Consider the following 144,179-nt stretch of genomic DNA (forward strand, 5'->3'; position numbering starts at 1 on the left):
CAGTCTGAGTTGTCTGTGTGTCTGTGTATTGTTGTTCCTCTTTAGTGAGATCCTGAAGATGAGCTGGATACAATAGACCATCCTGTGATTCCTGTACCTGTGAGGCTGAAGCAGCAGGATTGATATGGAGTGAGAGTCTGACACTTCCTATGCATGCATACATACATAGTCACACTCATACACACATTCACACACACATACATACTTAGACATACACATTCATTCACACACATAGATACTTGTACACATTTACACATACATTCACACACACATATAATTATGCACAGTCACATGCATTTGCACATATACACATTCAGACACAGACACACACACGCACACACACACACACACACACACTGAAGATCTCAGTGCTCAATGCACCTCCCCTTGCTAGGGTACTGAGCTGTGGGAACTAGGTGCTGTCTCTGGCTTTGTGTCGCTTGTGTCTTGATGGATTTGAAGGCAGTGTTAGTGAGTGACTCAAAATTTGGGCTCCCTGTCATTAGCCTCCTAGCCTTGCTGCCATTCATACTATGTAACAGGTTTGCACATCAAATGTAGAATATTTGTGTTCCAGGAGAAGGGAAGCACGTGAGGGAGAAAAGTCGGTGCTACCATTTAATCATTAGTCCACACACTGTGCTTGACAAAATGTTTTATTCTGAATAATTTTATTGTAAGTCACATAAGTCTTCCTCTAGGTTTTACATAAAAAGGAAGTCACAAAGCTGCAAATCCCAGCTCTCCCTTGAAAATACATTCAAGTTCATAACACATGTTAATTGCACTTAAAAAATTAAATAGGATGTGAAGGAAGGATGCATTATAAAGACACTCAAGACTTTTTCATTTAATCTGCCTTGCATTTCTATAAAATTCCAAACCATCTTCCCATCCGGGGCTTACGGATGGATCTTGTCCCCACTGAGAAGAAAAGAACTAAAGGGTTTCAACAAATGTGAAGCCAGGGCAGCAAGAGGAAGCCTCGTGGTGGCTGGTGGGAATCAGAACACAGCATTGCCTGGTTATGAAAGAAAACATCCGAATCTCTGCGCCACGCGCTGTGGCTTCTGTGCCGCCTTCAAATATCCTTTCCACAGTCAGGACAGAGGATGTCATCTCTCTCTGTGAGGAAGCCTCGTCCCACCAGAGACAGGGAGCACTTCTTACAGTTAAAGCAGTCGTTGTGCCATTGGCGTTCCTCGAAAGAGATGTACTTTGTGCCACCCAGACCTGTGCACAAAAGAAAACACAGGTGACCAATTGCACCGTCTGATCCGCTTCAACCTTCGTGCCCACTGAACGACACATGTGCAGTGAGCGATCCACTTCAATGTTTGAGCCCGCTGTACGACACATGCGCAGTGAGCTTCAGACAAGCAGCTGAGAGCAGAGACCGCACATATAATCAACAACTCTGCACAGCCTCAAGGAGCGCAGGGTCATCCGAACAGACCCTGGTTCTAACAAGGGTACGGTAACACTATGAAAAAGTGCTGGTTTGACCTGCCCGTGTAGCTCAGCGATAGAGCCCTCGCCTATAGGGTTTGAGGGACTGGTTTCCATCGCTAGCACCCTGAGAAGAAAGGTGTCTGCTGTTTCCTCGATGGTTAGGTTTTTCTCCTGAAATGAAACCTGCTCCCCACAAGGGAAAGGGAGAAAGTTCCTTGTGCGTTTGCTGAGTGCTATAATAAAGGAAGTGGATGTAGGGAGGCAGAAGAGAAAAGGGTAGGAAAGAGAAAGGGTAGAAAAGTTCTGGGAAGGGCTAGGGAAGTAACAGCTTACAGAGGGGCGACCCTGGGATCAGCTCCAGAAGCAGGAGCTGCAGGTGAGGGAAGGGGCTCAGTGACTTGGGGTATAGTGTAGTGAAGGAACGCAGGATCACTGGCCCGAGCTGCCCCGGAAAGCGTTAAGGACTGAACAAAACCAGTTTATCTTTTCACAGTGCTGGAGGCAGGGCCAGGATCCCGCATCCTATGGAAGCAGTTGAGCACAGAGCTACACCCTGGGGTCCAGCATTGGTAAACAAACAAACAAACAAACAAACATCTTGACTCATGTCTGACTGTTCCCCATGAGATGTTTAGGGTCCACAGGGTGCTGACTACACTATCAATGACAGGTGGTCTGTATGGCCGAGGGACAGCCCGAAACAGTGAAGGATGGAATACATGGACTTATGTCACAGTTGCCATCTGTTCTGGCGAGATTTAGTTACTGTATTTCAGTTAATTAAAGTTCAATGTGATTAATCAGACTGTAAGGAAGTAGCTACACCTCTACCACTTCACTACTATCACGTTCAAGTTCTCAGACCTACAAAGACTCTAACTCACCAGGTAGGTTCTATTGTAACAAGCCCTTCCACACCATGAAAATCTCATATTTGGCAAGCCACGCCAATGCTGGGTCCTTGCATGTGACTCTTTGAAGTACCTGTGTCTTTCCAAAGGCCATTTCTGCTGCCAGATGGAGGACATACCAGCAATACTTATCAGCCCTCCTTTCCTAAATAGCTTGGGAGTGGCAGTGGGGGGGTGGGGGGGAGGCAAATTCCTGGAGCTGAGGCTGTAACTCAATGGGAGAGTGCTTGCCTAGTGTGTGTGAATTCTTGGGTTCGATTCACAGAACCACAAAGGGGAGGAGCAACATCCACGTATCTGCTTTCCTTATAAATTGCCTTCCCTCTTCCTAGAACCAGAACTTTGCCACTAGCCCTGGGCAGAATCCACACTGGGCTTCAGGGTTGCTGTTGTAACTTTTCTGCACCTCTGAGTCACCTAGGAAGCTCTGAGAAGTCCCCAGGACTGGGAAAGGCTTGGGAAATGGTGATGTCTCGTCCTAGCATTTGCATCTAAATGAGCTGCAAATGCAAGATGCTTCTTGTTTTTATTTTGAGATTTGTGTTTTAGTTTTTATGTGTGTGTTTACCTCAATATATCTCTGTGCACCACGTGTAAGCACATGGCCAGAAGAAAGTGTTGGGTTCCTGGTACTGGAGTTACAGACAGTCTATGGGTTACAGACATTATAATGGGTACTGGGACTTGAAACTGGGTCCTCTGGAAGGGCGTCCAGTACGCTTAACCACTGAGTCCTCCTCCAGCCTCCCTCTAAGAAGCTTTTAGGACACCCCGGCATCTATGCCATTCCACACGCCCTCACACCCTTGGTTAAGTTCTACAGCAGAGAGCTGGGGCAAAGAGGAGCTTTGGTAGTGGCGTGTGTGTGTGTGTGTGTGTGTGTGTGTGTGTGTGTGTAGAAAAATGTGAACGTCATGGGGGAAGGGAGTATCTCCTTCAAGACTCTTCTTTTGCCCTGAAAGGCCAGCATATGCAACAAGAGGTGGAAAAAGGAGCCAAACAAAACTATATATATATATAAAATTAGGATTCTTCATATATAATTTACTATATACATAGTATATATATATTCAATCTTTATTTTTAAGTTTTATATCCTATAATGTCCCTAACAAGACTGAATTAGCAAATACTGAACTACTGCTTTTAAGAAAGAGCAGGTTTCTAAAATCTTCTATTATGTTTCAAATGACCAAAGATGTTACTCTATGCATGCCTCTCTCTGAATATTAGACATTTTAATTTAATTTAAAATCACTGACATTAAAACTGGTCAACACCTTCTCTAACGTGTTTCCTCTGTTAAGACACATTGCCTTCTTATACTCAAGGGCACTACATGGAAATGCCCTGCCCCCCCAGTCACAAAAAATGTAAAAGACAAAAACAATCCCCACATCATTGTGGGACACATTATTTAAGCAGGGAGCTAGAGGCCAGGCAGTGGTGGTGCATGCCTTTAATCCCAGCACTGAGGAGGCAGAAGGAAGGGTATCTCTGTGAGTTCGAGACCAGCCTGGACTACAGAGTGAGTCCCAGCACAGCTAGGGCTACAAAGGAAGAAGGGAGCTAGAACACAGGGGCAGAGCTTCATCTATCCAGTGTCAGCCAGAGCATAGATGCGTGGGAACTCAAACCCACTGCTGCTTTGTGCACATCTGTGGGTCACTACCAGCAACCTGGGTATTGATTTAAAGTTGCATACCTATATGGATCGATACTGTGGTCAATTATGGATGAGAAGTAAGCATCACTGCACATAGAAAATTTTAAATTAGTGTTTTCCAATTATTCGTAAAAGCAGTATAAATTGTGTTGAAGAGAAAAAGTACTAAGGATCTATTAGAAACCTCATCGAAGCTCGGTATGTATAAGTGTTTGGAAATACAGCTAAGAGTACATTCTAGTTTGCAGTTTCAAAGTTCTTCTATATGTTCTTGAAAATCAATCATTGCTTTTCAGAGCATTAATTCTGCTGTTTTAAAGGAAGAATTCTGGTTCTTCTAACCTTTTCCCCAAATTCTATAACTGCAGCAGACATCCATGTCTAATATAAAGTACTTCACATTCATACTACGTTTCCATAAATTATAAAGTGTTGGAGACATTTCCTTAGCAGAAGCTAGGAAAACAGCTTCAAAGATGGGCAGGCCACTGAAAATGTCCCATTGTCCTCCCAAACTAATTTCAAAGGAAATACAGTATCTAAGTCGCTAGAATCAGATGTCTCAACAAAATTTATCTATTTTGTATATTTTAATTTTACATGCAAATAAAGCATGAACCAAGGCCTGCCAGCTGGGAAGTCCCATAGGAACAAGACAACTTGGTTCTAGGCAAGGTACACAATGGTCTGCAAGCGTGTCTGTATAAAGAAAGACCCTACCTACAAAGCTATAGGGGAAAGTCTGTGTCTCTCTGCTTCCTGCCACATATGTCTACTGACAGTGCATCAGGGATGATGCAATGTGGGCTGGTTAGCTTTTTGTCAACTCTATACAACCTAGAATTGTCTGGGAAGAGGGAACCTCTTCCAGTAGCCAAGTAGTCTGTCAGGCATTTTCTTGATTAATGATTGACATGGGAGGGGCAAGCCCAATGTGGAGAGTGTGACCCCAGACAGTGGTCCTGGGCTATACAAACAAGCATGTTGAGCAAGACATGAAGAGCAAGCCAGTAAGCAGCACTCCTCTATGGCTCTGCTTGGATTCCTGCCTCCAGGTTCCTGCCCCTTTTGTCTTCATGATGGAGTATAAACAGTAAGACAAAAGAAATCCTTTCCTTCACATGTTGCTTTTAATCATGGTGTTTATCAGAGCAACGAAGAACAAACAAAAACAGGTAGACTGAATGAATGGGATTGGAAAGACCACTTCAAGAAACACTCCTATATATGACAGAATACTTGCACTCTCACCCCCTGCCACTGATTGGTACATGGTGAAAAATCAAAGGGCTTTAGTCTGGAGCCAGTAGTCTTTACCTTCAATATCTTCACCATACTCAATAGCTCAGCCCAAATACTAGTCTGTCAACCAGGCACATTTTGGGCTCTCACTTTGTCTAACTCTTTGGGGACTGTGCTACTCAGAATGTGTCCCCACCTAGCTGTGGTTTGTGGTTAGAAGAGTCTCGTTAAGATGACATGAATACTTCAAATACCAGGTCTGCTGTTGGGGCTGAAATGCACCATTCATTTTGTTCATGTGACTATAATAGACTCAGACCCAAGCAGAAACACTCAATGACATGCCAATGGTTCTGCATCACCAGGCTTAAGGGGAAGCCACCAGCTGTGTTCTGAGGATACACAGCAGAGGCAAAAATGCTTGTTGGGCTCAGAGCCTCAAGATATTAACAACACTCTTATGCTAACACTCTAGACGTCCATGTTGTTCCAGGAAGCAGACAGTCTCTACCCTGGCAATGGCCTTCCCAGGACACTTACCACTAATGGGGTTGGTGCACCCAGCACATTTCTTAGCGTACAAGTCACAGAAGCAGGTCAGGCAGTATGGAAACTCATCCCGTGCTGTGAAGCGTTGCCCAGATAGCTGCTTCTTGCAGGCTGTGCACACAAAGCATTCCTTGTGCCAGGGCTGCTCCCGGTAAGTAACACCTCCTGTGGTGATAGGCTGGGGGAGACAAGTGTATGAGTCAGGGCTACCCCTGTTTCTGGTAAACATCTGTCACTGCTGTTGCCCATGAATGATGTAAGACACGAGCCCCACCCACAACAAATATGCAGTTTGTTAAAGTCGACATGGAGGGACCTGTGGCTCCAGCCACATATGTAGCAAAGGATGGCCTTGTCAGTCATCAGTGGGAGGAGAGGCCCTTGGTCCTGTGAGGGCTCTATGCTCCAGTGTAGGGGGATGGCAGGACCAGGAAGCGGGAGTGGGAGGGTTGGTGAGTGGGGGAGGGGATAGGGGGTTTTCGGAGTGGAAACCAGGAAAAGGGATAACATTTGAAATGTAAATAAAGAAATTATCTAATAAAAAGAAGAGAAGAGGAGAGGAGAGGAGAGGAGAGGAGAGGAGAGGAGAGGAGAGGAGAGGAGAGGAGAGAAGAGAAGAGAAGAGAAGAGAAGAGAAGAGAAGAGAAGAGAAGAGAAGAGAAGAGAAGAGAAGAGAAGAGAAGAGAAGAGAAGAGAAGAGAAGAGAAGAGAAGAGAAAAGAGAAAAGAAAAGGAACTTCATACCCCAGGCACCTCATGTTATCATCCATACCATTGCTACGGTTCCTGGCTTTCTCCCTAGTGATGTGGGGTCTTTAGGTTTCACAGTAGTGCAGGGGAACAGAAGGAATGAGTGCCATGGGGCATTGTCACCATCCCAGATAGGAAGGTAGCACAGTGGTCAGAGATAACATTGAAGGCATCGACTGCTACTTCTGAGCAGCCCTGAGATCCTGTAGCTAGAGACCTCAGTACCTCAGTTCTGTCTACAAAGTCGGAGTGATGAAGAGAAAAGGATGAATCTCTGTGGAAGCCTTCCTTCAAATCCCAGCAACTGATGGCCTCTCCAGCTCTACTCTCATGCTCAGCCTGTACAGTAACTAGAGAGGCAGAAAGGCAGAGGCTTTCTGGAACCTGCATCTGCTGGCGTGGGACCCTGAAGGCCTTTATCCTCGCCCTATCTTAAGTCATAGGAGGTTTCTGAAGAAGCTTCAAGGTGATAAACAGCTTGCCATACCTCAACTGCATCCAGTAACCTCCAAATATTGCTCTCCATATGAGTTTAAATCATGGTGGAGAGTAGAATCAGAAGTCAGGGGAGGCTAAGTGAGCCTCACCTCGACGTGCAGTGGCCACAGAAGATAGGCCCTGCCCCAGTGCTCTTTACCTTATGAACAGTATGGCAGCATTTGGCCATTTCTGAAGTCCCTGCATGAAGCTTGTGTGGCAAGATGCTATTTTTAGGCTGTAGATGAAGCAACTGAGTCCCAGATATTGTCCAAGAATTAAGTCAGAATCAGTTAATGACAAGGCAAGAAGGAGAATTAAGACTCCCTTCTGTCCAGTGCTCTTGTCATTAAACCACACATGAGAAATCATTTGCCCTGCCCCAGAAATGGAATTTATGAAAAAATATTCTGGGTCTCCATGTTCTGGGAGATAGAGGAAGCATGTATATATAAGGTGATGCTTGCTCTGTCTTGAGTTTCCTCTGGTCCTCCCTATGTGTTCTGGATCTAGTACCCTTCACACCCTTCTCCGCTCTTCTGTCTCCTATACCCTATGCTCCCCCACTTCCTCCCTCCCCTCCCCCCTCTCCCTTCCCCTCTCCCCTCCTTCCCATCCCCCTCCCCCTCCCCTTTCCTTTTCCCCTTCCTTCCCCTCCCTCACTTCCTCCCCTCCCCCACTTACTCCACTTCCCTTACTCCTCTCCCCTTCCCTTCCTCCCCTTCCCCCTTCTTACTCTTCCCCTTCCTCCACCTTTCTTTCCCCCCTTCCCCCTTCCTCTCCCTTCCTGCCCCTTCCTCCTCTTAACCCTTCTACCTCACATCTTTTATTCACTCCCCCAAGACTCCTCCTCTCTTCATACTTTCCACTTCCTCCCACTCCCTCCACATCTCCTCACACCCTCCTCCACCCCTCTTCACACCACAGCAGCTGGCTCAGCTTCACTTCATCTTAAGCATGGCTTTCTTGGAGATTTCTTTCCTCAATACCCCCAACCTCCACCCTCCACCCTCCACCCCACCTTAGCTGGTTCTTCTTGTTATCTACTCTGTGACCAATCTGTCCTGTCTCACAGCACATGTATCAGGACACCCTGCTGGCTGCAGAATCATTTCCACGAGGATTAAAATCCATCCTTTGAATGTCCCGCCCGTCCTCAGACCCCTCGTGCCATAGGGTGTCTTTCCTTGCCTGAGGATGGACATGCCCAGCTTGAAAGCCCTGAGTGTATTTAGGGAGCACATATACAAAGGCATGCACCCACAAGACTGTGCCTGCTGCACTTTTGCAGCTAAAAGGACCATATGGATGAGCAGATGACAGGAGGAGTGACTTAAAGGAGCCACAGGGACTGCTATCATAGTGTTGCCATGTGGAGTCTGTAGGGGTGCCTGCAGGTTTGTAGCCCTGGCAGTGGAGCTGATCTACAGGTCAACAACCACTAAACGGTGCTCAGGTTTCTGTTGTGCATATGCACAAATAAATAGACTCTATGGCCATCAAACATACACGAGTGAACACAGCATTCAGGATGTGCTCCCTGCCTTGCTTACAGAGTTCATTATGGGTGAACCCAATGAGAGCTTCCCCTACCACATCAAGATGAGCCTTGCTGGAAGGGACCAAACTGTTTCCAAGCCAGAAGTGGTGGCTGAACAGCAGAAAGAGATCCCAGAAGAGACAAGTGCAGGGGGTAAGCAAAAAACTGCCACAGATGTGGTGGAGGGCAGGGCAGCAGGGGAGTGAGGAGAGCGGAGGGCATAGGAGGGCAAGGAAGTGAGGGAGGGAAAGGGTTTAACAGGCCGGTATAGGTCCTAATGGGTACTGAAGTCCTGGAAGTGTCACCATCCATGGAGAGGTATGTGGGAGGGTGTGGCAGAGCTCCTCTCTGGTTCTTATTTATTCCAGATCAGCTTAGCAGAGACAGGCTAAGGATAAAGAGTTTCCCTTCCCTCCAACATCAGATAATAACATTTGGAAATGTTCTTGAAGGCATGATAAAGACCAGATCACAGACCCAATAGATCAACACACAGACACCCAAGAGAACAGATGCGCAAGGCAGGAATGGGCAAGCTCTCGTAGCATAGAGATGTGACAGGCATCCCTTCATGACAGCTGGGCCAAGGATGGAAGCTGAGAAGGACAAGAGGCCCCAAGGGATCCCGAGCACCTTTTTGCACTGCACGCACTGCAGGGCATACTGCTTCTCATAGCAGGGCACGCAGAAGTTCTGATTCTCCTTAGGTATGAAGCTCTTGGTTCCAATGGGCTGCTGGCAGCGCTGACAGGTGAAGCAGGTCTCGTGCCAGCTGCTGCCCTTGTATTCCATCTTGCGGGTACCTGTGGTCAGAGGCGAGAGAAATCAGCGGGTGCCATTAGACTGGCTGGAGTCCCAGTAACGTGCCTCCAGAGCCTGTTACCTCCTACCTAGTGTTACATGACATGGCAAGTCTCTTCTGCTCTCAATGGCTCCTCTCTAACTGGAGATAATTTCTATTTTGCCTTTTGTTTCAACGCTATACATGCAATCCTAGAACAATATGGTACGGAGTAAGTACTTGAAGTTTACATTAAATATGGTGGTTGGGAGTTTTAAGTGGAAATAAAAATTAATAAAATAAATATCAGTAAATTTTATTAATAAACTAAAATTAACAAAATAAAAAATTTAAAGTGCATTTTCACATGGTAAAATATAGATGAAACTCAGCATGGTTAGTTAATGCTTATGTGGTAGAGTTGGTGAAGGTCACTACTTAGCAACAGTTACTCTCTATACTCATGGTTTAAATTTCTTTCGGTTATCTGTGGTCAGACTCAGGTCAAACTGAAAATATTTAACGGAAAATTCCAGAGATATACAATTCATTCATTAAAGAAAGTTGCACACCTTTCTGGGTAGTGTGATGAGAAAGTGTACTCTCCTACCCAGTCTACAAGGATGGTGATTATCGGGGCTAGCAAGATGGCTCAGTGGGTAAAAGCATTGGCTGCTCTTTTGAAGGTCCTGAGTTCAAATCCCAGCAGCCACATGGTGGCTCACAACCACCTGTAATGAGATCTGACACCCTCTTCTGGTGTGTCAGAAGACAGCTACAGTGTATTTATATATAATAATACATAGATTTTGGGGCCTGAGCAAGCAGAATTGACTGGAACAAGCAGAGGTCCGAAAAATTCAATTCCCATCAACCACATGAAGGCTTATAACCATCTGTACAGCTACAGTGTACTCACATACATAAAAATAAACAAATACATCTTTTAAAAAAAGGATGGGTATTTTCCTGTTTCCCAGGGCATCCACACTGTATTTGCTACCAATCCACCTCATTGCAAGACCAACTATCATGATACTACAGTCCTTGGGTTCATATAGCCTTATTTTACTTACTTTTACTATGTTCAACTCACTAAAGTTTGTCATAAAGCAGAGTAAATGTAGGCTTAGTAGTATCAATGGAGGGTCTCAGAAGATACTCGCTAAGGATGGAGGGAATACTGTACATCCCCTGTTGTACTTTCATTAAACAACATCCATTTGGTTCACAGTGAAGCAGAAGTGACTGGAGACTGAGGAGATGGCTCAGCGGGTAACATTTCTTGCCATGAGAGAGCCTGCCAACCTGAGTCCAGTCCCCAGAACCCACCACAGAAGAAGCAAGCCAAGAGGTATCCTTTGACCTCCACAAGTGCACTGTGGCATGTACATGCCCCTATACACACTCTCGCATACACACACACACACACACACATGCACACAGACACTAATCACCAATGATAACAAATCAATGTCTGTGGTGTTGATGATCTGGAGTCTCCAGCCCAGTGTAGTGAGGCACTACAGCAACACCCTGCTGTGTGAACCACATTGTGATGGATCTCTCTGGTTTTCCACACTGTGCCGTGAACTAGAACGAGAGCTACTCTAGTCACTACTGTCATTGCACATTTCTATCACTCTTCAGTCAATATGTCCTAGAAATTTGTTCACTCCACCATCAACAACCTTGACCAACAGCAAACACTTGCATTTATTGACTGATTCTTTTTTTTCTACATCCCTAACGTGTGTATATTTATAAAATGAGCAAATTCAGAATTGAAGCTGTGTGTGATAGATACCCTTTGTATGATGCAGTAGACTAAGAAAAGAGGCTATGTGTAAGAAGATAAGAGTGGGGTCTTGTGTATGTATCCTCAGGGATATCCCACAGCAGTCTGTGGGCCAGACCCACACTGCTGTCTATTTCTTAATAGGGGTTTATTTTATCTGCCTTATGGTAGAGCTAAGAGGGCCTCTTGCATGCTAGGAAGGATTCTACCATTATACCCACAGCCCTCAAACCATTTACCATCATAGCCTCTGTTCTTTTTCTAACAGCAGAGGAGCTGCAGAATAATTGAGTTTGTGACAGTCACTGTATCATTTGCAATTAGAAAAAAAACAACAACAAACATGTTTATGGCTTTAAAAAAAATGGTAAGGTGTTGCTATCTAGCCCTGGCTAGCCTTGACCTCACAGATCTCCTGACTCAGCTTCTAGTGTGTGGATTCTCCATGCAGTACCACATCTGGCTTTTATGCCTTTGATGGGAAATATTTTCAGCTGTGTGGATCATATAAAGGATGCAGAATGTGGGCGACTTCAACCTAGGCTTCCGGAATGGGGGGGGGGGGGTAGGTAGCTGGAATGGGGCCCACTGCTCCAGACACAGCAGAAGTACACTGGATAATGCAAGCAACTATGAACTAGTCCTTAGCTCTCAGTCAAAACAGCAAGGTTTGGGCTTCTCTTGAGCTGGCTGGAAGGCTAGTCAGGAGACATCTGTGCTATGGGTGGCTAGGGATGCATTGAGACTTCTTAGATGGTTCTTAGACAGCATACGTGGGTCACTTTCTCAGCTTCTAATTCTTCCAAGAGGTTTTATCTTACATAGACTCTGTAAAATGCGCAGGGCTCATGTGTGGGTAACACACTGTGCCTTCTAACGTGGAGGTACATAGGCTGTCCAGGGGAACAACGGATCTTGCCGTAAAAATGACATTGAACAACCAGTGTGGGGGTGAGAGTGGGTAGTTTTCCAAAGTGTTTCCTTGGCACCCAGAGGCTGGCTCCTTTACCACCGTGTTCATCTTGGTCCTCTGAGCTGCTGCTGTTAAGTGGTCCACCAACCCAGTGATTTCTCACCGAAGACAGCTACGACTCTCCAAGGCTCACTCTCAGTGTGGGCTCAGGTAAATATGTATTGTTTCTTGAAACAGGGTCTGGCTTTGTAACTCTGGCTACTCGAGGATTTATTATTTAGAGCACGCTAGTCTAGAACTTAAATCTATCCTTCTGCCTCTACCTCATGAGTGCTGGCATTAGGAGTATATGCCACCATGCTGGTCTTTGAAGTAAATCTTATAGCAACACAGGGTTGGGGAATTGGTCCCTCAGGGAAAGTGCTAGGAAGGCCACCCATTGCCATGGCCACAGGCTGCAGAGTTACCATGCAATGTGGCTAGTATGGTCCTGTTCCTACCCAAACAGTGAGGAATCAGGAAGATGTGGGTGCAAGATTAGAGCTGGCCAGTCTCCTTGAGCCCTTCTTCCTCTGATACCAGCAAGATAACAGATGACGGGGGCCTAGCATTTAGTTTGTGTGAACTGGCCGGTCTAGGGACAGGATTATGATGAAATTCTGGTTTTCTGTCTTGTCAGTGTGGTGTGTGGGGCCGGGTAAGGAGAAGGACCTGGACTAAGTTCTGTAAACCTGAATCCACTACCAAAGCTCCAAAGAAGCTCTGCCCACTCTTCACCTTGCCCTTTGGTTTTTATGTTTTAATTGGTGTATGATATTTACATGTACCAAATAGGATGCAATACTCTAAGCAAAGATTGTAAAGAGGGAGGTCAAAGCAGGGCCATTTCTATGTACAGGCATGTCTGCAGTGTCAGCCATTCAGAAGGCTTTAGCAAGGGGATCATTTGAGACCAGAGTCTGAGGCAAGCCTGGCAATGCAGAGAGATCCTGTCTCCTAAAAGATGAACAATAAACAACAACAAATCCCCTGGTCTGAATGCTGCTGTGAATATGGTTTTTTAGATTAAATTACTGTTTGCAGCCAGCAGACTTAGAACGAAGCCGATTATACCCCTTGCAACAGAGAGGTCTCATCCAATCTGTGACAATCTTGTGAGCCAAGAACAAAGTTCCCTCACGGGGAGGAATTCTCAAGACCAACTCAGAGAAAGCTTGTAGTCCCGTGAACTCTGGATGAGTCAATGCACATGGCCTCCAGTGTACAAAGGGACATGAGTGTGTTAAGCTCCCATCAGCAATATCACTTCTATATTCAAAGTAACTCCGATTGTCAGGGTTCACTTAACTACGCACTGACAAAGGACAGTCCTGCAGACCATGACCTCCCTGTGAGGTGAGCAGACCAAGGCCCACCTAGCTCCTGGCCACACCTAGGGCATAAAGCAAAGAGCACTTAGGTTCTTGGTCCAGCACCATGGACTATATAGGGATGCCCTGTTGAGGTAGCTCCCAGAACTGCTCTTATATCCTGTTAGAGAGGCTATGTGTGCTTGCAACAGCAAAAGACCTCTGCAACTCTTCTGTCCTCCATTTCCCAGCTATGTCCCAGAACCCAAGTGAAGGAAATGAGTTACGCTGCAGAGTGAGCTTCCTTGTCCATGTGTTCTGCACCCGTGCAGGTGTAATATACTAAGACACAAAAACCCCTCATATGTGGAGCTGACCCAGCTGCTCTCTGCAGACCCAAGTCCTCCCTCTGTACCTTTATCTCCCAGGGCCTGCCTGTCTGCTCACAGGCAGGAAATGTCCTAGCGCTGGTTGACTAGGCATAAAGGATAGGGAAAACTGGAGGAGCTGGGGGCATAGGAATCACACAGAAGAGAGTGGAGCACTTCAGAGGTGAATGAACAAAGCCAAAAAAAGGGAGAACAGAAGCAGCAGTAGGTAGACCCTGGGGCTGGGCTACAGCAGTATGAATGGTTGGCTACAACTCTGGAGCTAACTAAGCTACTATGTAGCTGCGTGGCTGGGCTGCAGCTGTGTAGCTAGGCTGCAGCTGTGTGGCTGGGCTGCAGCTGTGTGGCTGGGCTGCAGCTGTGTGGCTGGGCTGCAGCTGTGTGGCTGGCTGCAGCTGTGTGGCTGGCTGCAGCTGTGTAGCTGGGCTGCAGCTGTGTGACTGGCAGCAGCTGTGTGGCTGGCTGCAGCTGTGTAGCTGGGCTGCAGCTGTGTGGCTGGCTGCAGCTGTGTGGCTGGGCTGCAGCTGTGTGGCTGGGCTGCAGCTGTGTGACTGGCAGCAGCTGTGTGGCTGAGCTGCAGCTGTGTGGCTGGCTGCGGCTATGAGGCTGGCTGCAGCTGTGTGGCTGGCTGCAGCTGTGTGGCTGGCTGCAGCTGTGTGGTTGGGCTGCAGCTGTGCAGCTGGCTGCAGCTGTGTAGCTAGGCTGCAGCTGTGTGGCTGGGCTGCAGTCATGGTAAGGGTCTTAGAGAGATTCTACTCACTAGAAGAACTGCAAATTGACTTCCCAGGGCTGTTGTTTAGAAGACTGCCAAAGAATTAATTTGCTTTCCTTTTGGAGACGGAGTCTTGTGCTGGTTTTGTCTGTTTGTTTGTCTGCTTTAGTCAACTTGATATGAGGTAGAATCACTTGGGGAGACAGAGACTCCATTTCGAAAATGCCATCAGACTGACTTGTAGGCAAGCCTTTTGGTTGATGATCAATATGGGAGGGTCCAGTCTTTGGTGGGCAATGCTCCAATGCCTCCTGCCATACCCCACTTGGGTCCTAAGTTTCTAATTAACGTGGCTTAAAGTTCCAGCATCACCAATCGCCATGCAGCTATGTCTTCGCCACCCCTCCCCAGCTGTGCTTCAGACAGGGTGCTTCTGTTCCCGTCACAGTGTGTCATTTAAAAGTCGTATTAACCAGAAAAATGTTGTAGCAATAAGAATCTATCTTACTGAAGGTCTAATTATCTCCTTTGGAAAAGTATTACTTCTCACCCCATATATCTTCCCCAAATACTTCCCATATGTCAGTCTGTCACCCAGAACTCTGCAGTCCCTCCTCTTTGCCAAAAGCAATGCAAGCCAGAAATAAAACAGAAAGTTAGTCACTCTCCCACAGAAGGATGGGAGCTTGAGTGTGTGGATGGAGCTCAGCAGCAGGGTGTTCACTGGCGTGTAGGAGGCCATGAACATCCACAGCACCACAAGTCAGAATCTGACTTAAAACTGTCTCCTAAGCATCGTGTTCTTCACACATCGATGGGGCCCTGCTACATAGGACGACACAGGGTTATGGTGGCCCTGGATCTTAGAGTTAGTATTCGATCCATTGAAACTACAAACTCAAAAACCCTTGACAACTCTAACTCTCTCTCTCTCTCTCTCTCTCTCTCTCTCTCTCTCTCTCTCTCTCTCGTGTGTGTGTGTACACATGCATGTGCATGTGCACACGTGTGCTCATGTGTTTGTGTGAGAGTGTGTGTGTAGGCCATGCATATGTGTAGAGCCCAGAGGCCAACTTCAGGTTTCATCCCTCAGGAATTGCATCATCTTTTTTCTCTCACTAGGACTTTAGGCTCAATCATCTGTCAAGGTTGGCTGTGATCTTCCAGATTCTGTATCACGCATCTTCATCTGTACACGAAGACACATTCACTGGCAGATGTTATAGTCAGCACTGAAGAGCCCATGTTCCTCACACAGCAGACACTTAGAAACACCCAGGGAGAACGGGTACCCTCTCCACCTCCAGCCCGTTCTTCTTTCAGGACGTAACTGCTTCTGGGACTTGTATTTTTTCTTCCCCTTGGTAAAAATGGTTATTGTATCTGAGTTGGGGCAGAAACAAACAGAAACAAAGGGTGACAGCCTCTTTCCAACAAAATCGCCATGAAGCACTCACGTGGCCCTGCCGCATGGGGGCGCACTACACATCTGTGGAAAGGAATTACTGTGGCTGCGACTGGAGCCTGATATACACTTGATTCCAATGGCCAATCAATGCTCCTCGTTTCTGTGAGCTGTGCCTTTGAGGGTGGTCACAGAACAACGTGGGACTCCCTGTGTGAGGAAGACTGCTAGCCACAGGACCACATGTGGCTAAAGCATCAATGAGTCAGTGCAGAGGGAGAGGAGGGGCATCGGTCAACATCCGCTTTGTCAGATGAGTGTGAACTCTGCAGTCGCACTTCTTTAAAGCCCTTTCTAACCTCCCATTTGTTCTGACAGGGGGATTTCACGGTTTACACACCCCTGTGAGGTGCTGAGAAACGGGCGTTTTCTGACTGAGCCATTTTCCAGCCCTAACTTCTATAGCTTTTACATGTAAAGAAATGATGGTGATGGTGATGGTGATGGTGATGATGATAAGTGATACCTCTAGTTCCTACTACTTGGAAGACTGAAGTGGTGGGATCAATTGAGCTTTCTTACTGCCCCTCCCCCATCTTGTAACTGGCTGGCCTAGAACTCAGAGATCTGCTCTGTCTCCAGCTATAGAGTGCTGAGATTAAAGGTGTGTCCCATCGCACCTGAGACCGAATAGGATTCTTAAAGAAAAATAATCCTTTTAAATGGCGTTATGTTGCTCGCATTTATCAGTGGAGTGAACTGAATTTTGTCTAGACTTCTCTTTAAAGTTTAACATATTTGATAGCTTTACTTAAAAGTTCTTTGATTAACAAACTTCAAATTCTTAAGTAGTTCCAAAACTGAGTTAAAATTATAGGTATTGTGATAATTAAATATTATTAGTGCTAAAATAGCTAATACATTAAGAAATTTCAACTAAACCGCAAGCATGGATCATTCTCTCAACATATACTTTACAACTCAGAATCTCAAGGTTAACTCATGTTTTTAAAATCTCATACACACTTTAGTAGTTACTTAATATTTCTGTGGTCCCGAGGTATGCAAACTACTGATACAGCAATTGTTATTGTGATCTACAAACATGTTACATGACATTTATGGCTGTCCTGGGACATACAAATCCTGTGGGCCACAGAGTGGATACACCTGGTGATTCTAAAGTTTCTTAATATGTCTGCTTCCCCTTGATTCTAAACCTCCCTCTGATTAAAGGATTTCAAAGAGGCTGTCTTGACACTTTAAACTATTTAGTTATCTTGCATAGAAATCTGGTTGTGCCATCCAGGCTGGCCTGGAATGCACTGTCTTCCTGCCTCAGCTTCCCAACTTCCGGGGTTCAGGACTGCATTAACATACAAATTGCCTTGTAAGCTATTTGAGTTCACGGCCTATACCCAGTTTGTCCACTAGAGGGCGCCTGATGACCTTGCTTGGACCACTGTCTGCACAGGCTCCATCAGCCTCCTCCACATGAGTGGTTCAGAGCCCATATTGCCCAAAGTTACATTTCCCCAAACTCCATCTACTCACACTTTCCTCTGTCCTCAATCAGCTTGCTGGACCCCTGCATCTAAGTGATCTGCTTACCGCTGCTTCCAACCTGCCTGGTCCTATTTGCACGCCCATGGCTGGATACTCTCTGTGGGCTTTGTGTACTTATCCGGGAGCTACACAAAGCCATCATGTCAAGCAGTAGGTACATGTGTGAGTATGACACACTGAAAGCTACCTGGCTCTGAACCTACCACCTGTGCTAGTACCGTGTTCTAAATCATACCACCCTCTAAACTGCTAGGCATCAGAATCCTAGGTCAGGTTCTCTGAGATGTTCTAACGTCCATTTTTACATCATGTGTATGATAAGACTTGCTTCTCAAATCCCATATTTACATATGTGTATTTGTGTGCATTTTTTCAGTGATGGTAATCAAACCCACACAGTGGGCATGGAGCTACAGCAGTCCTCCCTATACTTTTATTAACTCACTTGACTGGCCTCTAAGTCACAGAGATCTGCCTGCCTCTATGTCTGGCATACTGAGACTAAAGGTGTACCCCGCCATACCTGGTCTATCACTCACTTTTTTTGTTTTGTTTTGTTTTGGTTTGGTTTTTTGGTTTTTCGAGACAGGGTTTCTCTGTATAGTTCTGGCTGTCCTGGAACTCACTCTGTAGACCAGGCTGGCCTCAAACTCTGCCTCTCAAGTGCTGGGATTAAAGGCATGCACTACCACGCCCCGATATCACTCACTTTTTACAAATAAGAGATTCCTTTGTCCTATATAAAGTCAAGATGAGAGGAGAGACAGGGAGAGACAGAGAAACAGAGAGAGACATAGACAGACAGAGAGACACAGAGAGAGAGAGACAGAGAGAGACAGGGGGGGACTCATCTTCTTCAGGTAAAAAAAGAGACATAGTATCATTGCGTATAGTTCTTAACCCAGTTGTGGTTCTGTCCTTTTTTGATGTCTGTCTATCTAGGACATAACGTCATGAGGTCAGGCAGAGGGTGAAGCTAAGCAACATGCAACTCCTGGCCCATCCTGGCACACCAGAGCACAAATCATAGTTGTTGAAATAACCGAGTGTAAATTCAGCAAGCAGAGCAGATCAAGAAAGCACGTGTACTGGGAGAAGCGAGCGAGGCAGGGGAAGAGACGCATTTCCAGGGAATTGCTGGCATTCCTTTTCTGGCTAGTTCTCTCTAGCCACAAGCTGCTGTATATCTTTGGCCAACCAACCGCAGATCAAGAGTCCCCAAAGAAAATAATTATATCCACTAGAGAACGTATACAGACGTCTGTCATTACACCACACAGCATAACAGTGTTCATACACCACTTGCAGATTATTTTAAATATTTGTGGAAATGTTTTATATAAGAAGGAGGCATTCTGCATAGGGTGCTTGAGAACCTGTGGGTGTTGGTAGCTGAACCCAATTCCTGAGATATCAAAGGCTGACCGAACAGGAATTCCACTTCTCTTAATGATACACCTCACTCCTCTCCCACCCCCCACCTTTTGAGGGGTAGGGGTTGAGACAGGCCTTGGATGTCCTGGAACTTGCTCTGTAGACCAAACTCTGCCTGCTTCTGCCTACCAAGTGCTGGGATCAAAGGCGTGCGACATCCTCTCCCAGTCACACCCCTGCATCTGAGATCGATTAACATATCCTGTGTTCAGGGCCCAGCACTGAAGTATCAACACCAGTGTCTGTCTCTGGACAACTGAGAGTCCCACCCCACAGTCCATCGCTGACCTGGCTCAGTGCCACATGCGAATGATAAAGGCATGCGTTCTGACCTGGCATGATGGTTTTCTTGCATTCCTGGCACTTGGACGAGTATTCATTGGAATAGCAGTCGGTGCACAGCAGCTGTTCCTCCTTGGCAGCAAAGGGCTTGTCCACCAGCGAGCTTCCACACCGGGAGCAATGGAAGCAGCCTTCATGCCAGTGCCGATCCTTGTAGGACAAGTCCTAGAGAGGCAGACACACAAATCGTCAGAGGCGGGACAGGAGAGGTGACACTACTGTCTGACTCAGAGCACAGGGGCCTTGGTGCACTACATTGCTGGAGTGGGTGGGTAAGAGAGGGAGGGGGAGGGCGAGGAAGGACGGCAGATTTGCCTGTGGACAAGCCTGTGCTGTATTTTCTTGATTGGTGATTGATATGGGAGAGACCAACTTACTATGGGCTGGTGGTCCTGTGTGCTATTTAAAAAGCAGGCTAAGCAAGCCACGCGGAAGTGACAAGCCAGCAATCAGCTCTTCTCCTCTGCCTCTGTATCTGTTACTGCCTCCCTGTTCCTGCTCTGACCTCCTTTAGTGATGGAGTGTGGGCTGAGAGTTGTAAGCTGAAACAAGCCTCTCCTTTGGATGTCTCTTTTGGTCTTGCTGTTTTCTCACAGCATGAGAAACCCTAACTTAGACACTGAACTAGGAGGCCTTGTTTCTGAGAGGTTCACGTTCCTCTGAACCCAGTTCTCTCCATGTCAGTGGGTTGGTCCTTTGAAGAGATGGATCAGAGACATGGCTGACACACATGCTGGACTCCCGTAAGTCTAAGTATGATGAGAGTAGGCAGTGAGAGAGCAGAAACCTAAACCTGTCTTTTGAAGGTTAAATACTGAAAGTAATTTTAGAAGAAAAAAAAATTTGGTGGGGAGATCATATGTACTTCGTTGTATATTTTGATAAGTGAAATGCAATATAATCTGCTTTAATTTGAGACCACCTGTCGGTGTGTTAAGTCACTACAAACTGCTAAGCTCATGCAATGTGTACATTATCATTATATGATATGTCATATACATATATTGGTATCATTTGGGATTAGGTATAACCTGGACTCTTTCCATACATATTCCCCATTTTTAAACTTAAACCCCTTATGGGGCCCAAGTAGCAGACAAAATAAAACAAACAGAAAATAAACGGCAGATATTTGCACGGTGAATGATGGTAATTAGGACCATGTTGTAAGCTCACGATACTGCATAGCCCTGAAATATAGTTAGTACTGAAGCTCAGAGACACTTCTAAGCTTCTCCACAGTCACACAGCTGGCATGTACCCAAGTCAGGCTGTGGTATGGTTTCCACTCACTGAACCATACCAGATGGGCGTTGAAAAGGGCCAGCTTTTTCAGAAGTTAGCTGGCCTTCCGCTGTAATACGTCATCCCACTAATGAGGGTTTTCGGTGGAAAGGCTACAGATTGCTTTCCACGGCCACCCACCATTGGACAGAAGTGAAAGAGAGAAGTCAGAAGCCTTTCTTGTAAGGTGGCCTACTGTCACCTGGCAGCAACTCTGCTCAGGGAGTGGGCACTGCACACACCAAGGGGTCACTTTTAGCTAGCAAGGAGAAAAGCTGCACAATTTTGTTACTTTTCGCTGTGACAGAACACCACAATCAAGATAACATAAAGTATTTAATTGGGCTTAAAGTTTTGGGGGATTAGAAGCCATGATGGTAGAGCAAATGCATGGCGATGAGAAGAGCTCAGCTCTCACATCTCAGAACTGTAGGCTGGAGGCAGAGAGTGTGCCACCAGATGTCACCAGTCCCACACAGACTATCGAGAAGGACAGAGTCCTTTGCATTGGTGTTATGAGACATTTGCAGAGAAACCAGCTGAATGCTCTAATTGGTCTAAGGTTTTACGGAAACTCAGAACATTTCTACAACAAAAACACAGCTGTGGTTAAAGACTGCCTAGCTGACAGTCATTTGACACTTGAAAGTTTGACCTTAAATATGAACACTGTCATGTCCTCTAGATGGACATGGCCCATCCCACTCAGAGAGCCAAGTCAGGCATGCAGAGATCACAGAAAGTCTATGAAGAGTCAGACAGAGCCATCCCTGCTGTCCTCTCGTGAACGTGGCTCTCAGTGCACGTTTCCTGAGGCCTTCCGAACTCACCTGTCTCTCTTGTGCATGCACACACTCAACATAGATAACATAGTACATATTGATCATTCTTAAACCTTTCTGACAGAAATTGAGAACACTAGGCTGATTCTATGACAGGCTTCAAACTAGCAGTAAAGGAGACTAGTCATACATATTTGTTTCCAAGAAATGGGCAAGTCCAGGCAAGTCCAGGCCTCAGAAGCTGCCCCAACACCTAGTCTAAGGCAAGGACGATGGGTTAACAACAGTTTCCAGACTTCCTCAGCAATGTCCTCAGCAAGAGTTTCCAGCCCCCATGCCCTGGTAATGCAATGTCCCTAGAGATGGAGTAAGATAAGGGTCACCTTCCCCAGAATGCCCTAATCGGGTCTTTGAACACACTTGTTTGTTTCCCTATCTTGGTAATGAGAGACCCCAGCATGCTGGACTTCTGCAGAATAAAGCATTCTTTGCATTTACATACTATTTGAGTCTGGGGTATCATACTTCAGCAAATCATGGACCCTCACAAAATGTTTTCTCTGTAGGTAAATGTCAGCCTCTGATTATATGCCTGAAGTCAGTGGTAGACCAAAAAGGAAAATACCACTAAACAGCGTTGTACCACCATTGCTGGCAGGTCCTGGAGGTGGGGTGTAAAGGGTGGGGTGGGGGGAATCCCTGTTTCAGGGGATTCCCCTGTTCCAGCTAGAGTTGGTGATGGACTTTCTGGCTCAACATCGGAGTATGTGTGATGTGCAGGCAGTAGGAAGGTCTCCTGTGTGTCATATGCCTTACATGACTAATGCTATTGGGGGCTGGGTACCCCTGAGGTCACAGAAGCAGGAGACTCAACAATTAAGCTCAGGGGCCCAAGAGCCAGACCAATTATACCCTTGATCCTCCACCTACCAGCTGCATAGCTAGGGCAAGAAGCAAGCCCCTCAACCCCAGGCTTCTCACTGAGAATACAGAGGGCAGGTGCCCGCTCTCGGCTGTGACAGAAACAGTAAACACACAAAGCGCTTGTGGCAGCTTCTGCTACGTAGAAACCGTCTAGTGAGTGCCAGCTCACAGTCAACCACGAAAGCAGTGACCTCAAAGTGTCACTCACCGGCACTAAATTTCCACACGGAGATGGTAATAAAAAATCAGAATTTTTTTTTTCTTTCTTTCTTGTGTCTCCTTGGGTTTTTTGTTTTGTTTTGTTTTGTTTTTGTTGTTTTGTTTGTTTTTTAGCTTACCAGAGAGACCAAGCCTCAAACTCAGCATCCTCTTTCTTGGCCTCCCGTGAGCAAGGGTTCCAAGTATGAGCTACCACACCCTATTTAAAAATTTTAACATCTTAAAATCTCCACAGTAAGAATTCCAGTGCTCGATAATTTTGTATAGTGCTTTCAAACTTCCTTTAGTTCTTATAATCTAAAAATATGTTTCTAAATTCAACTTGCCTATTTTGAGCCATACAATTACCCTATGAGATAAGACTTTGTGTTTATTCTTGAGCAGATTTGACACTAGGATGCAAAAAGTTATGTTTCCCCAGGCATTCCCCACCCTCCAACCCCCAAATTTCCACCTTTACTGATTCAACAAACCAAACTGTGCTTCCGTTTTATTTTATTTCATAAAGGTGGTACATCAGTGTCAGCCTTTTCCAAGTCAGTCCCTGCATGCTCGCCCAGCCTGGGCTTGCCCCAGCACTTTTACCCGTCCATTTGCTCAGCTGCACACAGAGCACACATCTTACCTGTCCTTCGAGAGTCCGCCCAGTGCCCTGGCCAACACAGAACCTCTGCATTTCTTTGAAAGCCACACCTCACCCATGAGGCCATTGGGCAATTCCTGGAGCTCTGAGGCTGTGCTCTTTGACTCTGAGATCACTTGATACCATCTCAGCTTCCACCTAGTCCCGGAGCTTGCTGTATTAATCAGGAAGTGGGCAAAGGGCTTGTGTGAGAAGATGGTGACTGAGACTGAAGAGCACAGAGAGGCTTCCAGGCCCATTTGGTTTCAGTGTCTTTAGTCTTACTTAGTCCCAGGATTTCCCAGGGCTCAGAGACAATCCAAAAAATACCACTCAAAAATTAAGATAATAGGTCAAACCTGGCCAATGTTTGACTCTACCTGCCAAATATTTATCATGAAGATCCAGTGCCAAGTGATCTTTCCATTCTTCAGATTCACAGCCACAAACAGAACTTCAGCTTTCATGATTAGCACCGTGCCAAGTAGTGTTGACTAGTTCATTTTTTTCTACATATTTTTGTACACACGGCCCTGACAAGCATAGGTTCTGAATCCTTGGATCCAAACAACCACAGACAAAAAAGATTCAAAACTAAAATTTCATCTGTATTGAACATTCATACTTTGGGGGGGCTAATATCCCCTAAAGAATACAACCCAATTCTTCATATAGTATTTGTACTGCGGTGAGTATCACAGGTAATCTAGAGACAGTTTACAGAATACTGGAGGCTGTGTGTGGTTCCGTGCAAATGCTGGACTAGTCTGTATAAGAGACTCGATCCCTTTCAAAGAGATCCTGCACCCACAGTCTCTTCCAGATACTGAGGAGGACCATAATACATCATGAGCATTGATAATATTTAGATGCTAAGGGGCAGGTTAGCTTGAACTGGCTTAGCATGCATAAAGCCCTATGCACATCCCAGCACTGAAGAAAAAGACAGAGATAGATAGAAGCAGAGGGAGAAGAAGAGGGAGGGGGAGGAGACAGAGACTCAGAGAGAAGTTTTCTAGAGAGATTGGAAAAAAGAAGGGAAAAGACAGTTTCTATTTCCCAGAAAAACAAAAACAAAACCACTAAGGCTAACCTTGAGCTCACAGGAGGGTCACAGACTGCTGTAAAATGTGATCCACATGGGAGAACAGCACAAACATTTCTCTTCATGCGATAGCTTTCACTTTAAGAACACCCCTCATCTAGGACACGCTTGTTGCTTCCCTCCAAATGTACCCTTGTTAGGACTTCAGCTGAGCCCTGGGAGAGCCTGTGACCCAAAAGGCTGTAGCACTAGGGTCCCTACTGCAGCCGGCTACCTTTCAATGGCTCCTCTGCGTGGCCTTCCACGAATGCTAGGAGATGTTTGGCTGTCATTTCCCCAAACTAACTGCTTCTCAAACAGACTGATATCAGAGTGTGAGGGGATTTGCGCATCAGTCCTGCCCAGCTTGCCAAGAAGGTGCTCTCGGCTTTGGGACTACAGGGTGATCCTTTTTCCATTCTGTTCTTTCAGATCCTTGCAAATGGAGTCCGGAGGAATGGATAGCAGGAGAAAGAATGGCTGTCACACACTGTCCCCGAGAAGAACAATCTCCTCGCACTGTCTATTTCCCTGACAGTTCTGGGAGATAAGCAACCTCATTTGATAGACATGGAAATGGAGAGTCATAGGTGACAGAGCCAGTGCCTGTCACACAACTTGTTGAAGATGGAACAAGGTATAAGACTTGGCAAATCTGCTTCAGGGTCCTGCCTTGAGCATACCGCTGCAGGTTGCTGTCTGGGGCTTTTTGAGCAGAGAGTTAGTTTTTTGTTTTTAGTACTCAGTCAGCCAGCTTTACTCCTCACTTTGAAGGCCCTGAATTATTGTTTCCTTTAAATATAGTGTTTTTTTTTAAAGATTTTCCAAATAAATCCAATATTCACCCTTTACTACATTTTTAATTTCCATACTTTTAGATACCTATAGCCAACCACAATGTGAGATTATTAATGGAAAATTCCAGAAATAAACAATTCTTAAGTTTTAAGTTGAAACATGTTCTGAGGAGCATGACAAAATCTCAAGGAATCCCACTTTGTCCCAGAGGGGGCATGAATCATTCTCTCGTCTGTAGCATTCACATTGTCTATGCAGCAGTCAGCAGCTGACTTGTTACTGTGCTGATTACAGGGTGTCCTGCTGCTCACATAAATCACAACTTGGGGTGTCTACCAGGAACCTTGGAATGCGACCTAGGACAAGTAGAACTTTTGTACCCATGATATCTGTGTTCATTTCAAAGTCTGTGGACAGAGTCTACATGGAGAATCTATAAAGGTAGTTTGCTCATTAAGAACAGAGAAATCAGGCCAAGAGACGGCCCCTCTGATAGAGGAGCTTATGTACAGACCTTATCCTTGGGTCCTGTAAGTCAGAACTTCCAGGGATTCCCAGGAAATCTCCAAGGAGGGTTATTCTCTAACATCTCTACAAATACACAATAACTCACATACATAATAACTCACATATGTCTATATTCACACACAATTATTATTATTATTAATACTTTGGAGAGCACTAGCTTGATACATTTTAAAATTTTATTGTTGTTATTATTTTGTAGACAGGGTCTCACTAGGTAGCCTTGGCTGGCCTAGGACTTGCTATGTAAACTGGAATGGCTTTGATTTCACAAAAATCCACCGGCCTTTGCCTCTGGAGTATGGGTATTAAAGGCATGATCCACCACACCCAACACAAGATAGCATTTTTTTTTTTAAAGAAAAAATAAACTTGAAAGTCATCCCAAGGACTAATGATCAAGTTGGCAAAAGGCCATGAGAGGAAGAATGGAGCAGCACTCTTACCAGAGAAGGTTCTAGAAGGGCTGCAGAAATGGCCTGCGCCATGTCAGCAGGGAGAATGGCCTGTTTCTCTAACAGCTCCCTACACTAACGGTGCTCAAGAACTTTCTAAAACAGGATAGGGTTATCTTGGTCTTCTCTGGATACCTAAGAAGCAGAGTCTAGATTAGAGTTCACACATTACTCCCCACACAAGAACCTCCTAGATTTTCTGTTAAAAACCTTCCAATGTTAAGTGAGAAAATGTATTCTGATGGGAAGGATTTGTACCAATTCCATCACCACATCAATGTATCCTGCTTGAGTGACTAGGAAAGCCAGTGAGTAGCCCATGTATGTGTTTCTGCTCCCGAATCAACCATCCAGACCACACCTGCTGTCACTGCTTCACTTCTAGTTGAGTAGAGGTAACACCTGAGTAAGGGACTTGATACTACAGGTTAGGAAGTTTGATACAACCATCTACTCCCTGTTTAAACATTCCAACCCTGCGTGGGGAGAGGACCTGAGACTTCCCTCTCGAGCTTCCACAGGCTTGTGGAATAAACTCTATTGAGAAGCTCACTCTTTCAGTGACTGGCATACTGTGCTGGATGGGGACAGCAGACACAATGCGTCTGCCTCAGTAACACCAGGAAGCTGGACAGGAACCATACAGCAAGCCCAGCACCACTTCTGCACATGTCATTGCCATCGGATAGGATCTAGGAGAAGGACAAGGGCTTTTCCATCAACGGCCAGTTGGCAGAGGTAGGGCAAACATTTCTTATTCACAGGACTGACCATTGAGATTTCTTATCTGACCTGAAGACCATGTCCAAGGCTTCTTGCAGGTGGTCAGGGAGCATAGGTTGTTGGTAAGGAACCTTCCGAGTCTGTCCCTACTACTTTCTAGTTCCAGTTCTCAGTGAGATCTTCAACTCTTTTAAGCATCAGTGGATTCTACATAAGATGGGATGAAAAAGTCCTTATCCATGGGCAGGCCTAGAGGAACTTAGATTATACAACAGAGTAGTTTTCAACTGCCAGGGCTAAGTAACTTGACAGCAGGTGCTAAGTTTTAAATTTAATCTTGGCTGCTAGCTTTCCTCTACAGCCATCTTTTCTTTACTATGACTGCTCTCTCCACAGCCCCCTCTCAGGGTCCACTGGTGTATGACAGCCTGCCTAGCATCAGGACTTCCCTTGCAAAGACATGGAATAGTCAGTCTGTTCTGTCTGAGACCCTTTGTTAAAGTTATTAATTTTCAAATGCATAGTTCTCTATAGGCAGTCTAATTTTCTTGATTTTCTGAAGTTCATAACTTAGGCTTATAAAAATTAAATTCTACAGTCAGTATAAAGTTTTTCTTTTCTAGCATCCACTGGTATCCAAGACAAATTAAGAAGGATATCATATTGGAAGATGATTAAGTTATGTTTGTTTTGTGACTTCTCAACTATTTCACTGGTGGTCAGAATCAACGATCTTCTTGGGTATCGGATTTCCAGGGAACACCTCTGCCTTGGAAATGGAGAAAAGGAGATATCTAGATGACTTCCCAGGAACAATCAAATAAATGGATGTATACTAGTTACAGGGACAGTTGTCAAGACTCATCTGTATCACTTAAAATTTAGTCAGTACTTCAAAAGCAATCCAATTCCCACAGGCATGAGTATATCTTAATATTTTACAGATAAGTGTGTCTTCCAGAGAGCTGAGCACAGTCCATGGTGGCTGGACTGCTTTAACAAGATTGAGTGGCCATCAGTTCAGTTAAACACCTCACCCTCCTGTAGCAATTTTTGGCTTTACTTTCTGAAGAAACAGAAACTTTTTGTCACTTCTTCCTCCTCAAAGTCCACTACATGACTGCATTTGCTGGTCAAGAAAACCACAGCAAACAGTGTAAACGTTCTACTAGGAAGTTCTTACTTTAACCCAATAGCTCTTTGTTCCTAAATGAGGAAAATCACAGAGCAGGACCCACACCCTCTGATCTCAAGTTGCTGATGCGGGTTGAGAAGTTCAGTGCGCTAGCTTCTGACCCCTTCAGCAGTCTTGTTGACTTTGGCCCCTGTAGAGATTCTTGTTTATTTGTGCATCAAATGCCTCTGGAAGGAAGACTGGCTTTTGGGGTCTTTCCATTAAATCACTCTGGAGAAATGATGAGTGACTTGGGTCTTGTTTTTACTTCAGTCATTGGTCAGGGATGACTAGTCCCAGATATGCACTTTTTCCCCCCTTTAAACTGGAGTTCTTCCTCAGAACGCCATGTGGACCTCTATCCAACTTAACTATTTCTTAGCTAGATAAAAATCTTAAAAAATACTTCTTGCCTCTGTCTAAGAGTTTGTCTTCCACGTGGATGTTCTTACTTAGATTTTCACCATGAAAATGGATAGAGAGGTGAGGCTTCTGAGGAGCATGTGCCACAGAAAGCATTACATAAAGGACGGAAAAGGAATTGGAGGGAAAACAGTACGGGGCGTCTCACAACATCGCAGCTGCCATTCGGTGTGAGGACTTTGTGTGAGAACACTTATCATAATAACCGCACTCAGCAGAGACCCAATTTTCCATTTCACAGATGTGGACAGGAGCACCGAGGGGTCAAGTAACTGTTGGAGTTCGCCTTGCTCATGAGACACCTAAACAGAAAGCAATGAGACTGTCTGGCAGCTGCGCGCTTATGCTTGGCCCATTATATAAGTGAAGAGATTGCTATTGTTTGGATCTTAGGTTTCCTCCATAGTCCTGTGTAGTTTAGATCCCAGCCAGGAGCCATTGAGAGGCAGTGGAGCCTTTCGAGGTGGAGAGGCCCTTAGATGACTGAGAGGGTGCTTTAGAGAGGGCTGTGGTACTCTAGCTCCTGCCTCTCTCACACTTTGTTTCTCAGATCGCCATGTAGGCAGTTTTCCCTTGTGTACCAACCACGATGACTGACTTGGTACAGGCTTCAATGCAAGTGATGTGTCCATCCAATCATGGAGGGAACCCTTGAAAGCTGAGAGCCTAAATTACTCTTTTCTCTTTAGAAGCTAGTGTAGTGATCTACGCTACTGTGATGAGAAGCTAACACAGAAACTAAGTACACTTACTCTCTAGAACATGACATACGCCAGCAAAAAGTAGAGACAGGAGGAAATTTGAGATGGGTCAGGTCAGCTCTTTGCTTTATGGTAGCCAAACGTCTGAGCACTTTAAATTTGTCTGATACAACTGCAAAGTTTCCTCTAACACTCCATATAGCATTCCTGTTCTACCTGGCAGCACCTGGCTGCTGACTGGTTTTGAGTGACCCAGATCCACACTGTTCATTTCTGCCCAGGCAAGCTTCTCTATGCAGACAGAAGTTCCTCCTCAATACCTAGCAACAGAGAATATTGCCACACCCACTTGACTACTCTCTTCTAGGAGACAGACAACAAAAGAACAAGTAAAGAGAATGCATTGGACAAGGTAGAGTGTTCCTACAGCACTCGGAGCCTGAGACAATTAGACAGAAGTTGTATATCGATTTTTATAGTCATGGAAGAGATTGCTAAAAAAATTCCCAGAGGAATATAAAGTGCTGATAACAGAAATCACACAGTACAAGAACAATGTCATGAGCTTCCTTTAAGCCTATAAGCTGGGAATTCTCTAGAGACTCCAAAGTGGCTCAACTTTTTAATTAGTTCCATGGCTGTGGGCTGATCTAGGAATGCGTTTACAGGTAAAGATATCAAGAATCTTGCATGAGACACAGTATAGTTGGGGTCTGAGATGAGTCCCCAAAGGTTAAAGCCTAGATATCAAGCTTAGAGCTGCTAAGGTGGAACCTTCTGGAGGTGGAGCCTGGGTGGGGGCATCTACTGAAATGTGTCCTTGGGGGAAACATTGGGGCCTTAGCCCTATCCTATCTCAGTTGCTTTCTTTATTACCATAAGAGGAGAGGCTTTCTATATCATATGCTCTACCCAAAGGTGACAATGCCAACCACCCAAGAATTGGAAAGTCTCACATTTTGGGCCAAAGTAAACTTTTCCTTAGAAGTTGTTTGTCTGTGGTCACATTGAAAGAAAGGTAACTAAGACAGACCCTCCCTTGTGTGACAGGTTAGGCTGTGTGATCTTTCATCACTGGTCAATTAGCAGGAGTGGAGAGGTTTCTCTCAACCATGCTGTGCCATGTGTGGGAAGCTGCTGATTCCTTCAATGTATAATTGAAACACGAACCCCATTCTTCTACCCAAAGGGAAAAGAGCCCATTGTATCCCAAGGATTTTGCTGCTTTTCTGGCTCCATTTATCTAGGGGGCTGACTAGATAATGCATATATACATTCACTCATCAAATATTGACTAAGCAGCACCTGTTCCCTGTTAGTCACCAAGAGGCAAACAGAAGGGGCAAGAGAGTACCGCCCTGAGAAGGTTTTCCCATTGCCTGGAAGGGTGGGGTTAGATAAGGGCCCTGGTAACCAGAACAGGGAGAGTGGACTTAGGACACCATGCACACAGCTTGGCAAGGCGCTTATCTAATGGGTAGACACTAGATCATAGAGAGAGCAGCTCTGCTCTGCTTTGTAAGAGTTTAAGGCTGCCAAAGGGAGCTTTCAAGACAGAGCATACTCGTAGATAAGGACCGGGAAGCTGAGAAGTGGCTGGGTTCTTTGGGGAAGGCTAAAAGAAGTTGTTAAGGATCATCAATCAGGCCACTACCTTGCAGTCGCAGCCGATGGGTGTTCCACACTCCTCACAGGTATTGGCATAGAGTTCCTCAAAGCAGGCCACACAGTGTGGGTTCTCCTCCTTTAGAATGTACTTCTTGCCGTACAGAGATTCATTGCAGTGGTGGCAGTCAAAGCGTTCAGTCATGCTGACACCTGTCTTTCAGCAATCTGTGAAAAAAAAAAAAAGAAGAGAAAACCCACACATGGACTCAGGGACACATCAGATGGCATGCGTATGAAGGCAGTGGCTTCGACAGACTTTCAATGCTCAAAAGTTTCAGGGAAACCCTTTTTAGCTGTGGAGGTGTTGTGTTCGAATGCACTCCATTCACTAAATCAGTCCTTACTGACCGGATCAGAATATCAGATTCCGGAGAAGGCAGCAGAGCCTGCACTCAACCTTAGTTGTGTGTAGGCTTCCAATGCATGACCCTGCCTCATCTCTCTGCCCTCAGGATAGAAAGGCAGGCACAGAAACAATATGTCTATCTCTGTTAAAAAAGATTTCCCACAGACTCTGCCTTATGATTCATGAGTTTGAGTAGGAAGAAAGCAGAGGGGAAAGATATCTGACAGGAAAATCTGTCCTCGGAGGCCAGGAGAGTATTGACCTTGGCCTGAATCTGCATTGGGAAGTGCAATATCCACGAGAGACAGCCAGCTTCGTGCATGGAAAGGTCTCCTCCATACTTGAGCTGTCCAGATATCCAAAGAGCAGGATAAAGAGAAAGGCTTGATTCCAAGAACAGGGATTAGCACACGGTTGGGAACGCAGTGACTATTCAAGGACTTTCCAGAAGACACCTCCAGCTTTGTAAAGCAGGGTGGTGGGGAGGGAACAAGAATGTGTCTCCACGCCAGACATATTACATTTTTTTTTTTTCAGGATAAGTAAGCAGTGTGGAGAGAAAAGGATGTTCTGTAGGGTAGAAGGACGGAAATGCGTGATCTGCACCTTCCCGCCTTAAGCCATCATCCCTCAAAACCACTTCAGGACTATTTTGGATACAAGAAGCTCACTCTTGCATCCTGATATGACAAAAGGCACATTAAAATTTTAGACTTGATTTTTTTTTTGAGGAGATCTTTCTTAATTGGCAATAACTGATGTGTTAAAAGTGTAAAATTTTATTGATCCTTAACAGGCACACCGGGCTAGCTGTGTGACTAAACAATATTTTAAACTCTAAGCAAACAACTCAATTTCCAATCATTTCAAGTCATTCAAGGGTGGACTCCCAGAATTTGGCGCTCTGATGCAAATAAAACGTTGCTGTGTGGTTTATGGTTACATTAAATTTGATAGTAGTTATTAATTTGATGCCTTGTATACACAAGGCTGCAATGACTATAAGCTTTTGTTATTGGTTCATGTCTGTGTTTATAGAGTAATTTGCTTCCAAGAGCACAAAACATGCAGCTGGACACATGTGGCAAGACTCTTCCTTCTAAATCACTCTTTCTGGAGTTAAGGAAAACACTGTCTGGACATTCCTGTGACATTATCCTAAGATGGGGCTCTTGAGTACTTGGACTCTTTTTCTGAAATGTGATGTATGAATAGCTGTCTGGCTTAGGCTATCTGGTGTAGCAGCTATGCTGGCAGACGATTGCATGCTTTCCTGTAAGTCTTCACTCATTGGCCTTGAACATGGCTGCTCACTTATTTCATCCCAGGGGGGTGGGAGTGTCAGCCTCCAAACATATATTTTTCCATTTATGGTTGCCATTTAGCAGTGGAGTGAGGTCACTTCCTATTCTGTCACACAAGCGGAGGGACAATGGAGAGTGAACTAACTGTGAAATCAGGAATCTTGAAAACTGGAAAAAAAAATCCCCAGATCATCTAGAACAACTACCTCATTTTATGAATGGAAAAACCATAATTCAAAAATGTCTAAGGGAAAAAGGGAGTCTTGTGGGCTCTCCCAAGAGTCACCTAGCTGAGTAACTCCCATCTTAATTGGAAAGGTGGTTCCTGGTTTGGATAAGCACCAGCCTTTCTGTGGAAAGCAGGTTATCTTGCAAGCTCTGCAGCTATCTGCACACACACTCTGTCTGTATCTGACAGGAGGGAGGGGCACCTGCTTCTTTTTCCTGCCATGGTGCTTGCATTTTCCATCTGCTCTGATTCTATAGGTCAAGTATGGAAAGGAAAAAAATATCTAAGGGTGTAGCCTCAAAGAATCAACAGAACTTGCACATCTGTTTGAAGTATAAGGTCATCCAGTGCCAAATATCACCATCATTGACCCCAAGTCCCCAGCCAGAATGGTGAGCTGCGTTCTGCTCGGAGGTTTGGTCCAACTCCACGGAATTCTTTATCATAATGGTTGAAGTTATCCTGCCTTGTCCCTTATATTTTCTAAGCGGTCACTCCTGTTTTGTGCCACAATCAACTAGAGCAAGGCTTATGCTCTAGTTGAGTTTATAATGAGCAAATTAGGAACTATTATTATTAGTCAGATACATTAAACTATTTTTTAAAAAACATACAAAGTAATACATTTCTGTTTTTTCAAATTACTTACATACATGTGTCATATTTATTTCAGTGATTTAGCAATTAGTCTTGTGAACATACTAATACTAAACAAAAAGAAAAATACACATTAATAACAGGAAACCATAGCAGTAAGTAACTAAAAGCCTGTTTTTCTATTTGGATCATTTTTCAAAATAGAATATACATTTTTACATGACCATCTTATTACTTAAGAGTATTACTATGTGAGATCCTAGTTTGTGTGATGGAAATATTTTCCAGAGCTTTTCAGTGCTTATGACAGACATCTACCTTCCATAGGCATCTTTGTATTCATCTCTGATAACTACCAACAAGTTGGCTTTCCCTTAGTTGGAAAAAAGTAAAGAACAGAAGGGAAAAGGAAGAAAATCCAGGAATTTGGAGTTTGAGATTCTCACTACTTCAGACATGTTTTTATGTGTCCCTCCTCCCTGCTACAATGCAGAAATCAGAATCTAGAAAGGGGAAGTCCATTGGTCAGGAGTTTAATTTTTTTTTCTTTGCTGGAACAAAAAGCAAGGGGACTGGTTTGACTTATGGCTCCAGGGGACCCAGTCCATCTTAGAGGGGAAGCATGCTAGCTCGAACTGGAGTGAGAGGCTGACCATTCATATTGCACTTGCTGTTAAGAAGCGGAGGTGGGGGGCGCAGGAGGGAGAGGGAGGAGATGGACCTGAACCGACAACAGACAGACAGACAGACAGACAGACAGACACACACACACAGAGTGAGAGCGAGCGAGCGAGAGAGAGCGAGAGAGAGAGAGAGAGAGTCTTGGACCAGCTTATGATACTTTAAGCTCTGCCTTCAGCGACCCACTTCTTCCTGCAAGGCTCCATCTCATGTTTAAAGTCACATACTTACCAAAAGCCACCTTTTATGAAACTGACCATTATCTGCTTTGCTAGGAGGTACCTATGTTATGCTTAATGAGGAAATATATCCATAGTATTATATTACGAATTCCCTATAATTCTGCATTTTTAAACCCCTAACTGGTAAAAAAAAATACCTAACTGGTTGTTCTCTCATTCATTCAAAAATAATTGAATAAGCTGGAATTATGTAAAGGAGGTCAGACAAAGGATTGGAGATACAAAGAGGAGGAGGTTAGAGAGGAGAGCATTTATATCAACTTCCAAAGTGCCAGGCTAGGAGCTCAGTGGAGACCCACAAATTTTAGCAGGAGCACAGAGCTGCCTTGCTAAAGGGGAGAAACTTTCACTGAGAAGAGTGGTTAGGTCATGCTGTAGGCAAGGGCACAGAAGGCCATACCACTACCATGGAATAAGAAACACAGCTGGACAAACACATGTCAGGAAAATGGGACATAAGCAGATGGGGTGGGGAGGGGGGAGCTCAGTCCAAAACATAGTCAAGACTCAAGGAGGAGGAATTGTGTGCCAATGCACTGACTTGGTAGTCCCATAGGCGGTGGGATTTTACACATATCCCCAAATCTGCACAGCACTAAGTAGAGAATGTTTACTGCACATAAAACTGGGGGAGATGAAACGGGATGGACGCCTCCTAAGAATGGCATCATGCTATCAGAATCTAGTTTTGGTTGTTTTGCCTTCCCCTCCTCTGTCTTCATCCAGTGGTAAGACTCAAAACCCAGGGACTTGCACATGTCAGCTAAAGACTGCCTTCTACATTCCAGTTCTGACTAGTCTCTCCAACAACACAAGTAGGGGAGTGTGGTGGTTTGAATAAGAATCTTCCCTGTAGGCTCATATATCTGAATGCTTAGTTACTAGCAGGTAGAATTCTTTTAAAGGATTAGAAGGATTAGGAGGTGTGGCCTTGTTTGAGGAAGTATGTCACCAGACGTAGGCTTTGAGATTTCAAAAGGCCATGGCAGGCCCAACCATTCTCTGTCTCTCTGCCTGGGATCAGGATGTAGAATTCTCAGCTATTTCTCTAGCATCAGGTCTGCATGCATGCCACTGCACTCATTGCCACAGACGATAAATGACGAAGCCTCTAATACTGTAATCAAGTCTTCAATGCTTTCTTAAGTAAGAGTTGTCTTGGTCATGGTGACTTTTCACAGTAATAGAACAGAGATCAAGACTGGGAGTTTCTCACTCAACTGTGTACAATCCATTTGCATTTCTGAACTCTTCTGTCTCCTAACAGGTTATATATAATTCCTGCCTATTACCTGTTGCATAGGAATGCTGAGAAGATTAAGAAAAAGCAGGTAGGGGAGGCACCTGAATGTGAGGTGTGACTGCTGACTTGTTGAATTAAATTTAAATTATAGGGTACCAGAGTTCTCAACCTTCCCAGGATGAAGTCATCCTCTGATGTCATCCCCCTCTAGCTGTAAGCAACCAGGATATTTCCAGAAGCTGGATTTTAGGGCTCAGATCGGAGGCCAAACTCAGCTACCTGCACTGGGAAAAGCTTAAGAGTTTGCACCAGAGACATGGATTTGATCACTGTGTCTGCTAGTCAGCCAGCTTCCTAGCACTTGCGAAATAAAGGTTCAGAGGTCAAAGGAGCAAGGATGCCTAGGGCTCAACTACTATTAAAAATGACAAAAGCCTGCACAAGTCAACAGGCTAATAAATACAGTTCTGTTTATGGATTTCCAGACAGGACAGTGTTAGGGCTATAGAAAGATGAGAGAAACATGAGAAACAGAGAGAAAGAAAAATAAATGAGAGTAAGGAACAGCAGAGGGAGAGAGTGTTGGAGGGAAAGAAGGAAGGTTGAGAGGTACAAGAGCAGCCTTCTCTTACTTTTCTGCCTAAATGAGGAAGATTTCTTAAGAATTCGAGGCAGCAGCTGACATGGTAGAAAACTTTTTTTGGCCTACTGGCCCAGACCTTTGATTTTTGTATTCAACTTTGTGAAATAAGGCAGACCACGACACAAGGTTATTATTGGTAAAGAGTCCACACCCTTCTCAATGGTTTCTTGTGTTGATTAACCAAACCTCCAAGGACCTAGGTCCCTTAACCAAACCCCAAGGGATATCAACCATGTTTTATATTTATAAACCTTACTGCTTAGGACTACTCCTGTGCAGCCCTATCCAAGGAGAAACCTATGACCCTTCCAGATACCCTCCCACAACACACGTAGAAGCAGCTACAATTAGCCAGTTTGGAACAAAGTTGATATTCCTCCATTCATTCATTTATTCATTAATGACAGGGTCTTGCCATGTAGCCCAGACTGGCATTAAACATACATTCCTCATGTCCATGACTCTAGAAAGCTAGAATTTCAGGCACCAGCCACACAACCTGGCCATTATCATGCTGATCTTTAAATTGTTAACACAAATTTAAGAAGAAAATTTCAATGTTAAGAAGTAACTCAGCAAAATGTACTAATTAAATATAAGAAATTGGTAGCTTGGATATGGGTTCTCTGTAAGAATATTGTGTGAAAGCACAATGCTTTCATGAGCCATACATAGTATTACTGCCTGTGTCCATCAACCACAGCATGGGGCAGGGAGCAGTGTATGTCATGGAGACGTCTCCAGCAGGGAACGCATACAGGCCCTTTATAAATAAGGGTAGAATAAATAAAGAAATGAATAGATGGGCAAGTGAATTAAAAAAAAAAAAACCTTAGTAGAATGCTGAGCATTTTCTATAAAGGATTTATGTGTCTCCCAGCCCCCATATAGATCTCACAACCATATGCACACCAGGCATGCATGCAGTGTACAAACATACATGTGGGTAAAATGCTCATGGACATACAATAAATAAATCTAAAAATATATCTTGTAGAAACGTGGGCAAAGGTCAAGAGTGAAAGGGTGGAATGTCTCTATGCACAATCTACCCAGAAGTAATTGTGTTTGGCATCTGATGCTGATACAGTCTCTGCATTAACAGTTCTGGGTATTTTATTTCTCTTCAATGCTATTTTCATCCCTTCTTCCAGATAACTTGTTGCTTCCACGGGAGGGAGAACTTTCTTATTGTGTTTGGACTCTGAATCCAGCGAATACACAGCTGCACAGTTCAGGATACAGCCTGACTAGGTCAAGAAGCAAAAAGCCAGCCAAGAGACACTCCCAGGCCCTGAGAAAAATGTACAGATCCAGACATGGACTGCAGAGATCAGCAAAATTCCCGGGTGGGTGTTGTGTTTGTAATCAATGATACTCCACCCGAGCCCAGAGGCATCTGGTCAGAGACTATCTGTACTGGTTTGCTTTGTCTTACCATCTCAACACAGACAGGAGCCTAATCAAGCTGACTTAGTTTAAATAGAGAATCCAGTGAAAGCGATGAATACCAGTGCAAATGATAGCAGTGTGTCTAAAAATAGAGCAACCTATCTAGAACTCACTGTATGTTTGGATTGCAAATGCTTTAGATTATAAGATGTGTGCTTAATGGTTCATTTAACAAGCCCTCATGGGATAGTGCATCTAAGGGCAGAAGTCAAGGTTCTATATTGTGTTGTATATACACTACTAACATTAAAAACTGAAAAATGAAAAAAAAAAAACCCTGGCTGTGTTCATGGATTTTAAGATAAATTTTGAGGGAAGAAGAAAAGGCAAAACACAGTCTTCTGATCTATCCTTGGATTATTCAATAAAGAAAGCAATAAATGCCAAGTTTCTGATCTAAAGTCTACAGATACAAAGATAGCTATACATTTTGTTTTTATGTGCTTCAGACTTCTTAATCCAGCCAAGAGAATGCCCTGAGTAACCAAATGTAATATGCCCATACCTTGTTAGTCACTGGGAAAGTTGAGGTCAAGGGTGCTCTCTAAAGGAGCCCCAGCCTGAGTCTTTCTCCAAGCCTTCTTTAAGATCCCATCACAACAGTTATTCTCAAATCTCAAAACATTCTTGTTCTGTCTCCTCAAGACAACCTGGTGTATGAAGCCCCAAAGGGCAGGCTGCTTCAAGTCTTGCTTTTGATGGAGGGAGATTGCACCAGATGGCTCAAACACTGCTTTCTAGGGTATGAACAGGTGAGTGGTCTGTCTCTCTCTGAGGTACAAGTCACTGGCAGGTTGGTCTTTATTTGCCTGGCTTCCGAATCCCAGCCCCACCATCTTACATAGGCATCCACTGACCTTTTCCGTTAGCCTCTCCCACTCCACGAACAACTGCCCTCTTCCTTTTCATGGCAGCCCTTCTCTCTTGTGGTTCTGCCCCAGTGTTCTACATCAATATCCCACCAGTAGAGGCTGGCATACCTCCTTCCACTCACCTGCTGATTGCATAACTCAACTGACTCCAGAGGTCCCATCAAGCACAGGTCTGTATCCTCTTTGACCCACAGTCTAGGTATAATGGCAAATTATATTTACTGGCTCCAAGAACACTTCCTAGTATCCTAAACTCTGCAGCTTTGTGTTCAGGTTGGTTTACTTAACTCATAGTTCTAGAGATTCAAGGACCTCACAGAGGAGGTAGAGGAAGAGAGGTCACATTGCCAAAGGAAGTAGAGGCTGAGATATATGAAGGAACCCCATTTCCTCCCAAGGATGGCCCTTCTGCTATCTAGAGTTTCTCTCTTAAGATTTATTTCTTATGTGTAGTATATATCTGTATGAGTTTGTGCACTGGATCCAGAAGGAGATGTGAGATCTCTAGACGCAAAAGTTACAGGAAATTATGAGTTGTGAGCCAAACTCAGACCCTCTGTAATTACTCTTAGCTGCTGAATCATCTCTGTTGCCCCCTAGACTCCACTTTTTAAAGGCCCTATCTCCCAACATGTACACAAGGATAACTAAACTTACAACACATGAGTCTCGGAGAAAAAAATCATATCCAAATCACAGCTGTGTACAAATGGGGAAGGTATTATGGGTTTGAATCAGAATGATGTCATTTGCACATATGTTTGACCATATGTTCACCAGGGAGTAGAACTCTTTGAAAGGATTAGAAGAATTAGGAGGTATGGTCTTGTTGGAGGAAGTTTGGGGTTTTGAGGTTTTAAAGCCTATGTCAAGCCAGATTCTCCTTGCTACCTGTGGATCCTGATATAGAACTGTCAGCGACTTTCCCAGCACCATGTCTGTGTGCCACCATGTTCCCTGCCATGATGACAATGGACTAAGTCTTCAAAACTGTAAGCAAGCCCTCAAGTAAATGCTTTCTTTGATAAGAGTTGGCTTAATCAAGACGCTGACTTAGACATAGTGTGTCAGGCTAGGTTGTCAGTCCTTAGCGCAGGGCAAGGGTAGAGTCCAGGCTTCTTGGCCTTCTGAGTTGTGTTTGTTTGCTTAGTTTGTTGGTTTTTGCTTTTTGTTTTTGGTGTGTGTGTGTGTGTGTGTGTGTGTGTGTGTGTGTGTGTGTGTGTGTACTGCTGGGTATTTCTGTCTACAGTTGAGATATCACTCAGTATTGAAGGGGTTTGTCAATCTTGAGTTGAAATACTGGGTATAGAGCCTCAACCAAATATGCATTCAATGTGTCCCAGTAAAGAACAGAGGTCAGAACTTAGATATCAAGCTATCTGGAGGCAGCTCTCAGGGCCACAATCTACGAGCTGGGAAACTGCTCAACAAATTTACTTCGATTTTTTTTTTTTTATCTGTTAACAAGAGGCTTTAAAATCTACACATACTGCTTATACTATGCAGGAGTTATCTGGTTCTCAGGGAGGAAACTGAGGCACCTGCTCCAGGTACATCTGCCAGCTAAACATTCTGCACCCGTCCATGCCGTGCCTGTGAGGCTGGACTGTAAGGAGGCAGAACAAAAAGAAGCCACAAGGGGGGTGGGGGGTAGTACTACATAGTGTTCCATCAAAAACTAGGAGTGAAGGGAATCTGAAAGAAAGAATGAGGGGGAAAATGATTTAAATCTTGTTTTTAATAAACTTTAGTTGGGTTGGGAATTCTGAAACTTAATGCAAATTGTTTTTTATGGTGGCAGGGTGTTGGTGGGGAGGGAGGATCACCATGGCTGCAGCATGTGGTAGGTTACTCCTGGGATTGCAACACTTTGGGGGCTGAGCACCAGTTTGAGGCTACCGGGGATGATGGTACTGTAAATCCCAGGCTTTCCTGGCTACAGAATGAAGCTTTATCCCAAACAACAACAACCGAAACAATCACCACACATACAGCCACACCAACAAACACCCTTTCTTTAGATCTCTCTACACTACTGCAAAATTGGCTACACACAAGCCAAGTAGTACCGCAACATGAGACACATCTAGAGCAGTATTTTGAAGACAATCTCGTGCTAAGTCCAAATTATAGTTAACTACATCCCAAAATATGCGTAAGAAAGTGCATGCCACAAGTTGGCTTCACCGAAGACAGCTGTAGACTTCAAAAAAATGCCAGCTTTGTTGAGTTCCAGAGACACAACTGAAGACTATCCAGCAAATATGGCTAGTTCTTCACTTAAGATCAGAAAAAAAGCATTTCAAGACTTTCTTTCCACAAGACTGAAATCTATCAGAATTCTTTTCATTTAAAAGTGTTGTTTTTCTCCCCCCCCCCCCCCCCCGCCATGGCTCAGGTTTTAGTTTGGGTGGTTAGTCAAGATGTGTGGTCACAGGCAAACTCCCACTTCTTCTCAAAGGAAATGCTTGGCTATCCACGTGCTGACCAGCCTGTCACCTCCTTTCCATAGACTTCAGGGACCAGTTCCACTTCATCCCCCGCCCCCCGGGGGGGGGGTTTGCCTGTGGGCAGTTCATTGTCTCCCACCACCTGGAAGTGATCCACCCCTACAGGGCTGCAACCCTCCCTCTGGACATCAAAGGTCCCTCCCCACCATTTCCAAATTCGGCTCTCCTATGCTCAGGTTCTCCAACACTCATGATTCTGGTCCTCTCTGCCCCGCATCTGCTCTTCCTGGGGGTGTCTTCCTGTAGATCAACTCTCAAGTCCTGAAGTCTCCCCTCAAGCCTTCCCCCAAGCGCCCTCCCCCACCACATTTCCGATTCACTGTCGCCCCTTCATCTCCCTCCCCTTCATTTCGAGTCCTCATCCTAAGTATGCCCAGCTACGCTCTCCTCTCTCCCGGATCTGTCCTCTCCGTTCTGGGTCCCCATCCCGAGTGTCCCCTGCAAATAGGGCTCTCCTATCGCCAGAACCTGTTCTCTCCGTTTAGGTCCCTACCCTGATGCTGTCTGCACAGCTCTGCTCCGGTCTCCTGGGTCTCCGCCCCACGGTCCGAGTGCGCTGGCCACAGGCTCTCGACGCGTCCTAGGGCAGCGGTCTGGTGGCGATCCTTGTGTCCCAAGCAGGGCTGTGGCCTGGGCGGCCGCAGTAGTACTCGCGCGGTGGGGCCGGGGTCTAAGGGAACCCAGCGGACTGTGGACCGGTGGCGGTGGCGGCTCAGCGGGCGGAGTGCAGCAGGAGCTGCGCCCGCCCTCGAGAACCCCCGCCGAGTCATTTGACCATATAAGGACACACGCGCCCGGGCGGCGGGCTGGGCGCGCTGGCCAGGAGAGCCAGGCGCGGTAGCGAGCGCCCCTCGGCAGCCAGCCGGTCGTCGTCTGTTCCCCTGATGACGCTACCACAGACCTTTTGTTTGACTTAACCTCCTTCCTTGCTTCCTGGTGTTTGGCTCACACGGTCAACCCTCGCTGCGTCCTGGCCTTGGCTCCAGGGCTAGTTGCTATGCAGTGCAGAGAGCTGTAGCAGCTGACACCCAAGGGCGAAATGACATGGGGCTACTGTCACCAGGACACGTCCGGGTTGCGGGGTCCTGCCTGAGTGCAGCCTGGTGCAAGCATGGATGGGTCATTTGCAGATTTGGGGGAAGGAACTATGTGTGTGTGGTGCACACAATGACATGGTAGCCTTCTGCGCCTTACCTTGCAGACACTTTCCATCATGGAATGAACCAAACCGATGACCTAGAGAATCATTAATTAGTTCCACTAAGGAGCTCACTGATAGAAGGCCCTTTGCCCAACACTCAAGGCTAGAGAACTGTTGAACATTCAGTGGCTCCCTCTGGGAAAAAAGAAAACACTGGTCTTAATGTGTCCTTCACACTCTGAAGGACAAGATCCTCTGCAGAGTTGGCCTTTAAAAGGGGCACGGGACACTGTTCAACACAGTGTTGGGAGGCATACGGTATCCTCATGCCCAGGAAAGCCAGCTTCCTCTCTTGAGCAAATGAGTCCATATGCGGGCACGGTAGAAGATGGGCATGTGGAGAAGCAATGAAGGCCTGGGGTAGTGACTTGTCAGTGTTGTGAGGTGACAGAAGCCACTTGATGAAGGGATTCGCTTGGGTGCAGGGTCTGTGAAGGGATCTAGTTGGTCATCACTGAGATGGTATGGCCACTGGAAGGATGGGAAGTGGCTGGCCACATTTCCTTCTCAGCCAGGACACAGAGAGAAAAGAGACTGGTGCTCAGCTTCCTCTACCCAGCTCTTGAGAAGTGCTGTCCACCTTGGGGGCCAGTCTTTCCTCCTCAGTTAAACCTCTCTGGAACTACCACAAAAATTCTTCTAGAGGTGTGTCTCCTAGGTGATTCAAAACCCAGTCAAATGGACAGTGAAGAACCATCACTGGTCGAAGCTGTTTCCATCATTCGAGGGGAGCTGAAGGCAACACGTTTTCCAGTAAAGGCAGGAAGAACTGTGTGGTGGCTTTCTTCTGGTTGATACTTCCTGATTGGTGTCACTGGAGGGTCTCCGTGGTGGAACCTCAGAACTTGAGAAACAAGGGTGTTAGAATAACTGCCACGCAGTCAACATTAGCTACCTCTGGCCACTCCAGGGATCTTCAGGCCCTTTTGGTAAAGTTAGTTATCTCAATTAAATGATGAGGACTCTAGATGAGGTGAAGAGTTTCAGCTGAGATTTGCACTGATGTCTATGAGCTAGCAAGGCCATGAGAATATCTTAAAGGATGAGAAATTCTTAACTCCCGTCATTCACTCGGGTGACTCCCTGGAGTTGACACTTTCCTCAGAGGAGAGTGAGCAAGCTGAGGTGGGACACAGGAAATCCATCCCACTCCTGTCCCCATCTTGCAATTGAGGGATAACCTAACTAAATTCCCACTGATGGTCAAGGTACACTCTATCTTGGATTCAAAGTAAAGGGTACGTAGACAGGCTAATGGCTCTGAGGCTACTCAAGTTAGCTTTCTTATATGTAAGAGCTACAAACTGCAAAATGGTCTCATGATGGTGAGCCTTCAGCCTCATTTCTAAAACTCAGGTTCAAAGAGTAACAAAACGCCGATTCTATATTTACCCTTTCCTGTTTTGTTTTGTTTTGCTGTTTAAATTCTGTGAGTTATGCATTAGCTCTTATTCTTATTGAGGTAATTAGTTGTATAAATTTTCTTCTACTAACTACAATATCTGTGCGACATTGATTGTTATGTTGCTTTCTTTTTTTTTTTTAAGGTTTATTTATTTATTTTATATGAGTACACTGTAGCTGTCTTCAGACACATCAGAAGAGGGCAACGGATCCCATTACAGATGGTTGTGAGCCACCATGTGGTTGCTGGGATCAGGACCTCCCAGAAGAGCAGTGAGTGCTCTTAACCTCTGAGCCATCTCTCCAACCCCCCTATGTTGCTTTCTTAATTAAATGTTCTGTGATTTATTTTTGTATTTTCTTTTTGACATTAGAGAGATATGAAATAACCTCAATGATCACGTGGTCAGGAAAATCCAGTCTTTCAAAGCAGACTTACCCATTTCTACAAATATGCTGAGGAAGGGAGAGAGAGGGAGACGTCAAAGGACCAAAAAACAAACAACAAACACCGAGTCACAATTTGTGTTTGGATTTTGATCACAGAACAAACAATTAAAAGAAGAAACGTTTATGATCCAATCTGGGAAATTTTAGCATTAACAGGATATTTGACATAATTAATAAGTTAGTTTATTTTGTATGAAATGACATATACACATTTTTTTTCCTTTTCAAAATGCCGTTACTTTTAAGAAACTTTCCCAAAGTATTGACCAGTAGAGTAACAAGTCAGAGTTGATTCAAGATAAATCGAGGCAGAGGTAGTAGATGAAGCCAAAATGTATACATAAAACAGTCTCACTATGGATTTGATAGTAATTGAAGCTTGATAGTGAATGTTGAAATTTCATCCTATCTCTCCTCTCCCTTGGCAATGTTTGAAGTCTCATGATGAAAAATGTCTTTAAATTTAAAATACACATACCATTGGCCATTCCTAGGTTTCCCCCTTACATGAACCTATCTTGTATGTACTTGTTCTTATGTAAAATGATAATGCACTCGAGAATAGTCATTGCAGAGCTGTTTGTAACAGCAAAATACTGGATGAGATCAAGTGTCCCCCAATAGGAGACTTGTTAAACACAGCTTGGTACACTTTCAAAGTGTTTATGAGTGTAGCTGTTGAAAATGTGGTAAGTATATTTACTGATTTAGCATGATCTCCAAAACAACAGCAACCAAGAAAAATAAAAGTGGAGACCATTTTCCTAGGTTGTAATCATTCATTTGCTTTTGTGATCAAGAAGAGGAGCTGCAATACAGTCAGTCTTGTTTGTGACTGGGCCTAGTTAGCTGTCGGGTTGGGAGACTGCAGGGGAAGGAGACTATTTTTTTTTTTTTTTTGCATATACTTTTGTCTTCTGTGACATTCAAGGAATCCAAATGTGTTATTTATTAACAATTTTTAAATGTTTGAAAACTGAAAGTAACACATGTTCATTGAAAAAAATAAGAAACTAATCACTTAGAATTACAGAGTCAGAGGAGGGTTGTCGGGGAAACGAAGTTTAGACAATTGCTAGGTTTAATATCATCTACACATATTAACAACTCAAAGAATAAACTATTTAAAAATGAAAATTAGGAGACAATCTGGATGCATGAACAGACCGGTTACTGAAAGATAACTTGCAACCACCCACCTTTTTACAATGAGTTCTTCAATCATTCTGAATTGACGGTTTTGTATCACACTGGATGAAACATTCTGGAAAATATAAATTCTACTAGGGAAGTATAGAGCCCCGAATTCAGTCCTGTACCTGAGCGCCCTACCTATGATGAGATCTCTGCCCTCAGGTAAGTCCTGAGGCTTCCTAGTCTTCAATTTACTCCTTTGCAACATGATCTAACTAAGATCTAGTTTAAGGAATTACTGTGGAGGTCTGTAGTCCTTCGCTGTCTTGCATATAAACCAGTTAGGACCAAACAGTGCCACGTTTAGCACAGAGCGGGTCATTAGTAAACAGTAGCTCTTTTTTAAGAGTGAAGGGGTGGTAAATCCAAGAATAAGAAGCCTGCATGCTGCATTCTCATCGGGGAGGAGATTAAGACTTAGCTCCTGTTCTAAAAATGGAAATTTCTCTTCTGGTTGAAAAAATGCTGCTGTAGATAACAGGGTAGTTTGTCAAAGGAAAAGAAATCAGGACAGAGTCTAATTCCCCAAGCCACAACAAAGGCGAGTGAAAGGTTACCGAGTTCTCTTGTTTATTACAGTGGGCCTGTAATTCTGTTACCAGCCATCCACTCCCTGGGCCCCAGGGCCACACAGCTGCGGAAGCTGGAGGGAATGAGCTCTTAGCTGCACGTCCCAGGATGCTCAGGAACCATGTGAGAGGGCAAATCCTTGGGAAAGCAGCTCTCCAGGTGATCCCAGAAGGGCTATGAATGAAACAACTCCTTGGAATCTCAAAGGCCTGCGGGCAGGGTATTGGAACCCCACCTCGTGTTTTCCATTTCAGGAAGAGGGGAGGAGGGGGAGGAAGAGCAGACACAGAAGTGTTAGGAACTCTAAACCCCAGCCTCATGTATCACATCCTCTGGCCATGGGAGGAAATACAGACGGAAACATCACTAAATCAAAAGGTTCAGGCTGTGGATCAGAGTGAATCAAACGGTGACTTTGGATTGGCCTGCACCAGCATGAAGACGGAGTATCTGAGGCAGGCGAGTACTATTACCTGGTGGCAAGCCAGCTAGTGAGAGAGGCTGGCTGCAACCTCACCTGTGAGGAATAGACTGGGGTTGCCTTCTGATGGCGGTCACTTCATGGGGACCTGGAGGACATCATCGCCATCAGGAAGAAAGCAAACACATGAACGAGGTCCAGGAGACAGACATCCCTATATGGGTGTCACCGACTGACCGTCAGCACTGGAAAGCTTTGAGAGCACCTTTGTCCCTTGGAGGAGAGAGATTCCTCCCACGTAGACATCCCCACTCAACCCTGGGCAGGAAGCTGCCTGCATGACTCAGCCCTGATTCAGAGCTCACCTCCCAATTGCCTCACATGGTTGGGAGGTGAGTAAGTGTCTCGGATCAGAAAGCCAGGAGAAGCAACAGGAGTGATCAAAACCCATGCCCTCTCCACCTGAGGATCGGGAGGAGGCAGGTGTCCACATGCATCTGGAAGACACAGACCCATGTCCTGGTGTGGTGGCTCAGCAGGTTCAACATGCTTTCTAAAAAGCACCGAAAACCAGACAGTTGACAGGGCCACCGCAGCAGTCTTCTCAGAGCTTATGCAAACAAGGGCTGCCTAAGGCTTCCTCCAACAAAAGGGAGGAGTTCCCATCTTCTACTCCTAGAACCCATACTCTGTTCATTTGCCCGAGATTACCAAGATAAGCTTAGCACTAAACCAAGGGCCACCACCTCCCCTTCTGCAGCCTTTCAGGCTCTGCTAGGGAGGGAGATGCTGGGCTCTCTGAGAAGCAGTTTCCATGTCCCATTTATTTTCTCTCTCTTTTTCACAAACGTGGTTAGTGGATGCAAATAGTCAGTGTTTGAAGCCTCAAAACACGCCTGACTCCCAGCCAAACCCACAAACGACTCTATGATTCTTAGTTTTCCATGGGTGGTTAAAGCTTGCTTGGAACACTGGATGCAAGTTTCCACTGTGGCTTTGACAGGACACTGAGAAAGACTCTGGTTGGCTGAACCACCAAAAGGGGGGGGAAAAAAAAGAAAGAAAAAAAAAAAAAACCAAAAACCTCTGGCATCGAAGTTCCGTCCTGTCAGCGAATGTTGGACTCATGAGAGCTTTCCTGGTACAGATCCTGAAAACATGCGCTCACTGCATGTTTGAGACCTCTCTGTTCTCTGCTCTCAGGCCTTTTCTGGACAGACTTATTCACCCTTCAGCTTGCCTTCTTTGGCTGTCTTACTCTCTCTTGCCCTGGTCAAGACACCTCAAAACGCTTACACACATGGCCTGTGACCATTTATCCCTATATTCCTGAAAGGGGACAATTCCTTCTCCTGGGATGTTTACTTAAGCCACACTAAACCCATTTCTCTTGTATGGAGTAATTTTATGAGTCAGCCTTGCAACTTTGAGATCTCACTCTCTCTCCTTCTCTCTGGTAGACAATCTTAATAGTCTGTCCAAGAAGGGCTCTGGGACAGCCTGGCTAGAGGAGGGAGTGGCTGAACTCAGGACTGATGGAAAACTATGGAGCCATGGTAACTTTCTGTCACTACAGAGAAAATCAGTCTGGCTCACAGTTGTGAGTGTTCTTGGTTAGTGTCATTTCGTGGGCCTGTGCTGGGACTTTATCTCAGCATGGTGTGATAGAACTGTTTATCTCAGAGCCAAGAATCAAGAGAGTCAGGGTCTGGGATCCCCTGATCACCTTCAAGGACACCCTTAGCCCTCCTCTGGGAACCAAGGCTTAGTTGTTAGTGGTGTTTGTTTGTTTGTTTGTTTGTTTGTTTTCATTTTAGGTTCCAGAGATCCAACCCAAGTTTTGTGTATGCTAGGCAAACAGTTTCTACTCAGCTATTACCAAGTCTTGGGGACCAAGATTCTAGCACATGGACTTTGGGGGACATAGAAGATCCAAGTGTAGTGAAGAGGTATTTGTGGCTCAGATAAGCCCTTCTACTTTCTCTTCTTTATCTCACCTGTGAAACGAAGGGAACAGTGCCTCTCTTTTTACCTTATGAAAAGAGATCTTTTTGTAAGAGATTTATCTTTTCTTCGATCCATTTTACAGTTAGATTTAATGATAGTATTACTAGAATTCTCCCCTGTGGGTAATTCTGCACTAGAAGAAGTTAGCTATTCATGTCTTAAGTTCTCCCAGTAAGGAAATTGAGGACAATCTTCTCCCTAGTTTGGAAGATGCTTTAAAATTGGGCCTAGGAGTCTCGTGGCAGAGCTTTCCAGAACAACCAAGTTTCTTTTTACCTCCTGAGTAGTTGACTGTTAGAATACCAGGAATATATTTTCTAAAATGTGTGACCGTCAATATCTCCTGGTAGTAATATTTGCCAGAAAACTGAAATATATATGTGTGTGTGTGTGTGTATTAAGGCTATATTAACTGTACAGATATTTCTGGAATTTTCTGCAAGGGGAAGATGCCAGGCAGTTACTGTACAACAGTAGTGGGTTGGTGAACTTCCTTCTGGAACAGCTCCAAGGGGCTCCGTTGCAAATAACTGTCAGACATCTGAAACAGCTAGCAAGCTGTCCAACTCAAAAGGGACCCTTCCCACCTTTGCCATCCTTTCCGTAATTTGAAATTCTACATCTTGCATATATCCTCGAGACCTTCTGATTTCCCACCCTTGTTGCCTTGGGATGAGCTCTCCTGCCCTATTTAATCACTGTCTGCTTCCTGGTGTTGCTGTTTCTGTAGTAGGTCAGGCTTAAAAGCAGAAGAAGGACATTCTTGGGAGGTTTTACAACGAAGATGCTTGGCAAGTTCCCAGGCTGGGGAATCAGAGAGTGTAATGCGATCCTAAGCTAGAAGAGGGACTTTGGGACCACTTCCTGTTGACTCTCTGCTCCATGTGACCTCAGTCAACTTCAACCAGCGAGGAAAGAGTTCTTTCAGTACAGAGAATTTCTTCCCTTTTTACATATCAGTTATTGTATTGTTGGCCAGGACCTTGAAACCTTGAGTATGCTAATCTGCTAATCTCTCTCTCTTCCTCTCCCCCCTCTTTCTCTCTCAAACTCTTTTCATATCTTTCTCTTGAACTCTCTCTTAAACTAATTCTGTCTCTCTGAGCTAGAACCCAAGTTATCAGGCTAAGCCTCTTGGAATGTCTCTCTTTACTCTGTCTCCACCCCACCCCACCCCGCCGTCTGCTACCCAGGACCACCACACCCCTTCCCGATATCACCAATATACTACACACAGTAACTCCACACACACACACACACACACACACACACACACACACACACAGAAGCTGTGTGGAATACCTGTGCGTGCATTGTGTCACATCATTCCACACCATCTTTCTCTTGCTATTATCTGCAGAAGGAAAGGCTGTGAGCCCCTCTCAGGAAGCATTGAAACATTTCTGTGTTCACATGGTTTCCCAGCTTGGTCACTATTTACTGAATTGAACTCAGGTTTCCTGAATATACCTGAACCAGTCCGTATAAGGCCATGCAAAAGCTGTCTGGAGGTCAAGGTCATCAGGGCTGACGCCCATTCAGGCAGTGTAGTGATTTAGGCTTTGCGCTGAGATCTTCTTTGCAAACAGATTGACTGCAAGCTGATTAGGAAAGCTGGGCCTTGCACCAGGTGGCAACATACTTGGGCTTGGGAGTCATTCTTCCTGCATTAAGGGAAGTAGCTTCCAGGTCGTATCATTTGTAGGTACTCCAGGGACCTGAGAGTAAGGCTGCCAGACAGTTGCGCGTGGGAAAGTCTGAGTCCACCTATTCCTCTAGAGCACAGCTGCCTCCTGCCCACGCCCAGCACTGCCCACCACAGCTCTACTACATCCCAGAGAATTTTTCTCACAGGGGCTTCCAGGGCATCCCCCGTCTACAGATGAACCCTCTCTTCATTTCTGAGACCCAAATCTAAATTCACCTCTTTCCTTTCTGCAAGAGTCACACCAATTTGTCTATTGCTCACTTTTTAAAACATTCTGTCGGTACTAACGAGAGCCAAACCTGAACCGAGAAGCCCTTCAGTTTCTCTGAGGTCCTCCTCTGTCTAACAGCACAAGCGTGTGATATGGCTCACTGCACAGGCAGGTACACCATCCTTGGGCAACAACTCAGCCACAGCCTTATGAGACTTCCTCAGCCCTTAGACGTGTTTCTGAGAGTCTGTGAGCAGGGCTGGGAGAGATAGGAGCTCTGACACCACCTCTTCCCCCTGTCAGTCTTAGAGCAAATTCACTTGGATTGAGAGACTCAAGTTATGAATGGAAAACACTGGCAAATGCAGGCAGGACCAAAAGGTTTCTACATCCCTTGACTGGCCCTCTGTGCCCACAGATAGCTGCGAGGATTTCCAAGTCCAATAATCCTACTTTGATTTCAGCACCGGGGTTGCTTTCCAGCTCAGTAAAGGCGTCTTCCTTGTGCTACTGGAAGATGGTAGACCCTTCGGGAAGGGGATGTTGGGAAGACTTCAGACCACTGAGGGTGGCTTTGTTTGTTTTTAAAAGGTAATTGGGGGAATCTAGCTCTTTCTGCTTCTATCGTTTTCTTCTCAGCCAGGAAGTGAGCAGTAGCTTGCTCCAGTATACTGTCTCTGCTTTGATGTACCGCCACAGGGCCAAAACAACAGAATGATGGTTGAATGATGCGATTCTCCTGTCCCAAGACCTATCTAGGTTCTCTGTCTGATAAAGAGCCAGAGAAATGGGTATAACCTATCATGGGGCTTCCTCAAGGCTAGGTTTTATTATTATTATTATTATTATTATTATTATTATTATTATTATTATTATTATTATTGGGTCCCTGAGGCATCTGTGTGAACTAGATGGAGAAGCATGGGGCGTACTTTTCCATGGCAGCAGATACCAAAGCCATGGCCAGGAATAGGACCTACCCCAGTGTCTCTGCCAGAACAAGTCTGCACATGCCTAGATCCTAGACAGTATCTATGTCACATTACTAAAATGAAGAGATGTCACAGGGATCAGAAATCCTGGAGACTCAGCCCTGTGACCATCTGCATGCAGGTGGAGCGGGAGGTTTTTGAAGAAGGCAGGGTTCTGAGTGTGAGGCTGGGACACGGGGAACTTGGTAACCTGGGGAGGAACCAGGATCAGATTAAAGGTGGGAGGGTAGTTTTATCGCTCAGATGAAATCAGAGCCAGGCAGCTGGCCAGCTGGAAGGGGAGCTGGGAAGGCTAAAGCCAGGATGACTTCACTGGCAACTCCTCCACCTTCTAGTAGCTTCATTTGCCTTCCTCCCTTTATAGTCTCTGAAGAGACCATGCCCTACACACAGCCCTCATACAAGCAAAGTCAAGCATTTTCTTTGCATCTAGTGGGTTGGTGGTGGCTACTCTTCACGACTATTTTCATCAACCACTTCTAATATACCAGCATCTCAGTAAGGACTCACTCTGATCTTTGGCAAGCTATCTGCCAACAGGTTTATTAGGGTGAAACCGTTTGAAGTCTATTGTGATTGCTAATCTCTGAGAAAACAGGTCACACATTGTACTGCTAGTTGGTGGTGGTATCCAAAACCAACACTGGCCTGTGTTTCTCAGGCAAGAAGGATTCTTGGCTCAGGCTCCAGAGGGAAGTGTGTGGTATGCACGTCTTCTTGTATCAGCTTGTGCTCTGTTGTGCTGGCAGCCAGAGGGTCCACATAGGTGGGAAAAAATGTTGCAGAATGCAAGACAGGGAGCTGTGAGATTCTTGACCCTTTTAGATTTGCTCTCACAGTGCTAAATAGCCTGTCAGGGGAAAGCCAAAGCCATGGCCGCTGGCATAGGAAGAGCTATGGGATGGACCCATGCTGGGTGTTTTTAGGAAGCTACATACCACACAATAAGCCCACCTCACATAAGAAGCCATGGGACCTAGGCACAGAAGGTGCTGGAGTGCATCAAGTCCATTTCATCGATTGCCCAGTCTCCAACATTTTGCTCCTAAACCTACGGCTGTGCACTGAGTTGCCATGAAACTTAAAGAGGAACAATAACACGAGCAAATGCTCAAAGAATGCAAGTAAGCCACACAGAGCCCCCTCTGCTTGAGACACCTACAGCTGATTTCAGCTTAAAAACCAATCCTAAAATGTACACAAAACGAGAGGATATTAGCATATATTTCTTGTATTATTTTAAAAAGGTAACTAAAAAGCCCAAATTCTAACTCTGGAAGAAGTATCAATGTCCATGCTGTCTCATTCAGAGACAGTTTTTAAGATGATAAACTGTGGTGTACAAGGTTTGTTTCATTAACCCTTTCCAAGCACGGCATAGTGAACTTTCTCTCTTATTCCTGATTTTAATGGGAGTCTTTTATTTCTGACACATCCAGAGTCCTCGTCTTTGGGATGAATAACACAAGAATAATGTCAGAACTTGGAGCTATTTTGACATTCACAGTGTATAAGGCCAAGGATAGGGTTCAGAGGTAAAGCCATTGCCTAGCATGCTTTAGGCTTTGAGTTCCATCTCTAGAACGATAACAATGAAAAGGCAGGGCTCCTATAACGTCCTTCCAGGAATCTGATATGTACTAAGTGACTCATGGTTACAGTCCCCCACAAGATGAGTAAATCTCCCTCCATCCACTTCAAGTGTGATTAGAAGAAAAGAAACTAGCTGAATAAAGCTAAAACTCTAGTAAGTTCTGGTCAGGACTAAGATATGGAAGGCATATCTCACTTCTGGATATATATCCCGAAGCCCCCAAATCAGGATCTGTACCCACTCACAGAAGTACCCATGACCACAAGAGGTGTATATACCTGAAGTGTCCATAGATAGATGGATGGAAGAACAAACTCTTGCATATACAATGGAATGATAGACATAATAAAGTATTACATAGTCCTAGAATGGCAGGAACTTCTGACACATGCTACAGCACAGGTAAAACTGGAGGACAGTATGTTAAGTGTAATAAGCCATTCACAAAAACACAAATCTACAAAGCAGCCAGATTAATACAGATAGGAAGAACAGGGGGTGGGTGGGGATGGTAAGGATGGAAGTAGAGTCAGAATTCCATTTTTAGAAGACTAAAAAGTCACCCAGTTGGTATATTAGGTTCAAGACCACAGTGTGACTGAAGTAGACATTTAACAGTATTTAAGAAGGTGAGGGAAAATATGTGGCAAGTGCATGTGTGTAAAGTGATGGAAACATGGGCAGAGCCCTCAACCAGACCCAAGAATCTTCAGTGCTCAATTTTATGTGCTCACTTGATTGGATTACTGTGTAGCAAGCTATTTGGCCAAACCTTACTCTGGAGTTGTGGGTGAGACCCACCCTTGGCTCATCAGCCTTCTGATACAGAGACAGAGTAACCAAGAGGATCAACGTCAAAGGGGAAGAGGTTTATTTTGACTCCTGGTTTCGGAAGATTCAGTCCATGGCCACTTGGCCCTGTTGCTTGGGATCTGTGGTGAGACAAAGGCCTATGGCAGATGCATATGAAAACGAAGGATGCTCACCTCATTATGGCCAGGAAGCAATGAGGAAAAAAAGGAGCCAAATTTGGAAAAAAGAGAGTGTGACTTCCATGAACCACTCACGGGCACTTGCCAGCAGCCTAACTTTCTTCCATTAGGTCAAAGTCCTAAAAGTCCTAAAATGTCCACCATTTTCCAAAAGTGCTTTCATCTGGGGACTGTTTTTGTTTGCTTTTTTTTTCAACACCAGAGCCTGTGGGGGAAACATTTAATATTCAAACATAATAGCATTTGAATTTTCATGACAAATGAAGCAGTTTAGCTTTTATTTTATGAGTGCCCTTCAACCTGTTAGGGCCTGGGTAGAGCAAAGCCCGACCTACCCAGAGGAGGAGAGATTTCTTTCTGCCTGACATTTCTAGGCTGGATCATTGGGCTTCCTTCTCAATAGCTGAAATAGAAATTCAGCAGCTCCTGTGTCCCAAGCCTGCCCATTCTCACCAAGTCAACTCTCCCTTTCCCATTTCTCAGGCTCAAGGCTCCCTTTGGCTTTCAGCTTATTGACTGACTTGCTGACCCCAGACTTGTCAGCTGCCACAATAGTGTAAGCCATTGTGTGTGCACGTGCATAGAGTCATCCCTCAGTATCACAGGGAGATCGGCTCCAGGAGCCCCTTCAGGATACCAAAATCTGCAGATAGTTGATACTCATATAAAATGGTATCTAGTATTTGCAATAAAACCAAGGGGGTATCCTTGCATATACTTTAAATCATCCCCAGATGGATACAACACAAATGCTTTACAATAGTGATACTCTAGACTGTTTAGGGGGTAATGGCAAGGGACCTAAAGTCTGCATATGTTCAGGAAAGAGACAGGGAGAGAGGGAGAGGAAGAGGGGGAAGGAGATCATCTGTTCTTCCATTCCCAGAACAACAACAATAAAATAAAACACAAGAAAAACTCATCAGAAAAAAAGGCATCGTAAGAGTGGAGCAGAGCATCCGTGATGGATGGAAGCCACGTGTAGGTTTCCACAGACACTACAATAGTGTTATTGAGAACATCACTATTTGTATATGTGATAGCAGAGTGTCTGTCCACTTTTGAGTACACACTGCACAATGACATTTGTCATAGCTATTTGTTACCCACAAGAACTACATAGTAAGACCCCATTACTGAAGATAGCTTGTACATTGGTTGCATGGCATAGAGAAAACAAGCTGGAACCAGAATGGAAGCTTCCACCCTTCTGGCTAGTTTACATAGTGTCAGATGGTGCTGGGGCTCCTGGGGGAGAATTGTCACCAGAAGTCTTGCTCGGCTATGGAGTCTGCATATTATGGCTGCTGGTGTACCAGGTAAGAAGTGCCTGCTGCTGAAATGGTGACAAACCATGGAGAAAACCAATCCTCCTTTTGCATTCTAGGCCCACTCTACAGGAGGGAATTCATGTGTAGTTCTGTCAACCTAATCTAAAACCTGTGGCTGAGGCAATCATGGCTCTAGTGGAAAAGCTACCACCTTCGTGTTGCTAAATGGACATGATGTGCCCATCAGATGGCTACCTAAATAACTATGCTTATACAAATAAATTAGTGCTACCACCATCCTTAAGAGAAACTCTTTTATGTAGAAGGCAGCAATAACTCAAAGCTTGCTCGTGGTCAAAGTACTGAGATTAAGGAATTGTTGGATATTAAGCCACAAATGGGACATCTATATCACCCCTTCAAGACCCCAGGAATATCATGGGAAACTGGGAAGAATGTAAGAGTCCAGGGAAGGGGAAAAATAAAGTAGAATTCTATCTTTAGATTATGACATGACTCCTACACTCTTGAACTCATAACGGTTGAGATATTGACAAAATCAATATAAGACTGGGCCTGTTTCCCTGGATTCTTGAACCCGCCAATCCCCATAACCTATAGGCAGATGATAGTAGCTAGGGAGAAGGGGCTCGGTGGGGTCCCCTCTTCCCCAAGTATCTAAAGACACTTAATGGTTCCTGGGGGAGGGAGAGAAATTTTCTTCAGTGGTGTATACATTAGCAAGGAACCCGTGCTTCTGTAAACTATTTCTCAACTACAACACTGTAATCAGCCTTAGTGAAATATATTGGAATGTCGATAGATGATAGATAGATCGATCGATCGATCGATAGATAGATAGATAGATAGACAGATAGATAGAAACATAGATAGACAGACAGACAGATAGGGAAGAAGGGGAGAGAGAGAAAGAAAGGAAGAAAGAAAGAAAGAGAGAGAGAGAGAGAAAGGAAGGGAGGGAGGGAGAAAGGGAGAAAGAAAAGGAGATAGTGGGGGTGAATATGGGGGAAATCTGTGTATGAAAACACCATAATGAAATCCATCATATATATTCAACATGTACTAATAAAAAGTGAACTCAATGCCTGTCGGTAGTGCATTGTGGAAACGCTTTTGTATGGAGTGAAAGCAGTTCACACCAGGCAGTGCATGCACCATGCCCACCCTGACAGAATCAGAAGAACAGAAATTGCCTCTGTGAAAACTCACACCAGAATGTCTTAGCGAAGTGAGTCAGCTGAAAAGATGCTCCTAAAAACAGAACACTAGGACAAAACAAAAAGTCAACGAAGCAACGTCTAAAAACCACAGCCCTCTATCTACCTGAGCGCCTCCGCAGCAGAATTGCTCTGACAGAACACACTTTATGGTGACAGCACAGCCTATGCTTTGCACTTGGCTGGATCAGTCAAGCCAAGGAACACATTTACAACTCAGTATTGTATATAACAGACTGGAATGAGGAATGTAAAGAATGTGTAGAAACATAGTCAGTTGCATTAAGCCACGCATTGCCTATCTCTCCCACTCCCAACCACAGTCTTTGGCATAGTCTTCAAGGAGAGATGTCTTGTTAATTTTATTGATCACACCTACACAGCAGGATTTTCTGTCTCTATTCACTGGCAAAGCAAGCATGTAGATCTGTAAAAGACCACCAGAAAGGACCAGGATGTCCCATCCTCCCCAGAGCCATCTCCACTCTGGTGTGACAGTTATTTTGAGCCTAAGACATTTAAGAAGGAGTAAAAGCAGAAAGAACATTCTACCACCCCTGCTCCCCATCTGTGTAAAAACAAGACATAAATTTCCCTTTGTGCCTCTCTCCTCCCTGTATCATGAGAACAGCCCTCAGGGCACCGCAGAGGTCTGTACAGCAAACTTCTCTCCCTCTAATTTCCCCTTCCACAATTCACCATTTCTTTGTTTATAAAAGAAAAGAAAACATAAATTCATTGTTGTTTTTTTTTTTTTAAACAGGATATAAATCCTAAGGTCTGGTCCCTCTTTTGGCTTTCATGCTGTTGTGAACATCTCTGCAGAATAGAATAAAAATCTCAGCAAAGACAATTTTGGTGTCTTTTCTCCCTGCAATCTGTTTTCGTAGTCTGACTTGCAGGCTTCACTTGCAAAACAGGGGGCTAGGAGACTGGTGCTTTGGTTTTTTTTTCTCCCCCTCATACCAATAGTGCAGCATTATGAGGTACACACAGTAATCAGTGGAAGGTCCAGGCTGCACTGGCAGGATTGGGAGCTTGGATTCATTACCATTCTTTGAGACAAGCCATCTGATGGCCTTCATGCTAGTCTGCCCCACCAAGACTGGGTGACCTAAACATACAGATTCCTTTTCTTATAGCTGCAGAGGCCAGAGGTCCAAGATCAAGATGCCAGTAGACTTGTCTCTTTTGAAAGCCGTAGACAAAAATCCATCCCATGACTCAGCCAGCTCTTGGTGAGTTGGCTTTCCTTGTCTTGTAGACTCATCACCTTGATCTCTGTTTTCCTGTTCACATACTGTTCACCCTGTCCAAAATACCCCCCTTTATCAGGATGCACCTCATTCTGAAGTAGAATGCCTGCTAACCACTTCACATTAACTGGTTGTTTTTGTAACCGCTCTATTAACAAATGGGGTTCCACCCTGAGTTATTAAATGTTCCAGCTTCAGCGTGAATTTTGGGGTTGGGGAATATTCAACCCCTTAGCCAAACTAAGGGAAAGGTGCAAATTATGTCAGACTCCATATAATCCAGGCCTTTTGGGAACAAAGCTACCTGGTAGGAATAAAGTGACTATCGCTTCTATCTATCATTACCAGCTTGACATTAGTCTGGGGAATAACCAGTTCTTCATAGGCAGGGCAGTTCTTCACACAGCAGAGTCTTCATGGATTGATTTGGTGTTAATGAAAATGGCTCTACAGTTGTATCCTGCTTTGTTGGAGGTTATGGACTAGGGTTTAAAGACCAACAGTCCTGTCCCTAATTATTGAATGGTAGCTGTTAGGATAGATTCATCACAATTACAGTTGGGTTTCCCTAATTGTGGCTTCTTCATCTAAGGATTCAACTAACCATGCCTAAGAAATACTCCAAACAACCTAGAAGGCTCCAAAAGGCAAATCTTGAATTTGCTGCATGGAGATTATTACACGTATGAAGTGATATGTAGGCATTGTGACAGGTATGTCTGAGGTATATATGAAGATGTGCCTAGGTTATATGCAAACATGATGACTTCCAATGCACTTGAGAGTCCATATATTCTGGAGGTCTGGAACCAACCTCCTGTGGATATATGCTCTACAGAAAGTCAAAAGCCTGAGAGAAGAAAATAAACTCCACTCTCATCCAGGAGACAACTTTATCTGAAATGAACACTATTACATTGATATCAGAACTGCCACGTTCAGGTGTATCAGTGAGCTAGAAAGCACAGTGTGTTCTGGGCTCAGAAAGTAGAATCCTTGCTCTCAGGGACTCTTTGTCCTAAAGTTTCACTTTCCTGGCTTATTTCTTTGATTTAACAGAAAATATGTCTTGATTCCCTCACTATGCTTACATTGGAAGTAATATTGGTAGCATTCTTTTTCTTTCTTTTTTTTAACTTCCAATAGCCTTTTGTTTCTCTTTGGGTCCTGTGGTTGTATGAAGGCAAAGCAACAGAGAGGTTGCCAGAGAGAAATGACAAGGGAGGCCACTCTCCCGGATTCCTGCTGCAAGTTTCTCAGCATCCTACTTGCTTAGTAGTGCATGGGCATCAGAAAGCAAAAGGAGACTGCTGCTTGGCTTAAAGATGGAGAGTCAGCTTGGAGCTGTAGCGTCTTTGCCGTTTTGGCTCTGAGTTTGCTCCAGCTCCCATCTACTGTAGTGAGGATTGCTTCCCCTATGAGCTCTCACTACTTCCCGACTTTTCTAAGGGTGTGGCAGACTGGGCTTGGAGGTCAACGTCTTATGGTGGGAACAGTAGAGGTCCATGGGAAAGACTTGATCTTTCTCAGATAAGACAAAACTAGGGAGAGATGAAGTAGTTACGGAAAGGAGGGGGTCACAGAAAAGGCAAACGTCTTTCTGATTTATAATTTCCTTTGTTTTGATTTTCTTTTGACTTCAGGATTATAGCTCTAAATAAGACATGATCCACAGAACAAACTGCAAAACTACTTAGAATCACAAGGAGTATTAAAGTCAGGTTTCTGATTATTTTGTTTGCTCAAGAAGATATGACTAGGTAACGTTCCAGATCCAAGACATCAAAGTTAAATGCTGCCTGCAATCTGAAGTGCCACCACCCAACAGGACTTAGGTTGATCTCATTCTCTTTATTTAATTGATTAAGAAATTCATTGTCTATATCAGTATACTGTGAATGAATTCACTGGGCTTCATACCAAAATCGTCACAGAATTACTGGTTCTATGTTAGCCTTTTAACCATTAGACCACATCTATCAGAAGATTAGGAAGTCAGAGCAAATGCACCATAGAGCCCACTGCACCAAGACATTAAGTCGCTCATCTCTTAACTCCCCACAACTCAACGTACCTAGGAATCCAGCAGCATCCCCTAGTAGCTGAGCGACTCTGGGAATAAGCAGGGTGTTTGCTTTGAACCTGATCCGGGCAGTGTGATCAAGGACCAGGTCTTTGAGGTAGTTTCTCTTTTCCCATCCCTGACATTGGCCCCAGGGTAATGATGATATTCTAGATTTCGCAGCAGGACTGAGGCCACCTCACATCTGAACACATGTTAAGATTTGAGGAACAGCCAAAAGCAGAGAGATCACCAAAGGCAAGATGGCACCGGCACAAAGACGGGTCACCTTCGGTTACTGGGAAACCACTTGATTTCAAAAACTTATTTCATAAGCCCTACCATTGATACCTTACAAGTACAATTATCTCTGCAGTAGATAAATGTAGATAGAAGGACAGAGAGGAAGACTTGCTTGAAACTTTGACCCTGACATTGGCACCAGAGTAAAACACACCCCTTCTCCTGTGTATGCACGTAGGCCTGTGCCTGCCATAGTGCATATGTGAAGGTCAGAAGACACTTGTAAGATTCAGTTCTGTGTGTGTGTGTGTACCTACTAAGCTGTCCTGCCCACCACACACAGACTTTTTACTCCTAACCATATTTCAGTGTTTTTAACTAATATGTGAACAATTCTTTGTTATTGTTGTTACTGTTATTGTTGTTGTTATTATTATGGCTTTTGCTATAGTGATTGAGCAAGTCACCCTATTTTTACTGGAGGAAGAATGTTTATCTTTACATCTTGCTTTCTGGCTCAAAGATGCTGCTTCCTCTGCAGCAGGCTAGTGGCTGCACACTTTGTGGTCTCCAGCTCGGCCTCCACTGGATGCTGAATTCTCTCATTTGCATTAGTCAAAGCTCCCTGGGCTCTTTTACAAGCAGATTCTGTTCCCACGAAGAAGAAGGAAGAATGGAATTTTCCAGATCTCTAGAAAGGCAATGTGCTTTCTGTCTTAGCCACTTACCTTCCTTGTTAGCCTACCCCAGACAAATCGCTATTCATTGTTGATGTCTAAAACCAATTGCAACCATGTTACCTTAAGCAAGCTCCATGATGGGAGCCAAGAGTAACCAGAATGGAAATGAAAAGGAAATGGCAGAGACTGAAACGGCATGTCTACTCAAGTACCTCTGCCCTTTGCTCCGTCTAGACAAGCTTCAGAGGGCTACTGAGGCTGCTCCACGCCAGCACCCCAGTGCTTTCTCTACCTCCCTCATTAGCAGTCAGGAAAGGAAGAAAGGGCCAGTGATGGGAAAGCCTGCTTCCTACATCAACCTTCTGCCCCATGACAGGAAAAGGCCGGACGCAGGAGCAATTTCACAGATCCTCAAACAAATCAAGAGTTAAGGCCTGGCCTTGAGTTTGGGTATTTTCTACTCATAACGTGGCACGGAGCAGGTTAAGACAGAATGCACACAGGCAAGTGCTCTCAGCACATCCCCTCCTAGAGCCTATGTCTGTGCTGCCCACAGAGACCACAGAACTGCAGTTAGTCAGCACAAGAGCTATTTAAGCATCTCAGAGAGTTCCACAGCCATGGTTCTACCACCCTCCAGAAATGAGTACAGATTTTTAGTATTGATTTTTTTCCTTTTTCTTTTCCTTTTTCTTTTTCTTTTTCTTTTTCTTTTTCTTTTTCTTTTTCTTTTTCTTTTCCTTTTTCTTTTTCTTTTTCTTTTTCTTTCTTCTTTTTCTTTTTCTTCTCTTTCTCTTTCTCTTTCTCCTTCTCTTTCTCTTTCTCTTTCTCTTTCTTTTCCTTTTCCTTTTCCTTTTTCTTTTTCTTTTTCTTTTTCTTTTTCTTTTTCTTTTTCTTTTTCTTTTTCAAAAAGACATACATTGATAGAACTGATGTCTTAGTTGGGGGTCTCCATTGCTGTGAAGAGACACCATGACCAAGGCAACTCTTATTTGTTTGTTTGTTTGTTTATTTATTTATTTATTAAAGGCAACTCTTATAAAGGACAACATTTAACTGGGGCAGCGTTATAGGTTCTGGGGTTCAGTCCATTGTTATCACAGCAGTGGGAAGCCTGGCAGCATCCAGGCAGGCATTCTGCTGGAGGTGAGAGTTCTATGTTTCATCCAAAGGAAGCCAGGAGCAGACTGTTTCCAGGCAGCTAAAGGAAGGTAACAAAGACTACCCCTACAGTGACCCACTTGCTCCAACAAGGCCACACCTACTCCAACCAACAAGGCCGTACTTCCTAATAGTGCCACTTCCTAGGCCAAGCACTATTTAAATAAACCACTACAACTGACCAATTGGGAAGACACTTCGATCAGTTCTCTCAAACCTTGCCAGCCATAGAGGGAGGACTTTTGAGAGAATGCATACTATTAGATAAGGCGTTCTAACCATCCAGACAATTCAGAAAGCAAGCAAGCAGTACCGTCTAAGGCCAGAGATCAGGAACTCTGCACAACCACACCCAAAGGACAATCCATAGCTACCCCATGCCTTCCACAGACTCCACTGGAGTAATGCTGTAATACACGACTGTGAAAGAATCCTTAATCTTCCTTCCCAAGGTGAGGTTTCTTTCTGATTTTCTATTTTTTCTAATGTATTTCAATTTGCTATTTGGAATACATTGGGCTGCATTCACGGAATTGATATGCTAATACTATGATTCCTGATATGCTAGGAAACTGTAGAAATTCAAACGTTTTATGAAAACTCAAGTAAAGAAGGAGTGCTTATGAATCTTTGGAGAGGACAGCAGAGATAAATGCACTCTAACTCAGGGCAATGTCATAAAATAGCCAGTGAATAGGGCCAGATCTCCAATATTAATAGCCATTGCACTTTGGAGATAGTGTAGTGAGAGCCAGCATGCAAGCAACTGAACTTCAGCACTTCTGATCTTCTACAGGCAAGGAATTCAAATATTTGAGGCTGCAGGCAAGCTCACAGAGGCCACGTGTTTACAGTGTAGGCAGCGTTGCTTGGGGCCCTTAGGGCTGCTGTTCTGAGAATTCTAGCCATTGTATTTTGGCTCTGCCTTAAACGATGGTAACAAAGACTTTCCCAAGCAAACTTTTGGGCCTGACATACAAACATGCATCCCTTAAGTGATGAAGTCACATTCCCAGAACTATAAAGTTTGGCAATTTCATTATCCGGCAGTTTTGTCACCGAGTGAACGTCAAAGCATGTACTTCTTCAACCTTAGATGATGTGGCCTCCCACGTGCTTAGGCTAGAAGGGTCAACCTATTGCTTCTTAGTGTAGCTCTGCACAGTATATTATTCTACTGAGTAGGGCAGGCAAGTACGATATCATGGCAGGCTTCAGGTATGTACAAATACTGAACAGGTACAGTACAAGTATTTAGTGTGAGCCATTTTGTTTGTTTCTTTGTTTGTTTTACTTCCACCATAATCCTATGGTAGTGTCACAATACTGCTCTGATTTAAATGCCATTCTGAGTCACATTTAAAGAACTCTCAAGGGAGCCTCAGCTTGAGAAGTACATTTTGTGAATTCTGTGGCCATCTTTGTAGGGAAAGATGAGAAATATATGTCTATATACATACATATATGTCTATATATATATATGTCTCCTTGTCATAAACACACAGCCCATGTGTACATTGCTGTCTCTTTTCTAACACTACAATGTAAGCATCAAGCAAGGAGTAGACGTAGAACAATCAACTGGGTGCAAGTGTGTACCCCCATTCCCGACATTCATGATTATACCATGTCATCCAGGAGTTTGCTGAGGGTCCCCTGGTCCCTTCTGCCCAGAGGATGCTTGCAGCTCTGGAGGCTTTGTATGTTTTTGTGTGGGGATAGTCCTGAGCTTCTTATATGAGGTCTAGAAAGGAATTATCCGAGCCAAGGAGGTTGGTGGATGTTGATGCTCAGGGAAATAATGGTTCAAAATGAATACCTCAGAAGCAAAGTTCCTCCCTGATCTGACCTCCTGATCTCCTGACCTCCTGACACTTTTTCTCCCCCGAAGCAAGCCACAGGAACCCAGAATATTCTTTCCATAGGCAGATCATGGAAATCTGAATAATGGGTTCCTATTTCCCTCAAGTCAGTCATGAAATATAAAATTTGTCTTCTAGCTTTTCTGTCTATAGGAATTAGAGTTGAATTACTTTGTGTGTGTGTGTGTGTGTGTGTGTGTGTGTGTGTGTGTGTGTGTCTGTGCGTCTGTGTGTGTGTGTGTGTCTGTGTGTGTGTGTGTGTGTGTGTGTGTGTGTGTGTGTGTGTGTGTGTGTGTACAGCCATTTGTGTACCATGGCACATGTGTGGAGCTCAAAGGACAATCTCTGGGTTGGGTCCTGGCCTTCATCTTGTTTGAGACAGGGTTTTTCTTTGTTGTTTGCCACTGCGGATACCAAGGTTGCTGATCTGAAAACTTCCAGGGAGTCTCACGTTTCCACCTCCCATCTCACCATAGAGTCAGTACAAATGCATGCTGTGCCTAGCTAGCTCTTTGTGGTTTCGGAAGATTCAAAACTAGGTTCTCCTGTGTGTGAGGCAAAGGCCTTACCGCTGAGCTTCTCCCCAGGACCTCCCCTGCCTGTTCATTTAAGAGTCAGCCACAAAGAAATTCTCTAATCTATCTTGTCTGGGAGTAGATTACAGACTTCTAGCTCCGAAGGGTCCTGCCTCACACCTGGGAGGATGGAATGCTGCACAGCAGGCCACAGACAATGGGACTAAGCCCCGTGGGTTTCCCACTTGTCTGTTTCCACTGGGTCATCACTTTTCCCAGTCGCATTCCTATACACCGGCTCTTGCCTTATTGACCCCAAGCGTGAAAATGGATTGTTCTTCCTCGACCTCTGCTCTTTAATCTGAAGATTCTTATTGTCAGACACCACCCCCCTCCGCAAAGCCCAGACAAATAGCTAACTGAGGTGCCTATTAGCATACCAAAGTGCATGTTGGCAGCACCAGGCTCACTCACAGGTTCCTGTCTACTTTTCTCACCCCTGTCCCCCTACCCTAAGCCTTTCCAGCCCAGAGACTGGGCTTTCCTTCCCTTCCCTCCCCTCCCCTCCTCTTTTCTCCCATCCCCTTCCCTCTCCTCCCCTCCCCTCCCCTTCCCCCAGCTTCTCTTTCCTATACAAAACTGCCATTTCAGCTCAGCACTTTCTTGGTCCTCCATTCTTGGCTCGCAATCTCTTTTGCTCCTCTCTCTTCTCTTCCTCTCTATCTTGCCCCTACCTCCCTTATCTTATGGCCTAGTTCAGTCTACTGGTCATGTCTAGTCTACTGTTCTTGCTCCCTGCTCAGGACTCTCTCTCTGGTCATATTCTCCTTCATATCGACAATAAAAACCATCTCCTCAACTATACCTTGGAGGGCTCATATGCTCATTTCCATTTACTTAAGCTGTGTAAAACTATGCTCAGATAAATGCCTTATGTATCCCTCCTGTAAATCTGACAATTGCTAGCTTATCCAGTATTTGGCTTTCAGAGGAAAAGTCAAATGCCACATTGTGAATATCACTGTTCTGCTACTAATGCCTCTGATCCCTGGTCTCCCCTTACACTTACCATTTTTTGGACCTAAATAGGCTTCTTCCCCTCCCTCCCTCCCTCCCTCCCTCCCTCCCTCCCTTCCTCCCTCCCTTCCCCCCCCCTCCCTCCCTCCCTCCCCCCCTCTCTCTCCCTCCCTCTCTCTCTCCCTCCCTCTCTCTCTCTCTCTCTTTCTCTCTCTCTTTCTCTCTTTCTCTCTTTCTCTCTCCCTCCCTCCCTCCAGGAGCGCATCTCCTTTGCTAGACTTGGAAGCTTATGGGCTCTTTCCAGTCTTGGGGGTTGAGAGTTCTGTAGTTCCCTGCAGCTTGATTTTGAACCAGTCACCACCTGCTCTAGATCGGGCCATACTCAACTGCTGCAGACACATGGCTGTATCCACCCTTCCCTTTGTCCTTATACATCATCTTTTTCTGCCCTGCCTGCTGGTGGTCTTGGAACTTCTGCCTCTCTACTCTGGCCAGCCTTCTCTTCTTGACTACTTGGGCCTGGCATGCCCTGGAGAACACTGAGCTAGGTCAGCCTTTCTGTCGGCCCCTCTCAGGTGTTAAGAGGCTCACCTCACCTGATCCTCTTGGCCCTGGGTTCCAATCAGGGTCTGCCTGCTGCTCTCTGCGTCCTGTGAAGGCACCTGGCTCCTGATGCATGGGAGGTGCAGCTCAGCCTGTCTCCAACAGGGCTCTGCTTTCTCCCCAAGACTCACATTTATCACATATCTGTGGTCTCAAGCATATGTTTTGGGATGCAGTGAAACTGATGATTTTAAAACACCTCCGTGAGTTCACTGTGAATCTGCGCATCCTGTATTGCGAATAGGCAGAGAAGAAGAATGAAATGCCCTGTGCAGGATCTCACTGGCAGCCTGGGCCAGGCTCCAGTGGTTCCTACTTCTCTTATAACTACTGAGCACCACACAGTGTGATAGGGCTTAAGCCAGTGTTCTGACCCAGAACCATTTCCCCACGATGTACACATTCTATTGCACTCCTGAGAGTCCTTACCATGTGAAAGACGGACACAAGAGGATAATGTCAAGGAGAAATTTGATGGAAAGGCAAAAGCAACAAGCCCTAAACACAGGCAGGCAGCCTTCCGAAGCTGAGAAAGTCAAAGAGATGAATTCTCAGGGGTGTGTACTCTGTTCTAACAGCTAGATTTTAATTTTAGCCCAGGGAGACGCACAACAGGCGTCTCACCTTCACAGCTATAAGACAACTTAGATTTAAGATACAGGATGCTCATGTCATGGAACGAATGTAGTCACTGCGGTGTGCCAGTTGACTGGATTTCGCTGCATTTCCTCACCTGAATTACAATAGTACCTGTTGTGAAAGCGAGACCATTGTTTGCATGGCATTTACATTTATTTACATATTTGCATATTCAATAGTTATTGAAAGTCACCTACAGATGGATATGGGAGAACATGAACATGCATAGTTTCCATATAAATGCTGCACCACCTTACTTGAGGGACTTGGACATCTGTAGATTTTAGAATCTAAGGTGTCCTGAATCTAATTTTCTATGGGTATTGAGGAATAGCTGAATACATGCCACATTCATGCATGTATGTATAAATATAATATTTCCAGGTGTATAAGATAATGCTTATGTATGTGTGTGTGTGTATATATATATATATACACACACACACACACACATTTGAGAGAGAGAAGTACATCAGATAAGGCACTAGAAAGTATAAATTTTAGATGGGGTAAGAGGTGGATCTCAGATGTAGTTTGATAAGAAGAGAGGCAGGACTTTCCGGCGGTGTCGGCCCTATTTCCCGTGCTGCACTGCGGGCCTTTCTCTTTCTCTTCCGGTCTCCGGTGCTGCGGGAGCCGCGGGTTACCGTGCAGACATGGCCAAGTCCAAGAACCACACCACACACAACCAGTCCCGCAAATGGCACAGAAATGGCATCAAGAAACCACGGTCGCAAAGATACGAATCTCTTAAGGGGGTTGACCCCAAGTTCCTGAGGAACATGCGCTTTGCCAAGAAGCACAACAAGAAAGGCCTGAAGAAGATGCAGGCCAACAATGCAAAGGCAGTGAGTGCGCGCGCAGAGGCCATCAAGGCCCTGGTGAAGCCTCAGGCCATCAAGCCCAAGATGCCAAAAGGCCCCAAACTCAAGCGGCTGGCTTTCATCGCTCACCCTAAGCTTGGGAAGCGGATTCGAAGCTACATGGCCAAGGGTCAGAGGCTCTGCCAACCGAAGCCTAAGGTCCAAACCAAGGCAGGGGCCAAAGCTCCAGCTAAGGCCCAGGCTTCAGCTCCAGCCCAGGCTCCCAAAGGTGCTCAGGCCCCCAAAGGTGCCCAGGCCCCTGTGAAGGCCCCATAGAAATGACTCCTGCCAGTGTGAAGACAGACGGACTGCTGTGACACACCTCCCCACACGCTATTTGCAGATGACCAGTGTCCTATGCTGTTCTTACAAATAAACTCAGGCAAGATCTGTTAAAAAAAAAAAAAAAAAGAAGAGAGGCAGATGTGTTATTCTTAGGTAAGTACATAATTGCCAGAGGCTTCAGCAAGTGTGAAAGTCCTTGGCCCAGTTGGGGAAGGTCAGTGTGACTGGAGATGGCTAAGTGGAGGGATAGCATGCAGATGGCAATAGTCTATTTTGACCCTTGGATCATGTAGGAGTCTGTAGGCTGTGGTTAGATTCTGGAGGCATTGGTTTGGGAAGGCTTCCTTAGGTTTGAGGAGGGGAAACCACGTTCCAGTTCAAGTTACAAATACAGTAACAGGTTTGTAAAGGGAGCTAGAGGTTGGGCTGAGTAGATGCTGGCCTGCATGGCTGTCTGGCTGCTCCTGCCTAGGGCAGGAACCAGGCCCAGCCCACTGGATCAGCAGCCAGAGAAGAGAATCTGCTGCTCTTGTTAGATAGACAGTAGGGAGGCGGGAGGGGTGGCTCAGTGGTTAAGACCTGCTCTTCGGAAGGTCCAGAGTTCAAATCCCAGCAACCACTTGGTGGCTCACAACCATCCGTAATGAGATCTGATGCCCTCTTCTGGGGTGTCTGAAGACAGTGACAGTGTACTCACATACATGAAATAAATAAATCTTAAAAAAAAAAAAAAAAGATAGACAGTAGGCCTGCTGCCTGTGGATCCTTCCACCCAGACCTCATCATATAAACGAGACTGACCTTGGCGCTGTGAATTCCCAAGCCCTGTTTTAATCACCGTGTCCCTTCTTAACCCTTCCCTACATCTTACCGATGTTTTCCATCTGGAAGTGTGTGTTAAAATGGCGTGAAGCTTGGGACTGTGTCTTCCCCCCAAGGATCCTTGCCAATGGTGGTTAATTTGAGCACCAACAAATTTACACCTGCAAAGGAAAAGCCACCTAAAATTGAAGTTGTCTGTGTAAGTATCAAATCTCTTAGCTTTGTCCATTGTCATAGCCGTATTACTCTTTAGCCCATTGCCCTGTGTCTTCTGACTCTAGGATTGGAAGGGAGTAACACTTGATTGTCAGCCCTCAAGTGATTAAAACTGGCTTTGAAATAAGAACTACACTGTCTTACCTGCTTGTTTTGTTTCTTAAGTTGCATTTGAAGAGAGAAACAGGTCTCCTAAAACTAATTACAAGACCCTGGCTAAGAGTTAGGTGGTTGTCCAGAAAGGAAGCTCATAGACGTTGGAATTTATTTAGCAACACTCCCCCAATCCAACACCCTGGCCCCAACACTGTAGAGAATTCTAAGTCAGACCATCTACTTAAGGGCACGTAATCATCAACTATTCATATTCAGTGCCCAGTAAAATGCCTTTAAAAACTTTACTGTAAATGCCATGTTCTTTCTGGAATGGACACGAAACCTATTTGCCAGCCACCATCGCCAGAGAGGGGACTGTCAGCAGAGAGAAAGCTTCTAGATCTGCCTTTGGTTTCCAACACTCCTACAACTCTTAAGCATGTTTTGACCACACAGTTTCGTTCCACAAACGTTTCCTAGGCTGTTGGGCGAGTGTGACTCAGAGAGAGTGTACCAGCTCAGAATCTGACTGAGAATGGTAAATGCACACTTCCCAAGCTCCAGGGGGTGCTGGGTTCCGTGATGAAGAATCTACGGGAGGGAGGTTGACATGCCCACTTTCTGTTTAGACTCTTAACTCTCCCTGTGGGTAGACCCAGTCCTGCTCCCCCACTCACTGCTTCTGTCATGTCGGCCCCCGCTGCTCTTCTCCCTCACGTTCAAACTGAATAATAAGACACAAATAATACGTGTGCACATGAGAACATGTGAGGTTCTGTGTGGATGCTGCAGGCAGAGAAATGCATTTATTGACCAGACGCACCAGCCACGGAGATTGTGAGGCTGCCCAGAACTGCCTGCATGTCAGTCAGCAACGACACAGCTAACTCAGGGCTTCAAGTAAAATGTGGGATTTAAATCAATCCCAATTCAGGTACTTTTCTAAACTTTTTCCCCCCTCTTTCTATTTCTTATTTTGGGGAACAAAGACACTTCTTTATTTCCTTTTAAAAAAAATGGAGTGTAGGAAAAGTCTTAATAAAAACAAAAGGAAGCAAGCCAGCTCTTCTCCCTAAGGCCTTAGGGTTCCAACACACATTTTGAGGATTTCCTGGGCCCTAGAGAAATCGCTTTTGTTCCCATCTCTGCATATCGTCCACACTCTTCTCCGTTGCCACATTCACAGATGCCAGAAATCCACCTCTGCTGCCTACAGGCTGAGAAAGACACGAGGAGCAAGCCATAGGCAGTGTCCCCTGCTGTCTCTGTTTCATCTCCTGCCTGGACTTTCCTTTCCGATGACCGTAAGCTGTAAGAAGAAATAAACCCTGACCTCCTCAAGGTGGTCATGGTGTTTACCTCAGCAACAGAAGCCAAACTTAGATAGCTATATTAATATTATTGGGCTGTATTAATATTATTAATATTATTGGGCTATATTAATATTATTGGGCTGTATGTTTTCCTTTTGGGTTGTCTTTGAGTATTATTTTTAAATTGTAACAAAAACCCCATGTTGAAAAAGTTTCCATTCCTCTTCTATTTGAAATGTGTCTTTTAAATGCAAATGAAGCACTAAATTGCAAAACCCTCTTTGAAGTTAAAAATTCGATGAAAAAATTTAAACGGTAGAGCCCTTGCTTGGCCTGAGAGCAGCCTGTATTTGATTTCCAGCACCAAGAACTTTAAACTATGTATCTTTACTAATTTTCACTTTTAAGATTCCCCATTTATGAACTACATATTAGGCTGTTACATATTAGGCTGCCCATGGTTCTATTGGCTCCTTTCTAGTTTTCACTCACAGTTTAACACGATGGGGAGGAAGTAAGGAGCTGCTGATTAACAAGTGGTAATAAAAACATCAGCAAAATAAATTTGTGAGGCTGGCTCGATGGCTTAGCAAGGAAATGCGTTTGCTTGTGTGGCCTGACAATGTGAGTGCAATCTCGGAGTCCATGTAAAAGCGGAAAGAGAGGACAGAGTCCAAAGAATCGTCTTCGGCTTTCCACAGGCATGCTGTGGCCTGCGGGCACATACGTACATACGATGATGATCATTTTTAAAATACAGTTTTTGTTTGTTTGTTTGATTGAGGGGAGGATATGCTAATAAAGGCACAGAACGATAGAGTTGCTCGTGACACAAGAGGCTGTATCAAGAGCACAGAAATCACCAGACCCATCAGACGGAGAAGCCAGTTGGTACAGTCTAATAAAATGTCTGTTCAAATCTCCAGATATACATTCAACTCCTCCATTTGTGCAACTATTACAATGTTTTCATAAAAGAACTAAGAACAATCACACTGTCATATAGAAATAGTCAGTTTTCAAAACACTGGATTTTGAGTAGATAGTAAAAATATGTGGACCATAAATTAGACAAAAATAGGTTACCATATGACCTGATTATATTTATAGTTATATTTCTATAATTTTAAAATAAAACCAAATCCTTTAAAATTATGACTAATATTTTAAGATGAATCAAAACCACTTAATTGTGGAAGGAAAGATATAATTCCAGGGGCTGAAAGTTCTCTTTTTCTCTTTTAAAACTGTGTCTATATTAATAATTGCAAGAATATCTAGAATCAAGAGGCAATAATGGGACTGGGGAGATGGGTCAGTGGGTACAGTACTTGTTGTAGAAGCACGAGAGCCAGAATTCAGATGCCCAGCATCAGAGTCAATGCCAGGGAGATGTAGCCGACAGCCTATAGTCCCAGTGCTGACGAGGTGATACCGGAGGGTCCTTGGAGCAAGATGGCTAAATTAGGTGCATTGGTGAACTCTTCATTCAAGTACAGAGTGATCATTGAAGAACCCCTATGTTAGCCTCTGGCCTCCACAAACATTGCACACTTGGACCTCTCCCACATGCACTTATGAGGCTGCACGCATAGGAATGCACATACATGCACATGCAATTCCATTGCACGCACACACAAGCCAAAGGTAAATTAAAACAGGAGACAAGATAAATCATTAAAATGAAAAAAGTTATCCTCACTAGAACCACACACAATTTCCTATATTTTGCCTTTCTGCTTCTCTGTATTTTCTGTGACAAATAAAAATTATTTGTACAGCTAAGAAAAACCAAAGACTGGAAATCAGTCTGGCCGTTCCTCAGAAAATTGGACATAGTACTTACTACCTGAGGACCCAGCTATACCATTCCTGGGCATATACGCAGAAGGTGCTCCAACATGTAACAAGGACACATGCTCCACTATGTTCATATCAGCCATACTTATAATACCCAGAAGCTGGAAACAACCCAGATGCCCCTCAACAGAGGAATAGATACAGAAATGTGGTACATTTACACAATAGAGTACTACTCAGCTATTAAAAACAATGACTTCATAAAATTTGCAGGCAAATGGATGGAACTTGAAAATATCCATCATCCTGAGTGAGGTAACCCAGTCACAAAAGAACACACATGGTATGCATTCACTGACAAGTGGGTATTAGCCCGAAAGCTCAGAATAGCCAAAATTCACAGACCATATGAAGCTCAAGAAGAAGGAAGACCAAAGTGTGGATGCTTCAGTGATTCTTAGAAGGGTGAACAAATTACTCACAGGAGGAAATATGGAGACATAGTGTGGAGCACAGACTGAAGGAAAGGCTATCCAGAAACTGCCCTACTGTGGGATTCATCCCATATACAGTCACCAAGCCCAGACGCTATTGTGGATGCTGAGAAATGCTTGCTGACAGGAGCCTGATATAGCTGTCTCCTGAGAGGCTCTGCCATAGCCTGACAAATACAGAGGTGGATGCTTGCAGTCAACCATTGGACTGAGCACGGGGTCCCAGATGGAGGAGTTGGAGAAGGGACTGAAGGAGCTGAGGGGGTTTGCAGCCCCGTGGAGGGAGCAACAGTGTCAACCGGTCAGACCCCCACCCCGGACCTCCCAGGAACTGGACCACTAACCAAAGAGTACACATGGAGGGTCCCATGGCTCCATGTGGCAGAGGATGGCCTTGATGGACATCAGTAGGAGGAGCAGTCCTTGGTCCTCTGGGGGTTCAATGCCCCAGTGTAGGGGAATGCCAGGGCAGGAAGGTGGGAGTGGGTGGATGGGTGGGGGCACACCCTCATAGAGGGTGGGGTTGGGGGGGGGAGTCCCGGAGGGGAGACCTGGAGAGGTGACAACATTTAAATGTAAATTTAAAAAAATCCAATAAAAGAAAAAAAAAAAGAAAAAAACCAAAGGGAACTAGAAACCCTAAGAATATAATTTTATCTCTTATTTTGGTGCCAAAAAGAGACTTAAAATCAGTACCAGGGTCACTTTATGCCAAGTACTAAGTATTTTGAGATGAAGAGAAAGGTGTCTACACTCTGGGCTTGGAAATTGAGGGAAAGTACAGAGTGTTCTAGAATTTTGGAGGGAAGGTTCTAGAAGTACTAAGTAGAATGACAAAATCTACAAGTTCAAAACTTGCTTAACAACAGGTTGGATCTGGACAATCAGAGGACCCTATCAGGGGAGATTGCATAGCTCTTAGTAGACATTCTATCTTATATTTTCTTAAGGCTAGCAAGGGCACGCCTAACTTGATAATAGAAGGTTTGCCCAGCAAGACCCTGGATTCCATCCCTAGCTTTTCCGTGCTTGGAAAACATTTATTTCATTATTGATTTTTGTGTGTGTTTGTGTGTGTGTGCGTATATGTGTCATTATGTATCTCTTTACACACACGTGTATGTGTATGTGTACATGTACATGCTGATCTACAGAGGCCAGAAGAGGCCAGAGAGGTCCCTAAAGGTGGATTATAGATAGTTGTGAGTTGACTTCTGGGATCCAGTTAAGATCAGCCAGCACTCTTAACCACTAGGCCAGCTCTCCAGTCCCCTAGTCTTTTTTAACATTAGAAAAAGTTCCTAAAATGTAATGATCTGAACTGATTAGTCCTCCACTCAATGAAAACCAAAGGCTTTTGTAAAATAGGCTGAATCCTACTGTGTATTTGACTTAATCATGAAACATTTGAATATCAGCCTAGTAATAACACAGAATCCAATTTACATTCCCAGAGAAAGAAGAACACAACAACAAATCTGTAAACTGTACCTGTGAGGTAAAATCATATGAGCCTAAAACTTGGGTTTTATGTTTGAGCTTCAGAATTATAAACAAACAAACCTGGGTTGAGGTTTTTTTTTTTTTTAATTATGGTAAAATTCATCACATAGAGTCTGGCAAGGGATCCTTCTATAAACTATATCATTGCCATCTGTGTCATTTTATCAATATTGAGAATGTTATGCAATCTGCCAGAGCATCATTCAGTCCAGTACAGCTTAACTGCAAGAAATAGTAAAATCTGCACATAGTCCCATTAAAGTACACAGTAGCTCTGGACTTTCAAACTATCAGCCCTAGCATGTAAGTCATCTTGTATAAACATGCTTTCCCAGAGTAATCAGACACATCAGTAATTGGCCTGTCCACCCAGGCCTTCCGGAAATACTGGGATGGGGAGGGGAGGGGGGCTCAAGTACCTTGCTGTTTGACCCTATCTTGTGTTTATGTTAGAATTTTTCTTCTTCCTTTGCTTTCTCTTTAAAAGCTCTTCTGGCTTTCAGTTCTGTTTCCCACCAAGAGAGGTCAAGGTGAGGAGGCACCCTGGCTCTTCTCAGCATCCAAGTGGCTGTTTGGGGAGCTGGGGTCCTGAGGTCCCAGTGCCTGCCTGGGTCTAAGACACTCCCTTTGTGCTGAGCACAAAGCCATCTGAGCCCAGTTGGCATTTATGTATGGCCTGAATGTGCACTGGAATTGACTGGCATGAAGAAACAAAGAAACAAAGACCAAACAAACAAACAAAGTAAATGAGATCCTTACCTGTGATGTTAGAGGTCAGAGCCCTTCCTTCTGCCCAGCAACCAGACCAGTGGGGATGAGGGCCAGCACTGTGCAGGCAGGCCCTGGGCTTCATTGGGTTGCTTTAATGTTGTGGGACTTTTGTCAGCAGAGTTATAAATAAGGCATGTCCACTGGCCCAGCCCAGTAGATAAGAGTCCAACCCTGGCTCCTGCAAGCCTTTTTTGGTCTCTAAATGCAGAAAGTCATAGGCTCCAGTTGGGAAGGGGCTGCTATGCACGTCCCCATTTGGCCTGCCTGTTTCAAGGACACCCTCCCAGGACCTCACATGTATTCCAGTAATATAAGAGTAACTGCAAGAGGGAGGCTGCTTGGTCCAGAACTTCTCAGTGTATACCCCAGGGCTGTATGCCTCATTGGAGGCTGCAGACAGCTGGCACAAGAGTGGGAGGCACTTCTCTGGGGATACATGAGCACGTCCAAGGGCTCAGAAGGGAGAGCCTGGTGTTTGACGCTCCCTGTTGGAAACAGTTTACTGACCTTCCTTCCCCAGCTTACACGGACAAGGGCATCTGCCTACGTGAGTATTCTAGAAAGCCCAAAAGGATTTGTGGGATATAGCACCAGGCACATGTTTGGCTGTGGACTGGAATTCATTTCCAGAAAGGCATGCCTTCTCTCTTATCCCTACTCATGAGTGACTAGTGATTCTGTGTGGGACTGAAATGGAGGGTTTATTGGAGTCTTTGACAGAGCCATGTGCCAGAAGACTACTCCAGAGCCTCCTTAAGTTTCCAATGTCTGAGTAGATGGTCATGGCATCTCATGCCCCTGCCTCCATCCTATCCCTAGGCTGTGTGTTTGGCACTAGCTACTGAGTTCTCACAGTAGATTGGCTTGGGTCAGTTCATCCCACTGCAGGGGTATGGACAGATAGTAGGCGAGGACAGTTCTGTAGATTCTTTTTCATTAGGAAGTGTGGCCTTGTTGGAGCAGATGTGGACTTGTTGGAGGTGTGTCATTGGGAGTGAGCTTTGTGGTTTCAAAAGCCCACACCAGACCCAGACTCTCCCCTCTCCCCCTCTCTCTCCCCCCTCATCTCTCCCTTTCTCTTTCTCTCTCTCTCATCCTCTCTCCCTCTCCCCCCCTCTCTCCCCCTCTTTCCCATTCTCTCCCTTTCTCCCCCTCTCTCCCTGTCTCTCTCTTCCTCTCTCCCTCTCTCCCTCTCTCCTTCTCTCCCCCTCTCTCCCCCTCTCTCTCCCTCTCTTTCTCTCTCCTCCTCTCTGCCCTTCTCTCTCTCTCTCCCTCTCTCCCCTCTCTCTTTCTCCCTCTTTCTCCTCCTCTCTGCCCTTCTCTCCCTATCTCTTCCCCTCTCTCCCCCTCTCTCTCTTTCTTCCTCTCTCCCTCTCTCTCCCTCTCTCTCTTTCCCTCTCTTTCCTATCCTCCCCCCCCCCCCTTTTGGATCAGGATTAGGATTTAAAGCTCTCAGCGACTGCTCTAGCACCATGCCTGTTTGCTTCCTGCCATGATGCTAACAGACTAATCCTGCTTTCTGCTGTCATGCTCCCCACCATAATGATTATGGAATAAACCTCAGAAACTGTAAGCAAGCTCCCAATTAAATTCTTTCTTCTATATGAGTTACCTTGGTCTTGGGGTCTCTTCATAGCCATAGAACAGTGACAAAGACACCTCTTCCCTTTGCACAGATCATCCCAGCAGAGCTGGTTAATGTTTTATACCCTCAAATGGGAGGAGGGGTAAAGTTTCCTTTCAAGTGTCCAGCTGCTCCCTGCCAACTGGTGACTCTGCTCCTGGCCTGGAAGAGGACTAGAGGGATATAGAGGCTAGGGAAGGTTAGGAGGCAGGGTTTTCCATCTATCCCTGTTGGGAAAAGCTTTCAAGAAGGGCAGGAGTTGTCTTGGATCAGCTCTAAGTAACTTTACCTTCTGCGTCTGTGGATTCAACTGTGGGTTGTGGAAATCTTGGATCCAGATGAAAAATACTACCCACCAAGTTGCATCTCTGGAATCCATTTTTTTATCCCTATGATCTAAGGTATAGAATGGGTTCTCAAAGTGTTTCTGTCAGATGGCTGTCATGAAGAATGGCCTGGGATAATTCTAAACAGTGGTGGCTCAAGCCACCACTGGAGCTGAAGCCTCAACCCCCTAGACTGTCTTTCTGAATGGGGTTGACAAAGTCCTTGGGTTGACCAGCCTTTCCTGCCTCTGGTGTCATTGACTGATCCATGGGCCTCAGAGTTAGTCTCTCAGCTCCTGCCACCCCCTGGCTCTTACTGCTCACTCTACTCTGAAGCAGACTACCAAGATTATAATTCATCTTTCCCAAAGTGTGTTATAGAAATTATAACCACTTTCCTTTCCCCTAAATGCAGCCATAAAACTTAAAAGTACCACACTAATTCTTCCCGGGGTTTTTTCCCCTGGAGGGAAGAAAAACTGTACAGAGGACTCAGCAAGAGCCTGGACATCCAGGCCTGGCTGGATTTCCCCACTCTACTTCCATTTCCCTCACACCTCTGCTTGATCACATTTCTACCTGTCCTTCATAGATCTATATACAAACATTAGTAGCCTCCTAGTTTCCAGTCTACAATCTCCTGTGTCATATGGAACTGGGATCAAATGCATTTATGTGCTTTGCTCTTGCTAATATGTCTGTTGTGTTGGGTATGGTAGACAAGAGAAAGATTAGCTCTCATACAATGCAGGGACTTCCAGTGTGAGATTAGCTTCTAGGGGATGGTGGGGGAGGTTTCTAAAAGAAGGCAGAGAGACTGTAGGATAGAAAAACCAAGCAGGGGGTGGGGAACCAAAAAACAGGTTTCTGGCTTCTCTTGGATGGAACGGGACAAAGGAGAAGGAATTCATAAGAAGGGACCTTCTGAAAGGATCTGTGAATTTTGAGGGCTCAAGTCCAGTGGAGGAGAACTGGGTATCTCCTCACCCTTTTGGAATTCTTAGCTGAGTTCTCCTGTAGTCAGGGACAGATTTGCAAGAGACTAACAAGCAGAGCCCAGTAGCACCCACCATGAGATACTGCAATTAGAAAAAGGTCTGAAGAAGAAACCGGGCTGGATTTGTCTGCTCAGATCCCAGACCCGCAGATATGGAGCAGGATCTCTCTGAAATGAGAATCTTGCTGTCTTCCATCAGACATGATGAATGAGAGAATTTTGTCTTGGCATCTTCAAGACAGAAAAGCAGTGAAAGATAAGATTATTGATGGAGGTTTCCTGATAGGTGTAAATTCCTCTAACAAAAGGATCTCTTTTCCTGAGGTTTGATGCAGCATAGTTTCGTCTCTGTGAACAGCATCCTTGTTTGACATCCTTCAGGCTCAGCACACAGCTGTGGGGGTGGGTGGAAGGTGATGAGCAGGCAGCCTCTCTGACATTCACACCCCACCCACTGGAACAGCCACTGTGGGAGTGAACCGCATCTGAGGCAGCTGGGACCTAGCGTTCTGGGCTGTGATCAGAACCAGGCATGCCAGAGAGAACTGGACATGAATGTGGCACTTGCTCATCTTCTACAACAACATAAAAGACACTTCTAGATTGAGGTTTCCCAAACTCAGAGACCAATGTTAAAGGCAGATAGGTCTAGAGTAAGCAGTGATTCAATGTGCAAAATGCATAGTAAGGATGGACAAGACTGTTACATGGTTATTCAAAGAAATATCATCATCTCTTAGGAAGGAAGGAAGGAAGGAAGGAAGGAAGAAGGAAGGAAGGAAGGAGGAAGGGAGGGAGGAAGGAAGGAAGGGGGGAGGGAGGGAGGAAGGAAGGAAGGAGGAAGGGAGGGAGGAAGAAGGGAGGGAGGAAGGAGGAAGGAAGGAGGAAGGAAGGAGGAAGGAGAAGGAGGACGGAGGAAGGAGGTAGGAGGAAGGAAGGGAGGAAGGAAGGAAGGAAGGAAGGAGGGAAGGAAGGAAGGAAGGAGGAAGGAAGGAGGAAGGAAGGAGGGAGGGAGGGAGGGAGGAAGGAAGGAAGGAAGGAAGGAAGGAAGGAAGGAGGGAGAAAGGGAGGGAGGAGGAAGGGAGGGAGGAAGGAAGGAAGGAAGGAAGGGAGGGAGGGAGGAGGAAGGGAGGGAGGGAGGAGGAAGGAAGGAAGGAAGGAGGAAGGAAGGAAGGAAGGAGGAAGGAGGAAGGAAGGAAGGAAGGGAGGGAGGAAGGAAGGAAGGAAGGAGGAAGGAAGGAAGGAGGAAGGAAGGAGGAAGGAGGAAGGGAGGGAGGGAGAGAGGGAGGAAGGAAGGAAGGAAGGAGGGAGGGAGGGAGGGAGGGAGGGAGGGAGGGAGGAAGGAAGGAAGGAAGGAAGGAAGGAGGAAGGGAGGGAGGAGGAAGGGAGGGAGGAAGGAAGGAAGGAAGAGAGGGAGGGAGGAGGAAGGGAGGGAGGGAGGAGGAAGGAAGGAAGGAAGGAGGAAGGAAGGAAGGAAGGAGGAAGGAGGAAGGAGGAAGGAAGGAAGGAAGGAAGGAAGGAAGGGAGGAAGGGAGGGAGGGAGGGAGGGAGGAAGGAAAGGAAGGAAGGAGGAAGGAAGGAAGGAGGAAGGAGGAAGGAAGGGAGGGAGAAAGGAAGGAAGGAGGAAGGAAGGGAGGGAGGAAGGAAGGAAGGAGGAAGGGAGGGAGGGAGGAAGGAAGGAAGGAGGAAGGGAGGAAGGATCTATCTATGTACCTCAGTTGATTCCCAAGCTCCCAAGCTTTACAAGCCTGGGCCACTGTAGGTTTCAACTGGCTTTGTTTATGTGTTTCATTGCACTATACTTTATTCAACAGAGTAGTAGAACAAATAAATGTCTTGGTGGGATGATCAGAAGAAGTTGTTCTGGAAGTTTCTGTCCTTGTGTAGACACAAAGACAAAACAGTAGAAAAATAGCTGGTTTGTTTAAATCAGATCATTTCAGGTTGCCCTTTAGTATAAGGATGAAGGCAGAGGGAGTCATTACTACGCCCGCCGGTTAAAGCTGGCTGTTTGGAGAGTTTGGCTTTGTCTCTCAAGCATGGTATCTTCTTTGGTCAGATGAGCAGCTTAGTTTTAGCATGGTACTGTATCATGGTATGTGAATGACTATATCTTGATTTTCAGCCTCATTTGTGCAGGAAAAAGCATAGAGAGAGTAGACTGAGGAAGGAAAGTATATCCCACCTACCAGTCTGTGTAGGGATGGACCTCTATGGCAGAGTCTTCTGGAGAATTCCAGCCCCCCTGTCTGTACACTTGGATAGTTTGCCATGAAATCATGAAATCCTCTTCTCAGTCCATCAGCTAACTATCTATAGTGCTTCTCAGACAGGCTGAGCTGATCCATGCTGGACCATGCAGCTTCAGCACTAAACCCATCTGGAGCTGTCAGCACCATTACGGTAGTCATCACTCAGGGCTCTTGCCATGGCCTTCAGCAACCCCCCCCCCCCCCCCCCCGTTTCTCCTCTCACCATAGGTCACACTGACCATTGACTGCCATGGCCAACTTTGAGAGTCTGTCACTGTTGCTCTTTGCTCTGGGGTGGGTAGATAGTGGTTGAGTTCCTTCTGTGACCCTGATACCATAGCTCCCTGAGTCTGCCCAGCTAGTAACTGGGTCCCCTGTCCATTGCCCATCAGGAGTCTGTTCTTCTTGTCAGTTCTCAGGGTCAGTAGATTCACATCTCTCCCCTTCCTTTCCTCTCTTTCCTTGTCTGTTCCTGTGACTGCCCTTCCTCTTCACCATCCCCAAGGGCTGGGTGTGGTGTTAACAATGCTCCTGGCTCCCAGCCTAATGAGTTGGGTGTCTTTTGCTAGGGCTCAGAATACCACAGCAGTTTTGGCTTTGTTTTTTGCTGAGTGTTCTGAGTGAAAGGAGACCTGAATTCCTTAGAATCCAGGTTTCTCTGTCCTTCTGGCTTTCTGTTTCTCACCTCATAATCCTCCCCAAAGTAAGTCACAGAAACCAAAATTTCCCTTCTCTACTGCAGATCATAAGAATCAGACCTCCTCTTCCCCACACGAAGTCATGAAGCATAGGAAGGCCATTATCTTCCGTCTTTCTTCCCTCAAGCGCCCTCATTACAGAGGAATCCTGCCCCACATCTGCAGGCTAAAGGAAGGAAGGCTGCACAGAGCTATCTGGAGGAGTCCTGGTCTGAGCAGACATGCCTGGCTGGGTTTCCGCTCCATCTCTTTCCCTTAGCTCAAACTCCCATCTGGTCACATCTCAACACAGTGGTCTCTGCTTCACAAACTTAAGCATAAATGGATTCTTTTCCCTAGCCTTTGGGTCTTGGCTTCTGAAGGGCCAATATCATGTAGTCATGAATCTACCATACTTCTCTCTGGCTAACCTGTCCTTTCTTACAGGAGAGCCAGATATGACTCCGGTGATGAATGGAGGAAAGATCTCCTTATCATTGTTGCTCTTCTATCTATTCAGATGTGTGTGTATGCGTGTGCGTGTGCGTCTTGGGGGCAGGGGTTGGATTCATACTTAGTGACTCAAGAAGAGAGACAAGCCAGGGAGCCTGAGGATGAGCTAAAGGGGAAGAAGAGCAGGGTGCTGGGCCAAGAAGCCTGGAGGCAAGGTTGCTAGGAAGGAATGTATCATGTTTTGTAAGCAGAGAAGAGCAAAGGTAAAGGAAAAAGCTTTATGGTTTTCAAGGAGGAAGTTTGCCGATGTGGGACCAAGGTGAGTCTGGGTGCAGAGCCGAGTGAGTGGCTTAGGAAATGTTTCACCCACCAGATGTTTATCTGCAGAAACCAGGAGAAAAAGTCATGCTCCAACTGGCTGCTGAGACTACTACCTAGCCGTTCTGTCTGCTTTTACTGATAGCTCCGTGTAAACAGTTCTTCTGCACTTCCCAGAACAATGACTGGGAAGGTGGCTGCAGAAATGCCTGCTGTGTAAACACGCTCCTGCTTCTCTGGAAAGTCTCAGCCTGAAAAACAGCACTAGCTTTTCCTGCTGTGACAGAGTCCAGGCACCTCTTTCTTTTAAGTGTGGTTTGGCCAGAACTCCCTTGGATGTGGACAAGAGCCCAAGTATCTTCTCAAGCAAGAAACTCAGACTGGGGGTCTCTGGTATCCTAAATCATCACACTCTTGGGGGGCCTTAGAGGGTGATAGCCCTCTGTGCAGGCTTCCTCATCCTCTCCTGCCCTCCTGGCTGCCACCTTTCATTCTTTCTGTAGTGGTTTGAGTAAGAACGACACCCATACGCTCATGTATTTGAATACTTATTCACCAGGGACCGGCAGTATTTGAAAGAATTAAGAGGTGTGGCCTTGTTGGAGGAAGTGTGTCACTAGGGTGGGCTTTGAGGATTCAAAAGCTGAAGCCAAAGGATCAGGGTGCTGCTTTGCTCCAACACCATGCCTGCCTATGCGCTGCCATGATAATAATGGACTAGCCTCTGAAACTGCAAGCAAGCCCGTGATTAAATGCTTTCTTTGATAAGAAGTGCCTACGTCGTTGTGTCTCTTCATAGCAATAGAACAGTGACTAAGGCAAGCTATAGAGAGACTTCCCCAACATGGGTCATAGAATCCAGAATCTCCTTCCTCCACAGCTAGCTGCTTGTCCACATAAGAGCTGTCTATTAAAAAAAAATTCTCTGACCTATAGCATAATAATCGATCCCAAGACACCCCCACCCAGTTATAGAAAGAGTTCTGCCCCGCGTCTAGGAGAAAGAAATGTTGCACAGAGACACCAAAACTCTGGACAGCCAGGATCTGCCAGCCCCTTTCCCCAGGTCTATTCCACCAGCTCAGAATCCTCTGCACAATCACATTTTACATGGCACTTTTGACTTTGCCAACTTAAGCACCAAAAGGGATTGTTTGCCCCTTCTTTCATCCGGAGGCTTCCATGCCGTATGGAACTGTGATCAAATACGTTTGTTACTTTTGTTGGATTTCTGTCTTGTTGACAAATGCATGAGAGAAACCACTAAAGAGAAGAAACGTTCAGCTTTGCTTATTGTTTCAGGGGTTTCAGTCCGTGGTCACTGGGCCCCATCATTTTGGATGTTTGTGATAAGACAGAACACCCCAGGGAGAACATGGGGCGCAGTCAAGATGCTTACTTCCTGGGACACAAAAAGAGAGATTGGTACAGGGTCTAATTACTATACCACTCAAGATAAGAACTTCAATGGTCTAACTTCTTCCACGGGTTTCATCTCCTAGATAGAGGTGCCATCGTTTCCCACCAGAGTCATCAGCTTGGGCATTTAATACTCAATACAGTTCTAGATATTGTGGCATTGATCTGTAGTCTTCCCACTGGGGAAGTTGGGCCAAGTGCTTGTGGTCAGCCTTAGCTATATAGTGATATACTGTCTAAAACAAAACACAAGATAAAAAAATGAAACTAAACAACCAAACCGCACACACACACACACACACATACACACACACACACACACACACACACACCACCACCACCACCACCACCACCACCACCACCACCACCACAGCAGCAGCAGCAGCAGCACAGTGGATGCTCACAGTTAGTATCACCCCAACATTACAAATGTGGTGAACCCTCATTTTCCATTCCCATCCAATCTGCTTTTAAAGACATCATCCACACCAATTTATGTGCCTGGTAACAGCTCAGGAATAAATTTCCCAAAGTTCCTGATGTTCTGAAGGTAATCAGATTTTCTTTTCTTTTAATTAATTTTAATAGTTTTATCGTTGGAGAATTTCATTCATACATATAATGTACTTTAATAAAACTCACCCCATTCCCTCCTTTCCAAGGTTCCCTCTATCACACCCAGCACTTTCTCTTGTAAACCTCATGTGCTCTTTTAAAAACCCATTGAGTCCACTTAGTGCAACTGCCTGTATGCATATGGATGTATGACTGTCTACTAGAGCATGGGTAACTTTCAGTCAGAAAACTGACTCGAGCAGCCATCTATTGTCTCTTCCTCAGCTAGGGATGGTACTTCACAAGTCCCTTCCCCCACGTGTCCTGTGATTTTTGGCTGGCTTGATCTAGTGCAGGCCTTGTGTATACAGTCAAAGCCACTGTGAGTTCATGTATACAACGGCCCTGTCATGTCTGGAAAACATTCTTTTGTTATGGTCCTCCACAAGCTCTACCTCTTAAAATTGTTCCACTTCCCATTCCATGAAAATCCCTGATCCCTATGGGGGGAGAGGATGTGATTTGTATCCCATCCAAGGCTCAGCACCCCACAGTCTCTTGTTCTTTGCCCATTGAAAGCTTGGAGATTTCTATGTTAGGTCATCTTCTTCAAAAAGAAGCCCTTCTGATGAAACGTGAGAGATTCATAAGTTTGTGAGTACTAAGATAAGTACATGGGGGCAGTTATTTCTATGTCCATTTAGCAGAATAATGCTAATAGGTTCTTCCCTAGTTTATGACTTCCCTGGCTGTAAGTTCTTGGCTCATGTGAATCTATGTTTTTTGGTTTTTTTTGTTTTTTTTTTTTTGGTTTTTTTTTCTTTGGTCAGATAGTGAAAGATCAAATGGTGACAAGTTATATAGCCCAGTGAGGAACAAAGAGGGAGCTGAGAGTGGGTTGAATGTTTTCCTGTATAAACTAACCAGAGTTTGTACAAGAACCATTCTTAGGAGCTAGGGTGAGCATGGTCTAGATATGAGTGCCTGCCCAGGGCACTAGGTTCCATCTGCAAGAAAGAGGGAGTGGGGTGGGAGGGGAGGGAGGGATTCAGGGATGAGGGAGCGAGGGAGAAAGAGAGGGAAAGAGAAGGATCCAAAGAGGAGAAGGAAAAGGAGGAAGAAGAAGAAGAAAGGAAGGAGAAGGAAGAGGAAGAAGAAAAGGAGGAGGAGAAGGAAGAGGAGGAAGAAAGTCAGTCAGGTCTTGGATCTTGGCTATCATTGTAAATAATGATCATAATCAGGTCAACAGACTATAATTTTAGAATCGTTTAAAAACCATCATCGAGAAAAATTTAACCCACTGAAGAGATATTAGAGAGCTGCTTTGCTGCCTTTCATTGGATTATATCTAGTCAATGGAAGGAACCAGTATCAATTAAAAAGCAGGAGAGTAATGGCAGGTCCTCAGGAGCCTAGAACCTGCATCAGAAGAACTTCAAGTTGAAAGTGTCCTACTTCAGGTAATACCTCTTTGTCCCTAAGTCCTGAAGGGCCATGGTTTCAACAGTGCCCACAACAGGTTCCTGTGCTGTTCCTTATTCATTTCTCTAAGTGATGACCTTACCTTTGTTCCTTGGTTTAAAGGATGCTACAATTACCTAGGTTGATCTTAATATTCAGTATCACACCATTGAGAAATGGATTTTTAAGAGGTGATTAAGTCATGGGCAACCTTTCCTCATGAATGGATTAGTGGCCTGATAATGAGTGGGTTTTTCATAAAGGCTTGTTTAGCCCTTTTGATCTCTCTCAGATGTCCCCTTAGCATGATGCATTGCCTTCTTACTACATGTTATGATTGAGCACTTGTGAACCCATGACCTTGGTTTTCCTAGCTTCCAAAACAGCAAGCCAAGACAACCTCTGTTGCTTGTAGATTTCTCATTCTATGATATCCCGTGTCAGCAGCTGAAGGACCCTGCTCCAACTTCCCTGGTAGAGACATGTTCCCCTCACTCAGTCTGTGCTCACTGACCCACAGTCTTCCTAAGGGCAGCACTATCTTATACCAAAAGATCAAAGTGATTGCAAGACAAGATTGTGTTAGGGATCACTAAAGCAAGTCTGATGACTCAGAAGGTACCTGCCAAAGCTGCCTTCAAATGTTGTAAATGCCCCAACTTCAGGAGGAAACCACAAGGTAAAATTTTATAATGTGGTTAAAAAAAAAAACAAAAACTGTGAGTGCTTTAACCCTTTCAAAGGTAGAATTCAATGTATAACAAGTAGGTTTAGATTATCATGTAAGAACCTACACCATCCATTTCCCAAACATTTCACCATTCCAAACAGTGACTCTGTCTGTCTGTCTTAGTTAGGGTTTTACTGCTGTGAACAGACACCATGACCAAGTCAAGTCTTATAAAAAACAACATTTAATTGGGGCTGGCTTACAGGTTCAGAGGTTCAGTCCATTGTCATCAAGGTGGGAGCATGGCAGTATCCAGGCAGGCATGGCGCAGCAGGAGCTGCAACAAACTGTCTTCATCCAAAGGCTGCTAGTGGAAGACTGACTTCCAGGCAACTAGGGTGAGGATCTTATACCCACACCCACAGTGACACACCCATTCCAACCAGGTCACACCTATTCCAACAAGGCCACACCTTGAGATGGTGCCACTCCCTGGTCCAAGGATATACAAACCATCACACTGTCCTCATTAAACACGAAATTCTCCCCCCCCCCACCCCATCAGCTCCTGGCAGCTACCATTCTATGTTCTGTTGGTGAATTTGACTGTTTCCATTGAGTATTCCCCCCTCCCCCTCAATCCCTGCTGTGTTTGGCTTTTTCTCCTCCATGATGTAGAAAGAGGAAGAGGAGGGGGAGGGAGAGGGGGAGGGGGAGGGGAGGGGGAAGAGGAGGAGGAGGAGGAGGAGGGAGAGCCATTATGCTGGGAGACGTGGAGGAGAGATGCCATGCCTGAGAATAGTGCAGAACAGAGAGGCATGGCCGCCATGTGAAGGAACAGCCCAGTTGGGCCAGACTCTGGGTCCAGAGCAGCAAAGATAGAACACAGAAATTAGTAAATTGTAACTTGGGATTATTGACAGGAGGTAGATTCTATAAGTAGTGGAGGTTAGGCAGTAGCCCAGTTATTGTGCTGATTAAAGCATGTCAAAATATAAAGACTGTGTGTTTGTCTTTCATTCGGGAATGTACAGCATTGAGGTAGGTAGTAAAACCGTGCCTTAAATAATAAAATTCAACAACCTGTCACCAGAGAGTTGGATTGTCTTAAGGAAAAAAACAAAAACAAACAAAACAACAACAACAACAACAAAAACCCTTTCCATTAATTAAATTGTCTCTTTTACTTTAGAATATACCTATAATTTTAGGTATAAGACCCAGTCACATGGTTCATTTAGGAGAGATGTCAGAATATGGGTGTTTCCTGTAGCAGAAATACCCATAGACATATGTTCCAGTATAGAAATGTGGGTATTTGAGAAACATCACTTTGTTTTTGTAAGTCTCCAACCACGTTTGAGACCATTAACCTGTCTATTTAAAGATACACCATCAAGGAGTGGCTTCTGAGGCTAGGTTGGAGTGAGCAACCATCAGAGTTGTCAAGAAGCTGATTTGCTCCAACCTGTGCATGTGGAGGGGTCATTGGCTGCTGCTCTTCTCAGGCAGGTGTTAGGAACCGGATGAGTCTAGCTTGGAAGCCCAGGGACCCCTTGAAACATCCTCAGCAATGCACACTGAGTCACCTGTACTCTGTCCATGGATGGAGAAAAGGCTTTGTCCTCTGACCTCACCCCATGTCCACTCTGCCATGCCACAGCCATATCACCCGACTGCATTTCCTAGTTCTGGGGTCAGCCACTGGTTGACACTGGTAAGTAAAGGAACAAGAAGTTGGTGTCTTCTCATCCTTCTGTGGCAGGACTTCTAGTGTGGTTGAGCTCTCTCTGTATATATATATACACATACACATAGATCATATACACATACACATATAGTTATCTCAGCCTCTCTCTCTCGCTCTGTATATATATACATATACATACATCATATACACATACACGTATACATATAGATATCTCAGCCTTCTGAGAGGTCACTCAGCAAGGACTCCCTCCTCACCCTCCCTGGTAGTTTCTCCACATGCCCACTGTCTATGTATCCACTGCCCAACATAACCCCTCCTGCTGAAATTACTTGGGTTGAATCTGTTTTCTATTTAGATCTTATCTTCCCAGATTTAATGTTAAGGTTTCCTATTTATACCTGTCCATGAACATTTACTAAAAATGTGTTCCTTTTTCCAAGCCCAACTGACTTATTTTTTCAGGTACAAGCAAACATTATTACAGGTTTTCACACCTGTGGCTTCCATGTCAGTAAATTAACCAGCCCCAGACTAAAACACTTGAGAAGGAAACTTGTATCTTTAACTAGATATATACAGACTTTGTCACCATTTCATAAACAAAACAATCTATATTGTCAAGAACACAAATGACAATAAATGCTGCCAAGGGTGTGGGGGGAGGGGGAACTCTTTTTTTTACTGCTTATGGGATTTTGAGCTTGTTCAGTCACTATGGAAATCAGTATGAAGAATGCCTCAAAAAAAAAAAAAACTGAAAACAGAGAGAACACATAACAGAGCTATCTCAATCTTGTATCTACACTGGAAGGAACCTAAGTCAAAAATACCACAGAAACAACTGCACATCCATGTTTATTGCTGCATTATTGGCAATAGCCAGGAAATAGAAATATCTTAGGTACACATCAACAGATGAAAGGATAAAGAAAGTGTATACATGTATACAATGGAATTTATGCAGCTGTAATGAAAAATTAAATTGTGGAATTTTCAGAAAAAAATGAGTGCAAATAGCAATTACTGTGAAGCAAAATAAGCCAGACTTGGAAAGACAAACTGTTTTGAGTCTTATCTCTTAGGTAGAACATAGATTTAAAATTGTGTGTGTGTGTGTGTGTGTGTGTGTGTGTGTGTGTGTGTGTGTGTATGCCTATATTTCTGTATGACCTTGTATGTTTTGTAAAACTAGAAAGAGGAATACTCATGAGAGGAAAGACGAGCTCTTAAGGGAGCTTGGAAATAGAGAAGGTAGAGTAATAAGAAAGTGGAAGCTACGACTTCTACTTGGGAAGAAAGGGAAGCAGCTGGTGGAGAAGAACAGACGTGAGCCATGAGACCAGCTGGGGAGTGTGGTGTGATGGCACCATCGCATATGCAGAAAACAAACAGCTTCCGATGAGAAGGATCATTCAGGTGGTGCCAGTGCGTTTCTGACTTCTGTTCCAAACGTTCTATCCATGAAGGACCCACAGGGGCAGTTTTAAAGCATTTTATATGTATGAATGTTTTGCCTGCGTGTATGTATGTGCACACATATGTCCCCGGTGTCTGCTGAGGTCAGCATAAGGCATCAGATCCTTTGGAACCAGAATTACAGATGGTTGTGAGACACCATGTGGGTGCTGGAAATCTAATCGTCTACAAAAGCCACAGTGCTCTTAACTGCCAAGGCATTTGTAACAAAGACATTTGTAACAATCTTTTCTTCACTAGAGATCAGAATCCTTTGAACTTGATCCTTCACTACCACCTTCTGGGAATGTATCAGTTAATCTTTACTGTATCTAACAGCAAGGAACTTTGAGAGTACCACTCATGAGTCCATTCATTTGTCAACAAAGGAACTTGCATTGACTCTTGCAGAGTGAAATGAAATGTGGTGTTGTATTGCATATACCCTAGGTACGCATTGCTCTCATTGTCAGCATAAAGATCATTGCTTCTGGGCTGGGGCTCAGCAGCAGAACACTTGCCTAGCATGTGAAAGGCCCTGGGTTTCATCCTTGGCGCTGCAAAAACAAACAACAATCCATTACTTCTGCTATAGTAAGAAGTTTCCAGGTGAAATTATGTGTCCTGACCCATTCCTGGTTCCTTATTTGATCTTTAATCCTTCTGTTTTATCTTTAGCCACCCTTGTAGAAGTACAGTACAGTCTGGAAACCCTTGACTCCTTTAGGCACAATTTCTAAGAAACAGTCAGCCAGTAGCCATGTTGATGTCTCATAGGGGTTAATTCTTCAGACTGCAGTGTATGTGCTCTGTAGAAAGCATGTGGTCCAAGTGAGAATGGTGTCTTGGAGGCATAGCTAAACAGCTGTTGCTGTGATAACTAATGTTTACTTTCTGTGATCGTGTCAGAGTTACTCCTGGCACATAACTGGTAATCCAGCCCCTAGCAAGTGCCTGGCCAAGTGCTGATGGAGAGCTTCTATAATTACAGCAGGATGGAAGGGTTGGTTTCCATCCTTTTAGCACTATGAAGGGAATTTAGGGGCAGGAGGGAGCAGAAACTGTCTCTGGTAAACTAACAAGCAAATCATGTAGTACATATATTTCCTGGATTTGGAAGCTAGAGATCACCCCACTTGTCAGATGCTGAGACTAACAGAACCTGCTTAAAACTTCGAGATTTGTGAAGATGTGAGAAATTAAAACCACGTTGGGAAACGCTGTGCTGGGACACATGGAAATTAAATAACAAGAGTGCCAGGATATGACAGTGCCGTACAAACGCCCCTTTACTAGCTCCAAGGGTGAGGACTATGAAGGCAAAGGGGAGAAACTCCACTCTGGGAAGAGGAAAAGTCTGTAATCTAAGAGGTGATGGGATAACCAGAAAGCACAGGAAAGCAAAAGGACAACTCAGATCAGACTGGGAAACATCCTTCATCTCAAAGCCAGTTCCCAGGTGGTGTGGAGGGTAATTCTACGTTAATGCTCAGGTAGCCCTGGAGAGCAGCCAACCCTGGAGACAACAGCCTGGCAGCCCCAGGCTCAGAAAGAACAAGCAAGCCTTTTAGAAGCTTTAAACCCAGGGCTAGGATGTGGTCGGAAAGAAACCCCTCCTGCATAGCGGGTTAGTTTTAGAGAATAAACATTGCATAATTCACCATAGCAGAGAGTATAGCTAGAAGAATCCCGAGTAGAGTCTTATTAAAGGACAGAGAAATATTCTGGGGGATCAGAAGACATGAAATAATTCCAATTCAGGGTCTCTTGGGGGTGATCCTGCCATAGGCTGGGGTCACTAGGGGCAGTTATGGAGTGGCAGGATCTCAAAGAGTTGACTAGAAGTGGAAACAGTAGGGACAGGGACTGGGAGGACTTGTAGGATGGTGACCTCTTGGTCTGTGGTAAGACCAAGACCAGCTGATATACTTACTGTATTAAAGAGGCAACTCTGAGATTGCGATGAACAAGGCTCAGCGCTCACACCTGGCCTCACTCCCTCCAATGTAGGACTCAATGGATCCATATACTCTGAGGCATTTGGAGACATCTCAGAACCTAGACACTTGCAAAACCCCTGAGAGCATAGACTGAGTTTCTGAAACAGGTAAGCATGGATCCAGTTTATGTGCCAATGAAGCTCTTCAGGACTAGCAGCAAGTAGGCACTGGTCTAGTTCATATGCCATTGAAGCTAGGGCTAGCAGCAGCTACAGAGGCCCCCTCCCAACCTCTACTCCCACTGGAATTCTAGGGATGCTCTGAAGTGAATATAGCCCTGCCACAGAAAATATACATTTGATCATATTGGTGGGTAATGAGGGGTAGGGCTCTCCCTACATTTCAGCATCAACCTGCTTGGTGGCAGCTTGAAGGAATTACAATGGCTTCAGCTGTGGCCCAGCACCTGTAGATCTGGTAGATTCTACTATTTGAGAACTTAGGAAGAAGCCTTTATCATCTGAGAACCTGAACTAATGAGAATTTTCAAAATTTGTTTTCTCTCTCTCTCTCCCTCTCTTCCCGCCCCCCCCCCCCGCAGAGTTTTGCTTAAATGTTTTCTTACTCTTTAATTGAATCTTGTAATGTCTTGCCTTTTTCCTTTTCTTCATATAAAAACTTTGCTTTTTAATTTTTCACTACCCTTTGTTCTATTTCATTTCCCCATCATTAATATTCAGCGATTAACTTCATTATGTGCCATATTGTCTGTTTCTTTTCTGTTGTTACTGATGGTAGTTCACTCCTTCAACATTGGCTTTTTATAAGATGTGTGTCAAAACAGATGTGTTTTGTTTATGTGTTCTTGCGATTTGTTCTGTTTTCTCTTAGCAACACTGGGATCCAGTTCCCACAGAAAAGGAGACTCTTACATAAAAATGGAAGCAGTTTCTACCCCGGTGATGTGCAAATTTTGACAGGACACACCAGGAACATGGAAAGAAAATAACACGATTCCTTCAAAAGCTCATAACTCTTCAGTAAATGAATCCAAAAATATCAATGTGGATGGAATTCTGAACAAAGAACTTAAAGTTTGTTTTTTAAGTCATCAATGGATTCAAACAAACAGATGAATGAGTTAAGAAAGATAATTCAGCAAAAAAGATGAAGATTCTGAAAAATATCAAAACAGAGCTTGGAAAAGATCTGTTCACCAAGTCACGTAAAAAGCTCGGTGGAGGGCTTTGCTGCCTCAGTTTCCTTTTCCTGTCACTGTGATGAAGTCCTCTGACAGAAACACCCAAGGAAGAAAGAATTAACATTGGCCCATAGCTTCGAGTTACAGTCTGTCATGATGGTGAAGTCCCTCAGGAAGCTCCTGGTCACATGTGTTTATAGCCAGAGGAGAGCAGGGACATATATGCTAGTGACAGACTATCTTTCTGTACTTTAGAAGATGTCCTTCCCATGGGATGTTCCTGCCTACAATTAAGACATATCTTCTTCACACATCAACTAACATAATTGAAATAACCCCCACATGCCTACCCAGATGGCCTTTTTCCCAGGGGATTCTAGATTTTGTCAAGTTGAAAATCAACATTAACCAGCATAGGAAGAGATAAAGTAGGAGAAAGAGTGTTAGGTAGTTAAGAAAATAGAGGAAAAAATAGTAAGCAGCACATACAAGATCCTACCACACAGCTGAAAGACCCAATCTACAAATGATCAGGATAGACAAGGGATTAGGTACACATTCAAGGAAAAAAAAAAACCTAGCCAGTGAAATAATAGCACAAAGTTCTCAACTCCAGAAAGGCATGAATACCCAGGCACAGAAGCATTTAGAGCGCTGTGTAGACACACCCAGAAAAGAGCCTCTCCATAACTTGTTATTTAAGGTAACAAAGGCGCAGAAGAAGAGTGAACTCTTCAAGGGACTGAGCACCCAGCCACTTGTTAAGGCAAATCCCTCAAAATAGCTGTAGATCCCTCAGCATAACGGGGACATGAGCACATGGCGTAGTGTATTTCAAATGAGGAAAGGAAGTAACTGCTAACCTTGGTCACCAAAGCAAAGGTGTCCTTCGGAATCAGAGGTGAGAGGAGAGTTTCCCAGCTAAGCATAAGCTAGAGAAATCCATAAGCACAAACCAGAAGATACATGAACCAGCCCACCACTTAGAAGGCGCTAAAAATAAACTAAAAAATAAATATAACAGGACAGTAGTGTATAAGCTTCACCGGAAGAGAAGCAAGGGAGACTTAGGAAAGAAAAACAAGATTAACTTGCTGAATCTTTAAACCTTAAGGAAGAATGAGAAAACAATCAATCAAATAAACAAAAAAAGAAACAAGAAAAAGTATGAGAAATGCATAGAGACACAGACACCTATTTGCACACACAAGAATCCCTAACCAGAAGCCATAATATATGCAAAGAACCTGTGAGGTTAAAAAGAAAAAAGGTCCAACTTAACATTATGAGACAAGGAACCCCCAAAGATTCTGTTAATCTTTTTATTAGTTCTATTCTTTTAGAGAACTCTAATCAATACACTGTTCAATTCACATAACAGAATAACTAGTTAACTAAGAAGGAGAGATGGTGACAGAAGGCAGACCGGAAGCTGGAAGGAAATGGGACTTAGAAGCAGAACTCAGGAGGCTCCTGTTACTCCAAGGTTGGTCCATTCTGAACTAAATACCAAGCTCACCATGCAGATGTGTGGTTTGGATGACCACGTAGCCCTTAGCATCAAAATTCAAGTCACTAAATTGAAGGCAGATCAATAATCCATAACATATTGATAATGTAATATATTGAAGCACATACATTTATTTACATAGTGAATATAAACTTGCTTGGGATTTTCACAAATTAATACTTTTGAATAAGAAGAAACAGAAAGCATTTTGGCAAATTCAGGAGACTCCTTAATAATGTTGGGTGTCTGGCATGAAACTACACTCAAACTTTGGACACTGTAAAAATTATTTACCCTTAGTAAAATACAATATCCTGTCTGGAGGCCCGGGAGGAAGAGAGTCCTTTAAAAGAAGCTTACAAAAATCTTTTAAAAGTGTTCTTGGACACAAAGAAGGCAACAGTTGACTGTATCAAGTATGAACTTGGGAGAAACACAGGGATTATGTTTCACTTAAAATACACATGAAGTTCAGAAGTCACAGGAAAGCTAGAAAAAGTCCAGGAAGGGAGAGGGATTTGGTTTGGCTAAGCCAAAATCGTTGAAAGTTAAATGGTGACATTTGACACAGTCAAGATGTCACCTTATTTGTTATTCTCCCCTAGAAATAAACCCTTCATGTTCAACACAAGAGGCCCTGTTCTCCGGTTTACCCCAAGTACTCAACCGCTCTGATTGTTGGAGGTTTCCAGGCAGCACAAAGTGACTAGGAAAACTCTGCAGGCCTGTGCAAAGTGGCCCTGGCAATCAGCAGCCCCTCAGAAGCATTTTAACAGAGCCTTGGATAGCTGATGCTTGCCGAAGCTGGTGAAGACAGGTTGGCAGTCACTTATATTCCAGCTGGACTTTCACTGTCAAGCTACAAGCTTAGAGTTTAGGTCTAAAGAGGTACAGGTGAAGCCAAAGAAATGAATGGGGGCCGAGGGCTGTAGGAATGCAGGATGGGGAGGAAAATGTTGAGAGGGGTTAGGAGGATAAAAAGACAAGTGGAACCGGTGCTCCTTTCCTGACCAAGAAGACATCCTGAAGGCAAAGGACCACGGGAGAAGATCTCATCTAAATCCCCATCGTGGTAAGGGGTGGATCAGCTCCTTCAAGAACAAGTCAGCCAGATGAAATAGATGACAGCCTTCCTGTGACGTGCTGGAGCGTGGCTCTCATGGTTCCCTCCCTCCACCCTTGCTTGGTTTTGCACATACAGGTAATTCTAGTCCATTCCAGTTGCTATAACAACCTCTCAAAGTCTTGTACTCAATGGAAGGACATTTCTTGAAACTAGAAAGTATAAAACCAAGTCCCAAGCAGGTCGGGCATCTGATTTGTAGATGGCTTTTTGTTCCTCCCATACATGGCTTCTGAAGTAAAAAAAAAAAAAAAAAAAAAAAAAAAAAAGCCAAGAATTCCCATAGATCAGGGCACTTATCCTACGGATGAGGCTTCACCCCAATTATATAAACACATCTTAAAGGCTCCACTTTCACATTGTCACCTTGGTGGTCAGGATTTCAACATGCAAATTTAGGGAGGTGTATGCATTCAGACCCAAACACATGTTCTGCACTGTCTCATGGAAATGTCTACGGTGGTACATATGTATTATTTATTTATTTATTTTTAATATAATAATCTTGATAGTATTTTTACATATGTATTTTTATAGGAACAAAAATATGAATCACTTAGGAAATTTATTTTGACTTGATACAGAACACAGACTTGTACAGGTTAAGGGGATATCATGTAATAATATTCAACACATCTATAAATTGCTTAACATTAAATATATTTGCCTCCTCAACTCTTATTTACTGTAAAAAATTTCAAAATTATTTTGATATATATTCTATAAATTCACAAGATTTACTTTCTCCTTTTTCCAAATCACTTATTTACATCAGTAAAAGATGACAAGGAAAAAGTCACCTTAAACGTGTATTCTTGTTGGGGCAAAAATAAAGCAGAGAGCTTTAATTATGGAAGCAAAAATTAATCTTCTATTGTGAGATGCACTGTTTAAAACCTCTAAGCTGGGACTGAGCAATGGCTATGTGAGTGTGAAGACCTGGGTTGAGTTCCAATCCCCAGCACCCATGTAAAGCTGGGCCAGTGTTGTTGTTTTATGAGGCTGAGGAGAATCCCAGGAGAACCCCCAGCAATTCATGGGCCAGCTAGAGAGATGTATATGGCTATGAACAAGGCAGACCCTGATCTTCAACAGAGTAGAGTGTGAGAGCCAAAACCAAGGTTGTCCTCTAACTTCCTTGTGTACTCCATGCACACATACACCTGCATATTCTCTCTCTCTCTCTCTCTCTCTCTCTCTCTCTCTCTCTCTCTCAGACACACACACACACACACACACACACACACACACACATTTCTAAGGTGGCGGGAAGTACAAATAGGAGGTTTTGAGAAAAACAAATCCATTGTATTTCCTTATTTCTTCCTTTTTCCTTTCTTTTCTTTTGTCCCTCCCTCCTTCCTTTCTTCCTTCCTTCTTTTAAAATCACTCTCCCTCAAAGGCAAACCAGCATGTCATTGGATTTAAGTAGATGAAGTCAAGGGTTATTTCCAAGAGGGGTTAGAATCAAGTATGGGACAGATAACTGGCTACAAGATGGTGTCGGGCCACAACGTATGCTCGTTGAATGGATGTGCAGAGCCCCGCCAGCTCTTTTTTCTAGGCACCTGAAGGCTCACCAGTCTTCTGATGTGGTAGCACATTGTGGATGGGAGAATAAAGGTATTAAAAGAGATAACTTTTCTTGCTTTAATTTCTTGTTTTGACATGGTTAGGCACAACAAGAGAAGGAATGAGAGCCCCAAATGTCATTGACTGTTATTTAATGGGTAATAACTTTCAACTTGGCTCTGTTCACGAGCCGTGAGGGTCAGTGACTGTAAACTCCTTTAGCTTCAGGAATTTCAGTCTTGATTCCAGAACTAAATGGATATATCTGAAAAGAATGTGTGCATTGGATGACCGCAACCCTAGAAAAGCCAAACAAACAAATAAGCCCAAGTTAGGAATGTCTGTGGCTTCCTGCTTATCATGTCCTCTCCTTCATAAATCTGGATATTTATGGAAAGCCAGCTTTTCTGAGTAGGCTGTTTTCAGTAACATTCCAGAAGCAAGAAACTCAAGGTCTGTTTTGCTTAAATTGAAAAGAAAAAATGTAGGAGGGGGAAAGAAAGAAGCCAGAAGTGGGAGGAAAGAACCAAACTTAGAAGAACCACAGTTGAACTTCAAGGCTTTATCTGGAAGTCTTCTCCAGCACCTGCTAGAGCCCAGGCCTGGGCTGTTAGCCTGATTCTCCAGGGCCAACTCTCCTTCAGGGCTGCTCAGCTACCATGGTCATGCTGAATGCTGCTGCTCCAGATGACTCTGCTTGCTCAGGGTGCCTCTACCCACCCCATGTCCTCATAGGTCTGTGCCATATGTAAGCACACACTTGTATCTGACAATTGCACAAGTCTGAAAGATCTTGACCCTCCTTAAAAGCTTGAGATTGAGGAATCAGTTTATTTTAATCAGGTTTCAAGAGGACACAAAAATGGAGACAGGAAAATATGGGACCCTAAGATGGACCACTGCGGGCAGCCAGGCTGGCAGTTGCGGGTTTATAGCCCTGATGTTGTAGCCTATCACATTCCAGGCTGACTATACCAAGTAGACCATCAGGAACTCCTAGGCTGCTCTGCCTTGAGGCACAAACACTTGTCATATTTCTTAGAAGGTCCTTGGACAGGGGCAGATTGTACAGTTGTTCTAGGCTAGACTCTTTTATAACTCAGAACAGAACCTTTCCCTCTGCCCCAACCACTACAGCCACAGAGCTGTGCAGTACACCTATACTGGAATGTGCACACATTTCAAGGAACCCAGCCTTTGGTGACACTCATAATTCTGTTTCTTTTATGAAACTAAAAACCAGAGTGGAGGTTGTGCTGCCCAAGACTTTGGTAGAGAGCAGTTAATGGCAGGGCAGTAATTATGACTGAGCATCAGGCTCTAAGTAGAAAAAGGCATAAGAAAGGTTTCCCCGTATTATCTGAGTGTTGTGGGCGTGGGGGGCGGGGAAACTCATTCTTGTGCCATTATGTACCCTTATAGGTTAAGGAGGTGTCTTCCAAAGTTGTCTGTACTACGAGTTACTGATTTCCCCAAGAGAAATCCTGGTACTAATTCTTAAGCTAATTTTTTTTCTCTCATTACAAGTAATGTCAGAAGTAAAAATCACCAGTGTTCTCACCATTCAGAATTAGCCATTGCTAATAGTAAGGTTTATTTCTTCCTGTTAAATAAAATTCCCAGGAGCCCTTGTTTCTCCATCAAACCAGACTACAAACCAGAGTTAAGTTATTTGTGTTAGGTGCCATGAAGTTAAACTAAAAGGAGAGGCCAGTTTCCCACAAAATCAGATTCACAGCTATCAATCAACAAGGGCCTGGTGTCCTTAAGCCCACCATGGTAAGAAGGTCTCCTCAGTTTTAATCATATATTGAAAGTGACTTTGCAACACCACCATGATGGTTAGAACTGGCAGACTCTAGCTAACCTGGAGGATGGACCTCTGGGCATGCCTCTGTGTGTGTGTGTGTGTGTGTGTGTGTGTCTGTGTGTGTGTCTGTGTCTGTGTCTGTGTATGCATGCATGTGTGAATGTGTATGTGTGCACATGTGTGTGTATGTGTGCATATGTGTGTGGTGTGTGTGTGTGTGTGTATGTATGTGTGCATGTGTATGTATATGCATATATGGTATGTGTGTGTGTGTGGTATGTCTAGTGTGTGTATGTATAGATGTGTGGATGTGCATATGTGTGTGTGTGGTGTGTGTGGATGTATGTGTGCATATGTGTATCTGTGGTGTGTGTGTGTGTATGAGTGAGTCTATATGTGTGTGTATCTTACCTACATTAACTTATGCAGGAGACCCATCTTAATTGTGGGCAGGTTCCCCTTGAGCAGAGGATCTTGGGCTGTATATTATTTAGAAGTGAGCTGAACACGTATTCACCATTCTCACCCTGGCTGTGGATGGAGAGCAACTGTTCCCTCAGCCCCCTGCCGCCTTGACTCTCCTACCATGATGTACTGTGTCTTAAGTTATGTTAAAGTATACCCTTTGTTTTTTAAGTTGTTTCTCTCAGCGGGAACATGAGTGAACAACAACGAAATGCTTTATCTATGTCTCTGCTTTCTTTCACCTTTCTCTGCCTATAAAGACAGCCTCCTCTGCCAGCTCATGGAATGTCCATCTAAATCTTCAGATATTGCATTGCTGACTTAAGAATTGCTGATGAGAGATCTATCTATTGCTAATAGATTTTTAGTCTAATTTTGATGAAACTTTTGCTAAGTTTTCATCTTTTTTTCTGACACAGAGTAAGATACAGTAATTAATATTCTATAATAGATGCTGCATTTCCACATGGCAGTTCTTCCCTTCCTTCCCTCCCTCCTTCCCCCTCCCCTTTTCCTTCATCCACTCTTCTTTCCTTGCTTTCTTGTCTCCTTCCATCCTCCCCTCGCTTCCTTCTTCCTTCCTTCCGTTCTTTCTTCCTTCCTTCCTTCTTTGGTGGCCGCTGGTACATCTGAAAAACAAAGAGAAAGGTTGGGGATTTCTTGGGAAAGATGAAGCTGTTTAGAATAAACGGTATTGCTGGTATTGCTGAGGGGCTGGCAACCTACATCAGCCTACAATCGAAGCAGGCTTGTTGGTGGTCTAGGCTTGGAAGAGTCCTAGCCTGTGAGTCCAGTGTTCTTACACAAGCAGTTAGATGTCCTTATGCAGCCAGCTGTTCTGTACCATTCCAACTAACCCATCATTTGGAAAACATTTCATGGTAGTTCCTGCGTAGGGACAAATCATTCATGGCGGTCTCTCTCTATTTCTATTCTCAGCAAACTTGAGCCTGGAGTTTTACACAAGAAACTATTTGGAATCTGACAACTTCCACTGTGTCTGCTTGCAACCTTCAAATCACTCCCAGTAGCTTCCAAGTTGATATCTAGACTACTTGGCTGGAGCTGGGAGTCCCCATGGCCCATCCTATAGACTACCTCACAGGCAGTATAAAACCGTACCAGAAACTTTTTGGCCAGCACCACTTCCCACAGCTGTTTAGATTAATCACCCCAGGATGCTTTGTAGGTCTCATGACTACTGACAGAGACTCGATGGGGACAGGGATGGGGAAGGAGGCCAGTAGAGAAGCAGCCTCCATGTGCTCTGTGCTATCTCCTCTGGACACACAGGCTCAGTGCTGCTAACTCTTCCTATCGTCCTCCCCCAACTCTCTGGAAAATAGGAAGGCTAGCTTCTGCCTACCAGGTTTCCACACATCCCAGGGGATCTAGTATTCTCTCCAGTGCTCTTATACCCTGGTAGTCTCCCAGGGAGACTCTGTGGAAGGCTTTCTTCCGAATGGGACTTAACAAGACTTTAGCTAAACTATTTTAAAAATAGTTCCTAACATTTCCCCAAGTCTTAGGGGAGCAGATGGCTTCCAGATAGCCCAATGTCAGACAACATTCAACAGAGAAAAAAAAAATTATTTGTGACAACTCAGTTCTATTTTTGGTTTGGGGTCCTCTGGTCCCCTCCTCTTCTACAAACAATTCCACCCAAACACTGTGGAGGAAGGTGCTCGTCACCCAGCAGAAGCAGAGAGTATGCATACTCTTTGGGTAGGGAGTGTGCAATGCAGAGGGAAAAGGAAGCAACTGATCGCTTAATTAGAGGCCTGTACCTGGTATCTGGGATACACTCAAGGCAATCACATGCAGAAACTGACCTGTGCCAGGGTTCACTTTCATAAGCAACAGTGGTGTCCTAAGTCATGAGGGTGTATGGAAAGGGTGGTATGTTCAAAACCTCTCAGGCCAAATGTCCAGTCAGCATGCCCACATCTGTTCATGTGTCAATGTGGACAACTGGACCCACACTGACTGAAAGGGGCTACATAGTCACTTGCCTTCCATTCTCTATTTCTGCTGAGTGTTGGAAGACCACTGAGAGTAGAGGCTCCAGAAGATGAGGGAAAGCTATTTATCACAGTCCATGTGCAATAGCACACAGTTCACAAGTAAGAAACATGTTGGTATGTGGAGTAGGCATTAGACTTGCTTCCATTATCCTGCTGTCTTTATTTATGCCAGAGTTTGAGTGTGTCCTCTCAGAAACATGTGCTTCTTAGAAGCCTTCCTAAAGCAACACTATTGAGAAATAGGGCCCAATGGGAAGTGTGTCATGAGGATCCACCTCATCAAAGGGCTGCATCTCTTCTCTTCTTTTGTCCTCTATGCTTCAGCCATGGGATGAAGTGGCAAGAAGGTTATGCAGATATGGAACAGGTACTGGACCAGAGGCATGGGCTTCCTAGCCTCCAGAACTGTTAGCCAAATGGGTTATAAATGACTGAGACTCTACTCTTCTGTTACAATCAAAGCACTGAAGCATCAAGCCCAAGCTCAGAAGAATCTTTTCCACATTCACCGTAATTACTCTAATTGCACAGGAAACCAGTGAATAGGGCTTATCTTTCCCCACACCCTTGCAAGTATTTTCTTCCATTTGTTACCTCACTGTTATGCTACCATCCTGCCGGGAATGAGATAGTATCTTAAAAATGGTTAAAGATGTTGAACACTCTTTCTAAATGTCTATTGGCCATTTGTATTTCTTCTTTTGAAAACTCGATTTAGCTCATTAGTCCATTTATTGATGAATGATTAGTTCTGTGTGTATTTAGTTTTTATAATCTTTATGTATCCTGGATATTAGTCACTTATATGAAGTGAGATCTATAGGTATATATTTTTCACAACCTACTTTAATAAGGGTTCAGCCTCCCCTCTAGCCCAGCACCCACCAGAAGTAGTGAAAAAGAAACGTTATTAGGATATGGGAATCGGACCAGTTTAGAAATAGTGATTTGGGGCAAATCCAATTTTCACTGTGCTTAGTCCAGTTCACTAGCAAACACCAAACATGAACCGGCAGCTGCTGTCCAGTCCACTTGGCAGACACCACACACGAGTCAGCAAGGGCAGTTCAATCCAGAAGAAGCCATGAGGCAAATCAGCCTGAGTCCAGGCAAGAAGCCACAGGAATCTAATGAGTTCTTTGATGAGTTTTTCTCTATGAAGTCACCACAAGCAAAGCTCAACAACACAGTGTAAGGAGTGTCATCAGTGAAGACTACTGAGGCTGAACAAAGTGAGCTAATGCTCGAACTTCCACTGTCTGTGGGGGTCTCATATATATATATATATATATATATATATACATATATATATATATGTATATATATATATATGTATATATATATATACATATACATATATATATTCTCTCTAAACATCATGCATCCTTTCATGTATTTGCTATCATACAACATCCTTTCACCTGTGTCTGCTTCAGCAAAACATTCTTTCATCTGAGTCTCCCAAGAAACCAGACATCTCCACTTTAGCGATCAGCAATTATTTTCTCCTATTCCGTAGGCTGTCTCTTTCTGCTGACTATATCATTTGCTATGAAGAAGCTTTTCAGCTTTATCTGATGCCATTGTTAGTTCTTAGGATTATTTCCTGCACTATTGAAATCCTACTTAGAAAATCCTTGCCTATTTTGCATCTTGATGTGCTTTACACATGTTTTCTTTGAGTAGTTCCGAAATTTTAAATCCTCCATTAAGGTTTTTGATCCATTTTGAATTGGGTGTAGTGCAAGGTGAGAGATACAGATCTAGTTTTCTCACAAAATTTGAAAAGAGGGTATCTGTTCTTCTGTCTTATGGGTGTCTTTATGGCTTTGTCAAAAATTAGGTGGCTGTAATTGTGTGGGCTTATTTCTGTCTCCTCTAGTATATTCTCCAACTTTTGTGCTTTTGTGCCAGTACCATGGTGTTTTGTTTCCTAATCCAATAAAGTCAACAGTCAAAGCTATCAGTTACTACTGTATTTGGTCTCAGGAACCCACTGTGTGATCTTGGAGTGTATTCTCCTTGCATGAGAGGACACTGCTATCACCACAACACAAATTGCAGAAACAGAAACTCAACCTGAGCCTCTCTCTTTGGTGACCACCTCTTCTCACACGTAACAGCACAGTGAGAACATTGGTAAATTGCCTATCACGTGGGAAGGCAGCTGGTTTCACTTTCATGAGTCACTTTAATGAGATCCAGAGAATCTGAGTTTACACATGGGTTCCTGTGGGTGGGGCAGGGACTTCCATTCTTTAAGTTTTATTCAGGAGTTCACACTGGCACTTTTAGGTTGTCTATGCCTTCTCTAGGAACCTATCTATGTTAGGGATTCTTTCAGAGAACCTCCACTATTCTTTGAAGGAGCCCATTATTATTCTTCAGGCTTGGCCTTTAGGTCAAACTAGAAGTTCTTTCAAGTTCCAATTTTAGAACAGAACCGAAAAAGAAATAATCTATCAAGAGTACCCTGAGCCAAGTAACTGGGGGCCATTATCAGTATTTAGGGGCTCCCCCCAACTCTTGCTAGCATAAGAAACTCCTTATAGCACTGTTCCCTGCTTGCTGGTCTGGCTGTTTAGTGTTCACATTTGGGTCAGTGAAACGAGCTGAGAAGAACTCCAGGTAGACTACCAAAAATATGCAAAATATTTGGTTGTAGAAAGAGTTTTTCCAAAGTCATGGGCCATAAAGTTTGACTTCAAGTTCATTTTTGAACTTGTGATCCTGAGATTTTAATTTTTATAAAACACTTTCTGGTAGATTCGGTCTTACTATTCTCTGTCATTGAGGAAAGCAAGCTCAGAAATTGTTGCCTGGGGCCGGGGAAGAAGATGCCAGTTCTGATCAGTTTCACTTGGAGACAGTTCACCTGGGGAAGAGGATGTTGGGTTGTGGGTGTTTAAAAACACTTCTAGGAACTTGTTGGCAACGTTGACTCTGACAACTGCCATTAAGCATTAACCACATTCCTCAGGCTCAGGAACCATAGAAATGCATGCAAAAAATACCCTTCAGTTTCCCACAGAGCAGGAAGGAATTTTTGGAGATGGAAAGAGGATCAAACCTGAGCTTGCTTTGTGATTTTTACCAGAACGACAAACATGCAGAAAGCTCCACTTTTCTAACTTTTCTTTACTGAGGACATTTTTACAGGAAAAAAAAATAATACACAACATGAAATTTACCCTTCTGTTTTTAAGAATGTAGTTCTTTGGCATTAGAACTTCATGATGCCACACACCCTCATTCCTCCACCTTCAGGACCCTTTCGTCCTCCTGGACTATGCCTGTGCTCGCGAACAGCCAGTTGAGTGTTTCTGCCGTTGACTTTTCTGAGCAATACTGCTAGGAACAAAGGAGAAAGAAGCCAGAGTCCCACTTTCAGTTCTTTTTGACACATTGACCAAGGTAGAATTCTTGAGTAACATATAATTCTATATTTAGATTTCAAGGAGCAGCATATTGTTTCCCTCAGTGTCAGCTCTGTTTTACCTCCACACCAGCAAAGCACGGCTCCCATTTCTCAGCGTCTGTGCCAGTACTTCTAGCTTCCTGTTTTTAATATAGCCGTTCTGTCAGCTCACTTTTTGTTACTACAATGAAATACCCAAGGCAGCCTTAAGAACAAAGGACTTACTAAGAAAGCTTGAATTTCTGGAAGTTGAAAGGCATGACATTAACATCAGTTAAGCTCTGGTGACCATCTGGTGGTAGGTGACTCACAATGGCTGGAGAGCATGAAAGAGACAGGGAGAGCATTATAGACCATCGAGAAGCTAACCAGGAGCCGGAGTACAGGCCTGTGGCCCCAGCTGCTTGGGAGGTTGATCCAGGATAATTGAAAATTCAAAATTTTCTCGGGCCTTGGAGTTAGTTCAAGGGCAGCCTGAGCAACTCAGTGAGACTCGATCACAAACTAGAAAGCAAGAGGAATGTTAGAAATAAGCTCAGGGGCGGAACCTGAGACTGCGGTACATAGGGAAGCAGGATACCCGGGCCTGATCTGGGGCACAAGCCCCTTCAACTCCACTCGAGCCCCGGGCTACCTTGCCAGCGGAGTCTTGCCCAACACCCGCAAGGGCCCACACGGGACTCCCCACGGGATCCTAAGACCTCTGGTGAGTGGAACATAGCGCCTACCCCAATCCAATCGCGCGGAACCTGAGACTGCGGTACATAGGGAAGCAGGCTACCCGGGCTTGATCTGGGGCACAAACCCCTTCCGCTCCACTCGAGCCCCGGGCTACCTTGCCAGCGGAGTCGCCTGACACCCGCAAGGGCCCACACAGGATTCCACACGAGATCCTAAGACCTCTAGTGAGTGGAACACAACTTCTGCCAGGAGTCTGGTCCGAACACCAGATATCTGGGTACCTGCCCTGCAAGAAGAGAGCTTGCCTGCAGAGAATACTCTGCCCACTGAAACTAAGGAGAGTGCTACCCTCCAGGTCTGCTTATAGAGGCTAACAGAGTCACCTGAAGAACAAGCTCTTAACAGTGACAACTAAAACAGCTAGCTTCAGAGATTACCAGATGGCGAAAGGCAAACGTAAGAATCCTACTAACAGAAATCAAGACCACTCACCATCATCAGAACGCAGCACTCCCACCCCACCTAGTCCTGGGCACCCCAACACAACCGAAAATCTAGACCCAGATTTAAAAACATTTCTCATGATGATGATAGAGGACATCAGGAAGGACTTTCATAAGTCACTTAAAGAATTACAGGAGAGCACTGCTAAAGAGTTACAGGCCCTTAAAGAAAAGCAGGAAAACACAACCAAACAGGTAGAAATCATTAAAGAAAAACAGGAAAACACATCCAAACAGGTGATGGAAATGAACAAAACCATACTAGAACTAAAAGGGGAAGTAGACACAATAAAGAAAACCCAAAGCGAGGCAACGCTGGAGATAGAAACCCTAGGAAAGAGATCTGGAACCATAGATGCGAGCATCAGCAACAGAATACAAGAAATGGAAGAGAGAATCTCAGGTGCAGAAGATTCCATAGAGAACATCGACACAACAGTCAAAGAAAATACAAAATGCAAAAGGAGCCTAACTCAAAACATCCAGGTAATCCAGGACACAATGAGAAGACCAAACCTACGGATAATAGGAATTGATGAGAATGAAGATTTTCAACTTAAAGGGCCAGCTAATATCTTCAACAAAATAATAGAAGAAAACTTCCCAAACATAAAAAAAGAGATGCCCATGATCATACAAGAAGCCTACAGAACTCCAAATAGACTGGACCAGAAAAGAAATTCCTCCCGACATGACACATAATAATCAGAACAACAAATGCACTAAATAAAGATAGAATATTAAAAGCAGTAAGGGAGAAAGGTCAAGTAACATATAAAGGAAGGCCTATCAGAATTACACCAGACTTTTCACCAGAGACTATGAAAGCCAGAAGAGCCTGGACAGATGTTATACAGACACTAAGAGAACACAAATGCCAGCACAGGCTACTATACCCGGCCAAACTCTCAATTACCATAGATGGAGAAACCAAAGTATTCCACGACAAAAACAAATTCACACAATATCTTTCCACAAATCCAGCCCTTCAAAGGATAATAACAGAAAAGAAGCAATACAAGGACGGAAATCACGCCCTAGAACAACCAAGAAAGTAATCATTCAACAAACCAAAAAGAAGACAGCCACAAGAACAGAATGCCAACTCTAACAACAAAAATAAAAGGAAGCAACAATTACTTTTCCTTAATATCTCTTAATATCAATGGACTCAATTCCCCAATAAAAAGACATAGACTAACAGACTGGCTACACAAACAGGACCCAACATTCTGCTGCTTACAGGAAACCCATCTCAGGGAAAAAGACAGACACTACCTCAGAGTGAAAGGCTGGAAAACAATTTTCCAAGCAAATGGACTGAAGAAACAAGCTGGAATAGCCATTTTAATATCGGATAAAATCGACTTCCAACCCAAAGTTATCAAAAAAGACAAGGAGGGACACTTCATACTCATCAAAGGTAAAATCCTCCAAGAGGAACTCTCAATTCTGAATATAGACGCACCAAATGCAAGGGCAGCCACATTCATTAGAGACACTTTAGTAAAGCTCAAAGCATACATTGCACCTCACACAATAATAGTGGGAGTCTTCAACACACCACTTTCTTCAAAGGACAGATCGTGGAAACAGAAACTAAACAGGGACACAGTGAAACTAACAGAAGTTATGAAACAAATGGACCTGACAGATATCTACAGAACATTTTATCCTAAAACAAAAGGATATACCTTCTTCTCAGCACCTCACGGGACCTTCTCCAAAATTGACCATATAATTGGTCACAAAACAGGCCTCAATAGATACAAAAATATTGAAATTGTCCCATGTATCCTATCAGACCACCATGGCCTAAGACTGATCTTCAATAACAACATAAATAATGGAAAGCCAGCATTCACGTGGAAACTGAATAACACTCTTCTCAATGATACCTTGGTCAAGGAAGGAATAAAGAAAGAAATTAAAGACTTTTTAGAGTTTAATGAAAATGAAGCCACAACATACCCAAACCTATGGGACACAATGAAAGCATTTCTAAGAGGGAAACTCATAGCTCTGAGTGCCTCCAAGAAGAAACGGGAGACAGCACATACTAGCAGCTTGACAACACATCTAAAAGCCCTAGAAAAAAAGGAAGCAAATTCACCCAAGAGGAGTAGACGGCAGGAAATAATCAAACTCAGGGGTGAAATCAACCAAGTGGAAACAAAAAGAACTATTCAAAGAATTAACCAAACGAGGAGTTGGTTCTTTGAGAAAAACAACAAGATAGATAAACCCTTAGCTAGACTCACTAAAGGGCACAGGGACAAAATCCTAATTAACAAAATCAGAAATGAAAAGGGAGACATAACAACAGATCCTGAAGAAATCCAAAACACCATCAGAACCTTCTACAAAAGGCTATACTCAACAAAACTGGAAAACCTGGACGAAATGGACAAATTTCTGGACAGATACCAGGTACCAAAGTTGAATCAGGATCAAGTTGATCATCTAAACAGTCCCATATCACCTAAAGAAATAGAAGCAGTTATTAATAGTCTCCCAACCAAAAAAAGCCCAGGACCAGATGGGTTTAGTGCAGAGTTCTATCAGACCTTCAAAGAAGATCTAATTCCAGTTCTGCACAAACTATTTCACAAAATAGAAGTAGAAGGTACTCTACCCAACTCATTTTATGAAGGCACTATTACTCTGATACCTAAACCACAGAAAGACCCAACAAAGATAGAGAACTTCAGACCAATTTCTCTTATGAATATCGATGCAAAAATCCTCAATAAAATTCTCGCTAACCGAATCCAAGAACACATTAAAGCAATCATCCATCCTGACCAAGTAGGTTTTATTCCAGGGATGCAGGGATGGTTTAATATACGAAAATCCATCAATGTAATCCATTATATAAACAAACTCAAAGACAGAAACCACATGATCATCTCGTTAGATGCAGAAAAAGCATTTGACAAGATCCAACACCCATTCATGATAAAAGTGTTGGAAAGATCAGGAATTCAAGGCCCATACCTAAACATGATAAAAGCAATCTACAGCAAACCAGTAGCCAACATCAAAATAAATGGAGAGAAGCTGGAAGCAATCCCACTAAAATCAGGGACTAGACAAGGCTGCCCACTTTCTCCCTACCTTTTCAACACAGTACTTGAGGTATTAGCCAGAGCAATTCGACAACAAAAGGAGATCAAGGGGATACAAATTGGAAAAGAGGAAGTCAAAATATCACTCTTTGCAGATGATATGATAGTATATATAAGTGACCCTAAAAATTCTACCAGAGAACTCCTAAACCTGATAAACAGCTTCGGTGAAGTAGCTGGATATAAAATAAACTCAAACAAGTCAATGGCCTTTCTCTATACAAAGAATAAACAGGCTGAGAAAGAAATTAGGGAAACAACACCCTTCTCAATAGTCACAAATAATATAAAATATCTTGGCGTGACTCTAACTAAGAAAGTGAAAGATCTGTATGATAAAAACTTCAAATCTCTGAAGAAAGAAATTAAGGAAGATCTCAGAAGATGGAAAGATCTCCCATGCTCATGGATTGGCAGGATCAACATTGTAAAAATGGCTATCTTGCCAAAAGCAATCTACAGATTCAATGCAATCCCCATCAAAATTCCAACTCAATTCTTCAACGAATTGGAAGGAGCAATTTGCAAATTTGTCTGGAATAACAAAAAACCTAGGATAGCAAAAAGTCTTCTCAAGGATAAAAGAACTTCTGGCGGAATCACCATGCCAGACCTAAAGCTTTACTACAGAGCAATTGTGATAAAAACTGCATGGTACTGGTATAGAGACAGACAAGTAGACCAATGGAATAGAATTGAAGACCCAGAAATGAACCCACACACCTATGGTCACTTGATCTTCGACAAGGGAGCTAAAACCATCCAGTGGAAGAAAGACAGCATTTTCAACAATTGGTGCTGGCACAACTGGTTGTTATCGTGTAGAAGAATGTGAATCGATCCATACTTATCTCCTTGTACTAAGGTCAAATCTAAGTGGATCAAGGACCTTCACATAAAACCAGAGACACTGAAACTTATAGAGGAGAAAGTGGGGAAAAGCCTTGAAGATATGGGCACAGGGGAAAAATTCCTGAACAGAACAGCAATGGCTTGTGCTGTAAGATCAAGAATTGACAAATGGGACCTAATGAAACTCCAAAGTTTCTGCAAGGCAAAAGACACCGTCAATAAGACAAAAAGACCAACAACAGATTGGGAAAGGATCTTTACCTATCCTAAATCAGATAGGGGACTAATATCCAACATATATAAAGAACTCAAGAAGGTGGACTTCAGAAAATCAAATAACCCCATTAAAAAATGGGGCTCAGAACTGAACAAAGAATTCTCACCTGAGGAATACCGAATGGCAGAGAAGCACCTGAAAAAATGTTCAACATCCTTAATCATCAGGGAAATGCAAATCAAAACAACCCTGAGATTCCACCTCACACCAGTCAGAATGGCTAAGATGAAAAATTCAGGTGACAGCAGATGCTGGCGTGGATGTGGAGAAAGAGAAACACTCCTCCACTGTTGGTGGGAGTGCAGGCTTGTACAACCACTCTGGAAATCAGTCTGGCGGTTCCTCAGAAAATTGGACATAGTACTACCGGAGGATCCAGCAATACCTCTCCTGGGCATATATCCAGAAGATGCCCCAACTGGTAAGAAGGACACATGCTCCACTATGTTCATAGCAGCCTTATTTATAATAGCCAGAAGCTGGAAAGAACCTAGATGCCCCTCAACAGAGGAATGGATACAGAAAATGTGGTACATCTACACAATGGAGTACTACTCAGCTATTAAAAAGAATGAATTTATGAAATTCCTAGCCAAATGGATGGACCTGAAGGGCATCATCCTGAGTGAGGTAACACATTCACAAAGAAACTCACACAATATGTACTCACTGATAAGTGGATATTAGCCCCAAACCTAGGATACCCAAGATATAAGATATAATTTGCTAAACACATGAAACTCAAGAAGAATGAAGAATGAAGTGTGGACACTATGCCCCTCCTTAGATTTGGGAACAAAACACCCATGGAAGAAGTTACAGAGACAAAGTTTGGAGCTGAGATGAAAGGATGGACCATGTAGAGACTGCCATATCCAGGGATCCACCCCATAATCAGCATCCAAACGCTGACACCATTGCATACACTAGCAAGATTTTATTGAAAGGACCCAGATGTAGCTGTCTCTTGTGAGACTATGCCGGGGCCTAGCAAACACATAAGTGGATGCTCACAGTCAGCTAATGGATGGATCATAGGGCTCCCAATGGAGGAGCTAGAGAAAATAGCCAAGGAGCTAAAGGGATCTGCAACCCTATAGGTGGAACAACATTATGAACTAACCAGTACCCCGGAGCTCTTGACTCTAGCTGCATATATATCAAAAGATGGCCTAGTCGGCCATCACTGGAAAGAGAGGCCCATTGGACTTGCAAACTTTATATGCCCCAGTACAGGGGAACACCACGGCCAAAAAGGGGGAGTGGGTGGGCAGGGGAGTGGGGGTGGGTGGATATAGGGGACTTTTGGTATAGCATTGGAAATGTAAATGAGCTAAATACCTAATAAAAAATGGAAAAAAAAAAAGAAATAAGCTCAGGGTTCAAAGTTTGCCTAATCGTGTGTGAGGCTTTAGGTTTTATCCCAAATCTCTCTCTCTCTCTCTCTCTCTCTCTCTCTCTCTCTCTCACTCTCTCTCTCTCTCTCTCTCTCTCTCACACACACACACACACACACACACACACACACAGACACACACACACACACACACACAAGTCAAGGGAACTGGAGGAGCCAATATCACTGTAACCACCCTCTTGACACTTAACCAAAGTTGCATGATACCAACATCAATCCCTACCAAAGGGATTCCCTGTGACCTAACCAATTCCTCCTCCTCAGACTCTGCCCTTTTATAATCCTACGACCTCTTAAGCTCACTACACTTGAGTTCAAGGTTCAACAGCATACTTATAAACTATACTCAAACCATAGCAGCCCCAGGCATGGGTGTGAAACTGCAGCTCTCCACCAAAGCCTTTAAAAAGGGTACAACTTGGAATGTGCCTTCAAGTAATTTTGAAAGAATTTTCTAGTTTGAATCACAGAGATGTGTTTATGTAGTTAAATAATCATTTGCTTAGTGACAGGATCTCACTATGTAGCCTTGGCACCTGAAATGAACTATGTAGACCAGGCTGGTCTCAAACTCATAGAGATCTACTTGCCTCTGCCTCCAGGGTGGTGATATCAAAAGTGTGTGCTACCAAATCACCTGACTCTAATATCACAGAACTTTGTGACCATAGCTCTAAAACAATAAAAATGGAAACAAAAACTGAATAACTGGATGAAAACAGACTGAAATGTTAAACCAATTAGGAAGAAAAATGCAAATATATGAACAGCTTGGTCTTGGAACCTTGAGTACAAATGTCAAGGGAATGAAAAATCTCAGATACGCACACAGACACAGGTGGAGAAAGCCAGAGCCACAGCTGGACCTGCTTTGCAGAAGTGACACTCACTGCACAGCAACAACCTGAAGCCTCAGCCTTGTATCATGTGCATCACAGAGGGGAGTGGGTATCTATGGGTGAGCAGTCTATAAATATCCACGAAGACGAAGCTGCAGTCACTGGGTTTTGTATACACTGGCTAATTTTCATGGCCATACGTACTTGTCAACATTGTCAACATTCACCCTTGGACCAGAGTGTTGGGGGATGCTTTTATGCACTGTTGACTTCTGTCACATCATTGTCAAATAGTTTAAAGTGAACCATAAAAAAAATTTCAATAGAAAAAAAAATATATATAGAGATATTCATTGTCTTCAAAACAAAAACAGGAAGATCAGTCTACATATTAAAAACAGCAACAAAAGAAAACCAAAATTTAACCCCAACTTTGATGGTTTGTATATTCTTGGACCAGGGAGTGGCACCATTTGGAGGTATGGCCTTGTTGGAATAGGTGTGACCTGGTTGGAGTAGGTGTGTCACTGTGGGTGTGGGCTTAATACTCTCACCCTAGGTGCCTGCAAGTCAGTCTTCCACTAGCAGCCATTGGATGAAGACGTAGAACTCTCAGCTCTGCCTGCACCATGCCTGTCTGGATGCTACCATGCTCCCACCTTGATGATAATGGGCTGAACCTCTGAACCTGTAAGCCAACCCCAATTAAATGTTGTTTTTTTATAAGACTTGCCTTGGTCATGGTGTCTGTTCACAGCAGTAAAACCCTGACTAAGACACCAACCTAGAGGTGGAAACAAAGAAACCCTTACACACAGTTGCTGGGAATGGAATTTGGTACAGCCTAATGGATAGTAGCATGAGATTCCTTATGGTCAGCTTCCATATGCTGCAGATGTAGCAATTCTGAATGCCTGAAGGATCCTAAGTCAGTGCACACACAGACACATGCATGTATATGCTTAGCATATGCTATTCACACCAGCCAACATACAGAAACAGCTTAGGTGCCCATGAGTGAAAGAGCAAATAGATAAAATATAGTGTTATATCCAAGTCACAAGGACCCCAAAGACCACCAAGGAGCTATTTCCAATGCAAACACACAGGGTCTTTATTACGAGCTCAAGAGTAGGGACTCTTATGACTCTTGCTGGTGACAAGTGTCGCAGTGGGTCAGAAGTGAGAGCAGGATAGCATTTGGAATGTAAATGAAGAAAATATCTAATAAAATTTTCTTAAAAAATAAAAGCAGCCAAGGAGGAGGAGGAGGAGGAGAGGAAGAGGAAGAGAAAGAAGAGGAAAAAGAGGAAGAGGAAGAAGAGGAAGAGGAAGAAGAAGAAGAAGAGGAAGAAGAGGAAGAGGAAGAAGAGGAAGAAGAAGAAAGTGAGAGTCTGAAGTTTAGAGGTGCAGGGTATATATTGTTGTTACAGGAAGCTTGGAGAATTTCCAGCTATGGGTCAGAAAGTTAATATTTTAAAAATGACATTTCTGGTATGATCTACAGGAACCAAACATGGGGCCAAAACCACCTGACACACAGGATGGCTAGGCTACCTGTTTTCTGCAGGATGTCTTAGGTTATCTATATGTACCCTGACCCTGCTGTTGTAGCCTGACTGGCTGTTGCTAAGGGGGTGGAGATGCCATAGGGTGTTAGCTCAAGTCGACTTTGTGGTTTTCCTCCCAGAACTGGAGTTTAGCCCTTGGAGCTTCTTCCCCAAAACAGAGTTCACTGGGCTTTGCAGTAGCCTGTGGCTGAGAGGAATCCTAATATTTGGGAAGCTGGGGCAAAAGGATCAAGAGTTTGAAGCCATTCTCAAAAAAAAAAAAAACTGTCATAGCTATACAATGTATTATTTAGTAATGAAGAGGGAAAAAATTAAGTCATCTACAAGAAAACGGTTAGCGACCATTTGCTAAGCAAAATTAATTATTCTTAGTCAAATGTTTTCTGTTCTTTCATGTGAAATCTTGAAAAGAAGACACAAAAATCACAGGGAAAGCTTTGGGGGAAAAGAATAGAGGTGGTGGAGGGGAGACAAGAAGGTTAGAGTTGTGGACATAATTAAAGTACACATGAGTGGAAATGTCTCACTACATTGACTTATACTGTTAATATTCATGGAAAACATCTCACCAAAAGCCAATGTGATACATGCTTAGAGTGCTAAGAGAAAGAACCCCACCTCAGCATCTTCAAAGAGCAACACTCATAACAAAAAGGACCAGTTGGTTTTGGGGTTATGTCCAGTGTATGTATGGTATATGCTGGTATAAAAATGCCCTATGCAATATGGCATAATATAGGTATGATGAAACTACAGTAAAAATTAAACATTAAAAATATAATGTTTGAAGTACTAAAAATAATTGGGGGTTGGTAAAAAGAAAATCATTTTAGTAGGAAGTACATACAAGCGCCTCCTTGCTTACCCATCCATGTGCAGCCCACTCTTTCCTCAGCTCGGTTTGCCTCAGGCAGTGGGTATCATTCCCCTCATGAAGGAGATAACATTCGGGGCTAAAACTGCCAACTCAGACACCAGAGGATTTGGAGACAAGGCAGCCTCTGAGGTCTTAGATGTAGGGACCTGGCTAGGTGGACACTGGACTAAGTATCTCACAGTTCCCTGGCTAGCATCTGCCCAGTTCCCTGTGTCTCAGTTTCTTTTTGAAGCTGAAGTGCTGGACTCACAATTGCTTCCACTCTGAGAAGGCTGGAGTCGTGTGTTTCTTTTCTTCTATCTTGGGCACCCATCTTCTCTTATAAATGGATTCTAGATTACTTCTCTGAGTGAGGTGTCATGTTACAGAGGAGGTCTACAGATCAATCCTAGCTTGTAGAGTTTTGTTTGAGACCTCGGGTAAATCTATGTCTTTAAAACATGTTGGCAGCCTTATAAGATTCCATATGAAAATAAAGCTTTCAGTCTCTCATGAAATGACAGATCTGGCTATCCTAGAGCATTTCAGCACTGGTGACTGTCAGGGGAAGGAGAGGGAGAACTTGCCAGCTTATTCTAGTCTTCCTTCACTCCTTACCCTAATAGACTTCATCATCTCATGGTGTTTCTCAGTTGTCTGCCACAGTGACCATCTATCTGAGGGGGTTCAAGCTTAAAATGATGGGAAGATTTTTTTTTTTTGGTGGTTTTTTTGTTTTGTTTTGTTTGTTTTTGTTTTCTTCTGGCAAACAGTTTAGTTCATGTTTGGTTAGCCTAAGGCTTCTACTTTTAAAACATTTTTAAGCATTTATTTATTTAGTATGTGTGTGTAGTGTGTGTATGGTATGTGTGTGTCTGTGTTTATGTGTGGGTGTATGTTTCTGTGTGTGTGTATGTGTATGTGTGTTTTTGTAGTGTATATGGGTGTATGGGTGTGTATGTCTGTGTCCCTGTGTATATGTTTTGTGGTGTATTTCTGGTTTTCTTTGTGTGTGTGGTGTGTATGTGTAGTGTGTATGGGTATAAATGTGTGTCTATGTGTGTATATATGGTGTTTATGTGTGGTGTGTGTGAGAGGTGTGTGTGTATGTGTAGTGGGTGTGGGTGTATGTGTATGCATGTGTGTGTCTGTATATGTGTGTGTCTGTGTGGGTGGGGTGTGTCTAAGTGGTGTGTGTCTGTGTGTCTGAGTGTGTGTGTGTGTTTCCCATGTGTGCATCCACATGCACTATGGCACATGTTTGGAAGTTAAAGGGTGACTTATGGAAGTGGAAGTTGGTTCTCTCTTTCCACTAGGTGGGTTCTGTGAATAGAACTCGGGGTACCAGGCTTGACAGGAAGTGCCCTTACCTCCTCAGTCATCTCTCCAGCCTCCTGCTACTTTAAGAGTCCAACAGCACAAAGCCCACAGGCTGACCCACCTTCAACACATAGACCTCTAGGAGACAAAAAACCACAGCTCTTTTACTACCAGCCAGCTGCTGAAGGGTGCATCCACACTCCCTCGGGCTGGGTCCCTGTGGAGTCCCACAGAAGACTCAAAGGGTTTCCACCTCGGAATTAGAACTAGCTTTTCTTAGACACATTAGGTGTCCTTCCACCCACCCCCCCCTCATTTGTGTTGTCTGGCCATGACTTCAGGACATGTCTTCACTCTGCAGCTTCAGGAAGGGTGACCTCTCTCCAGACATTACTGGTTCTAAAAAATAAACATGAGCTTGGTGGTTGTGCATCCTGGAGGAATGTGTGTGTTCTTGTTCCTCTTCCTGTAAATCTACTGCATTCCTCAGGCCCCCTGAGCCTTCTAAACACTCAGGCCAAATGGTCTTGAAATTGTTTGTCTAACCACAATTATCCAAGCCTGTTTTCTTTCCAAGTGTCCAGTTGGAGACACTTGGTTTTGTGGAGAGGATGAGGCAGCAAAGCCTTTTGGGGTCAGGTACTTGCTGGAGCTGTGGTCTGACAAGAGGTCATTGTCTCTCACTTTATTGCAAGGACTGACATGAGGTGTATGAAGAAGAACCAAGAGACTCCCAGACCTTCCCACCTCCTGACTGGTCCCTCAGTGGACCTGACCCTGTCAGTCACAGGTTCTTGCAGATTCTCCATGCTGTGTGTAGAAGCCGTGTAGCACCTGAGTGGTATTTCCAGCACTGTTCTCGTGGGCTCCATACCTTTCATGGTGGACTTTGGCACGTGCTTCCAGTTCCTACATCCAGGTGACTCAAGAAACTCAGTTTTGGACTTTAAGCTGTCTGTAAGAAGAGACACCAGCAGCTGTGAGTCAGGAGGAATGCCTGAGGGACAGACCTGTGGCACACTGACCAAACTGCCTCTACACTACCCACATCTTCACATATCACCAGTTCTGACCCTTTCTGTCCCTGCTAGGCAGTGACAAACAAGGGTTTCTCCCCCTCCATTTAAATATATATATATATATATATATATATATATATATGTATGTATGTATGTATGTATATATATATATATATATATATATATATATATATATATATAATTTTAATCCCTAAAGGGAGTTCCTTAGACAGAAAGGCTTAAAAATTAACAGGAAATTAAAAAAACGTCAGGAGCCTGGGAAAGTGGTTGTCTTGTGGGTGTCCCTGAAACATAGGTGTGAAGTGTGACATAGGGACAGCTCCTGTCAACTCTTAGGAACCTTCTTCAACCCTGTCACTATCTCCTTCTGGGGTTTGTGAACTTGCAGTGAGGTAGTTTTTCTGCTTTTCAAATTGTGAAGGCCATTGGTGATCCTCTCTCCTGCAACTCTGTCCTTGAAATGATGCCTTTCAAAACAGATGTCTGGGCGCTGATGTCCTTAAAGCTCCCTGACAGAGGCAGCCAAGAGGAGTCATAAAAATAGGCAGATGCTTGAGGTCTGCAAGAACTGAACGCAGGCTTGCTACCTCCTCTAGGGTGTCCACACCTCTCTTTCTGATGTCCCTCTCACTTTCTTCTATCTGCCTTCCTCACTATCCTCAGAGCAGGACCACAGAACATTGTTGAGCCAGGGGACAATGAAAGCTGGCCACCCAGGTTCCCAGACTGTCACCTTTAGAGACCACAGCACATTCAGTTAGACATCTGTTCTTTAGAAAAGCTAGGGGGGGGGAGGGGGCATGGCAGTGGCGTGTGCATAGGGGGAAGCTAGACAAACTGAACCCTGGGATAAAGATGATAGATGGCATCCAGAGCTCCTTGGCTATTTGGACGCTAACCTGAAGCATGTTTTTTGCCACTGCTGGTGATTTTCTGGGTTCTTAATACAACCCACTCTCCTAACTTTATGGTAAAGGAAACTTCCATCTTGCTCAGGGGGGGGGGGGCATTGTTTCCGGCTGTGAAGGTTGTATAATGCTAGTTGATACCATCTTTATAAACAGAAATGACAGGTGTCTTCTGGGTTTGTGTTGCACTTCTTGCTTTAGTCTCTATAATTCTGTCCCACGGATCCAGATAGGGTAGATTGGGAGGTAGGAGCAATAAAGACTTTAAGACTCAAGGACTCAAGGAGTCTTAATCAGCTTTCTGTTGCTTTTGCCTTGCTTCAGATTTTGTGTGTCATTCATGCAGTGCTTTGATGGTCCCTTTAAATATTTCTATTTATAAATATTTTCAATATTTATGTATTCAATATGTTATAAATATAAATAAATATAAATGCTTTTATAAATCTGTAAAGTCTTTTTGATCTCAGAAGTAACTGGTATTGTTCCAGAAGTTTGAAACTCACTGCAGACATGAGCAAAGAGAGCTCTTATGGTGAGTTTGTCCCTCTCTCTCTCCCTGTGAACCTGAGAAGGGACTGAGGGAGCTGTTGCTCTCAGGAAGGCCTTAGCTTATTCCAGCATTTTGGAGTTTGTATCTTTTGAATAGATTTCTTTTTTAAAAAAATTACTTTATTGACAGAAATTAACATTTTAAAACATGGTTGGAGATTTTTCCAGAACAGGTGAGATTGTTTACATTCATAGAGTAAAAATTAGCCGCAATTGAGAGCTTCTGAGGTTGGGAGGGCTCTACAAGTGATCTGCAAGCTTTCATGCAATAAAATCCAGTTGCTCTCAGTGGCTCCAGGCACCAGCCACTCAGCACCTCAGCAGAAGGTCCAGGTCACTTCTATATCTTTATGTTCTTTGAGCCAAAGCTATATTAAGCCCCAATCCACCTACCCCTGACTTGAAGTGCCTGCCACATGTCAGGCATGGTTTCTGACAGCTAGGGATATGAAGGTAGCACACACCCATGGCCTCCCTGTAGGTCACAGTTGGTAGTAGCTCCACTAAGGGACATTCACAATGATCTAGACAGATGTGCCATTGGGAGCTCATAAGCAGAGCCCCACCCGATCAGAGGACTTCAGACATGAATCTGGCTTTAGACACACTCATTACAAACTATTCTTTGTCTTCATAACAGGTCTATAGCTACAATAAAGTTTATGGTGTCATATCTTTACCTTCTTGTCTCCAGGTTCACTCTTCTCATTTTCTCTAAACACTCTCACAAGCATAAGATTTTTTTTTTAGTACGTGTTTGTGTTTCTTCTTCTAAAGCTCCTTTGAGATGTCACCCCTAAGCTAAGTGCAGTGTTCTTGACATACCCCAACTGGAGCATCATTCACTTTCTATTTCCCACGCATACTTTATGGCAGTGTTATGAAAACCAGTATCTCCCATGACCTTGATGCTCTGAAAATGAGACCACTACTTGTGGTCTTATTTCCTGGTCATCCTTTGATGATCAAAACCCAGGGCCTTTTGCCCAAATCTCTTCTGAATTAACACCTGCCTCCTCAGGGATGAACTGATAACTTCCCCCTCTGCTTGAGGTGAGGTTCTTCTGCTGATACAAGCATTTACTAGGAGGGAGCTAATAATACCTCGGGGTATGGATCTGATAAGTAGGGTAGAGAGGATTTGTAGTGTATGGGAGAAGGTGTGGAGGCTATATGGAAGCACCCCACTATTTTATAGCAAAGACTGGAATATCTGTGGATTTTAGCACTCACAGGAGATCCTAGAGTCAATTCCTCTCGAACATTGTTGCTTGATTGGGTGGAGGTAGAATTCTAAGAAGGAGATTTCCCCCTGAGATTTACTTCCTCGATGTTTCTAATGGAGGTTTTCTGTTGGTGAACTCCTGTTCCCCCGCTCTGCCCCCATCCAATGTCATCTGTTGATTTTGCTGTTTTACTTTCTGTAGAAAGTTAGGACTTCTCACAGTCCGGGATGTTTTGTAACTTTATCATCATGACTCTTGTCTGTTTGTTGGTGTTTCTGTTGTTTCCAAACATACTTCTCCAAACATATTGCTCATCTTTCCTGGGAATTTTCTTATATTATGTTACCGATTATTTTCTCACTTCCATCATCTGTTTGCTCTTCATGGAACTTCTATCTCAAATGGATCCACTAATTTTCCCACTAAGCCCCCCACCCCACACCAACATTTTCTCTGCTTAAAAAAATATATTTATTTTGAAGTGTCTTGAAGCAAAACTTAACTCTTGATCAAGACTATGTTACAAAGAGGAAGTACTCTAGACAGGAAGTTCGCTTGGTTTTTACTCTAATGTAGGTGATGGCCGTGATGTCTCCCTACTGGCTGGAGTCTGACCTCACAGATTGGCTAGTCTGATAGGAATCAGCACACAGGAAATGAAGAAAAGAGGACAGCACACAGGTCATCAAGTTCCTCCAACTCAAGAGCCTTTCTGTAAACAAAGGTTTTACTGGGTGGAGAGATCAAGACATTTGCATAAAGGTTTCACAAGGTTAGGAGACAGAAAAACTTTAAAGTTCATTGAACAGAAAAGGCTCATATTTAGTGTTTCTTACAAATCCCTCCTCTGATTTTTAAACATTCTTTTTCTTCAAACTCATTAAGATGTTGGTTCTCTTTGTCATGTCTTATGTAAGAAATTGCTGTGTGTGTGGGCAGCTGTGGTAGGGGGTGAGGGTGGGGGCACTTAATAATAGCTGACTTGATAAGCCTGAGCTAATTATCAAGAACAAGGAGTTCATTATTCCAACTATTTCTTCCGCATGGCTTATTGTGACCCTGCTGTCCTAGGGGTCCTTGACTAAGATAGTGACCTGGCCCCATTGGAACATTAGGTCTCCACCCAGGCCTATCCTGATTATGAGTTTTTTCTTAATAAGCATTGCTATGTCTAACTACTGGTCTCCTTTAGAGGTAACCCTACAGTCTTACAGAAACAAGATCAGAAATCAGAGCTCCCCCCAAACACTTTCGGCATATATGGCCTCTGGCAAGGATGAAGCTGCCAAAAATCCCAAGGACATTTTTAGCTTTCAGTCAAGAAAAGAAACTGGTGACTTTGCTTTGGGATCTTTTAAATTCTAAACTGTCTAGCCAATTTCTATCTCCTGTTCTTAACCCTGCTCCATCTAAAGATATAACCCTAAGTGCCAATGATGAAACCAAGATCTGTTTTCAGGCCTGTTGAAAGCTGTTGGACTGGCTAGAAACAGTGAGAGGTTCCATTCAGATGGTTTGCAGAGAGGGACAGAGAGGAGACATTTAACCATTGAATGAAGAAAAGAAAAAGGAAGGCATGGCTGCTCCTGGGTATGGTAGAGGAGGTTCATTGTGGATGCAAGGGAGAATACAGAAAGGGGAAGAGACAGAAACATTTGGGAGAGACCAGAGTGAACATTGATATAAGAGACAATTTCCTGAACAGAACACCAATTGTTCAGGCCCTAAGATCAACAATTGATAAATGGGACCTCAGGAAACAAAAAAAGATTCTGTAAGGCAAAAGACACTGTCAACAGGACAAAATGGTAACCTACAGGTTGGGAAAAGATCTTCAGTAACTTACATCAGACAGAGGGCTAATATTCAAAATATATAAAGAACTCAAGAAGTTTGCAAAACACATGAAACTCAAGAAGAATGAAGACCAAAGTGTGGACACTTTGCCCCTTCTTACAATTGGGAACAAAACACCCATGGAAGGAGTTACAGAGACAAAGTTTGAAGCTGAGACAAAAGGATGGACCATCTAGAAACTGCCATATCCGGGGATCCATCCCATAATCAGCTTCTAAATGCTGACACCATTGTATACACTAGCAAGATTTTGCTGAAAGGACCCAGATAGAGCTGTTTCTCGTGAGACTATGCCAGGGCTTAGCAAACACATAAGTGGATGCTCACAGTCAGCTATTGGATGGATCACAGGGCCCCCAATGGAGGAGCTAGAGAAAGTAACCAAGGAGCTAAAGGGATCTGCAACCCTATGGGTGGAACAACAATATGAACTAACCAGTACCTCCCGGAGCTCGTGTCTCTAGCTGCATATGTATTAGAAGATGGCCTAGTCGGCCATCAGTGGAAAGAGAGGCCCATTGGTCGTGCAAACTTTATATGCCTCAGTACAGGGGAACGCCAGGACCAAGAAGTGGGAGTGGGAGGGTGGGGGAGTGGGTGGGGGAGCGTTTGGGGGACTTTTGGGATAGCATTGGAAATGTAAATGAAATAAATACCTAATAATTTAAAAAAAAAAGAAGTTAAACTCCAACAAACCAAATAACCCAGTTTTTAAAAGCAGGGCACAGAACTAAACAGAGAATTCTCAACAGAGGAATCGCAGATAGTCGAGAAGCACTTAAAGAAATATTCAACATCCTTAGTCATCGGGAATGCAAATCAAAACGACCCTGAGATTCTACCTTTCACCAATCAGAATAGTTAAAATCAAAAACCCAAGGGACAGCACATGGTAGCAAGGATGTGGAGAAAGAGGAACACTCCTCCATTGCTGGTGGGACTGCAAACTGGTACAATCACTCTAGAAATCAATCTGACAGTTTCTTAGAAAGTTGAAAATAGTTCTACCTGAAGACACAGCTATAGTGTTGTTGGGCAGATACCCAAAAGAGCTCCATCATACCACAAGGGCACATGCTCCACTATGTTTATAGAAGCTTTATTCATAATAAGCAGAAACTAGAAACAACCCAGATATCCCTCAGCCAAAGAATGGATACAGAAAATGTGGCCCATTTACACAATGGAATGCTATTCAACTATTAAAAACAACGACATCATGAATTTTGCAGGCAAATGGATGGAACTAGAAAATACCATCCTGAGTGAGGTAACCCAGACTCAAAAGAATATGCATGATATGTATTCACTGATAAGTGGATTGTAGCCATATAGTACAGAATGCCCATGATATACCCCACAAACCCAAAGAAGTTAAACAAGAAGGATGGTCCAAGCAGGGATGTTTGAATCACACTTAGAAGGGGAAACAAAATAATCATAGGAGGCAGAGGGAGGGAGGGAACTTGGGGGAGGGCGATAGGGAGGCAGGTTCAGGTATGGGGGCAGACAGGAGAGAGACCCAAAGAGCCAGGAGAGTGAATAGAACTCTGCAGCTGTTTGGGGGGGGGGGTTGGGTGGGAGGAGAATCTCTAAGAAGTTCCAGAGACCTGGGCTAGGGGAGGCTCCCAGTAGTCAACATAGGTGACCTAAGTTGAGATGCCTAAGAGCGGGGACATGGAACCTGAAGAGGCCACTTTCTGCAGCCAGGTAGAACCCCTAGTCTCAGAGGGATAAGGACATCAACCCACTCACAAACCTTTAGACCCAATATTTGTCCTTTCTAAAAGAAATGCAGGGATGGAGCAGAGACTGAAGGAAAGGCCAACAAAGAACCAGCCCAACTGCAAAGCCAACTGGTTTGCCAGCACCAATCCCTGACACTTAATGATACTCTGTTATGCTTGTGTGCAGCTGACTGAAACAGATGCAGATGCTCACAGCCATACATTAGACAGAAGTCAGGGACACTTATGGAAGAGTTAGGGGAAGGATTGAAAGCCCTAAAGTAGATGGGAACCCCAAAGGAAGACCAACAGAGTCAACAAACCTAGAGTCCTGAGGGCTTTCAGAATCTAAGCCACCAATCAAAGAACATACATGGGTTGCAAAGGCCTCTAGCACATATGTAGCAGACAGGCAGCTCAGTTTTCATGGCTGTCCTGGCTGATCTCAGTGGTAGAGGTTGCAGGTAATCTGGAAGAGACTTGACGTGCCAGGTGGGGGGGATACCTAGGAGACCCCCACCCTCTCAGCAGAGAAGGGGCGAGGGAGGGACCCCTGTGAAGGAGGGACATGGGGAGTAGTGTTTGGGATGTAAATTAATTAATTAGTTAATTAATTAAAAAAGAAAGCAAAAACAAAAGTATGGGTTCCCAGCATGCAGTGGGACAGAAACAAAAATAGACAAGTTTGGAGCAGAGAAGTCCTGAGTATTTCAGCTGGAAAATAACAGACTTGGAAATGCATGCTCTGCAGAAAGAGAAGACACTGAGGTCCAGGACAGCGTGCATCTCCAGCCTCCAGCCCACACAGGCTCTCTGCCTCCAGCTGTTATTGGAGCCTGGCAACAGATTCTTCTGGCTTCCCTAGGGATCTATGAATCTCAGAGACTCAGTTCTAGACTGATGTAAATTCACATGAGCTTTGCGTCTAGCAATTTCAAACTATCAGCTGCCTTGGATACCTGGCTAGTGTTGAAGGCACATGGCTAGGAAACCTTTAAAGTTCTTTCTAGAAATCAGTAAATATGTCGTATAAAACAATGTGTCAAAATTATATCAAACAACAATAAAAAAACTAAAACAAACAAACAGTAACCCCAGAAAACAACCAGGGAAGTCTGGTGTTATTTTGTTAGTCTAATATAAAGGGTGATCCCCTGAGGGTTCCATGGGGCTAAAAGTTTTATGGGTGACGCCACTTGGTTCAAGATCCATGGTTGCACTGACTAAGATGGTGAAATCACTTGGTTATGACAATTTTCATGATGTCACAAACAAAGATGGTGGAAGGTAAATCCGATGGTTGCATCCATTTTGGTGAAGTGCTCAGCCAACATGGTTCTGTTTTATACAATTCTGAAATGTTTTTCTCTATTTTAAACTTTCAAATGTCTAATGGAATTTTCATCGCTACTATTACAGTTTTATTTTTAAAACTTCTCGTTTGGTATTTGAATGCTTTCTTAAAGAATGAATTCTTTTCTTGTTCAGTGAACAATTATCTCCCCCTTTCAGCATGATAATTAATTATTTTGAAATGTCTTTCAATTTCAATATTTTTTATTACAACTACTTTAACTATCGGTTTCGTTTGCTACTTTTATGTTACAGAGTTTTCTTAAATCCTTGGTCTTTGTAGGAATACCTCTTTTTCCTCAAAGTCCCAGCAACTTTTACTCATTCTTTATAATCCCAAATATCCTTTAAAAAGAAAGTCAAGTTACATTTTTGTTATTTTTATTCAAGATTAATTAAATATTAAATTCCTTTACTGTATTTGAAAAGTATTTTAAGAGCTAAAAGTTCCATTTCCTGAAGTTTGAAGAATATAATTTTAGGACACAACTCTAAAGTAATTTTTAAAATACCTATTTCTGGCCTGAACCTTGTAGAGGGAGGGGGTCACTCTTGTGTTTGGGGTGGGGTCACTCTTGCAACTATAACACGTGGGAGGTTGAGATAGGAGGGTTGCTTCAAATTTCTGGACAGCCTGAACCACATAGAGAGATCAGCATAAACTACAGAGCTAGATGATCAACAACAGAATGAATGAATGACTGAATAAAAATATTCCTGGCTGATTTATTGTTTTCCAGTGTTAGGAATCAAACTCGGGGCCTAAAGCATGCTAGATAAATTATCTATGAATTATGTACACATGCTTTTTTATGACATTTTAATCTTGACTTCCGGAGGCTGACTTAGAAGAAAATATGTTTGTTGTTGTGGAAAAGAAGCTTAAGGCAGAAAGTGGGGTAGAAATCTTAGAAGTCATCCCTGAAGACTTCTAAGATGAGGAATCTTGCCCCGGTGACTTGAGGGCATCATGGAGGGCTTGCTGTGTGCTAGCACCACAGGACATGACCGCTTTCCATATATTATATTCAATCTTCAAATCACACACACACAAGATTTAACATTTTGTGTGTGTGCATGCAAACTCAAGCATGCACACATGTATGCTACTGAGTGTACACGGTTCCCAGGAGTCAGAGGGCAACTTGTAGGGGCTAGTTCTTCCTTTCCACCTTGCGAATTCCAGGGCTTGCACTCTATTCGCCAGGCTTGGTGGCAGGCATGTTTACCAACTAAGCCATCTTTCTGGCCCTAGTCTCCAAATCAATAATGTAGTGGAAGCAGGCTCTGAGAAGTCAAGTAAGCTGGTCTGGTCTATGTTGGAAGTGATAGGGCTAGACTTCAAGGCTAGGTTTGGCTGACTCCTAACCCATGACTTGCAATGCTGTTCAGTCCTCAAACTGGAGTCTAAGGCATTTCCTCAGGTGAGGTAATGGTCTGTCGTCATTTGAATCAAATGCCACCCCCCTGAATAGATCTAGAAGATGTGGTTTTCTGGAGAAAGGATATCACTGGAGGTGAGCTTTGAGAGCATAAAGACTTATACCATTGTACCATTTCTAGTTCACTCTCTGCTTCCTGCTTGAGGTTGACAGCGTGACCTCCATTTCCAGCTCCAACCGCCACGCATTTGCTCTGTCCATCATGGATGCTAATCCTGATGGAACCGTAAGCCCAGATTCACTCCTTCATCTGTAGGTTGTCACAGTCATAGTATTTTGTCACAGCAATAGAGAAGTAATTTAGTGTCCTTCAGAAAGAAGAGGTAGAGATGAGCTAAGGTTTTTAATGTGATTATTTGGGAAAATTGTTCTTATATTTTATACTTGAGGACTTCTGGGACACATTGGAGCAACACCAGCTCTTAATGGAGCCTCCTCTGACATCACGTGCCCTTCCTATTTTCAGATGTAGTTTTAGTGAGAGGAAGGCTGACCTCTCCTCAGAAAGGCACTGGCTCTGACCTGCCTGTTATCTGAAGCCCTGCTTTCACAACTCCACACTTTTGGTCTCTCCATCAGTAGCTGTCTGCTGGGAGTTCTCATCTGGCTGCTTTGTTCATGGTGCTTCAGAGGTGATGAGCTGTGTGTGAGGCCCCTTCAGATCCAGGGCCCAGGAGGGACATTCCACAACAGGGCCTGTGGGCAGAAACAAGAGACTTCTGGAGGATTTAGGGGTTTGCTATAAGAGGGAGGTGTGCACATGGAAACCAACCAACATGTTTGTGACTGTACTTTAGGCAGCACCAGAAGGACAGGGCAAGCCTGCACTGATTTGGATGGCTTGGAGTTTTCAATTTTCAGATTTTTTTCCCTGTTGCTATTTCATGTATTCAGACTTGAGAATTGCTTACTAAGCTGAGTTGGAAACTTATATTTGAAGTGGCAGGAGACCCCCTAGGTAAGAGCAGGACCCTGCTACTCTAATAGATGTATGATCCATTTTTTCCCTTGTATAAAAAAATTCAAGGTTCCAATTGGAGCCTTAGTAGGAAGATGTAAAATTCCAGTACAAAATCATGCTTGCTGGCCTCTTGTGTCTTGACAGTATATTGTAGTGCAAGTCAGATAAGTTCCTCTGGTGGTAGACAGTTCTTGAAAGTACCCCAAGGGGTAGAGACAGAACAGTTGCTTCTGGAAGCATCTTAGACTATGGTTTTCCAGTCTGAACAAGAATGTATCTACAACGAAACATTTGCAGTTAGCTGGGCAGCAGGCACATCCAAGACCACTCATAACCTGGACGGGCAAATGGATGTGTCCTAACTTTTAGCCATAGAGGGGAGGTGACAGTCCCAGCTGAAATTATAAATAGTTAGTATACTTCTCTGAAGAGAGGCAATCTGTGGCTATCTCAAGTTGCAAGTTAGCAGAGTTCATAGGAAAGCAAAGTTTCCAGTTGCCCTTTTGATAAACACATTCTTGGAAAGGGCTACCTACTGAGGGACCCTGGGGAAGATATTTTGAGCAGTCTGAGGCTGTCTGTCTGCACTCTTTGTTCTCACAGTTTGAAGTCCTTTCCAGTTTAATTATCAGGAATGAGGAGTTAGCATCCAACTGGCAGTTTTGATCAATATCTGTCAGCTAGGATCTGGTGGGCACCAGAACATGAAACATCCCAAGGCCTTCACTGCCCTATCCTCTGGTCACAGGGATACGAGGAGTTCATAGAGGTGTTTATCAGTGCCCACTAACATGGATTTTTGCTTTGTCTCTTTTTATTAGTCCTTCCATCTATACTGTCCTGACCCCAGCATGCGGCACACACAGTCATACCTGCTGCTGAAGTTAAGGACGTTTAATATATAGTTTATGCACCAAATAAACACTATGACCTCAGTTACGTATCCCTCATGTACAATCTTGGTCTCAAAGACGCTGTTTACCTACATTGTCAGTCTGATTCTCTTTCTTGACCTTACTACCATTACTGAAGTCTCAGGTCATTGGATCATGGAAGACATGAGGCTTCAGAACTACCCTTTAGTTTTAATAGTAAATAAATCTTCTGCAACTCATTTGCATCTTAGTTCTCCCAGTATATCTTAAGTCCTCTAAATATTTGAGAACTGGTTTTGACCACTGCTGAATCAAATCTCCTGCCTGGTTTTAGAGTTGCTGGATGGGAAGAGCCACACCCCTTCTGTGCAGTGGTGTTGTCTGTCTTCTAACACTACCACCACCTTCTCATTTCCCACAGTGCTATTCACTTGAGCCATATGAAATTGCCACCATGTGAAGATCAGTACAGAGGAATAATGAGAAGTGTTTACCTCCTGTAAACACTATTGTCTTGGTTACATGGTGACAAAGAGACACCATGACCAAAGCAACTTATAAAAGAAGATACTAATTGGGGATTACAGTTTCATGCCTATCATGATAGGAGCATGGCACAGGCAAGACAGGCATGGGGACAGAGCAGTAGCTGAAAGCTTACATCTTGGAATAACCACAAGGCAGAGATAGATAGCTGGGAATGGCATGAGCTTTTGAAACCTCAAAGCCTACCCATAATGACACACCTCTTCCAAACAAGGCCACACCTACTAATTCTTCCCAAAGAGTTCCACTAACTGGGGACCAAATATTCAAACATAAGAGCCTACTTAGGCCATTCTCAACCATTCAAACCCCCACAATACCTCTGAAGTTCCCTTTCAGCCTCCAATCTTATACATTACATAGGTGTACACACTAGCCCCCAACCCAAGCTGTTTTCCTAAGGAATTTATGGCAACTAAACTTCCAAGTAGTTGTGAATTCCAGTGTTCTGACTCTGGCTCCCTACTGGCCACTTCTCCCCCCAGCTCAGATGTAAACAGTCTAAAAATCTAAACAGTATTTTCATGGCCCATTTTGACTGCAGAGATCACAATGCAAATCACCCAGTTTCTCCATTTTGAGGTTTTGACATACCAGTTAGAAACATCAAAAATACAGGTAAACTTACAGAAAAATCAGCAATGAAATTGGAACCATCTAAATGAACAATTCATCTCTTACACTGTAAATGTTTAGGGTATAATGTCTGTGTTTTACATGGAAAAAAATAAGGAGTCTTGTGTGGAAATCAGCATCACATGAATTCATGGAAAACCCCTGCCTGAAGCAAGTCAGCGAGGATCCCCAAAGGTCATGTCAAAGGCCAAGTACTTGACAGCTGCTCCAGCAAAGGGAGATGTGAGCACGTGTTCCTGTGTGCCAGCCTGGCCAGTGGCACTGAACCAAGAGGAGCGGCTGGCTTCCATCCCAGGAGTTGCCTTCCCTGTCAATCATGTGCTCTTGGCATGTCTGAAATGGAAACAGAGGGCAGACATAGTAACTGAGGGCACACTAGACGTCCTTTCTGAGTTGTCCAGCGGGACCAGTTTGGAGAGCAGGAGTGGGCCTGATTTGTGTGTTCTACGGCTTCACCTGGCATAGCCTGAAGATCTAGTGTAAGTCCGTTTGCCCCTGGATCTTCACCTGACATTGAATTAGGACAAGTATTACAGGCCATTACAAGGGGACATGAAATGCTCCTGGAAGTGCTTTCTACAGTGCCTGGCACACAGGTCCTTCAGGACTGAAATTAAAAATCAATCAAAATAACACTGTTGGTCGCTGAGTTGCTTGAAATAAAGTGTTCTGGATGCTTAGAAATAAGAGCTGTCAAGACTAGGGAAGAGTCCTGTGGTCCAACATGAAGAATGTGCTGCCAGGTGCCATTGCTATCGTCCTACAGTTGTGGGAAAATCTGAGAAGGCTTTACAGGTAAAACAGCAAAGATACAAAGGCAAGAATGAAGCCATTCTATTCACGAGAACTCAAAAGGGACTAAACCCACCAAACCATTGTGCCAGACACTATAGGAAGGAAGAAGGAGCCAAACCACCATGTTGGCTCATGTTCATAGATAATAGACACCCGAAAAGGAGGATTCTCACATTGAAAGTGCCTGCTCGGCACTACACTGGGGTTTCTACCCAGAGTGTAAGGCAAAAAGTAGCCACAAGGCCTGAGATATCATTCTACCAAAGCAGTCTCATGGGAAGTGACAGCTTATATACAGCTGAGCAGCAAGGGCACACTAAAATGAGAGCTTTCACCTCACGAGTGGATCTAACCAACCGGACAACAAAAGAAGCAGCTAGTGGGCAATCACGGATTTTGATGACTGATACTCACCTTTGCCCCAGTTCTTTTTTCCTGGCGTTACCATGACAGTGTATTCATCTACATGCTGTCTTTTCTCTCGAAGTTTCATGTGTCAGCATTACCTTGTTAATGAGATACTTTCTGATCTTGGCTCACATTTTTATAGCCTATTTGGAATCTCTGAAGTCACAGCGCCAGAGCTGGGATCCCTTAGCACCCACTGACCTCAGGGGCAAAGCCAATAAGCCCAAGCGCAGGCAGCACCAAGCCCCATCCAGGATGTGCAGGGAAACCGACCACATTCTGCATACACTGGTGACCAGAAATGAGACACCATGACTTCTAGACATAACTCTTATTTGTCTTTATGTTAAAAATGTTATTTAACATAAAGTTGAAGTCAGTGATATTTCTATAGCTCTGGTTTCTTTTTATTTGCAATTACTATTTTCCATGCTTTGTCACATTTTCAAATCAATGTGATGGGGCTGGAGGGATGATAGCTCAGAGATTAAGAGAATACAATGCTCTTCTAGAGGACCTGAGTTTGGTTCCCATCAAACACATGTGTTTGGGACAAGTCACAACTGCCTGGAACTGCAGCTCCAGGAAAGACAAGTCTTATCCCTGAAGACCTGTACTCATGTGCTCACACCCTCACACAGACACACACAGACATATGAACAGTTCAAATAAGATATGAGAGTTCTATGTAGTTTAAAGCTGTTGGGATTTTGCTGGGACAATCTCTCAGCTAGCTTCCAACTTAACTCAACCTCCCAGCCCGTGTCCCTGCCATCTGGCTCGTTCTTTACCTCCCTGATCTACTTCAGTCTCCTTTCTCTTCCCTTCCCTGTCTCTTTTGATTCTGCTACCTCTGCTTGCCCCCCATCTATGTCCTTGCCTGCTCAGAAGTTCTGCCCCCTTACATCCTGCCCCAGCTATTAGCTGTCAAATCTTTATTATAACCAATCAGTAGTAAGACAATGTCTGGTCCATCTCTTTGGTTGCCTAAGGCATCGAGGACCGCATAACCTTCATCTTTGGGGTAGATGTGGAAGGACAAGCATTTTCAAATAGAAAACCTGGTTGTGGCTCATAGAAATAATAATACCAAAATTCTGCCAGCACTTAGATCTCTGCTGGAACAGAATTACCATTTGAAAAGACAACACATGCCATAATACAATGTGAAGAAAGGTCACCCCAACAATAGTAACCTGGTGGGAAATGACATGGGACTATCTCTAAGTAGGCCTGGCACTAGGCTTCCACTTCATTTAACACCAGATATGAGTATGTGTAAACATACCTTAACTGTATGGGTTTTAATTTATTAACTAGTAGATGGAAAGAGTGATAATTTACTGAATCAGTTGGTTAAATGTTACAATTATGGTAAGCCACTGCCACCATCCTAGTGAGAGAGCCTCCATCCTGGCTCAGGTAGCAATTATTTTAACGTAGTTTTGGTCACCATGGCTTTACCTTGGTTTGCACATGAATGGCAGTTATCAACAGATTCTCTGATAATACTTGATGAATATTTGCCTCATATCTAGCTCCTTGTACATTTTTAGAAGTCACACACACACACAAATACACCCCACAGTAAATGAGGAAACCTAAATGACATAAATTACAGATAGATGTCGCGAAGTGACTACATACAGAATCTTAACAGTTGGAGAACACTGGAGGTTATCTCTGTAGTCTTCTAGTCAACAAAGTGCATTGTGGGAGATGAATGACTAATAGGTGACCCATTACCAGTGTGCCCAAAATAGCTGGTGATGAACTGACCAGGAGAAGATTCATTAAGAGTCAGGTATTGGTCTTAGTGTTTTGCATTTTAATAATTTGTTTAAGTTTTGATTGACCAATTAAAGCTGGTTTGTGTTTATGAGATATGATGCTTTGATATATGTATGTGATGTAATTATATCATGTTAGCTGGCATATCTAGTACCTCACTTAACTCTCATTCGAGGAAGTGATGTCTGAAATGGATTTAGCTATACTGACATATATAATATATTATCATTGACTACCAAGTACAGTCACCTCTCTGTGCAATAGATGTCAAAACCTGCTCTCCCCGCTGTATAAAACTGTACCCCCTCTGTATAAAACTGTACACAATGCCCCTTCCTTTCCACTCTCTCCTCTCATCCTCTCTGTCTTTCTTCCTCTTTTATTTTCCCCCATTCTCCTCCCCTCCTCTTTCTCCTTCTCTTCTCTTCCTATCCCCTCTGATAAATACCATCATCTGCTCTATTGCTATGAGCTCAACTTTATCAACACAAGTGACATATGTGTTAGTCAATCTTTCTGGAAATCTTATCACTATTATTATGAGTGTTTTTAGAATGGGAATCAAAGCACAGAGAAGTGGTCAGAATACATGACATTAAAGTAGAAGCACACAAACCAACAGTTTTCACCACTCACTAGTACCTCAGGTAATTTCATACCATGCTCCAGTTTACCTACCATTCCACATTGATGCTAACTGCCTGTTTGTCCTGGCTTATTTTACTTATATTTTAACGTATAGTCTTATCCTATGTCTCTTCTTCAGGTATAATGTTTCCATTAGATGTCTGTGTTTTCTTCTTACTTGATTCTATGAATTTCCATGTGGTTATGGTGTTCCCAATACTTTTTAAGAATTTATTTATTTCATTGTATGTGTGTATGCTTGAGTACATATATATATGTACACTCTATGCATACAGGGACCTGAGGAGGTCAGAAGAGGGCATTAGACTCCCTGGAACTGGCATTACAGGTGGTTATAAGCCACCATGTGGGTGCTGAGAACTGAACCTGAGTCCTTTACCAGAGCAGTCCATTCTCTTAACTGTTGAGTCCTCTTTCCAGCCATGTCCTCAATTTTTTCTAGTCTGTTCATGACTATGAAACTCCAAGTTCCTCATTTAAAAGCTTACATTAACCACATGCTCTGTTGGCTTTGTGTTCCACTCTTGCAAAGGAAAGCAGTTTGCACAGTGTGCTAGCATTTTCCTTCTCTAGTTTCTTTGAAATGTTATCTTCCTATCTGTCCTTTGAGATAGATTAGACCTTTGGTATGAATTAATTTGTTGATCGTGTGTCAAAGAATTTCTTGTATTTGAACCTAGATGTCTCCCACCATTTCTCAAACATCTCTGCTATTATCACTTTAAACTGTGTTTTCCTTATTTCTGATTCTGATTCCATGTATCCAAGACTTCCATGTGTTTGTGTGTGTGTGTGTGTGTGTGTGTGTGTGTGTGTGTGTGTGTGTGTGGTGTATGTACATAAGTTTGTGCAAAGGTGTGTAGAGCTCATGTGGAGGCCAGGTGTCAGTATTGTGTGAATTCATTCTTCTCTGTCTTATTTTATTTTGAAACAGGGTCTCTTAAAAACCCTGAAGCTTGTGATGCACTAGACTGGCTGGCTAATAAGCTTCAGGGATCTACCCTCTTCCCCATCTCATGGGGTCTGTGTCTGCCTGCTCCAGGCTTTTCACATGGGTGCCAAGGATCCAAATTCTAGTCCAGATGCTCATGACAGGATCATTACCAATGGAGCCACCTCCCATCCTCCGTGCACTTAAGACCTTCTCATTCCCCCTCTGTGGTTTGTACATCTCCACCAGTTGCTTGTTCCTTTCAGTCAGGCACTGTCATCCTGTGTTAGAAGCACTATCTTCCCTCTCAGTGTCCTGGCTCAAGGATTCCTTCTTTAGAGAAGCCTCCAGTCTGGTCCTTCTGTCTGACCCCAGCCTTGCCCTCCTGGGAGAATAAGGATGTGGGTCTTTCCTGAGCCAGAATAGACCACAGAAGCCTCTGCTTGGGCTTGTCTTAGCCAATGGTTAAGAAGACATGTTTGGAAAGGCTAAGATGTCATTCCCCCCGCTTTTTGCCTTTAGGAAATGTTTCCACTTATCATTGAGCTTGGCAGATATTAAATCTCCCATAAAAGAATATTTGTAAAACAAGGAAGAATTTTTCCAAGCCTTATTCTTATATAGGTATGAAAAGCAAAACACAATTCCTTGATCTATTTTAGTAATGTTGCCACAAATTATTCCAGGCTATAAACAATATAAACAAATTTGACTTTCATATAGGATACTTGGCATAAGGAGGTTATAAACAATATCTTTGTTATAATCAGGACACCTTTGATACCAGAACAAACCATGAAAGAATGTAACAGAAGAAGCATGGGGGAGAGGAAGAGGAAGAGAAGGAAAGGGAAAACCAAACATTTGCCCGAGACCTGCCTCCCTCAGGACTCTCATGCTCGAGTTCAAAAACACCCATCTCCTGTCTTCTGGCTATGCTGACTTGGCAGAGTCTGTGTTCTGCTCTCTTTAAACCCCCATGTCCTTTAACATTTCCTCCCTGATTTCCATCCTGTGTTATACACCATCTTTCACCTTTCCATATATCCTGGCTCCTGGGGTATTTGATAAGATGTTTTCTGGGGTATATATACTTTCAGTATCTACCCCTAAGAAACTTCTTATCTAAATTTAGATAATATTATACTGTTGGGCCTTATAAAAGGAGGTAATCTAAGAAGGTAATTTGTATAGTCTAGGCCCTTAATATTTAGTATCCTTCCATTGTTGCTAATAGTATGAGGGGAAATTCATTATAGATCTTCTTTAGGGTACAATGGTCTCATTAGTTCCATTAAGTAAGTCATCAAACTATCATAGTAGGAAATCTTTTCCCCCAGTCTTGTTCAGATAATTCCAATAGTCTACATCTTATTATTTTAACTGTCCACAATGTGTCAGAGCTTCCTGCAAGCATGCATTCCTGAGATGGTGAGCTGACCATCCACCCTCATCACTCTTGGGAGTGGTCCAGCTTCCTGAAGATGCACAAACCTAGTAGCCAAATCTGCTAACTGCTATTGGTTTTCATAGTGTTAGCTTCCAGCCTGTCTATCAAAGAATGAGTCCACTTGAGAAACCTGATCCCCCACTAGTAGGTACAGAATCAAATAAGCCTCCAAGTTGTAATTGGCTAAGTTACAGCTCTGTGGCTCTCTGTAGTTAGATGCAAAATGCACAAACAAACTCCACTTCAGGGTGTCTCCTTTCCTAAGGTTATTTTTAGTTGAACTGATTCCCTTCCAATAGCTTACAGTTCTACAGACCAACTGAGCTCCTGTCACACCCTTCTTCTTTGTTAATTCCTTTTCTTGGATCGACCATAGTCACAGTTTAAGACCCCATTCCCACCCCCACCACATGCCACTATTTCTCAAGTACACAGAGTGGAAGGAGAAAGAATACTAAATTTTATCTTACTTCAAAGAAGCCAACTAAGCCACCTACACCTTTGGCCTGTGGAAATGACATGGCAGTGTCAGGAGCTGTTTGGTAGTTAGTTCCATTGTGGTAATCATCTGCTAGGTGTGTTCTGTCTTAGTCCTTGGGGTCTTGTAAACAGCAACCAATTTTAGTTGGTGGTACAGTCTCAACTGTGCTAAATATGGAGAGTCTCAGTGCTTAGCATTCTTCCATCTTTGTTGATGGCATATCATGGGTCCTCTCATCTCCAAGAAACAATGCTTTGTTTCTTTTTCACCAATATTCCTGCTAGTGCAGGGACCTCCCAAACTAGAGTTGCTTCTAGACCCATAGTCAGACCAAACCCTGATAAGGCCATAGATTGTACATTGGAAATATCTTGCTGAAAATGCTTCATATTGGACCTGAAGGACATCATGGTTAACAACATAGCACTATAGAGTATGGGCCGTTTCGGTGATGAGCACAGGGCTAACTGGAAGTTACACCAATGCTGCCCCTGCCCAGCATCTGGAGAGAAGACCAGAGTGGGAAAGATACAAATTTAAAAGTTAAAAGACTGGCTGGGTGTGGTGGTACACACCTTTAATCATAGCACTTTTAGGAGAGAGGATGAGCTTTCAGAGTTCCTGACCAGCCCTGGCTACAGAGTAACTTATAGGTGAGCCAGAGCTACGTAATGAGATAGTGCGCTTCTTTTGTGTTACTGTAAAGTTGAAAATTGTAAATGTAATCGTCATAAGCTGAGGGCCGTCTGTACAGTGTTAGTTCACTGGAAGACTAGCTGTTCCCTTGGCTTCAACTATTGCAGATCTTCAGGTAAGCATCTTATTACCAATATGATGAATGGTTAGTTAGGTCTATCATGTGAGCTCATAATACTAGCTACTTAGGAGACTGAGACAGGAGGAGTTGAAGGCCCATCTAAGTTAAATATCAAGACCATGTCTCAAAGAAAAGTGAAATAAAAACATTCAGGGGTTTAGCTCGGTACCTGGACTTTTAGAAGGCCCTGGGCTCAGTACTTCATTCAGTACTGCAAAGGAGAAAAAGAACAAACTCACACACACTCATTAGTCATTCCAATTTGCCTGTATCACTTCATTCTGGCGTTAAGTCTATAAAGTGTGGGAATAGCACTGTTTTATCGGCGTGGAAACTGAGCCTTGAGTTAAGTGGGACTAGAATTGAATCATAAGGTTCTCTCGGGCTGAACATTTAGTTTTGTGGCCAGTTCTGTGCTTTCAACCCTTATTCTGTAGCTTCTACCCAGAGCCCTCAGCCGATCTATGAGTCCAGTCATAGCTAAGTTTGTATGTGACACGTCATACCCAGAGTGACATTGGCCAAGTACCCAGACCTGTCCCCAAAGGCTTCTGCTTGTCCCTGGCAGAAGACAGTGGTTTCCATTCACGTGGTGACGTGCTCCTGTGTGCCTTAGAGCAGTTGGGGCAAGGGAAGTCACAGCCAAGTCATTCCTTACCCCTAAGTATCATACCATTGCCTACATGATAAAAGCCACTCTCCTTGGTGAGGTCACCATGTCTGCCATAGTCACTCCCAATCTTTCTGAACTCATCATCTGACACTTGTATCCCCGTTTTCCTGTTCCCAAACATACCTCTGAGCACTCTCGATTCTCTGAGACCTCTGTGTCACTGTGGATGGCTGAATCCTTTCCCTTCTTCATCCTGGATCACGAATGTTGGACCTGGCCTTACATGGGCTGCCTCTAAGAGAAGGTGGACAGAAGGACATTGGAGACAAGCTCTCAAGATGTTTCTCCTTTATCCTTCTAGCATTTCTGTCACTGTCACACAGAAAGCAGGCCCCAAGCAGGTGTCAGTCTCCAAATCTGGAGACACAAGAAGCATTAACTAAAAGCCAGCTCACATCCTGGAGCTAAGACCAGTAAAGCCCACGGACTCTCTCAGCTGGGAGATGGAAGTGAGTGTCTAAGGCTTGTTACTGTTAGCCATACTGTTTTGAGCTTATTTATCAGTACTTTAATAGAATATTTCATATGAACTGCTCTTTTTGAACTCTCTCCAGTGTGTGAGCATCTATATGCAGATACCTAGGAATACTAGTAAAATAGTTATCTATCCAGAGAAGTTCCTGCTCCTTGAAGTAAGCAACTCTGGAAAACTTAGCACACCAAGCACTCTCCTTTTAGGGCACTTTCTCTAAAACTTGTGCTGTTGTTTCCCTGTTAGGAGCAGATCTTGTCTTTCATACTCTTTTTGGGACCATTTTATTTATGTGTTTAGATTGGGGATGGTATTGGTATATGATCTTGTGTGAATGAAAATGAAGAATCAGACTAAAAGAGAGGCAGATGGAGGAGTTACCTTGGAGGTGAGAAACTGGTTATCCTGCCTGACTTCTCTGGGGACTCAGGTCAGGCTGTTTAATACAATGATAAATGTCATTTCTTTAAAAGGACTTTGATAGTGGCAACTTGATTGCAACCCCAACTCCCGTAATGTAAGGCACCTGAGCCTACTATAGAGAAAGTATGATAATGAGCACATCTTAGAGAGAATTATTAAGCCACAGTTAATGAACTATGACCTTAATACAAAGTGATAAGTCCAATGAGCTCAGAGAACAGTGAACTGGATCAGAGGGCCCAAATCCAAGCAGATATGCTTGGATAGGGGAGGCAAAAGTAAGGTGTTCTTGCTTGGGACTCAGCCCACCAGGTGCTTGCAGAGGACTAAGTAGTGCCTTTTGGCCTGGCTTGGTTTTGCCATAGGTGGTGTATATACATAGACACCAGAGAGAAAGGATTCCTCAAAGAAACTCCATTGACAAATGTATGAAATTGTCCTGTGGGTAGAACATTAGACAAAGTATAATCTAACTAACCCTTGCTTTGATGAGTTTCTACCTGCAAGAGACACAATTTTTTCCTGCCTCTTTACAACACACACACACACACACACACACACACACACACACACACACACCCTTCTTGATCTCTTCTGTACAGCTGAAAACTTGCCTTAGCTTGTAAATTTTGGTTTCCAGATAGCAATGTGGCCATGCCACTTCAATAGAGCTGTTTCCTGATGTCAAAGATGGTCTAAGGTGTGACTTGGCCTTAACATGTGTATATAAATGTTTTCTTCTTTTCCTACAATAATTTAAGGTCTCCTTTGTGGACAAGGATACAGCTCCCTTGAGTTTCTATTACAGAAGTCTTACTGGCTGAGGACCAGGAGCTTGTGGGATGGGTTCCTGGGGTTGGCAGCCAGGTTTGGGCCACTGCCATGTTGCCTTCTATAACTGACCTCCTGCATTCTGTGGAATGGCATGTGGGCTTGAGGCCACCCCAAGGGACTTGCTCCTAGCTGCTCCCAGTAGTGTTGACAGGCACAGCAGCTGCCTCTCTACAGGCGTATCAGCATGAATGCCATCACAGGCTGTGATTTCAGCTCCCAGTGGGACCCTCTTGTCCTGCTGTGCTCTTGTGATTTAGTGAGAGTTGGGCAAACAGGTTCAGAATTCCTTCCACAGTGATGGACACTTAAGGAGCCTGGTCTGTGCTTGCATAGAAAGGACAGTGTGAATTAGAATTATCTAAGCAGGCCTACACAACCCACATCTGATGGGCCTTCCTGAGACAGTGACACACTGCCTACCTCAAAGGTACTGGGGTTCACAGAAGGACAACACTGAGGTTGACACTTATGGGTCCTTAGCAATGTCCACTTTCACCCTGGACATCATGTCTTGGAACTGTGAATTGTCAGGGGTAACACATTGATGATGATGTCCTTTGCATGTGGACATGCTACACACTGTTTTCATTCCACCACAGTCTCCTCAAGAATTTGGTTTGCTTACCTCCAGATGCCCCGAACACATCCAAGCTTACAGTTGTCTTCTCTCAGCTTTTGTTTTCCCTCAGATTAGCTCATCGGCCACATCGCTGTTCACTCACAGTCAGGGTCAGGCCAAAGTCAATGGAGTCACCTTCTTAGAAAGAACCATGAGTCATGTCAGATTCCTGTAGACCATTCACCCTGGCCTGAAGAGCTCCTACTGCCATGAACAAGTTCTTGGCCTTGCTCTCCCCTTGCTTCTCCCTACCTGTCTCCTTGCATTGCTGTGTCACTGCCGTCTACTTTCCTTTCTCTTACCATGCTCCCTGTGCATGACACCTCTCTGAGGAGGCTCTGCCTCGGCTACTCATGGGGAAGCTATTGCTTTCTTGTTTCCAGTCCCTCAGAATCGAGTTGTCAGTTTGAGGCAAGCTCCTCTGACTTTAAAACTGAGCAGTTTGGATACGTATAATACAAGATTGTGTTTCATGTTGATTATGCACACTTATGGTCCCATCGTCTAGGGAGGCCGATGCAGAAGGATCACATGAGCTCACAAGTTTGAGACTAGTCTAAAGCATGACAGATAAAATATAAAATAAATAAATAAATAAAAATAAAAAGGAAGCAAAGAGAATAGAAACAAAAAAAGGAAAGAAAAAGAAAAATGCATAATTAGTCACAAAACCTGTTTAGGCTGGTAAGATGGCTCATGCAGTAAAGGTGCTTGCTATCAAACCTGATGACCTGAATTTAAGCTTCAGGACCCACTGACTCTTGTAGGATTTCCTCTGACCTTCATATGAGCACAGTGGCCCCCTACGTCAAAAAAGATAACTAAAAATGGAAAGAAATTTAAGACATCTCCAGTTCCTCCCATATTTACTGGATCTGACTAGCTAAGTTATCTACTTCTTAAAGGACAGTGTGTGCCTGGCCCAGAGTCACTCCACAGCCGGTGACTGCCATGGAACGGTAGCTAAGAGCTTACATTTTGATCCACAGGTAGCAGGTAGAGAGAGGGTGAGACTGGGCCTGGTATGGGCTTTTGAAACCTTGAAGCCCACCCTGAATGACCTTCTCAAACAAGGTCACACCTCCTAATCCTTCCTGGACAGTTCCACCTACTGGGGTCCAAACTTAAGAGCCTAAGGAGACCATTCTCATTCAAATTGCCACAGCTGCCAATCCTATCAACTGTTTAAGGATGGGCTAACAACAACAATAACAACAACAACAACAACAAAACACACACACACACACACACACACACACACACACAAATTGGAGGTATCAAAACACTTCTCCTAAGCACAGAAACAAGTCCATTTTCTTCACTCTTATTAATGCGGTGCTTGAAATCCTTGCAAGAGCAATAGGATAAGAGAGAGAGAAAAGATAAAGTAGGCAAAGAAAGAGTCAAATTCTCCCTGTATGCAGATGTTGGTTCTCTACTGTATGACCCTCCAAGGCCCACCAAAAAGCTCTTTCACTCACACACCTTTATCAGTGTAGCAAGATAAAGCTCAACACATGGGAGGAGGCAGCTTAGAAGCTTTTCTATATACCGCTAACAAGTGTTCCAAGAAATAAGTCAGGAAAAACCATTATTCACAATAGTTTGAAAAAGAAAACCCTGAGAGTTAACTTATCCAGGAAAGAAACTGAAGAAGATACTAGAAGATGAAATGACTTACCATACTGATGAGCTAACAGACTTGTCATTGTGAATTGTCATTATTTTGCAAGCAAAATAACCTACGGATTTGATGTGATCCTCTTCAAAATTCCAATGACATTCTTCACAGAACTAAAACAAAAACAAAAAACTAGATTATGCATGAAAGCATAAAAGACCCGGACAGCCAAAGCAATTCTAAATGGAAGGAGCTGCATAATACCTGATCTCCAGTTGCCCTGTAGAGCCATAGTAGCGAGTACTGTATAAACTTGCATAAAAAAAAAGCACATAGACCAATCAAATAGAGGAAACAAATAACTCCCTCAGATGCAACCAAACAAGTTGTAACAGAACTGTTAAAAACACACACTGGGGGAGAGAGCCAGGTCCTGGCGTAGGGAGACTAAACCCATATCTCCCTACCCTTCATAAAAATCAACTCAAAATGCACCAAACCTTGGAACCTCTATAAGAGAATACTCCAAGACACAGACACAGGCAAGGGCTTTCTGAAAAGGACCAAGAATTGACTCACAATATAGTTAAGCACCCTTTGACCAATAAAGAAACCAACCACTCAAGTGAAGAAATGGTAAAGAACGTGGAAAATCCCTGCCAACAACATATGAGATGAGGGATTAACATCTAACATTCATACAACTGCAAAAACTCAATGCTCGAAGCCCCAGATCACCCAAATGAATAAACAGGCTAACAAGCTGAGCAGACAGTTATCAGTGGATAATACCTGGAAACTGTTCAGAACCTTTAGTAGCCAGAGAAATACAAATTAAAACTGCTTTGAGATTCCATCTCATCCCAGTCAGAGGGAACCATAAAAAACAAACACAAAAGAAATGGTAGGAGATGCTGCTGCTGGCAATGTAGATATGTCACTATGAAGGTCATGTGTAGTCACTATAGAGGTCATATGCAGTCACTATGAAGGTCATGTGTAGTCACTATAGAGGTCATGTGCAGTCACTATGGAGGTCATGTCATGTGCAGTCACTATGGAGCTCATGTGCAGTCACTATGGAGGTCATTTGCATTTCCTCAAAGTACTAGAACACTAATGCTTTGGTACACCCAATCACAGACTCCAAGGAACATACCCAAAGCATTGGAAGTCAGCATCTCACACAGCGCTTGTACATCTGTGCTTATTGCGGCATTATTCACATAGCCATGAAATAGAACCAGTCTTGATGTCCATCAAAGGATGAATGAATTCAGAAAATGTAGTTCATATATACGATGGATGGCTTTTAGCTGTAAAGAAAAATGAAGCCAGAACACTGGCAAGAAAATAGCCAGAGTGAGAAAGACAAGTAATGTGTCGCATTTTCTTTCGTATATGGAATATAGATGTGTGTGTGTGTGAAACAGGGACAAACGGACAGACAGAGAGATAGAGGCAAAGACAGAGAGAGGACACACCAAGGGAAGACGTCTTTGGGAGGAGAATGAAGGAGAAAATAGAGGGTAGTGGAATTTGTGAAACGCAATAGAAAGACTGTGAAAGGAGGGTTCCTAGCAGCGTGATGTGAGGAGGACAAGGGAAGACCGTTCAATAGAGGAACAACTGAGAACTAAGTACCCTGAAGTCCAGGATTTTGCATGGTGGCCTAAAATGTTATTAAACCCACACCTCTTAGAGCTATTAGGAACTGATGGATGCTGGGGGCCAGGAATTATTTTTCTCCAGTAGTGTAGCCACGGTAAACTGCTCATCTTTCTACAAATGACTCTTCACTCATTCCCTGAAACCACTCATGATTAAACTTGTTTGGGAAGGACCCCCAGATGGAATAGAGAGTGACCGGAAGTAGCCAAATTACATCACTGCATGAAATTATTGAGAACAGACAGAAAACATTGTTTAAAAACAATTTTAAAAATTGCTGAAAAAGAAAATACTAAAATACTGCCCAAACCAATAAGTATAAATAATTAAGAGTCTAAATTATTTCCCTAAAATTATTACAAATAGTGAACATACCATTGAAACATCAGTTTGGAAACTATGCATGCTCACACACTATAGAAATGATAGGCCAATAGATCATATCATTGTTTTAAATTTAAAAACCTGGCCATTTGCAGTATGGATTCTATCACAGCTATCCTTACATTCATTCAGCTGTCTGTGGATAAATCAGGCCCCAGCTAACCAGATCATGCCTTTAGATTGCCTGGGACAGATTACAACAAGGTACTCCTTTCACTGTGCTATATTCTAGCACGAAAGGGCATTCCTCAAAATATATTGGGCTGATGGGAACAGAAAAGGAAAATGCTGCTATAGAAAGCCAGTGGTGAGTCTGGGATTTTTTAAAGCACCAAAGAAAAGCCAACCCCACCCCCTTGTGGACATAAAGGTCATTACACTTTTTCTGTGCACGAGGTGCAGCCAGCCATCTTTGGACAATGAACAAGCATAAGTTCCTCATTATTCCGAGTATCCCTTTGCCTTGCCTTCCTCCTTATTCCCACAGACACACCCCTGCGTCCAGCTGCAAAAGCAGGCTTTCTCCCAGCCAGTCCAGGCTCTCCCCTGCCTCTTTTCTGTTGTGCATGCCTGGGTGACTTGTCAGCTGACCAAGCAGGTTAATAACCTGCAGTTGAAGGACTGTAGACTCCGGGTATGGGAGAAACCTTGAAAGTCTTTAGTAGCACTCTAACATCTCTCTAGCTTGAGAGAAAAGGGCTACATGGACTTTGAGGGTATCAGCTGGAGCCCCAAGCCCTTGGCATAGGTTTTCTTGGTCTCTATTACATCTCAATTTCCTCGGTCCCAGGTTCTGACAATTTTCTGCTTAGTGTTTGCTCTCAGAATCTCAGCACCACACATAAGGGAAGAATCACTTCCACTTGTTAATGCCTCACCTTAAATGGCTTTTTCATTATATACGGGGAAATATTACCATTTATTATCATATATAAGATTCATATACATATATGGTATATATGTAGTACATACACATATATGTTCTTTCTGAGTATGCATATTTTAATATAAAATGACAACAATAGAGAGTGTTATCATAGGAGATGAGCTAAAAGGAAAACTGCCAGCACAGTGAGCAGGAAGCAGCCTTCAGCCGTTCTGCAGACCACCAACTCCCAGCTGGTCAGTGACCCCAGGAGATACTTCATGATGCTACTTCATCATATGAACAAACAAATAAAATCACAACACTGGTCTTGTTTCATCTTCAAGATCAATTCCATTCCTCTATCATGCAATGCCTCGGTTTTGTTTTTTTAGCTATTTTTGTTTGTTTGAGTTTGGCTTTTTGACACAAGGTCTCCCTATGCACCCTTGGCTGTCCAGGACTTAGACATGTAGACCAGGTTGGCCCCCTACTCATAGAGATCCTCCAGCCTGTGGTTAAAGACACACGCCCCTTTGCCCAGCCTATCTTTGGTTCTAATAACACCTTCTTTTTCTAAATAGTCTTTAACCATCAAATTAACTCAAAGTCTACTATAGAATGACCTAGTTAGTATTCGATGAGTAAAGGAATTTGGGGGTTCAGATGTCAGGGTTGAGATCAGCTTGTCAGAGGCTGGCAGAGTTCCAAGAAATTTTCCTAACTTGGCGTACCTAGTGTGCAGTACCAGGGGGCTGTGTTAACATACTCAGTGTGCTAAGTAAATGAACACTGAGGGAACCTAAGAACTGATGACACATGCTGTATATATGTGTGATAAGAACTGGGATCCTCCGGGGAGATCAGAGTCTGCAGCAAGCTTCATTCCCTGTCTCTCACTGTGTCCTGGGATCAGTTAATTAAAAATACACCTGTGTCCTTAAAGCCGCAATGTGGACTGGTGGGAACTGCCAAAGTCCTCCTCCTGAGATGTGATGTGACATCCTAGAGAGGGCAAAGGTCACGGACACTCACAGCCAGAGACTGCACTGAGAATGAAAATACCTGTAGCAAATCTCACAGGTATCCAAGATTGTGTTAGTATATTCAGTGTGCAGGTAGATTCCAGAGCCTTTGTTAACACACCCAGTGAGCAGGTCCAAAGGCTGTGTTAACACACCCAGTGTGCAGTACCAGGGGCTGTGTTAACACACCCAGTGTGCTAAGTAAATGAACACTGAGGGAACCTAAGGACTGGAGGGTGCTGGTGAGAGATGAAACCTTTCATATTTTCTCATTCTAGATGACCATTAGACCTAATTAGAAAATTAGGGCTTTAGAGGCCAGAGGCATAACTTGGTGATTCAGCATGTGTTTAGCCTGCACGAGGTCCTAGGTTCATCAATAAGTCCCATATTGAGAGATTTGGGCTTAATTGTTACAAAACTCTCCATTAAGTTACAAAACTTAAATGATCTAGTACAGAAAAATTTTAGAATCAGATTCTCTTCCCATTGG

At 43.9% G+C, this 144,179-nt stretch overlaps 1 protein-coding gene, 1 long non-coding RNA gene and 1 pseudogene across 4 annotated transcripts; 1 reads left to right on the forward strand and 2 right to left on the reverse strand.

Annotated features, from left to right (window-relative positions):
• Positions 1-638: 638 nt before the first annotated feature.
• Fhl2 (four and a half LIM domains 2) lies at positions 639-75,911 on the reverse strand. 3 transcript variants are annotated; one of them, XM_011238434.3, is made up of 6 exons: positions 75,843-75,911; positions 30,644-30,822; positions 19,266-19,440; positions 9,220-9,389; positions 5,812-5,998; positions 639-1,233 (listed from the first exon to the last, which is right to left on the reverse strand). In XM_011238434.3, exons 2-6 carry the CDS (start codon positions 30,797-30,799, stop codon positions 1,082-1,084), a joined length of 840 nt encoding a protein of 279 aa, XP_011236736.1. In that variant the 5' UTR covers positions 30,800-30,822; positions 75,843-75,911; the 3' UTR covers positions 639-1,081. The 3 variants fall into 3 exon arrangements, with proteins under 3 accessions (XP_011236736.1, NP_001276462.1, NP_034342.1); NM_001289533.1 differs by lacking the exon at positions 75,843-75,911 and adding an exon at positions 74,219-74,329; NM_010212.4 differs by lacking the exon at positions 75,843-75,911 and adding an exon at positions 41,270-41,529.
• Positions 66,620-67,341, forward strand: Gm8210 (predicted pseudogene 8210; annotated as a pseudogene).
• A 49,814-nt stretch (positions 75,912-125,725) lies between the features above and the next one.
• Positions 125,726-138,686, reverse strand: Gm29040. Its single transcript, XR_003947809.1, has 3 exons — positions 138,127-138,686; positions 135,896-136,006; positions 125,726-128,111 (listed from the first exon to the last, which is right to left on the reverse strand). It is a non-coding gene; the product is annotated as a predicted gene 29040 (long non-coding RNA).
• Between the last annotated feature and the right edge of the window lie 5,493 nt (positions 138,687-144,179).

The sequence above is a fragment of the Mus musculus genome, chromosome 1 (assembly GCF_000001635.26).
Source record: "Mus musculus strain C57BL/6J chromosome 1, GRCm38.p6 C57BL/6J".
Lineage (NCBI taxonomy): Eukaryota > Metazoa > Chordata > Mammalia > Rodentia > Muridae > Mus > Mus musculus.

Excerpts from the sequence above, each read along its gene's own strand:
- Fhl2 (XM_011238434.3), bottom strand. The coding sequence starts at position 30,799 with ATGACTGAACGCTTTGACTGCCACCACTGCAATGAATCTCTGTACGGC. Across the intron at positions 9,390-19,265 it reads CAAGAAAACCATCATGCCAG|GTACCCGCAAGATGGAATAC; the intron begins GTCAGAACGCAT and ends CTCTGACCACAG. Across the intron at positions 5,999-9,219 it reads AGTGCGTGCAGTGCAAAAAG|CCTATCACCACAGGAGGTGT; the intron begins GTGCTCGGGATC and ends TGTCTCCCCCAG.